Source organism: Mya arenaria, chromosome 10 (assembly GCF_026914265.1).
Source record: "Mya arenaria isolate MELC-2E11 chromosome 10, ASM2691426v1".
NCBI lineage: Eukaryota > Metazoa > Mollusca > Bivalvia > Myida > Myidae > Mya > Mya arenaria.
The window spans coordinates 16,330,962-16,452,857 of record NC_069131.1 but is presented as its reverse complement, the minus strand read 5'-3'; the positions used below and the strand labels follow the sequence as shown (position 1 = coordinate 16,452,857).

The window sequence follows — 121,896 nt, the reverse complement described above, 5'->3', positions numbered from 1 at the left end:
ATAAGGTGATTAGTTTCATCAAACATTTCGACAAACCTGTTTCCAAAATAATGTTTTAATAGCGCTCTGTCAAACGGCCGTTTTGTGAAAAGGTTTGTCAAAGTGTTTTAAGAAACTAAACTCTCAATCAAACTCTGATAAAAGATTGAGGGCAGGGCTCCGGAAGGCGGCTTGGACTGCGCTTTGTTTTATTTAAAAAAGGGTAAAAAAATAGTGAAGATATATTTGTTTAAAGTCTTCATTCAAAGCAAAATATTGCCAATTTATCACATGGTATACACACACTGTTAGTAGGTAGTTAAAGATTAACACTCTTCTGGCAGACACATGGAGTCAATACCTTAATTGCTGAATGCAATGCATCAATGGAGAGATCGTACAATATATATATATATATATATATATATATATATATATATATATATATATATATATATATATATATATATATTGTATAGTTATACATGTTGTTTTATAAGTGTTGTGTTTAGAAATGAATAGGCAACTAAGCGAACATGAAATATGATATAAGTACCTGGAAATGTTCAAACTATACAACAATATATATAACTACAAAATTAAGGCTGATGGTTCTGCATTCTGAAGTTGTGTCAAGTTTGTGTGGTTCTGGAAATCTCTGCTGATTGATAATTGTTTTAATGTTTTATAAAGTGTAAAACAAAAATAACTTGGAATTACATGAAATATTATTTTATTTGTAGCTTGAAATAATTGATGAACAATGTAAACTATATTCATTATTTACCATTTGTATTGTTGTTTTTCACACCATTCTAAACCTCAAGTATCAAATTGTTTCCTTTAAAGACCACATTAGCACCTACTTATTGACTTTGAAAACCCTTATATGGTACATATATGGTAATGTCTACAGGAATGGTACAATTAAATGATAATTGTTAGCACAGTATTTGGCTAAGCCCACTACCTTCTGAGTCCCTTCTAGTGGGTGATTTTATAGCTAACACTAAATGAGAAATGCATGAATTATCTTAACAACACTGACAACATCCATGACAAATATCTAAATATAAACAAAATTTTACAGTAAACACTTCATCAGTCATCACATCAGCTGATCAGTTCAGAGAACTCATTTTTTTTCAAAATCACTTAACTCGGTGTCTTTTAAATTGAAATAATGGAAAAAATAAACAACTTTTAATTCAATTACGTTGTTCATTTACCTTTAAAAACAGCTACATTTTCAATTCAAGGAGCGAAATCAAGCTGTCAAAATATGAAAATGCAATTTCCACGTATAATTATTTTTCACGGTGCAGATAGAACTCGCTCGTGTAAAAAGTCCGCGTACACGAAATTTATAAAAAAAACCCGCTCTTTCTTTATTCGTTTAATTTTTAGTTCTCGTGTCTGCGTTTAAAGTATATAACATCAGTAAACACATCCAATTTACCACACCTAAATAACTGTCACAGCATAATGAGCACCCATTTAGTACAATACGTAGTGGTTCGAAAGGATCTGGCGAAGATACTGAAATGGCCAACGGGAGCACTGATTGCACAGGGATGTCACGCGTGTACAGCTGTAATACACACATTCTACCAGGATCCGAACACTCAGCAATATCTGCAAGATCTGGACAGGATGCATAAAGTAGTTTTAGAGGTAGAAAAACATTTGTGTACAGTAAATGAGAAATGAGTAAAATATTGGCTACTGTACTAATAATGCACCAGTCAATTGTAACCTTGGCCAGCAGGTAAAGCAAGGGAATTGGGCCATGTTTTTACCTTCCAGGTGGCCCCGCAGTGCCAAGTGAATGGGGTGTTTTTGTTTTCGTGCCAAAAATAGATGGGAGGTCTCAGGGGTGCGGGGGCATTTGGTGATATTTTACCAGCAGTTTATCAATGCAGGGCTGGGATTTGAACTGGGAATGGCCGACTTAAAGTCAAAGTCCCAGCTATTCTCCTGACTTTGGGAGCCGTGGTTACAATTGACTAGTGCATAACTGTATACAGGATACAATAACACTATTGTGTATATACATGCATTCATTTCAGTACCTTTCTTAACTTGAGAATTTAGGTCCCACAAGTACGGTATGTGAATTTGATATGCATAATAACTTTATTTTCTTATGGTATCATTTGAAATGGTTTTGTATGCATTATATTTTATTTTAAACTAATATAATTAAACGCATAAACCATGGATTGAAAACTGTCTTAAAAAGGACTAGACACCTGATGGTCACAAAATTAGCAAATTCAATAGTGATGATAATTATACCATAACCAACTCTATTTTTAAACATACTGGGACTTGCAGGGTAGACAAACCCAAACAGTATACATCAAATCGGAAAAATATGCAAAAACTGCGTGTCTGGTGTCTAGTCCCTTTAAAAAAGGGAAACGATTGGAAGTAACAATTTACCCACAAACCGTAACAAGTTTCGGGAATTCCAGCTTGTTACATGTATTTGATCTCAAACTGAAAAAGACCTGTATTTGATTAATAATAAAAAATAGGGCAACCCAATCCCATCTGATTTTTTTCTGCACAAGATAAAAAGATATCAGATCTTCTGTTTTTGATGACCTTTCGTATTGATGACTGTTGAAAACATAAAGTATTAATTGTTTAATACAGCTAAGAGTGGTCGAAATTAACACAAGCCCTCTAGCCCTGCACTGGTAAAATGTCGTCCGGGCTTGCTCAAATTTTGAATTTTATATAGCAGGGCTTGTTAGAAATTTGATGCCAAGCAATAGTATAAGAATTGCTTGTTTATCCAAAAGTCTAGTTTCATTGATTGCCTATTGTTTCAAATAACTGGTTTTGGAAAGAAATGCTTTCCAATTCTATTTTTCTCTCGACAGCAATGGAGCTTCATGAAAGAAACAGCTTTTTTAGTTACTTTAACCATTATATATTTCACAACGATTGTGAAGTAAGCTATGATAGCTTATACTAAGTCACTCTCGTTGGCACAATGTTGCGCGAGAGTGTGGTCTCCTGGTGTGGGGGAAACCGGAGTACCCGGAGAAAACCCACTTGTCCGGCTTGGTGACCACTAACCAAACTCACATGTGACCCGGCCGGGAATCGAACCCGGGTCGCCTTGGTGAGAAGCGAGTGCGCTAACCACTGCGCTAACCAGACAACCTTTTTTTAAGTTAGTGTTGTTATGGTAAATGTCTCAAACCAAACATGACCTAATATTTCTTTTATCTTGGCCATGTCCTGGAAGAATTAATTGAGACCTTATCTTCTCTTCAGGCCCCAGATGAAGACAGTTTGAGAAAGTTGTCAGAGAGACTCACCTTGGACAGTATAGATCACAAATTGTGGATGGAACAGCCAGAAAATATCCCCACATGTGTTGCTGCTAAACCATACAAGAAGGAAGATGTTCAGCAATATTTTAAAGAGTTCAAATTATTTAGATAGTTCATAGTTGTTTATTGTGTTTATTATATTAATTTATTTAAAATGTATCTTGATTAAAAGATTCAAATGCATTTCCTACTCAGTTATTTTATTCAGTCCACGGGGATTTTTCTTGGTTCCATTTACTAACTTTTACAGGCTGTTCCCCATTGCGAAAGTGTTTATTTTTCCAAATACAGTAAACTGTTGCTGTAAATGAATGAACAAGAGCAGTCACTGTAAGTGACAATGCTCCGAAATGGTACTCAAGAGTGATTCAAAAGATATTTAGAAAGGGAAAAAAATAACAATGAAATGTTTGGAATTGAGCCAGAAGCACCTAGAGTAAGGGACATGGGTCTTGCATGTGACATGTCTGATATGTTAAACACATGTGGAAAGTTATTTTAAATCTGTCAATACTTAAGGAAGTTACACCCTGAACACGACCACCTTTACTTAATGTCTTAATATTCAGCATTCCATAGTAAACAATCTCTAAGTGTTGCCTTGACCTTAGAGGTACATGTAGGGACACGTGTCATGCGAACGACACATTGTCTTGATATGTCCAATCTTTGTGGCAAGTTATTTTAAAACCTGTCCATACAAGAGAAAGTTACAGCCCAGACATGACCACCACTTTATGCAGCATTCTATAATATGGAAACACTAGGTATGACCTTGACCTTTTAGGTAGGGGGACATGGGTCTTGCATGCATTTTCCTTGTCTTGGTATGTGAAACACATGTGCCAAGTCATTTCAAAATCTGTCCATACAAGAGAAAGTTAGTCCAGACACAAGATTTTGAGCTGGATGTACATGTAGGTGTGGTTTAATTATGCCCACCTTTGGGGGAATGAAAAGCAATGCATTTCTTGAAAAACTAGACCTTGACAAGACGAGCTCTAATACTGTACATTGTTGTAATATAGTATAGTAATAAATTGCCAAAACATATCAGGTATTTTCACCTACACACAAAAATAATCCCGATTTTGAAGACGAAGGCTGCAAAAACACCCAATAAAACACTATTACTCGGTAGTCACAGCACCCCACAATGTATTTTATCAAAGAAATAACAGGTTCCACAACATGTCATATATAAATTTTATTCAGAAAAACATGTTTCAGAGGTCAACTCAAACAACACTTGAGCATAGACAATAATGCTGGCATGTACATGTAATCAGAATTGTATCTTTATTGTTGTGTAATTCACTTTCCATCAACCAGGAAGGAAGGAGAGCAGGACATGAGCAATTGTTCAACATTTTTTTAATAAATATCATCCTTGTAGATGTAAAATAAAACAACAATGCCACTGAAATCCAGTTTATTAAACTGATTTAATTGAATAAGTAAGAATTGTTGGAGCTTACATATTTCATAAACTAGGATTTTCAAGGATTTAGATGCATTGCCTATTGGGAGAGTCCATGATCAGCTAAAGAAATATTTAATAAAATACCAAAATTTAAGAGGCATATAATAATTGTGTTGCACATTCAGAACTGTAGTGCTTATAGTCACTAACACTTTTATTTCTTTGGTAATTTTCTTTTTTTGTAAATTCATTTTTTTTGTGAATACTCCCATGGAATCAATTTTATGTTGCAACACGTCACATTGGTATTTTTTTTCCAGATATATTTTAATTACGGTACATCAAAAATGTTAGCTTATATTTCTAAAGGGGGCATAGCTCAGGCATTTCTTTAGCAATTTATCTGACATTCAAGCTTCAAAGGGGCTAGACACCAGATGGTCCAAAAATTGGCAAACACAGTATTTCCTCAAAACAAGCCTAGAATTGTCAATGTATGCTAGCAGGTCAGGTCGATAATACAGTACATCACTTTACATGCTGTCTCTTCTGTGTTTTTCCATGTAAATAGCGCATAATAATTTTCCAGCTTAAATCATATCTGTTTATGAGTACAGATTATATACTGACGCTATTTTTAAACTTACTGGGATAACATGGTAGACTACCCCAGTAAATTTGAAATTGGAAAACTTTGAAAGATGCATTTGACGTAAGCAATGTCATACATCAGTTAAGTAAGATTTTTGACAATTTTCTTTTTGTTTTGCAATTGTAGTATCTAGTGTCTAGTCCCTTTAATGTCACAGTATGCTCCCAAAGATTGTCACCAGATTTCTTACCAATAGGATAATAAATAATTATTGTGTACACAAGATTGAGCTGACTGCAGCACCACAAAAAGTAAAACCTTCAAAACAATACACCTACCAAACCTGTTTTTACACATTTGCTTGTTGTTTAATGTCTGTAACCAAACTATGATACATACATGTAACAATAGCTACTTTAAAACAGAAATTTAGATCACAAGGAATGCCATCAGGAATAAATTCAGATGTTAACAATGTAAACAATAGAAGGAAATGTACAACAACAAGAGGCCCAAAAGGGCCTATGCTCTACTGGCATGGCTTTTGTTGTCATATCAATCCAGAGCATGTATGTATGGGTAAAAGGCAACAGACATATACTTTATGTTTTGTGTTTGGGTTACCTGAAAACGTAGCACGTTCAACATCTGAGCCCAGAAAGTATTGTAAGCAGATTAGTTGCTGAACTATTTTAATATGAGCCAAGTAAAAGTCATCTGACAAAAAAAAAATGCTTTCAAAACTGTACTCTTAGTAAAAATTTCTGTAGTTTTAAAAGTTAAAAAAAGTTGGTCAAAAGGTCAAAGTCAAGGGCATCCTAGGACAACATTGACCAATTTGAACAAACATTCACAATCAATTGTGCTGAGATGGATGTACGAACACACAAAAAGATTTTCAAACCTTTTCAGATTTATGTTTACCAAACCTGTGAACCCTGGGTGTGGCCAGTAATGACACCAGGTGCATAACTTAAACATTCACAACCAATTTTGTTAAGATGAATGCGCAAACTACAGAACTTAAAGCTAAAAAATGGCCTTTGGGCTTTCAACAAGAACAAGGCAGAGTAATTCACAAAATCAACTACAGAAGCAAAAAGCAAATTGTCTCTCAAAATCCTAGACTTGCAAATTGTCTCCCTTAACTCTAGACTTGAATTTACATGTACATGTAAACTTGGCTAAAAATAGAATTCGCTCATGCAGACCTGGCTAAAAATAGAAAGCATTTCTTTAAAACTTTCATGGCCCATAATCTAGGCAACTATGGGCGGATCTGGCTGATACTGTACAAGTTTCATCGAGATACAATCAAAACTGAAGACTGAATCGTGTTCACAAGCAATTGTTTACAGACGCACGGATGCACATACTACGTACACATTACCATCGCATAAGCTCTTCTGGCCTTTGGCCAGTAGAGCTAAAAATTACCAATTTGAAATTAATTTGTTATCAAGGCAAACAAGACTGAAATCCATTCCAAACAAAATAAAAAAAACAAAGCCACATACTCACATCTGAGTCAAATTCCAAGGAATAATAAACGTAACAGAGTTCAACTGAATGCTTTCAAACCATTTTCAAACTGCTGTGGATTGCTAATGGCACAAATAATTAAAATCAACCATTATCACATAACACTCATTTCCTTACCATTGACTGATAGGGAAAACACACATAAGTATTTACAGCACAAATATATGTATCATTGAACAAGCTATACAATTTTATCGTACCGGTACTTGTGCTTAACATGGAATGATCAGGAATATAATTATTTCACAGCTCAACAGGACATTAAATATGAAAGACATACATTTTACTGTAATAATGAAAGGATAATATAGGCTAGCACTAAGTGTTTAAATAAAAAATGTGTTGGTATTATACATACATAATTATATATTGTTGTACCACTATAAACAATTTATATCTATCACAAGTATAAATAATTAAACGCCAGCACTATTATGGATGACAAAGCTCTTCTGATTTTTTTTCGTCCAATTATAACAAGGCAAAAATTGATAAGAAAAGCAACGCAATGTACTACACAAATAAGAGGTATCACTGCAAATTTATTTTCCCTTTTTTATGCGAAATAGTTATAATAAATGATTTCTCACTGCATTATGACCATTTTTTGTAACATAATATAGTTCATTTCGAAATGCTGTGACCACAAAATCTGCGACGGTGTCACCTAGCAGTCAACCTTACCAGTCACGGCTTATCTGAAAGTATATTCTTTCTCTATGCAGTTTAAAAGACGATGGCACTTTGGCAATGAGAATTATATTTTTTTTACCCAAGGCCTAAAAAATCTTATAATCTTTGTATGGCTTAGTGAAAATCTCCGTCTATTTCATGCCATTTTCTGAAAAGGAATAAAATATATACCACCAACTTGCATACTAAAATATATGCCAAGCAGTCTATAGTTAAGCGTAACCTAAATGAAACTAAAACATAGCATTGCACTGCCAATAGACTGGCTCCAAGTCATACACCCTGGGACAATATTCATAAAGCTTCTTAGTAAAAAAATTCAATTTAGTTAATTTTTTAAAGATTTATACAAAGAATATTTAAAAAACTTAAAAAAAACCCTATTTTTTTATCAAATTTATTAATATGCTTTTATTTAATTGGGCCCTTTTCTTTCTGATTTACATTTGGTGTTAAAACATTATAATTTAACTTAAATTCAACTCAGAAAATAAGCAGTCACTAAGGTGAAAATTTTCATTTAGATGCTTCATGTCAATCGGCCCCTCAATTTTTTTCTTTAAGCCCAGAATTATTTTGCAGAATGAACATATGCCACAAATACCCTGTAATGATACGTTCAGATCATAAACTACATTTTTATGTACATTCTTTAATCATGTGAAACCACATTCTCGAGGGAAAATTTTATTCAAAGTTGTTACACTCTCTTAAGCTCAAATCCTCCACATGCCTGATCATTTTTTTTTTTAGTCATTTTCAATAGCAAACAAATGACAATACGCTTAAACACATGTATGTCTTGTATACACCAGTACATTACAGCTAAACCAATAGTATGGATTATTTATTTTAACCAAGACTCCTGTATTTAATTTATAATCAAAACTTCTTTTAGCATTTTTGCCAAGTATTATAAAGGACGAGGTGCTGCATAAAAGGGACAGGGTACATTGTCTCAGACTGTTGTCTTATTATTTAATTCTATAAAGGCAGAAAGGTACACATGCTGGTCACCACGAGGGCAGAGGGCACAGGCATGCTACAAGGAAAGGACAGGGTACAGCACCTTTCAATAACTCTAGCTAAAACCCTACATATATCTGTCTTATCCATGTGGTACGGTAAACAGAATTAAGCATCTATAAATAAATACTTCAACCTGGCTATAACAGATCATGTATGAAATTATGCTGATAAAAATACAATAAAGGTAGGCCATCCATCATTAGGATGCAAAGATGTGTTAGTGCATTTTAGCAATTAACATCAAAATTGTTTCTATGCGTGTTTAATTTATATTGATTAACTATTCTATATCTTTGCATGGATAACATTTTTGAATTACATCAAAATGACGGGACTAGCATATAATATATTAAAGGGAGGTGATAAAATAATTTTACAATGAATATTAAATATTTACCAACTTTATTTATTTGTTTCTTTAATAAGATAATGTCTACATAAAAACTCTCAGTGAAAACCTTAAAAATATTCTTCACATTTTGCAACTTCGAAACTTTACCAGTAGCAATTTTTCGTACTAATTATGGATGGACTACCTTAATAATATTTACACTAGTCAACAGGTAAACCGGTATGTAAAACAAAAATACAACAAAAACAGTAAACTTAAAACGAAATAAATAATGCAAAAGTAATTTAATTACTATATACATGTACACATCTATATATGAAAAAGAAAACTTATTTTCTGTACAAAATAACTAAATGACATATATATTATTATGACTTATCAAAAATAAAGCACTTAAATGACAGTTTGCCTATTGCTCAGAACTTTTTTAAAGTTTAACAATGTTGTTAAAATTCCTCGTTGTTAACTCATAAAATATGTTTTGATCGGTTCATATGTAGTTTTTTTCAACAAGAACAGCTAAACAGTCGTCTTAAATCTAATTTAAATATCACGGATCACAATTATATTCTTAAAACTTTCAGAGAAGAAAGAATTTTCAGAGGTTAACAATGTTGTTAACTGAAACAAAGTAATGAACATTCAGCCCATTGTCCCCTTCTTATTCTCTTCCAATGTACTGGACAGAAGTACATCATAAAGCTGTTACCATAAGCCTCATTTTCACTAGTATTAAAAAAAATAAGACTTAAAGCTGCACTCTCAAAGTTTGACTAACATTTCTTTTTGTCTTGGTCAGCCATGTTTTAGGTTTAATGTGGAAAACTCATTTTTCTTAAAGAGTTAGTAACGCTTTCAGCTATAAAACATTAAATTTCAAACACAATATTTGAAAAACTGTGATCTGATCTTTTGTCAACAATCTAATATCATTGGTTACCAGACATCTATAACGTATGCAAAAATTAGCTCATTACAAGACAAAAAATATAAAAAGTTGTCAAGCCGGTCAATCTGTGAGAGTGCAGCTTTAAACTTTAAATCAAACAATGCAGCACTCTGTATAACTCACGTGTTCATTTTTCAGAGAATCATTCCTATAATTTGTATCACTCAAATATATGTCCAAGTGCAGTTCTTATAATTTAACCTTTGATTAAAATGAGCAATTTTATACTCTGTCCAAAACACTGGTAAGATTTTGCAACCATAGACTCAACTTCCTTATGGACTCACAAACTGTACACATTAAGTATTGTATAATTTACATAGAGGACTCATTTTATTCATTCCTCTGATTTCTCTCTTTCAGATTAAACCACACAGTTTATATGTAAAGAATTTGCAAACAGCCCATTCCAGGTCTAGCATCCTACACCACAGTTTGCATCACCTCAAGTATCGATAAATCATTTTTCCTGAACATACACAACGCATCACAGTCTAGTCTGGTACACCGAAAATGATTTCCTGAACTCTGTACTTTTAGTCTGGTTCACGGTTGCAGGAAGACAATGCCGTTTACACAGTGACAGGAAAATGTATTCCTGGACGCCGTCCTTCTGCTCTGGTACACGGTTGCTTGGAAATGATGCCCTTAAAATAGTGACAGGAAAATGTATTCCTGAACTCCATCCTTCTTTTCTGGTACACAGTTGCTTGAAAATAACTTCATTAGCATAGTGAAAGGAAAATACTTTCCTAAATTCTGTGCTTTTAGTTTGTTCCCCTGTTGCATGGAAATAATGTTGTTCACATCTATAGTGACAAAAAAAAGCATTCCTGAACTCAGTGCTTCTAAACACTTGGCTTCTAATCTGGCAGCTAGCCACAGGGAAATAAGGCTGATCACTTGTCAGCAAACACCAGACTACACCACATTCAATCTTTCCAGTCATATTGACTCAGTTTTCATCTCTTTTTCAAGTTTTTGACCATGTGTAGCGTCTTCTGCATCATGGGCTTCTTCTGGGCTGTAATGAAATAAACTACGATATACGCCTGCAATTAGTGTTATAACCCACCCAGCTCATATAACAAAATAGAATATATTGTGTACAGTCATCTTTAATAATCCGGCCCATATTCACTCAAGTAGCAATCTTAATTTTGATAAATTATAAAATTGTTCTGCGATATACATATCTTCAATTCATGTTATATTCTAGCTCATTCAACAGTTAAGTTATAACGAAATAAGTATGTATGTTATGTGCAGTCATCATAAAGATTTTTAATTCCAGTTGAACAATTATTATGATACTTTGTGATTCTATCCATAAAAGGTGATGCAGAACCTATCCAGTATTGTTCAATTGTTCCAAACTTTTTTATAGTACCCACCGTAACTATTTCAGATAGTGTGCCACCATATTAAAGTCTGACATCAAGTTAAAGCAATCGTGTTAACCTCAAAGTTACCTACCTCTCTCTGCCATCTGCTGTTTGGCCCGGCCGATGGAGATCATATCAACACCCGGGAAGTGGTGTTTCTTTCCCCGCGACATATTGTTAGAGGTACCAAACCTGGCCTGCTGTCGGCGCACTTCACGTGGAGGCTTCACGACATTGTCCACAAATGCCATTTTTGTGGTCTTCACTGTTAAAAGATGTAAAATATTATATCAGCACATGAAATACACATATTCACCAATCGCTTAGCAGGAGGTGCATTACTCTTTCATGTCTGCTCCATAAAAACTTGGTTCTACATTCAACTCCATAACTTTCATTAATTCATGCATTTCAATACATGGGAATATCTTTCATAATAAAAACATATTTTTAATCGGTAAAATAACTTAATGTAACGGACATTGTGTGTCAGTGTGGTATCACATCATTCGAACAGGGATGTCACACTTACTTGTGCTTTTTTAAAAACTTTTTTCTCAAAGTTCCCTTTTTCTCAAAGTTCCAAATCAAAGTAATACTGATCAGCTGCGTACCTGGGGTGGCCCTTGCCATGGATTTAGTGATGTTGGCCCGGATAGACTGAAGCTTGATTTCCCGCTCATCCATCTTGCGCTGTAACACACACAGTACAATGAACACAATTTCACTGTGTAGGAAACCAGTCAGTCCCACTTATGCCAGTGAATAAGGGAATAACTGGACAATTATTTAAACCAGGGCTACAGGCGTGGAAATATGTTTACCAAGTTTTATTTGGATGTTTTAAACAGTTTATAAGTTATGGCCAATGTTGGGAGTTTTGGCAAAATGATGATGCCGACAACACAAAGGCAATAATAACTTCAACTCTTTTTTTTTAGTCTTAAAATTCATAATGATCTGGTTATGTTAACGAGAATGCTTTAATGAATTCCGTACTAAATACATAAAGTAATGCTATTAAGTAATTAAAGGGACTAGACACCAGATGATACACTTGCAAGCAAAAAGAAAATTGTCAAAAGCTTGCATAAAAAAATTATTGTAGTGTACAATGCATTGAATTTTACTTACTGATGTATCACATCTCTAACAACATAATGCATCACGGCTTGTTTGAAGGAAAAACTGTATTTGCCGATCTTACCACCATTTGGTTTTTATTCACTTTTAGTATGATATCAGAGTTTCGATTAAGATCTTATTGAGAGTTCATACCAGATATAGCTCCCTCCAAGTCTCCATCTCATCAGGCTCTACGCTCTTGAACTCACGCTCACAGTGACGCTTCCAGAGGTAGTCCGAGTCCTCCAGGAAATGCTACAATATACACAACAACAATAAAACAGTCCTGATCAATACCCTCCCTGTTACCATTATTCAATATCCAATTCAAAATTGGACAATCTTTTGCAAGTAATTTAAAAAACAGTTATAATAACAATGACAATTCTTTTGACATAAAGATTGATTCAATAACTTTTGTAAGTGTTGGGGACCGTGCTGTGCAAGTACATATTAAGGTTCGAAAATGCGCTTGACCAAAAGCATTGCAAATGTTGCTACTGACGATATAATGAAGTACATAGCGTCATTTAAAAAATAAAATATAAACGCAGCATCAATCTCAATTTTTCTCTGTTGGTAAAGGGACACAACCCATAACATATTTTTGCAGAAACTTACTCAGGGTTCCCAATAATTAAAAAAAATAAAATTCCCTGACTTTTCCCTGTCAGACCAAATCTCAATTTTCCCTGTCCAAACTGGCAGTAGCCTTCTAGCACTGGAACTAGCCTCACCAGGCAACCTTAGCCTTGTTTCTGCAGTTTACCATTTGTTTCCCTCGTTCCAGGTTCCAAATTTCCCTACCTTTTGCCTACTTCCCAAATTTCCCTGACCAATTTAATAATTCCCTGACTTTTCCCTGACCTTGAAAATAATTATTTTCCCTGACTATTACACATCAGTATTTAAACATTGTCATGAACCAGATTCAAGAGTACAACATTACTACAATAGTTTTTCCAGAATGTCAAAAATGTGCTCACAATTTTTGTATTACAACACAGCCTCCGTTGTTGTCCCACAATGCCACAACTTTTTTACACTCTACCAGATGAACAAAGAACTGATTTAGAGAAAGCCTATGAATGAGTGCCTCTTGATCGCTTACAGGATTATAGTCTTCGAGGTCGTAGAGTTGTTTCGGTGAACACTTCTCCATCACGGGGGCTAGGATGGACAATGGGATGCCGCCAACATAGTCGATACCTGCAAGTGGAAAATAACTTTAGAAACATAAAACATTTTCATGTGTATTACGAAAAAAACTCATCTTTCCACCATAAACAATAAATTGTTTTAATAAACATTAACTGTCATTATTTTTTGACAGCATAAAGCTCTCTTACTATAGCAATTTATGACATTTGCAAGAAACAGTGTTATTTGCAAGTCAATGATCTTGATATCAAGTACCAGTGTATTTGAAATTAACAAACTAAATTTTAAAAAATCCCTACCTACCTAATATTTTGGGGCTGTTGACTTTAGACAAAACATTTTTAAGGCCTTACCAACAAAATATCTGAAATATAACAATTAGCTTCTTGCCATTAGTCATGTTTCTACAGATTTGAGCTTGTTGGGAGTTAAGACCAAGATCTTTAAAAGGACTAGACACAAAGATGGTCCCAAAATTGGCAAATACAATATTTCCTCAAAACAAGCATAGAATTACCAAAACGAGCTAGTGTGAGGTCGATAATACATCATTTTACATGTCCCAGTCGAGTTTACCTGTTTAAAAATAGCATAAAATGGTTTCCCAGTTTAAAGTGTGTATTATAATTTAGTATGTGAAAGTCACATGATAAGGCCTAAACCAAAAAAATATGTCCGCTTCGGGTAACCCGACCCTACCTATAAAAATGCACCGACCCTAACTATTTTTTTCCGTTTCTGAGCAAAAAGAGAGTTATGAAGGGCGGATAAATGCAGATTTTAATCAAGATTATTGTTTATATGATAAAACAAAGTCAGGCAATGACAGTAATGTAGGAAAGACTGCCATGTGCAAGAAAACACTCTGAAATTTTGGGAAGGTTACCCTAAACAAACAATTTTTTTTTTGGCCTAAGTACAGATACATATATCAATGCTATTGCTAGGATTTATGTGGTAGACAGACCAAGTATATTTCGTACTGGGAAAAATATGCAAAAAATGCGAAAGATACATGTGTCATTAGTGGTGATATACATCAGTCAGTAAGATTCTTGACAACTTTTCTTTTTTTTCTTGCAATCATATCATCTGGTGTCTAGTCCCTCTAATGAAACAGGCCCTAGGTATATGGAATACTTAGAAGTAAGATATAGGTTACTTACAGTCGATGTTATCTTGTAGCACCTTCATACACAGGTCAAACAGGGAATACACAGCTGAAAGAGAACAGGTATAAATAACATACTTAAAATTATACTAAAATCATAATTGTACATTGTGAATATTGTACATTCAGTATAATTTTTTTCTTTGAAGTCAGTCTTATTAAGCATGTGCTATTATCATTGGCTAATATTAAACAAATGCAAATAACAATAGCAAATACAATCGATTGTTGCCAATTCCAAGGCCAACCAATCAGTTTTCCATTGTTATTGATCATCACACTGAATCACTTATCAAAATGATACTAAAATCATTATTGTACATTTTATACATTATACAAATTGTATATATACATTCAGTTTATAATATTTCTTTGAAGTCAGTTTTATAATACATGTACTATAATTATGTGAGATAGATAATGACATGACTGTGGTAACCTTGTATTATTTTTGTTATATTTATATTTTTTGTGGCTTTACTCAAGTATATCAGCGTCTTCGTGTTCTCTGTAACCACACATCTTCATAATTGTGGTTATTTTCCTTTTCTTTAAACTGTCTAGACCGATTGCATTCTCTTAACCAGGAACTGACAGTTTTTAATTGTCCACCACTGCTATATTGAGCAAGGTATATATATACTGCCATAAGGTCTATCTTACTAGTTTATTATGTCAGACATATCGTGACAGTATCTTGTCAGATAAAAATCAAATTCATTTATTGATCAAAGTGTTTAAAGATAAAGTATAAAAAAACATTACATGTGTGTGTGTATTTATTATAATACTTATTAGTCTTGCATGAATACACAAACATCCTTGTGTACCAAGCACATAACTGTGTGTGTTGTTTATGTCACTAGGATACTATATTAAGTATTAAATATTATTATATAATATCTATCTTACCTGGAACAGTGTTATGTTTCTTGCCTGAATACACCTGAGTTCTGGTATTCCTCTGTAACAGAAATTGGGAACCGTCTCCTTCTGAGTCTGAAACATTCAAACAGTAACGATTATAGCAAAGTGGGAACCGTCTCCTGAGTCTGAAACATTCAAACAGTAACGATTATAGCAAAGTGGGAACCGTCTCCTGAGTCTGAAACATTCAAACAGTAACGATCATAGCATAGTGGGAACCGTCTCATGAGTCTGAAACATTTAAACAGTAAAGATTCTAGCAAAGTGAGAACCGTCTCCTGAGTCTGAAACATTCAAACAGTAAAGATTCTAGCAAAGTGGGAACCGTCTCCTGAGTCTAAAACATTCAAACAGTAACGATTATAGCAAATTGGGAACCGTCCCCTTTTAAGTCTGAAATGATAATAGCCAACTGGGAAAAAAATTCCCCCTCAAAGTCAGAACCATTCAAACAGTGATGATTATAACAGTGAAATTAACAATCTTATTCATTCCAAGTATGAGAGAAAATCAAACTCTCACGAAAATATAGCGGTCCACCATTACTATAAAATATATTTGATTGTTTTTCTACAAATCTATCTCTAGGAAGCAATAATGAAAAGTTATCAAAACCATTTACTTGAAGATAGAGAAGTGTGCTTCAACAGCACTTACCATTGCTGGAAGATAGAGAAGTCTACTTTAGCAGCACTTACCATGGTGTCTATCCTGGACATCTGAGTATCTGTACGGTCGGTAGTGAGCCTGGGTGGACGGCAGTAGGCTGGCTAGGTCACCACTAACCTGAGGATAGATACACTTTTAATGAACCTGGTCCTGGTTATATTTAACATAATCACAAAGGCATGTGACAAGACAGAGAAGTGCCTGGAGTTTTTACAAAGTTCATATTCCAGAGTGAGACAGTCATGACTCACACAACAGCCTATATATAGAATAAGATGGCTGATTAGATATGTCAAACCAATATGTTTCTTTCACCGATATAACTTTACTTATTGATACAAAATTCATATGTATGATTTTCAACAGTATCAAGCTGAAGACATCATCTGACTTAATTTCAGCACAATCCCATCCCTAAAATATGAATCTACCATTTCAAAATCCTGTGAACCAATTACATATGTATATAAAATTGGTTAATATTTTGGTTTGGTCAATGCTAGCCAAAATGTTTGATAGGTCAATATTCATCCAATTTTTACTACTTACCATTTATATCTTTAATATTTGCAAACAAACCTTAATATGACCAGTGGACAACTTATCCAAAGTTAATAAAAATGGCTTCAGACCCTCATTATACCCACCTTTTTCTTGGCAGCTGGCTCCTCCTCCTGTCCCTCTGCCTTCCTCTTTGTCCCCTCCACTTTTCCTCCATGTCCAAATGTCTTTGAATCACTTATCTTTTTCACCTTGAACTTTGCCCTCAACTCTTCATATTTTACAACCTTTTCTGTTTCAACCTTTTCTGTTTTAACCTTTCCTGCTTTAACCTTATCACCTTTATCTCTTTTGTTTTCACCAGACTTATCCCTTCTGTGTTTATCTTTTTCATGCTTAATTTTAATCTCTTTACTCTTTCTTGGAGCAACGTTCTCTAACACTGTTGCATCACTGTTGTCAAAACAAAGCATGTCCTCAAATTCCATGGGTTCTACCTTTTGTCTCTTGCTTGATTTACCTGGAGACTTATCTCTGTGTTTATTTTTCTTATGTGCTTTAAGCTTTTCCTTTTCTAATTCAAGTTTCTTCAAATCAGAGTCCCTTTTCGCAGAGTGCTCTTTTCTTTTATGCATAGATGAAGAACGTTTATATTTATCACAGTTTTCATCACTATCAGAACTTTCAATAAAGTCTTTCTCAGTTCTGTATTTATCCTTACTATCAACACTTTTCTCAACTTTAACATCAGCCACTTTTTGACTAGATTTTGAGCGACCACTACTTTCATATTTCTTATCTCTATGACTACTTTCAGATCCCTGAGTTGAAGACTTGTCAATTTTGCTCTCCCTATGATTATTATCTTTGTGGTCTTTGGACGTTCTTTCACTTCCTGACTTATGGCTTGTTTCATTCCCTAATCTACTGATGTCTCTACTGCTTGTTTTCTGCCTATGCTCACTGTGTTGTCCATCTGAGTGTTCTTTACTACCTTTATGATGTTTAGCTTCACTATCAGTCTTTGTTTTATCACTTCTCGAAACATGTTTGTGCTCACTATCAGCACTTTCTTTGACAGAACTATAACCATTAGAATCAAGTTTACTTTTGCTGCTAGAAGAACTTTTAATCTCCTTACTTGATCTACTTTCCTTAGTTGAGCTATGTCTGATGTCACTGCCTGATCTATGTTTATCATTACTACTTCGACTTTTACCATCACTACTTGAATTGTGTTTGCTTTCAACATGTAAACTTGCTTTATTTTCACTTTCTGAACTATGTTTACCTTCTCTACTTTTCTTATGATCATAATCTGATTTGTGTTTACTATCACTTCTACCATGTTGCTCCTTTTCACTACTACTTCTATTGCTTCTTTCATCAGTTATCTCTTTCTTAACCTTTGTTCTTTCCCTTTCCTTATGCTTGTCAAGTTCATGTTTGGTATGCTTTTGAGACCTGTGCCTGTCATCAACTTGTTCATCTTTAACATCAGATTCAGAATCACTTTCAGACAGTATATGATACTTTCTTTTCTTGGAGGATTCTTCCTTGACTTTTTCCTTACTAGAATGTTTATCTGAATGCCCTTCACTTCTATGTTTACTAATGGATTCTTCCCTAACTCTTTCCTTACTAGAATGTTTATCTGAATGCCCTTCGCTTCTGTGTTTACTAATGGATTCTTCCCTAACTCTTTCCTTACTAGAATGTTTATCTGAATGCCCTTCACTTCTATGTTTACTAATGGATTCTTCCCTAACTCTTTCCTTACTAGAATATTTATCTGAATGCGCTTCGCTTCTATGTTTACCAATATCTTTACTATGCTTTTCATATCTTTCCTTTTCCAATCTTCTTCTTTCTTTGTCTTTTTGTCTATTTTTATAATCAGCACCTTCATCTGCAAGGTTTTGACTGTCTACCAATCCTCTATGTTTATCATTCGACCTAGGTACAATACCTGCTCCACTCCGATGTTTGTTTGCATGCAATTCTTCATCACTTGATTGCTCATGTTTATTTTCATTCAATTTAGACATACTAACTGCTTTACTTCCATACCTATCCTTGTGAGTTTCTTCATCACTTAACTGCTCCACATCAGAACTTTGCTCATCTGAACTTTCTGATAAAGACTTCTTCTTAGAAGTCTTTAAGGAACCAACACTTTCTTGGCTGGAAGACCGACCTGATTCATTTAATTCCGACCGTGAACCAGTCTCACTACTGCTTGACCTTGCCCTTTTCCGATGTTCAGACTTGTACGCTTCATGTTTATGTCTCTTATGCTCTTTATCTTCCACTTTGTGTTTAGATATAGTATGAGAGTTTTGTTTCCTTCTGGCATCATCACTTGATTTAGTCAACTTTTCTAGCCAATTAAGGTTGTCCCTACTTGACTTATCTTCTTTGCTTCTATGAGAGTGTTGTTCATGTTTTTTATGACTTGGATCTGATTTACTTTCTTTACTACTTGTTTTCTCCAATGATCTGTCATGTCTTTCTTTCTCTTTTTTATGCTGATCATGTTTGATGAAAGGATCTTTTCTAAGCTCATTTTCATGCTTGTCTCTTTTACTATCATGATTTGAACTCCTGCTGTTACTTGCTGAAGAGTCTCTTTCACTATGGTGTTTACTACTATGTTTAGCAACATGCGTATGTCTTTCTTCCTTGTTGTAAGATTCATGCTTTGAATAATCAGTGTCTTCTTCTGAACTACTACTGTCACTCAGCTTGGGCACTTTCTCATGTCTTAGTATCTCCTTTGACTCCTTATGGGAACTTTTGTCAATTGAGGACCTGTGATGTTTATTGAGAGATTCTGATGCACTGTGATTTTCAACTTCATGCCTGTCTTTGGAAGACTTATACTTATCTACTTTCAATGAATGAGATCTATCATCATCTGCTTGTGATCTTTCTTTACGAGTTTCACTAGAACCCGACTTTGATTCAAAATTGTATTTGTCTCTATGCCCTGAATTTGCCTTAGAAGAATCAGAAACTGAATGTTTTCTACCTTCTTTTCTCTGTTTTTCTTCTGAAGTTCTATGATGCCTGCCTTCCTTTGAGGAGCTATATTCTCTTGATGAATGCTTACTATGTCTATCACTGGAATGTTTGCTTTCATGCGATATATGAGATTCATTATCACTATAATCTCTCTTACTTTGACTGGATTTATGTTTACCATGAGTATCATGTTTTTCAACTATGTCCTTTCTGTGAGCAATTCTTTGACCATTTTGGTCACTGTCTTCATCATCAGAACTCTGTTCTGCTGAATGACGGCTCTTACGTTGCCTATCACATGTAACATCACGACTAGATAAGTGTTTCGGATGCCTGTCTTCAGCTGATTTATCATTACTTGCATCACAGTCAGAGTTAACATTTGAAAGGCTATGCCTGTGTTTGCGGTGTGACTTATGTTTGTTCTTGTGGAAACCATTGTGAGTTTCACTATCAGAGTCACTCTGAGCATGATTGAGCTTGTGGTGTTGGGAATGCTTTCTGTGTTTCTCAAGTCTTTTTCTTTCATGACTGATTTGTCGCTCAGCTTCACTATCTTGACCTGAATTTTCACTTACATTGTGATTGTGCGCAGAATTTTCATTGGCTACTTCATGTTTATCACTTTCATATCCTGAATTCTCATTGGGTGAATGTCTAGCCTCATTTTCATTATCTGAGTGTTCATTGGCTGACACTTCAGCCTCGCTCTGGTATCCTTCATTTTCATAGCTCTCTTCTTCCTCTTGCATTCTGGCCTTCTCGGCAGACACCATTTCTTTCCATTTATCAACAATTTCTCTTGCTTTGTGAGAAACCGGGCCATCCTTTTTCTTCAATGTATTCACAATTTTGCCAATACCTGTTTTCTGTAGAAGAAAGTAACATTTTATTGTTAAAAACTTTTAAGTGCAAATAAAAGGCAACAGGAATTAATCATCATCTGCCATGCTAAATTTGTTTTCATTTGATAACAACCAAAATACAAAAAAAAGCAAAAAAGTAAGTTGTAGATTTAAATGCAAAGTTTTAAAATAATAAACATGATCATTTCCAGATAATTTTCCATTACAAATATTACATGTCTATCGTATGAACATTATATTTTAGTTGGAAATACATTGCAGCCTACCTGTAGAATTTCAATGGTGACCTTTAACTGTGAAAGCTTCTTCAGAACATACTGCAGCTGAAAAACATAAAAACAAATATAACAAGAGCTGTCACAGTAAGAGAAGAATGCACCTGAAATGCTGTCCAGTTAAATGGATTGACATACTGCAGCTGAAAAACATAAAAAAACAAATATAACAAGAGCTGTCACAGTAAGAGACTAATGCACCAGAAATGCCGTTCTGTTCAATGGATTGACATACTGCAACTGAAAAATATCAAAACAAATATAAAAAGAAAATTTAAACAGTACAAATGGTAACAGTTACTGTTCTTCATACTCAGTCAGGATTTGTGTTGCTTATACAAGGGCTGCATAATCTACACCTCATCATACAAAATGAGTCATGCAACAACAACCCCTGCTCAATGATTATATTAAGTCAGAGTGAATAATACCCGGTACTTGTTAACAATGCAAATTACGTCTAACTCCCAGAAATACTGGGAAGCTGCAATTAAAGTTCAATTTGTATGTGCATGTGTATACATACAGTATGAACATCCATTAAAAATGACGCTTGTCATAAGGCTCTATACATGATGGATATTTCAACTTTGGATATCAGTTTTTCCATGACAAAAACAATCGGTCATCAGACAATTCTGCCGTCTGTTTTTTGAAGATGCAATGGACAGTTTGAAAATATATTGCAATGTCGGACATGTTTTATGGCCGAGCATAGCCAATTCAAGGTAACACTTATAAATGACAAATTCATCATACATCTATTTTGGTTTATCAGTGCATCAAAACTCGGAGGCTTCGTTTAATTGTACACCATGCCTGAAGATGTTGTTGAAATTTTTTAGAATGGTAAATACTTTGCCTAGATCCCAACTAGTTCAAATAACACAGCACTTTTTCTGCCCATTTTAGGAAAATGACCCTAGACATTTTGGACAAATTGGCATCGAAAATATGCAGAAATTTGGAAATTTTACAGTTCAAAGAATAAGCTTTTTAGTCTCTTGCGAATGAAGAAATGATCGAATACAAGTTTCTTTTCGCTTTTAAAAGACCCAAACACCTGAAATATCAATCCTTGAGCTGTAAATATCTATTGCAATAAATTTTGAAAGAGAATATTTCACACTGATCTCTGAATATGATGAAAATCAATGATTTCTGAATTCAATAATCCCCAAAACTTTACATCACATAATTTATTAGGATGTTAAATGAACAAGTACCGGTAAAAATAATTTCATAATTTTTTATTTTTTTTATTTTGATTGGGATTTTTTTCTGAAGATTGGAACAAATATCATATATTTTGCTATGGGAATGGGTCCAATAGTCGGGACCCGTGGGTACTATAGAAAAATCCCTGGTTTGCCATGCAGCAGCTATTTTGGGATTGTCCTTATCCCTGTAAGAGTTCGGTCTAATTAAAATCAAAACAAAAATCTAAACATACACATATTTGGAATAACTGCACTACAATCCCCACCAGGTGCATATATAGTTCAAGTAAACCGGGGCTGAAAATGATGCCTTGTGTTTGGCTTGAACCCACAACTGCTGGAAAATTAGCACGGAGCTCTAACTAACCGAGCTAAACGTGCGGCTGATTCTTACCAAATCACTCACTACATAACATAAAGGATTGATTCCCAATGTTATGTTTTCTTTATTGAACAACACATATCAATATTATACTTTCTATTTTTTCAAGCATTTATAGTTCATTTTAAGTTAACATGGGAGTTCCAACAATTTTTCCCAATTCAGAAAGGCCTCAACTCATTTTGCCAAAAGGAAAAAACTAGCAGTCAAACTTTCACTTTCAAAACAGAATTCATATACAACCGGTGGTTGTGACATTGTGGATCTCATCGAGATGTCAGTCTTACTTTTTTATTTATTAATTATTGTATTTCGAGTTTAAATGTTGATCTATAAATATACTATGTCTTTTATGATAACTTGCTGTCACAAAAAGTGTGACCTAAACAGGTAACTGGGCCATATTTTTTACTGAATTTCGAATTATTTTCGCTCTCATCGGAAAAATTCTTCAATGACCAAAGGGAGTTATGGTATATGAGCTGAATGGTTAATTTAATACATAAATCACCTTTGTATCATCTAAATCTGCCAGCAAATAATCTTTGCATTTCAGAACCTTTGCTTCGACATCCGCCATGATGACGTTTGCCAAGGGCAGTAACTTTGAAAACATTTTTGCGGGTCGTGCTAAACTGCTGACCAATTAGCTGACCATATAGGAATATAAGAGATTTGCTGACGAATTGCTGACCATATAAACAAAGAAGGATTTTTATTTTTTAAGTTTTTCTGTTTGTTATGTTTGTTTTCAGTGTTTTAAATGTTTTAATGTTATATGAAATAATTAATTGAATTGACGAATATTTTATTTTGTTATTCCAAGAGCGTTTCGTTGCAGATAGATGTCTTTTTATCAGTAAAAGATATTGGTCAGTAACTTATCAATATCGAGTTTTCCTATACGATACATTGGTCAGCTAAGAAATTGGTCAGTAACTTTTCAATATCGAGTTTTCCTATACGTTACATTGGTCAGCTAAGAAATTGGTCAGTAACTTTTCAATATCGAGTTTTCCTATACGTTACATTGGTCAGCTAAGAAATTGGTCAGTAACTTTTCAATATCGAGTTTTCCTATACGTTACATTGGTCAGCTAAGAAATTGGTCAGTAACTTTTCAATATCGAGTTTCCCTATACGTTACATTGGTCAGCTAAGAAATTGGTCAGTAACTTTCCAATATCGAGTTTTCCTATACGTTACATTGGTCAGCTAAGAATTTAGTCAGTAACTTTTCAATATCGAGTTTCCCTATACGTTACATTGGTCAGCTAAGAATTTAGTCAGTAACTTTCCAATATCGGGTTTCCTTATACGTTACATTGGTCAGCTAAGAATTTAGTCAGTAACTTTCCAATATCGGGTTTCCTTATACGTTACATTGGTCAGCACTATGCAGTGAACCGTGAAGTTGACTGACCATGTAGTCATTTTGGTCAGCTAAGAAATTGGTCAGTATCTTATGAATGACGCATTACTTTGTCATCAATATGCACTGAACCATGAAATAGAGTGACAATACAATAATTGACCCCGAGGCTCTTGGGGTAAATTGTGACAACTCGATAGTCGCACAGTGTTAGCGTTCTTATCTTTACAAGATTTTAAGGGGCTTCATGGACCATAAGAGTTAATGAATAAATATAAATTAAAAGCATACACTAGTTTCACCATCAATGCTTTATTTGTTTATACTGTGTGAACATTTCATTATGCTGTATGCACAACGAATCACAATTATTTCCTAAAAAATTAAAGGACTTGTAATTACACATAATATGAGTAAGTCTACTATAATTCCTACATAACAAAATTATTATGTATTTAGTCAAAAACATAACAATGTATCAAAGTCCATTTTCCTTAAAAGTTACACTGGTCAGCTAGGAATTAAAAGGACTTGTAATTAAACATAATATGAATAAATATAATATAATGCCTACATAACAAAATTAAAGGTAAAATATTTGTCAATGACATATTGCTTACATAACTAATTTATTAAGTATTTAGTCAGGAATTTAACATTGTATCTTAGTCCAATTTCCTTATATGTTACATTGCTCAGCTAAGAATTTGGTCAGTAAATTTTCAATACCAAGTTTTCCAATACATAACATTGAATTGGTCAGCACTATGCAGTGAACCGTGAAGTTGACTGACCATATAGAAACAGTACAACTTTCCAATATCGGGTTTCCTTATACGTTACATTGGTCAGCTAAGAAATTGTCCAGTAACTTTTCAATACCAAGTTTTCCTATACGTTACATTGGTCAGCACTATGCAGTGAACCGTGAAGTTGACTGACCATATAGAAACAGTACAACTTTGCATTATCGAGTTTCCCTATACGTTACATTGGTCAGCTAAGAAATTGGTCAGTAACTTTTCAATATCGATTTATCCTATACGCATAATATGAGTAAAATAATATTATCTTCTTTCTCACTTACCGACTGCTTTGGCACCAACGGATAAAATTCCAAACTTTTATCCAGGAAATCACGAGCTTTAAATCCAGAGTATGAAAACACGGGACACTTGGTTAAATTACCTAAGTATTTCGCCTGCGAATGTCCAACAATTAAAGCCATAATGAAACTAATAGAACTAATAGAAAACACAAAGTTCAGCTAAAAACAATATTTTACTTTATTAAACTATATGAGAACGCAAAACTGCACTAGAAATAATCCTTTAAATTTACAAATGGAATCACACTAATTACAGAAAAATAATGAAAAATACGGCAATCTTTCGGAGTATATTTTGCAATGACTATGAAAGTGATGTTCTTGACCAAGAAAATAAAATATATACTTATCAAACTTTACTCATTAGCAACAGTTTGCCTATGATTGACTTATTATTCAGAAAATAACTTAGAACATACAACAGATTAAAGAGAAATAATTTCTTAATTGAAATGACCGATGCCGATTTGGCAAACACCATTCTTTTGATCGTTCTTTGATGTAGTGCAGATAGTTTTTCACAGGTAATGAAGCTAACATTTAAAGCTACATTAACAATTAAAAATATTGCTTTCAAATAATTGTACTGTACATCGTAATTAAAACCGTGATATATTTCACATATTTTCAACAAACCAGTAAAAAACAACTCAATTCATTTCATTGAAATGCAATTCCCCCCCCCCCCCCCCAAAAAAACAAAAAAAAAAAAAAACAACAACAGACAAACATCCGTCTATTCTTACACTATAAGGAGTATATAAAATAAATTTTACATAATATGTCTTGAAAAATCTTAAATATCAAAACTTTTTTTTTCATGTGTTTTCCTTCTTTGTCTATATGGTCAGCAATTGGTCAGCAACTCTCTTCTATTTCTATATGGTCAGCTAATCGGTCAGCAGTTTATATCGCTTTCCGATACGGAAATTGTCGAGCTAGGGTGTTTGTTTTTATATAACGATAGCTGTTTTATAAAGTTAGAATTTTTTTACTACTTTGTCTTTTTTCGCTTAATTGTTCCAGTAATGATGTCATAATAGATAATCCCGGTATTACATTTCTAGCTTTGATAATGAATACATCATGCAAAGCTTGATATTGGATGTTTCTTTTTAGTTCAAATTGATATTAGAAATGACGCTCATCTTTAAATTCCTCGTTGATTTCACACAGTTAATTAAAAGATATATAATTATGGGAGAGAGGTACATTCTATATTTTCTCATTTGTGAAGAGACATAAATAAATGATAATAATCATTCAAAAAACGAGACACAACTACAAAAAGCCATGGTCATAAAAAAAAGAATAAATAAAGATATCTAGAATGCTAATATAGCACATCAAATTATCTACAAATAAACCACAAATCACATGAATAAATAGGTTATAAACATCTAAACATATACTTATCACATTCATACGTGCAAAAACAGTATTATATATAATGGCATACATGAATGCATTAATACAGTTGTGGCTTTTCTTTATTATTTTTATCTTAGATTAAGTTGTTTTTTTTTTAACCATACTTACCTAACCCTAAACATGGAAGCGAACATTTAGGAAAATGTCATAGTTATTCATGCTTAATAAAGGGTGTGGGGGGCATAATGAAGGGAATCCAGTCAAAAGTTCTAACTGGTTCATCTAGTACACTTGAATACATATAAGGAACATCTTGGCACTAAGATAATGCAGTAAAGTCCACAAATGTTCTCTTTGTGTGGTGGACTTACTGACCGGGGCTGGAATTCAATATTGGTCTTAATTGGAATTAAGACCGATATAGCTAATCGGATTACTTGTTATTCCCTTATAAAAATATTCATGAGTATAACGCTTTTTACTAGAATAATGAAATGGTACATTGATCTACTTCTGTATTTTATTAATTTAAATGTTCGCATTTTAATTTGTTGCTTCGGTGAAAATGTTTATGTTCATTGTTTGTATTTTCGTTAGTATACGCAATATGTATCTAAGTACCTGCATTACTGAAACGCATTATTGAAATAAAGTGTAATAGGTTATTGATAACAGTCTAACATAGAGAATGAAGTCAATGATGTATGACCATAAGAATATTTTAAGTTGAATATTGAATACCGCCCCGGTTACAGAATCGCAATTTTTGCATGTGGTTTTAATTTTCCGTGAGCAAAACCGGATTTAAACCGGACATAAGTTAGGTTTAGAAACTGTTAAGTCGCCTATGATTTAAACTTACAGGACAAAATGTCAATAACGGACTCGTATCCGATCAGGCAGTTCAAGACTGATCTCAGGCATAGGAATTAATTGTAGTTTTTAATTTTAGCAGACACATTGTCCTTTTCAAGCAAATTCCCTATATTGCAAAAGATAACAGTACATATCTTCTGAAGGAATGTAAACAAAAAATGTACAATACGACACTCCATCGTGTTTGAAAGGGATTGGACAGGACAAAACAGGCCGGTGAGCCGTTTCATTGGTTGAAAATAAAGGTTATATTCCGAAGCTACACGTTGCTTATAATAACAATTAAGTAAGATATCATTAAATCAATACCGGACCTTTTAATACCTGAATTTCTCAAAACAGTACACAACCTTTTGTCGAATTGCGATCAAAACCCACGCATCGACCAAAATCAATTCTGTATACCGGGATTTAGCTGTATAGAATTAGCCTGAACGGCAATACCCCAAACGGTATTCGGCCATAGATGATCCTCTTTACTCTGGAATTCCTACCCCTTACACTGGTGTTAGACGCGGCCTCGAGGTCGCGTCTATAGGGATACATGTTTGAAATTGTCAATGGGGAAGTGTATACGGATAAATTTTAGCTATGAAAAAAGAGAAGATTTGTTGACTCTTATTCAACTTTACTTAAAATGTGTCTTCAATAACCGTTTTGATGCGTGTAAAACTTTCAAAACGTCATATAAAACGAATAAGCCTAATGTTTAAAACAGGAAATGAAAAAAAAAGTTATTCTCTGTGTTTTTGTATTGACTGGTCGCCGGTCATACGAGTTCGTTATTTTAGAAATTTACTTTCTGTGAAAACGATTTATATACACGTTGTGGTAATAAATAAGCACATGAAAATTTACGGGCATATTGTGAATAATAGTTTAAATTATGCATTTGATAACAAATATATTGCCTTAACACGACATTAATTGACTAATTGAAATTTAAGTGATATATCATTATGTGTTGTTGACGATGTACATTGTACAAGTCAAAATAAATTGTCTGTCTGTCTGTCTGTCTGTCTGATATAAAATGGAAGTACAAAGCTTGATTCACACGATTTTACTAACAAATAACAGTCGCAATAACGAAATTAACACAATTTAAATTTAACTGATATAAAATGAAAGTTCAAAGCGTAATTCACATGATTTAAAACAAACATTAATGAATAAAAGTAGGCCGAAAAGGATCAGGCCGAAATGATATCTCGGCCTAATCGACCCGACACCAATAATTTTATCGGTGATAATCTAAATTATTTACGCATGCCGGAGATGACCGAGTAAATACGATCTAGAAAGTTGATGAAACCGTCATAGTTCGGCTATATATATGTCCGTGTTTATTCGGAATGTTAACAATTGTATATATTGTCACATGACTTTATTGAGCCAATTGGGTATCGATATTTTTCACGTGACACAACGATTCAGCATCCTCCTCCATCTTTTTGCGGGGAAAGAAAATGCGAAAACTCACTATGGTAAGAGGTGTTTTAGGACATTTTCACCAAGGGCAAACTTTGTTTTCTCCTTACAATGGCATGCAAAGTACCGCTATGGCTCTGGTTGCATTATCGGCTTTTTTTAGTTACGAACACAACCACATGGACTCATTAACGGCTGTCGATGTAGAATGTATACTGAATGAGGGAAATGCTTTGTATTCCACCATAATCTAAAGTGTAAACGAGGCTCGATATTTATCGCATAATAATCATTAATATTCAATAAAACCCATTCAGCCGCGTGATTGATGCCTAACATCAACATTCCTCTTGTTAGTGTTTTGGTATTCAATTTTGGACCGTATGATCTGGAATCTGGAATGTGGAATGCGTGAGGTGGTGGACTGTGTTTACAGATACTTGTTGGAAAAGGTGATATTTGGCTTTGCTTTGTAAACTGATACTTTTTTTAATCGTTATTTTTTGCGTTGATCAATACAAATCTTGCTTCTATTCACTGACGTTCTAGTGCCGTCCCTTTAAGGTCTTCTAACATTTCTTTGTCATAAGATCGGCATTTTATTTTTATTTCCGTACTGATTATGTTTTTTTTGTTGATATACGTTCTTTTTCGAAATCTGCAAAAGACAGAAATTTTATTACAGTTTTATGTTCAGAATCAAAAGAATATCTGAAGCACAATTTAATGATTAGATTAATCATTCATGGTTTCCTCATTTTAAAGATTTATTCAACGATATCATGCAAGATTAAATTAATGCTTAAGATGAAGTGTTGCATGCATAACTCAGGACCAACTTTATGAAAGTCTTTTTGCCCATACGCGTCATAGACTTCACTCTCATAGTTCATTGATAGTCTTACAAGGATGAAGTATGCTTGCTCCTAACTGTACTTTTGACGTTTAGATTTCCCTCAGAATCAAATAATTTTCTACGCCGTTGAATGATTGGCATATGCGAATTTAAGAAATAAAATTGCTCCTCCTTGAGTATAATTTTATAACCACCAGTGGCTTTATATAAATAAGCACACATTAGGTGTGTGCATAAGATTTGGTAGGCATTCAGCTATAGGGAACTGATACGTTCACATATATTCAGTTGATTGTTAAATTTTACAAGAATAATCTTTCATGGTGAAATTGTTCTACTAAAAGTTAATTAATGTGTTTATTTTTCATCTGCCTACTCGTTATGTAGAACGAATAATAATCTAATGTTTATGGACGTATACGGAATATCTTTGTATTGAGTACAATTATTGTTAAATGTTGTATTTTCGATACGAAGTGATCTGTACGGTGTGATCTAGTTATGTTTATTTCCTTTGTAAAAAAATGACTGTTTAATATGTTATTAAAAGGTAATAAATGTAAGTCATTTAATATAATAATAATGTTTTGATTCGATGATTTTTATTTTCTTATCCAAAAACTGACCACAGTACAAAGGCAGTCCGGGAACTTTTTGACTGCACCTCGTATTCGTGTTATTGCAGCAGTTTAAGGAAGCCTCTCTTTTCGTGGCGATATCGTATTTCCAAATCCAATCATTGTACAGGCTTATCCTGTTTTCGGATCAACTGTTGGTTTGTCAGTAATACATCTCAACTTTTCACGTATACATGCATTATATCAATTAACCTGTTTTCTTTATTTCGTTGTTAAGGAGCTTATGGGAGTTGAGGCCCGTCTAATGGTAAGGCAATCCTCTAACTCTGGAGACAAACGGCCATTCTACCACGTCTTTAAGCTACATTTTTTTTTCAAACAAGTTGTTACCTAGACATACTTTGCACTAGCGGCTGAAGGGGGGGGGGGGCATCCATCGCCCCCTCATAAAATTGACCAAGTTTACTTTATATGTCAAAAATTTCTAAGAGGAGGATCCCAAACCCGGCTTCTAAAATTTTAAACCAAATAAAATTTTGGTTCTGAGGGAGGGACGAAAGTCAAAAGGTTTCGCCCCTAAGTTACGCCCCTCTAACACCAAATCCTGGACCCGCCCGTGCTTCGCTCATACTGCACATCCATGTTGTTATTGTTGATTTGCATCTCAAAGTGTTTATCTATGAGATTTTCTAAATAATATTATTGTTCTTGTTATTTTCTATAAGGGATCCAGTATGGAATGGTATTCAGGAAACTGAGCGTATCTTTCTTCTATTAAAACTGTTCTTGATCTTTTATCTTTATCTTTTATATCTTTATCTTTCATAATTATCTTTATATTTAGAAAACAAACTTCATTTGTAACCGGCATATCTACATCTATATATTTTTACTATGTTATGCAATATTTTACATTTGAAAACCCAAAATATAGTCTAAGGTGCTTTAATTGTCGATGTGTAAAGTACAAATCAGATTCTTATATGTTTTGATTTATGTTTACACATTTCAAAATGGACAGCTGTCATGTAAAAGTCTTTGATTTTCACTGGTGTAATCTGAAACAAGAAACACACGTGATCAGTATTATAGAACACATTTATTGCAACAGATTTACTAGTGCGTGCAAGTTATTTCAACGTCTTTGACGATACAAAGTTTAAAAGTATGATCAAAATGACCATTGTTATGTTTTGGCCTGAAACCAAATCTAATATATTTTTGCATGATAGCGAAGAAAGTAATAACTAAGCCCTTGTATGGACAACAACAAGTATGCATTGGTCTCTGTTATTAGCCCTGGTAGTGCTCGAACCCACGGCCACGTTTAAGTGTCTTTACCACATAAACTACATACCCTTTCTCGCAGATATAAAATATCGGTGACTGACAGGGAATGTCCGCCCACGCGTAACCAGCGAGAAAATCGAATGCCGCACAGTCCTCATTCATCCCCTGGTAGGAGTTGGGCTCCCCCTGTGCCCAACCCGTATAGGAGGGGGTGGTACCATCACTCGTCCACACCCATTTCGTCTCCTCAGTTGCGTCGGTTAGTCCCAACCAATAGTATCCACCTATCAATCAAAAAATCTTTTCAGGAAAATAATTTATTTCTTCACTTTACAGTTTACAATAATCTCAATTTTAGGTATTATATATATATATATAAGAATTCATGTTGAATTAATGGAAAAACGCACATCAGAATATGCCTTATTTACAGACAAAGATTTGAAAGAAATAATTGAATTATATATTCATAACAAAGAGTTTACTTACCCCCTATTCCAGGTATAAAATCAACGACTACATCACCTGTATAATAAAACATTGACAATGAAATTTCTAGCCATGATTAATGTAAGAATTGATTCAAGCTCAAGATACATGCCTGAATCAGAATCAAGACATTTACGAAAGATGCTTGCCACCTTGTATAACAATTAAATGCAGTATTAATGTCAAAGGTTTTACAGAGCATCAAAATCAAGAAGTTAAAGATACTTGCCACTTTGATTAATTTAAGGTAATAGTAATGTCAACGTTTCACACCATTAACAATTCGCACTGATTGTGCTATCTTTGGTTTTGTGCAATATCGCAATTTGAAATGTCATATTGCAAGATTTGTGCTGCTTATCAAAATCGCAGAATAGGTCTTAACCGAAGGCGATATATAATACGCACACCCAAGAACACAATCTCTCTCTCTCTCTCTCTCTCTCTCTCTCTCTCTCTCTCCGGCTTGGCTTGCCCAGGCCGGGAATCGAAACCGGGTCGCCTTGGCGAGAAGCGAGTCTCTCTCTCTCTCTCTCTCTCTCCGGCTTGGCTTGCCCAGGCCGGGAATCGAAACCGGGTCGCCTTGGTGAGAAGCGAGTGCGCTAACCAGTGCGCTAACCGGTTATTAACAGCGTTTTATATTATCCACATTGGATATTGCGCGTAGATTGCTTAACGCAACGTTGGTTTGACTCTGACCAAACCCTCATTCATTTTCAATTACATCAACTGAGTAAAAATCTTTTTTACAAAATATCTTCTACCAAGATTTATCCAATTATAGTGTGTGAAAATTTCAATAACACTCAGTTCTTATTGGTCCACAAATAAGTGCAGACACTATATTAAAGTCGTATAAAACTCACCAATGAATCTTTTCAGAAGATCCTTTATGAAGAGGTCTTCACCGGCAGTTTCCACCTTCACCAGGTCGGCCGACATTATTTGACACTCGATCTGTTACACAGTTTTAACAGTTTATTTTCAAATACATCGAGACAAAAATGTCCATGCGTGTACATAATATAATAACGAAACATGTTTCTAAACATAGTCAAGGTTATTTTATTCATATAAGCAACTGATCAAAATAACATAAAACGTTTCAAATCATGCGACCAAATGATATATCATCTAAAAAAACAGCTACTTCTTCCTATATTATTACTACTACACAGTTATAGATTCGAAAAAGCGCCTGTTCGACATGACCTCTAATGGGGGCCATCTTATTTACATGTTAACTATTTACTTTTCATTTAATATTTGTCTCAAGTTTGTAACTACGTGAACGCGCTTACATGAGCATCTATAAAATTCTTCCTGCTGGAATTGTTAGCCTCACTGAAGTAATAGCAGGAATCTTGGAACTGGAACCATCCATCAGGACAGCACTTGTTGCTGGCGCCATGCACTGAAAACAAGTTAAAGAACAGGAACCAGCCATAAAGGAAACACTTGATGGTTTCATGCAATGGAAAACACGATAAAGAACAGGAACCAGCCATAAAGGAAACACTTGATGGTCCAATGCACTGAAAAACAAGATGAAGAACAGGAACCAGCCATTAGGAAACATTTGATGTTTCAATGCAATGGAAAACAAGATGAAGAACAGGAACCAGCCATTAGGAAACACTTGATGGTTTCATGCAATGGAAAACACGATAAAGAACAGGAACCAGCCATTAGGAAACATTTGATGTTTCCATGCAGTGGAAAACATGATAAAGAACAGGAACCAGCCATTAGGAAACATTTGATGGTTCAATGCAATGGAAAACACGATAAAGAACAGGAACCAGCCATTAGGAAACATTTGATGTTTCCATGCACTGAAAAACACGATAAAGAACAGGAACCAGCCATTAGGAAACACTTGATGGTCCAATGCAATGAAAAACACGATAAAGAACAGGAACCAGTCATTAGGAAACATTTGATGGTCCAATGCAATGAAAAACACGATAAAGAACAGGAACCAGCCATTAGGAAACACTTGATGGTCCAATGCAATGAAAAACACGATAAAGAACAGGAACCAGCCATTAGGAAACACTTGATGGTCCAATGCAATGAAAAACACGATAAAGAACAGGAACCAGCCATTAGGAAACACTTGATGGTCCAATGCAATGAAAAACACGATAAAGAACAGGAACCAGCCATTAGGAAACATTTGAATGGTCCAATGCAATGGAAAACAATGTTATGAGTGTAACAAGCCAAGCAATACTGGATGGTTGCATGCACTAAAACACGGTAAAGGACAGAAACCAATAGAACAAAAGTTGCTGGTCCAATGCAGTGACAAACACGATACAGGACAGGAACCACTCATTTAGACAACACTTGATACTTCCATGTACCATGGTTTTTTTTTATAAAAAAGATATTCAACAAGATCGTGGATCGTATAATGTGTTTTGTTTTTACGGTTTGGAAGCTCAAAACCTATTCGTCCGCGAACGTTTGACATAGAAACAAATCGGTATGGCCTATGTATTGAACTAAGATAACTACGCGTCATGAGGTCAGTACACAACGTGACTATTTCATTTTTTATACACATGGAAAGTTTAAGGTTCATTAGAAAAAAAATATCAGTCCATTCGGAGCACCTCGGCCATTTTTATCGAAAACAACCTCGGATGTATATGGACGGTTTACGTACTCAGAAATCGGTATGTTAAAGTCCGCTGCAAGTAAATCGCGTAGTAATTTAATTTAGCAGTTAAATTTAAATACTTAACTTTTGGGAATCTTAATTATGTTTGCAATATTACACTTCACTGTCAATCAATTTAAACTAAGATCAATAAATACAAGATAAAACACTACATTTAATTAATGATATAATTTACGAACTACTTCTAATGATGTACATGCACACATCCGAGGTTGTTTTCGAGAGAAATGGCCGAGGACTTCCGAATGAATATCAGTCATGTCCTCGAGCACGGGGCTAAACCTCCTTACCGGCTTCAGTACGCGTCCTCGGGTCGGAGCTGATACACATGACACAGTCAATCTAGATCATGTAGCTGTGAGAAATTCATATTTACCTGTTGCAAGAAATCCGACTGCAAATATAACAAAACCCCGCATACTGGCTCTAAGTAGACCAATACAACGAATGTTACAAGTTAAAGAGGGTCTTATTAAAAGGCGATAAGGAAATGTCATAGAATATGACATGGTTGCATATTTGGTGCCATATCAGTTAATGACTCTTTGAACTTAAGAGGAAAAGTGTATCACAGCTGGTATAATTAATGTTACTAGCCTCTTTCTGTAGTTTCTCTTTTAGGTTGTGTAACGTGTCAAATGCCATTCAGCGTTGTTACACAACCACTCGTTTAGTTCTGAATTGTGCTCTTCGTTTTACATCCCTCCATTTGTAAAGGTAATTAATCCCCGTACAGGATTCCGAGTTCCTCTTGAACGTCACATGGGGACGCGGTGGCGATAGAGCATACCAGGGACGGTCTAGGTTAGTAGTATCGTAATTCTTTAAATTCTACACTGATGGTACTTAACGTTGTACACTTGTTGCTGGTTTGTGTAGCACTCACGTTGTTGTTTGTGAATGCATAATTTAACGTAACGCCAATAACTGACAGTGTTGTCACACTTATGTTATTTGTCACGATATAACGCAAACAGTACTCACTGACGGTTCGTTAGTGTCTAAGCAGTATTTCTGTTGGACGGTATTTCTGTGGGACGATATTTCTGTGGGACGGTATATCTGTGGGGTGGTATATCTGTGGGACTGTATTTCTGTGTGAGGATATTTCTGTGGGACGGTAGTTCTGTGGGACGATATTTCGGTGGGACGGTACTTCTGTGGGAATGTATTTCTGTGAGACGGTATTTCATTGGGGCGGCAGTTCTTTGGGAATGTATTTCTGTGGGACGGTATTTCATTGGGACGGTAGTTCTGTGGGACGATATTTCTGTGGGACGGTACTTCTGTGGGAATGTATTTCTGTGGGACGATATTTGAATTTCTGTGAAACGGTATTTCTGTGGGACGGTATTTCTGTTGGACAGAATTTCTGTGGAACGGTATTTCTGTGAACTGTATTTCTGTGGGACGGCATTTCTGTGGGACGATTATCTCGACGAAGGTTGTTTGAGTGTCTTATCCAGAAACCCAAGACGAATGAGCAAGTTTAAGTTTCGTCCGTTTACACTATCATTCTTTAAAGAAATAATAATAGAGATGTTTCCAAAGAGGATTTCACTGAAGAAAACGAGTGTATTGGTCAGGCCGTTACACTTGATATTGAGATGTGCATGATATTGCTATGATGTTTCATTAATAGTCTTTAATTAATTCAAAACGAAGAACATGCAATAATGGACTCTTGGAACAAATGAAGTTTACCAGTGTCCAAAAAATAAACATTGAACTACGAACATTATCAAAAAAATACGCATTTAATACTGTAATTGCGGTTGGTCTTTTTTCTCTTTGGAACCATTTCGAATGGCCCGTTTATTAGTGTGTAAATATATATACAAGACGAATGTTGATGTTAGGCATCAAAGACGCGGCTGAATGGGTTTTATTGAATATTAATATATATCTATTGATGTTCATGAAACATAGGGATTGACCCAAATGGACGTCATTATCACCGTTTACGTTACCATAGTAAACATCAAGCATATATTGCGGACAAAATAAATCATTTCTAAACCTAACGGATGTTGGCAAATCATTATGCGATAAATATCGAGCCTCGTTTATTCTTTCGACTATGGTAGAATACGAAGCATTTCCCTCATTCAGTATACAGTCTACATCGACAGCTGTTAATGAGGACATGTGGTTGTGCTCGTAACTAAAAAAAGTCAATAATGCAACCAGAGCCATAGCGGTACATTGCATACCATTGTATGGAGAAAACAAAGTTTGCCCTTGGTGAAAATGTCCTAAAACACCTCTTACCATAGTGAGTTTTCGCATTTTCTTTCCCCGCAAAAAGATGGAGGAGGATGCTGAATCGTTGTGTCACGTGAAAACTATCGATACCCAATTGGCTCAATAAAGTCATGAGACAATATATACAATTGTTAACATTCCGAATAAACACGGACATATATATAGCCGAACTATGACGGTTTAATCAACTTTCTAGATCGTAGTTACTCGGCCATCTCCGGCATGCGTAAATTAATAGACTGGTACCTTGCATTATCACCGATAACATTATTGGTGTCGGGTTGATTCGGCCGAGATATCATTTCGGCTTGATCCATTTCGGCCTACTTTTATTCAGTAATGTTTGTTTTAAGTCGTGTGAATTACGCTTTAAACTTTCATTTTATATCAGTTAAATTTAAATTGTGTTAATTTCGTTATTGCGACTGATATTTGTTAGTAAAATCGTGTGAATCAAGCTTTGCACTTCCATTTTATATCACTTAAATTCAAAATAGTCAATTAATGTCGTGTTAAGACACTTATATTTGTTATCAAATGCATAATTTAAACTGTTATTCACAATATGCCCGTAAATTCTCACGTGCTTATTTATTACCACAGCGTGTGTATAAATCGTTTTCACAGAAAGTAAATTTCTAAAATAACGAACTCGTATGACCGGCGACCAGTCAATACAAAAAACACATAGAATAATTTATTTTTTTAATTTCCTGTTTTAAACATATGGCTTATTCGTTTTATATGACGTTTTGAAAGTTAAAAATACACGCAACAAAACGGTTATTGACGACAAATTTTAAGTAAAGTTGAATAACAGTTGATATAATTAACAAATCTTCTTTTTTTTTCAACTAAAATTTATCCGTATACATTTCCCCATTGACAATTGCAAACATGTATCCTCCAGGCCGCGTCTAGTGAATGGACGGCCAGATGGCCGGCCGGACGGACGGGCGGAGGACAGATATATAGATAGATAGATGGATAGATAGTTTAATCACTATACTCTTACAGCCCATGAGTAATACATATTTCAAACAATAAAATATATATTATTATATATAGAGACATTGCACCGCAAAAGTTATAGATATAGCGAATTGGAAAACAATTCAGAAAAAACAACATTTAAACATTCAATAAGTATCAAAACTCTTTTTGTGTTTATGTGCGTATCTTCAAATAAAAAATACTGTTGTTGATATCAATTTTTACGATATAAAACCATTCAAATCGATTAATTTTAAAGGTTAGACATTAGACGAAAATATTTGATAAAACACAAAAGAAAGAAAAAGAACAAAAACAAACAAACAATAACAACAACAAATACTCACTTTAAAAGGAAGTCTATATTAACATAGAACTCTCTAATGAGTAAAATTAAAACTAAAATTGTAAGAGTCTTTACGATGTTTACTTACAAAAGCGAAATAGTAAAGAATCGAATTAACTATTAATTGCTCGAAAATAAAAACAACAGAGAAAAAAGGGGAAAACAACTCACAATAAAAGGAAGTCTATATTCGCATAGAAATTTTAAATAAGTCAGATTTTAACTGAAATTGTAGGAGTCCTCACGATGTCTGCTTACAAAAGCGAAATAGTAAACAATCGAATGAACTATTAATTGCCCGAAAAAAACCACACCAACAAAACAGAGAATACAAGAGAAACATACTCACTATAAAAAAAGTCTATATTCGCATAGAAATTCTAAATGAGTCAGATTTTAACTGAAATTGTAGGAGGCCTTACGATGTGCGAAAAAGAAAACCGTTGTATTATCTATGAATTGCCCGAAAAAAACAACACGACAAACAACAACAACAACAACAACGGTTGGTCTTAGATAAGTATTCATAATTTATAACACAGGAAAAGAATGACTACACTGGCGTATATGTGTCTTGTTTTTTTATTGGTTATACAAAATGTAATATCAAGCTAAATATAGTATCAAGCTAAATATAGTATCAAGCTAAATATAGTATCAAGCTGGACTATCAGAACTACACGTGCAAGTACACAGACAAAACACAAGAATTTAACCGAAGAAGTGAGTATAATCTTAAAATGCATTCATAATAACATCACTACCCTGGGTCTGGGGTTCTTCAACAATTTAAACAATGCCACACTCATTGTTGAACAGGTCGGTTATTTGGTTGGTGCAACCGACGGCGCCGAAAGGGTTAGCACTACACACCTCCTGGATGGAGAGACAATTCAGGCTATTGGGACATCTAATGTTGCCGAAACACAGATCCGGGCACTCGGGACCTGCAACAGACACAAATTCAATGAAAGTAATATGATATGTTATAATGACACTTGCCCTTGCTATGCAACAGTCACATGTAGATGTGAAGAGGAAAACCTTATAATAGATAAACAAATCGAATTTGTGTTTGCTGTTATTATTTTGTTTTCCGAAGTTAGTGTCGATACTAGAAACTGTTTTATTACAAGCAATAATGTAGCATGGATCATTAAAATTCGCAAGCAAAACATTTGAATACATTCTGAATAGGAGGCGTTGGAAGTCCAAACAACTGGCAGTCTCAATTTGGTTAATGCAACCCTAATCCATTGTTAACGCTTTCGTCAAAGTCGAGGTTGAACATGGAGTGTATACCACGTGATACTTTGTGTCGTATATGCTACGTCGGAATGCAATATTTTGCTTGGAATGAAGACTTTAAACAAAGATAACTTTACTATTTATTCACCATTATACATTAAACATAGCGTAGTCTACGCCGCTTACAGAGCACCGCCTTCGGGCTATTACCAGAGTTTGTTTGAGAGTTTAGTTTCTTAAACACCTCGACAAACCCTTTCACAATCAGCCGCCTGATTGAGCAATGCCAAAACATTATTTTGGAAACAGGGTTGTCGGCGTGTTTGAGGAAACTCGTCACCTAATCAAACTATGGTAATAAAACGAAGGCGAGGCTCTTAAAGCGGCATAGACTGTTTCATTTAAACTTGTGAAGAATAAACACTTTGCTTTGTTTTAAGTCTTCATTTGACGTTAAATGTTGACTTCCGATGATGGTATAAACTAAAATAGGTCTTACAGAACTGCGCGTCATCTCGCCAAGGGCAGTCAACATCTCCGTTACAGATGTCTTTCTGCGGGATACACATGTTCGTTCCCTCACATCGATACTCGCCAGCAGCACAAATTGGTGCTGACAGCATAGGATACATAATATGATTAACAATACATAAGCAGCGTAAACAAACAATTAAACATAAGGTTTAGCATTGAACAGCGATACTGTTTAAAAGGGGCTGAGGACCAATACATATATTGTTTCAAAGTTTCATTATTGATTGAGTTCAGTAAGCATAAAACGTGCATCGTTTGCAACTCATGTAGGTATTGGTATTTCTCCCTATTTCACCAATGAGCGCAAGTGATAGTGTAACTCTCTACTCCACCAGCTCATTTTGCAAAGGATGTATGTTTTAATCTTGAAAAGATTGTTCCTCAACTCCAATTTAAGACTTTTTAATATCCAAACCAAATGGAATTTACCGAAAAGTTGTATCATTTTCGCGATCCATTTCCGAAGCAATGCGGAGATTGTCGAGAAGATGTAATAATTTATAGCGGTAAGGGACAATTTACGAGAGGCAATTCATTTAAACTCATAAAAAACAATTTTCCACTATGGCGTCAATTTCTATCTGCTCGAGATGCTAATACATGCGTATCTATGAAGTAAATGGGTAATTTCGATAAAGTTGTGTTTGTAACCCTAAGCATGCCGATAGCGACCGTAGTGATGTCGTCAACCAGATTGGATCCGGATCAGACGCCGAACTCGGCGTCTAATCCGGATCCAAACCGTTTAGCAATCCAGTAACATTTTCACCAAATCCGATAATATGAAACAAGATTAACTTAAGAGATCAAATACACGAGAATTCAGCGGACTACTTGCTTAAAGCAGACACTTTCACTCGGTGTCACTGAACAAACATTAAAGTTTGCCCAATAACTGTATGAATTGCTTTTTCAAGGTCTTTCAATTTATGCGGGGAAAAAAACTTGATCTATAGGGAGGTGACGATCAGCTTAACGGCGTTACTACGTTACAAAGTGTCTCTCGCAGTTCAAGCTTTGTAAAAACAGTGTAAACTATGGAACGCCGGGGCGCAATGCTTCTTGCGAAATGCGAAATACTTCATGCTTTTTGCATAATGCTTAATGTTTTTTGCAAAACGCTTAATGCTTTATGCGAAATGCTTTTTGCGAATTCCTTAATGCGAAATTCATTTTGCGAAATGCGAAATGCGAAAAGCTTCGATTCAATATTTTTTACCGTTGTTAGCATAAATTGAGCAGAATCATTTTGTATGAAATGAAAAAAGGAACACATTAATTTGAAAAATACTTTTATCTGCATGTAATAGAGGTGAAAAATAATACGTTTGTTGTGTCTATTCATTAGAATAACATATATAAACACACCAATACAATATAATATTCAGAAACGGTAAAGTAAAGAGGTGTCCTAGAGAAAATATGCCAGAAAGTCAGTTAGATTGCGAATAGCAAGATGTGCAACTCTGTATATTGCTGTAAACGCGTTAGGTTAGAAAGAGTATCGTTTCTTCCACCGTATAATAATATTTCTGTAGCAGCATCAGTAGCCTATGTCTTACATTCCCTTCACTGCCGGGAGCAGTTCGGAACGTGCACAATATTTCGTCCGATTCAATTTGATTGTGTTATGCCATATGCGAAATGCTTTTTGGGAAATGATTTTTGTGCAAAATGCGAGATGCTAAATGCTTTTAAAATGCTTCATGCGAAATGCGAGATGCGAAGGAAATCCGTTATTCAGGAGGTGTTACTATATAGAATACAAGCCCTTGGCTCGTTTTTTGCTGTTGTACTGGGGGACGGCCAAACCAAAGTCCGTACACTGGAGACGGTTGGGTTTCTGCGCTGGCGCTGGATTAAATAAACAATGCAAACACAAGCCCAGTAGCCTAAATTTAACTAAAATTATCCTGTCTTGAGGCACAAGTTTCAATGCCAAACAGACACTGAACGAAAAAGGTTGGTTGTCCGGTTAGCGCAGTGGTTAGCGCACTCGTTTCTCACCAAGGCGACCCGGATTCGATTCCCGGGCTTGGTGCATGTGAGTTTGGTTTGTGGTCACCAGGCCGGACAAGTGAGCTTTCTCCTGATTCTCCGGTTTCCCTCACAACACAAGACCACACTCTCGCGTAACATCGTGCCAACGAGAGTGATTAATATAATGTTGTAATAACTTGTTTCACAATCGTTGTAAAATAAATCGTTATTTTATAACTAAACTAAACTAAACTAACGAACAAGGTTTACAACGTCACAAGATTTAACAAACACATGAACAAATGTCAAAATGTCGTTATATCTTATTGTTTGGGAAACCGCCATCATACTTCAAGTGAATGTATGAATTCATTTTGGAAAAAGATAGGCTATACCTTTAAAGAAAAAAATGGCATATACACTTTTTTCACTGACACACAACAAATTAAATAATCTGCACATATAGGATAAGTTGAGTTGAGTTGGGTTTTACGGCATCGCAAGACTGTATAGGTTATATGGCGCCATTCAGGCAGGAAAAAACTTGTTGGATCCACATTGGACACATACTTTTCAAGAATTAGATTGGAAACATATATTTTTGAAGTATTTTTGGCAAAAAAGGGCCGTAACTCCTAAATGACTAAAGCGATTTCCATGACTATCGAACTTGATCAAGATATTATGGTCACAAACATGTGTTTAAAGTTTGGTGAGGATTGGACAAACAGTTTTCAAGAATTAGATTGGAAACATATATTTTTGAAGTATTTTTGGCAAAAAAGGGCCGTAACTCCTAAATGACTAAAGCGATTTCCATGACTATCGAACTTGATCAAGATATTATGGTCACAAACATGTGTTTAAAGTTTGGTGAGGATTGGACAAACGGAATTAGATCGGAAACAATCTTCGGGACGTACGTACGTACAGACAGACAGACAGACAGACGGACAGACGTACGTACGGACAAGGGCAACCCTATATGCCGCCACTTTGTGGGGGCATAATAAGGAACCATTACATGAAAATAATATGAAGACTTGAGGACAGGCGAAACAGTTCTAAACAGGCGATATTTGACAATAAAAAAAGAAAAAAAACATGGTTTAAAAACGCATTATAAAGGACAAGTAAATTGTTTGGAATACGGCAGCATATTCATGGAGATGTTTTCATGGGAATGAATCCAATAGTAGTATATCGTATATTAAATATGATTACCTCCCTGTAACTATTTCAGTTCATTCTGTAAAGTTTCGGAACGGTTTAAGTTCAATATGAAATTCAAGGCATTTAAATATTGGCAAAAATATACATGTACAAAATTAGTGACATTTAACCTAATATTTTTTTTCTTCAGATTTACCAAAGGGGTCACTCCTACCAACTATCTAGCATAAAATAACTATGAATTACTGCACTTTCACAATGTCAGAAAATCTCGAAAGATTTTAGGTCAAATGACACCAAAGCAGGAGCTCAATCCCACCAAATCACTGTGAATAATAGTTTACTTTTCATCAGCTTGTGTGTATACCAAGTGATAAATTTCGTCACAAATGCTACGTCGGAAGACAGCATTTTCCTTCGAATGAGGACTTTAAACAGACTACTTTTCTATTTCTTCACCATTGTAAATGAAACACGCAGTCAGAGTATGCTGCTAACTCGGTCTTTGACCAGAGTTTGATTGAGAGTCTTGTTTTTTAAAACACTTCGACAGGCCTGTTTCCATTATAATGCTTTAAATGTTGCCTTCCGACGAAGGATTTATGACGAAATTTATCACGTGGTACAAACATACACTGTTCATTTGCATTAAGTTGAATTCCTACTTACGGAAGAAGGGATGAGAAGGCGCATACGGTATAGGAGCGGCATTTTTTTCAAACGGGTCTGTGTTCACTTGGAACGGTAAAACAGTCAGACAAACCTGTGAATAGGATTATCATTTGATCTCAATTATGTACATGTAGTCCAGAGGCGTAGACAGCGTTACGCATTTACGCATGTGCGTAACATCAATTTGAAAAAGGAAAAAAATAAATATGGCCCAAAATGGCATCAAAGTCGAGAACGCTAAGCTAAAAAATGATAGCAGAATAAAAGGAAGATCAGCTAAAGTCAGCTTTGCTTTTCGGTGCTAGATAGCTTACTGAGTCTAAACCAATCACTTGATTACTACAAAGTCTGCGGCCTCGAACCTTTAAATCCCTCCAAATACACATCAGAGCTCAACATGGTAGTTCCCTTTTCCATTTTTCCCTGGGGAGGCCCCCGCTCCCCCAACCGGCTACAGGAATATCTCCCCTTCCACACCCGCACCCTTTCGTGCGTAACATGTAGTAAAGCCTGGCTATGCCCCTGCGTACAACATAAGTGTGGGTTCATTATCAGGATCGGGTCCAGTAATTGACGTAAGAGGGGGTGTGACTTAGGCGCGTAACATTTTGACACGCACCCCTCCCTCTATTCTGAAAGTATATGGCATAAACTGTTTGCATTGGGGTTTGGGCTTACTCCCTGAAGAAAATTGTATCATTTTGAAGTCGGAAATGGTATAATTTGTGCTTGAATTATTACTTTTTTCATCCCATATTGAAATGAAAAGTAAACTCGGACGATTTTAGAGGGGGCGTGCGCCGGTCACACCTCCTCTCAAACCGCTTGTGATTATGTTCGAAATGATTTTGGGTACGTTCAGGACATCCATAACAAGGGTGGATCCAGGAATTTACGTAAGAGTGAGCATAACCAAGGAGGCATAACCTTTTTACATGTCGCCCCTCAAAACCGAAGCTTTAGCTTTTAGTATCCCCACACGGGTGCTGCTTGTTGGATACCCCCCCCCCCCCCAGAGTATTTCAACAATTTCTAGTCCGAAATGTAGCCCCCCCCCCCCTCCCCCCTGTAGTGCATCCAAAGGAAAAAAAAACTAATTTGACGCTTATTGTGTTTAATATTTAACCTATGTCAGTGTTTAACTTTCATATAAACAGCTATGTACATGTTAATTTAAATAATGTAATTGATGTCTAACTACCGTAAATTAACTTTACATCGTCAATAAGCTTTACCTTGAGGGAGGTTTGCGGGTAGCTTTTAAACAATCTGACATTTAACTATATATGTAATGGAAAATATGTAGCTTAGATTTTTCTGATATATATGTTTTGGCACAGAGCCATTTCGCCATCTATAAAACTTTGATATTAAAGGAGATCAATCGGAACACCTCGGCCATCTCCGCAATCACGAACCGGTGCATAAGTAAAAGTAGCTCGTAAAATTGATAATAATAATATTAATTAATTGTAGTATTTTAGCGTGTATTTTTGTATTATTAATTTCATTTTCAAATTGATTTTCAGTGAAATGTTTTATTTCATAAATCCTAATAGTAAAGTATTTATATCTATAGGCTTAAATACTAATATTGAAATTACTTCGCGATCTACTTGCAGCGTACTTATATGTAAATAATTTAACATTGTTAACGATCCATATACAGGTCAGAAACCACTAACCAAATTTTCTATATATTTTATGGTTAATTGACCAATTTATACGCAAGATAACACTGATGGCTAGTGCTTCACGACCCCTAACAACAGGTAAGGGGAGAAAGCTGCATTTTTGTTCTAAACATTATGCAAATTCACTATTATACAAATACAAAACATCAATACAAATTCTTGGTTTGAAGACATTTAATTTGTTAATAAATAACATATAGGAGAAATATAAATACAACTCAATTAATGTCATTACACTGCATATCTACAACAGTAAAACAATAAAAGACAAGATACAAGCAACATGTTTTGTTACAATTAATACAACATTAACTTATGATGTGATTTTTCTGATAACGTTTCTGATTGGTTTATCCCGCTTTAAATAAAATACACGTTTTAAAAGTTTAGAATTAAAGATTATATTGAGAAATAAATGAAAGAGAAAGTTGAAAGTGCGTCTGGACACTTAGCCTAGAGATTTGTTGACTAAACATATTTATAATAAAACCTGCATTTTCAGCCAATGAACTTGCAGATGGGCAATTATCAAGTACTAGGCTTAATCAATAAGAGTTTCAACTTCTGCAGGTGTTTTAAAGGTCCGATACACAAGCCCTGCGTCAGATTATGTGTTGACAGTGTGTCAGCCAATCAGATTGTATTCTTAGTCAGTAAGATGACCTGAAGTAATTTCTAAATGATTAAGAAGGGCTCGTTCGCTTCGCTCACAGCACCAATTCGTAACCATTAGAAAAAAAGATTTTACCTCATGTCATCTTACTATTGCATATATGGATATATAAAAGACAAAAAGAAAAAAAAACTATGGAAAAGAAAACACTATAAACACTATTTAATGACTAAATTAGATTATACGCAAATTAGCTCACTTTTCACTGAAAATAATCAAAAAGCACACATCAAAAACACCATAATCAATCAATTCAGAATTATCGTTAACAGTGATTTAAATGATTAGCTGCAATAACTTTCATATCACTTGCTATGGTGCTTTATTCATGAAATATTTAACTTACCAGGAAAGTAAACATGTACAGTTCCATGGTGTTGATGCGTCCACTTGCACGTATAATGCTTTTAAAATCCAAATATATATGATTTATATATTTCGCAACACACGCTCTACAGTACCATTACATGATTGAATATTTTACAAATCGATTTTAAATACAGTGAGTCAGATCAGTAAGTAACGGAAGCAAGTGTAAAATAAATCGATTAATTTAAATCAATATACATTTAGAAAAAGATGCACTTAAAACACTTTCAAACTAATATGATAATTAGAACATACTAATACTAATACCTATTATATATACTGGTGCCATGTAGTTCCCCTCTCTTCTATTTGCAGCTTGTGCAAATAAATCAAAAAACATTTTATTAATCAGAAATGACTAAAAAATTAAAAACAAATAAAAATAAATAAATGGATGGATGGATGGATGGATGGATGGATGGATGGATGGATGGATGGATGGATGGATGGAAGGAAGGAAGGAAGGAAGGAAGGAAGGAAGGAAGGAAGGAAGGAAGGAAGGAAGGAAGGAAGGAAGGAAGGAAGGAAGGAAGGAAGGAAGGAAGGAAGGAAGGAAGGAATTAAACAAATAAATAAATAAATTAATTAATAAATCAATTAATAAAGTAATAAATTAATAGATAAATAAATAAATACTTAACTAACTAACTAACTAAATTATTAAGTAAATAAATAAATAAATGACAAACTTAAAAAATATCATGTTATATGCATTACATTAATCTTACTATAAAGCATGTCAATGCCAACGTCCATATAGTGCTATGATAAGTTAGTTCCATTCTGCCCAAAGCGCCAATATCTTCTAGCGCTTTATGACGAATATTAAATTTCATCTCTTATGGGTTCAGAGTGGGTGCTGTCTGTTCTTTCCTGTGAGGAGAGGAGGGTCCAAGTAGTGTTTCTTCACCACGATTTAGATGGTTTATTTCACAATCATCAGTATCATTCAGCGGTCTTGCAGACTTTTCTTCGTTTAGAGGAGAATTCGGTACAGCCTTTTCTGCGTCATGAGATGTTCTGGGAGGGATGGATCGGTGAAGTAGTCTTAGTTGTATTCGCGAAAATACAACTTCCAATCGTTTTCTTTGTGTGTATGTCGCAATAATAAGTATTACAGCAGCTGCAACACAGACGACCAACAGCACTTCTGGTATGCAGAACGTCCTGGAGGTTTGAACGTCAGGTGTCTCGTATAACAAGGACGTAGACTTGGTGACTGACGCCGGTGTGGCTGCAATCACCGATTCATACACTGCAAAATGTAAAGGATGTCGTCACTTAAAATGGCAGTCACATTTAAAATCAATACATACACATGTATAACAAACATAAAATTTGAGTGATAAATGTTTAACTACTTTAATACTAAATAAAACATTTATGGAAATAATTAATTACTGATAACAAGATTGTAACCGTGTATTTAATTGCTGAAAATGCACAAATATTAAATGACTGGTGAGTGCTAAACTATTTACAGTGTTCAACTATCGTCTCATAAGGAAGAATTACCGTGTTTCTGCATCTTTCTTTCAAATTAAAAATAGTGTCCTTCAAGAGAATTTATTCATCCTTTTTGGTATATTAAAACAAATTTATTAATCGTGGTACATCTTATTTGGGAGTTAGCTTTAACCGCTGTTGAAATAAAAAAAAACATATTCTGCGAACATTTATAAAAAAAATATTTTTTTTAAAAGAAAGCTTTGACCTAAAACGACTGTTTGTCTAAATGGCATTTGAATTATTTTGGTGCAGTTTTCAATGTTTGGACTTGTTTAACTTCGATGTCGGATTACTGATAAATAAGTTATTTTAACCCAAACAATTTCTTCTATTTTAATTGTAATTTTTAGCAGAATATTAATTGGCGACTTACTTGGACAGTAATACGTACACGCCCTTGCGTTTCGATCCGGAAGTTCACAAATGGCCGCACATAGTCTCATATCCCCCGACGGTGCGTGAAGGAATATGTCCTTTCCGACAACCTTGCTAAAAGTGATGTCTTCCATGACTCCTCACGAAAATATATATATTTAACCTTAACGCTTCTGAAGACTTATAGTGAAGGCACCGACATTTTAAATGCTTTTTGAGAATACGCAGATAATTATTTTGAACGTTGATAATGCTTAAAACAATCAGGAAAACTGTTTGAGAAGTGAAGAGGTGATTATTCCTTTGAAAATCAACGAACGGTCAAAATCTTTGTTAAAGAGACACAGTACGCTAAAGAATTTATGCCAAATGCGCGATCAAACTTCAACTTCTTATCTTAATAAATAAGTCCGATAAACACAATGGATGCAAGATTATACCAATAAAGGAAAACAAACATATTTTGAGCTATTTATATATTGCAGTTACATCGTAATGAGTATTTATATTTATTTGGGAATCCAGTCACGGGATGTTACAGAGGAAAAATTATCGATCCTGCAACCATTAAATATCTATTCATGCGCGTTAAGCCACGACTCTGCTTTGTACTACATAACGCTGTCGACACAGAATCAAAAATAAAATCTTAAACTTAGTGTAGCATCATCATCAAGTTTTTAATAATGTTTTCAGTTGAGGCAGAACCTTAATATTTTTTGGGGGAGGGCCATTTTCTAGTGTTGTCATAACTTGTGGCCCAGTCCAATTGTATAATAATGATGGTTGTACAAATTATGTATACCACGTGTGTATATTATTTACAACAGAATACGATTAAACTAATATTGATATGAATGTGATTTTCGACCTGATATTTGCGTAAGGTAACGTTGAATGAGTCTTATAGTAATTTACCTCCAGATTTGGACATCTGGTATCTAAAGAAGTTAGTTTAACCGCTCTCTCAGCCCATTCTTTATCATTAAAATTTTAATTCCTGTCATTTAACTATTACTTAGAATAAGAATACAACAAATATATTCAGACAATTAAAATGGCTTTTATGAAGCACAAGGCTTAATCATAAAGAATTTCAGCTGTCACTCATCCTTAACACACTCTGTAATAGATTTCGCGTTGACGATGTGTAAGCTGATTTAAGATTGCTCTTTCGCTGCACTCACTATGCCCATTCTTAATCATTTATGTTTTATTTCACGTCATTTAACTATTACATACCCTACACATGATTTCGTACGTATTCAGAGTGAAAAGTTGTTTCGTTAAAGTGTAAAATAACTACTGTCCCTTTAATATCTATTTTTAGCGACAATTGGGTTTTCTTATATTGCAAAGTTAGTGGAATTCCTCCAGAAGTCATCCATGGGATTCTTATTATTATAAGATATTTGGCTCAGTCCAAAAATGTCTTTATCTTTATTTCAACTATTCAATACACAAAGCGAATATTTGAAAAACAAAACAAAAAAACAACAACATCGCGGCTTCTTTCAAGTACATGTACAAAAAAGGTTTTGTGACGGTCACCCGAAGATTATGCAACAACATATAAGATTAGCGTGTTTTATCCCTTTTACTTCTTTGCCTCAGCTTAACTTGCACCCTTAGTAACACGTGACTATCGTGTTGCCAGAGTATCAATGATGGTCTGATTAAATGTGATATCTGTATCGGATTGAGTGGTTCTGGAAATTAACTTATATGTTGTTTTGCTTTGTATATTTTGGCATTGAACTAGGTTCTGGGTCTGATAAGGTTGATATGTGTATTGTGCAACAGTCAATTGTTACCACGGTTCCCCAGATCCGGGGTTATACCGGGGATAGCGGGGGAAATGGCGGGGATTTTACCAGCACGGAAGGGAATTTAGCGGGGTTTGGCTGGACCGAAATTTAAAGTCTTAAAGTCCCCGCTGTTCCCCGGACCTGGGGCGGGCGGGGGGGGGGGGGCGAGGTAACAATCGACTGTTGCATTATCGGTGTAAAAGGGCACATTCACCAAAAACCTTTTTGCAAGGTTATGCAAACATCACATAATAACAAATGAATTAATAAAACATGAATTAATAAAATAATCGGGTATTTTGAACCATGAGAGACTGGATCCAACTTTCTGTCACTATCTAATCTACAGAGAAAATAAATAAACTAATCGAAGCTCGATTTCATGGCGGGAAACCAGATCGATTATAAAACAATTTACTAGTCAGGTATCTTTTGTCAAGTGTTTGTTTCAAATGAAATCTTAGACCCGGGGTCAAGGACTCGTTAAGCGCATAGCTACATTCGTGATGAAAGCGTAGCAGCTGTTAAATATCGCTTTGTATGCACTTGTCAATGTTATTTTCAACTACAGAAAACTATACAAATGCATTTCTATTTTAATCCATCTATGTTAATCTAATTTAAAGTCGCATTAATTACTGAATTTAGTTGATGAGAACGAGAGTATAAATAAAGATAAATATATGAAGTAGGAATTTGCCATACGTCAGGTCCGTTCTGATATTATATATTCGTAGGAAAGCCTCTTTGCTCGAGCTAGCTTCACTAACGGATTTAGAGGGTGGAGGGGAGGGGGGCGCATCCGGCCCGCGTCCCCTCTAAAATCCTTCAAGTTCACCTTTTATTATGGGAGACAAAAATAACGCTTAAAATTCACCATTGATGAATACAAATTGTTAAAATTTGCTTGAGGGAGTAACCCCCACCCCCATGCAAACACCTTATCACCTTATACATTACGCATTCGGGTTTGAGGGAGGGGCGCAGGTCAAAGGGTTGCACCCCTAAGTCACGCCCCCTCTAACGTCAATTCCTGGAGCCGCCCCTGAGCGTAGAAATTGGTTCGACCGCTCCCCGCTGCAGTATTAAACTTTTAACACGACGGAAAACAAAGCCAACTAAAGATGGCAAGACCACAAATAGTAATGTTAACAAAATGTTGCACACGCAAAACATGCAAAGAAAGCTTTATTAAAAATAAAGACACGTTACTCCACGAAACAATTTAATCATAAATTTGTAAAACGTTGCATGACACAATAGTATATAAGAACCTATTTATAGTCAGAATTGGGTTTTCCAAAGGAAATTTTTCTTCAGACGTCATTTTTGGGATGCTTATATTTCTTGGAGTGTGTTTCAATGCAAGAATAATTAAGTTTCGTGAGGGAAGCTAAAAGAAAATACGACAACAAAAAATAATAGATTTTTTTCTCCACAATGATAACACTGAACACTACTGAATATGACTGAATGGCTGTTTAGTTTAAACCATGTACTCAAGCGAGCTGAGCCAGTTACGCACTCGTCTATTGTTACCACGCCCCCCCCCCCCCCCGGTCCGGGGGTATACCTGGGATAGCGGGGGAAATGGGCCGTGTTTTTACCTTCAAGATGCCCCACAGTGCCGAGTAAATGCGGTGGTTTTGTTTTCGCCCGATAATAGCAAGGAATGGGCCTTACCTAGGTATCCCGGGGTGTTTGGCATTAGGCTGGTATCTTACCAGCAGTTTGTCTCCGCAGGGCGAGGATTTTACCCGGGATGGGCTGGACCGAAAGTGAAATTCCCCGCTATTCCACGGACCTGTGGGCCGTGGTTACAATTGACTGGTGCATTAGATTATGTACAGATCAATGAATATAGTTGGACGATAATGAGAGATGTCTGGTATTTAATTACTTGCAATTAATTCATACTATAATAAAACCAGGGGCGGATCCAGGATTTGACTTTAGAGGCGGTGTAACGTTTTGACTTGAGCCCCTCCCTAAGATTCGAAATTTATGTATAGTGTTGGCAGGTTAATTTCAACAACTTTTAGTTCGAAATGGTGCAGTTTGTGCGAATTTAATTACGCTTCATTTTGTCTGTAATATTGTTATAAAAAGTGAACTTGTACGATGTTCGGGGCTGGGGTGTGCGGGGCTGGAGAGGGAGGTGCGCCCTCTCCCGAACCCACTAGTGAAAACTGTTGCTCTATATTGTTTCGCATCCGATTTTGCTCGTATAAATCAACAATGGGACAACCTCAACTCCTCACAATTAGCTCCTCTATATCCACCGGGTCCCAAAAGCATCAAATAATTTACAGATACATTAATTGCTAATTTAAATCTCGTTGGTTCTCCACGTGCCATTGCGGAACAACAACATAAACAAATATAACAGTACTCGTAATTTGCTTGTCCGTGCAGTTTGTATGGTTTAATAATGATGAGATGATTTTGTTGATTTAGTCCATACTCTCTTCAAGATGGACGTAAGTCATCGTTCGACATTTAATTTTTTGAGAGCTGGATGGACCAGTGGTCGGGTAGCTTTGAAATCCTCCAAGACCTGACCCAAACTTAACCAGACCTCGAGCAACAAAAAATTCGAGCCAAGCGGGAATGCTTACCTTCAGTATAAAGAATTCGGTTCATTTAATCCAGTTTGGAGCAAGGAGAAATTCGAGCCAAGCGAATTCGAGCCAACGGGGTTAGTCTGTATATGTTTGCTGTCAATGCATGTTTATGAAATAAACCCAAGATATTACCAGTTTAACTTTTTCAATACGCAGTAAAATCAAAAGTACATAGAAATGCATATAACATATTGTATAAGATGAGGTAAACAGGAAAACCAGGTATGAGACACTCATTTAGCACAAACAAGATATACACGGATACGCAAGAGATGATATCTGGCTATTCAAAATATCAATTCGTAACACAGACAAAGATAACTATAGAATCTTTTTAGAACATAATTATTAAAACAATACGATATTAAATTTGCTCAATAGTTGTCAGCTTGACAAGTATGTTTATCAACGATAATAATATTGCATTTCAATATTACATTAATCGTGTCAAGCCCATAATATCTACATGTTTTGTAACTTAATGATGTTAAAAGGAAATTCCACAATAATGGGATCCCAAAATGTATGATTAAATATCCAAATTTAGCTATCGTTGTGTTTTCTTAACACACATGTATAAATAAACGCCCAAATACGTTTTAGTTTATATATAGTTTATTTTTATAGAATCGACAAATATTACAATGGGCTGATTGTTCAGAACTGTGTTAAAGTTAATAACCTGGCCCCAATTTCTCGTAACTTTTTAAGTCCCTTATAACAGGATTAAGCTAAGCTCACTATTTTTCCCCCCAATAATTTGCATAATATTTACTTCTTTAAGAGCTTTTATACTTAAGATAGGAGTTATGTTTATGATAATCACAATGAACCATTTTTCATTTATAAAAATTCAATTTCAGTATGTATTTTGACTTATTGAAATAAGCTACTTAAGCCTGTTAAGCTTAAGAAGTTTCGAGAAATTGGGGCCAGGCAAACGACATTGTTGTTAACTTTTTTTTTTAAAATATTCGATGATGGGCTCATAGATTTAAATAATACAAGCACAGCTAATGTTTGTTCGACACATATAAATTAGATATGACAAGTATTTGGAATCACAACTTAACTCCTATTTCGCATTTATTGCAGAAACGGCGACTCCAACATTTACTGATAAAGCTGTTTTAATGCATATATATGGTTTGTCTTGTTTTGTTTATACGTTGTGTTCCCCGTTCAGTGACTGTTAGACTTTGTGCCTTTGAACCACATATTATTGTTAAATCATTTGATTTTAATGATCGAAACAATCTAAAGCAAATAATTTGTGTACAGATAAAACAATCGCAAAACATATGATTCCTTACAGAAAAATACAGTTAGCCTCTACAAATTTTCCTCAATTAATAGCTATATGTGGCCACACTTTCTCAATCTTAACAAAACTGTCAAACATTATATTACATTGTATTTGATTTTTTTTCGATAAAGGACAATATGAAGTTGTAATATTTTGTTTAAAAGGAGTCACAACTCTGATACCACGAAGCCATACCAGCATGTTTGAACGGCTTCTTGCGAGAAATCCCACGCTTGACATCAGCATCGATTACGTAGCTTTCCATTGGTTGTTGTCTAATTAGCGTTCTAAAAATAAATGCGGAGTTTCCCAAGTTGATACTAATTTTATGGTTTGTGGTATACCAGTACTAGCCTTCCCACAATAACGAGTTGCAAACTAGTGCATGTTAAGCTCATCTGAGCACGAAGTAGTCAAAGTAAGCTTTTGTGATCGATCTATGTCCGTCGTGCGTTGTCAACACTTGCTTTTAACAACAGCTTCTCCTGAATTGCTCGGACAATTTTGATGAAACTTTACGGGGCTGTTTCTTTGAAGATTGGTTTAAAATTGGTTTAAGGAATGAATTTCATACAGAACTCTGAACCCAATATTTGATATGTAGCATCACAAGATGTACCTGTACCAAGATTGTTCAAATTATACCCCTGGGGAAAATTGGCCACGCCCCGGGGGTCACAATATAAGGAAATCATCTTGTCTAAAACCGCTAGGCCAAGACCCTTGATATTGTGTATTTAACTTCATAATTATGATTATATATATAATTTTAAATTATTCCTCTGGGGTCATAATTGCCCCAACCCCTGGGGACACAATATTCCTATGGTCTTGAAAACCTGAAAATCTTCCTGTCTCAAACCGCAAGGCCCAGACCTTTGATATTTGTTATGTTGCATCATAGGATGCCCCTATACCAAGTTTGTTTAATGCCCCTGGGGTCAAAGCTGACCCATCCCTTTTGACCATGTTTCTATTTTTGATGCTACACAGTTCAGTTGTGAAAGCAAATATCAGTGTTGTGCTTGGGTGCCCTTTGCTGTAACCTGTGTTCTCCTCCTTTTTTTAAACTACAGTAATTAAATTTGGACTATGTGTACAGTTTTGAAAACTAACATCAATGTTGCCCTTAGATTACCTCGATTGTAACCATTTAACCTTCTTTCTTATTGTTGAAGCTGCAGCAATGAATTTGGACAGAATGAACAGTTTTGAAAACAATTATTAATGTAATGCTTCGATGACCTTAACCACTACAGATTTGACAATACTCGATCATTGTTTGATTCCTTGTTCCATTGCCTTTAACAATAAACTCATTTATTCTCATAAAAAAGATTGAAAAGTTTGACTCAAGTGGGCGATTGCGGGCCATGTTGGCACTCTTGTTATTGTTTTCTTAAAGAATCTAACACATGGAACATGAAAAAGAAATAAATATTATTTATTTTTATAAACAATGCAATGTAACAATGTTTAAATGAAAGACCAACGGTCATGGGAATATGAACATATGCAATCGTTATTTTAAAATGCAATTCCCATGCATAATGGTATATGGGGCAGAAATAGCAGAATAATAGCATATTTATAACAGTATATCAGGCAATAATAGCAGAATAGCAACACAATTCCTTAACTACTGAGCATTTTATACACAACCAAAGAAATATGTAAAAAATACTTGGAACCACAGAACCAATTAGGTGAGCAATATTCAAAGGTAACAAAACATACCTTTTCGTTATGAGTCGCATGTGGAAGATTTATGAATACATACGATGTACTATATTTGCAAAATAATGAACTATAATGAATATTGACTTATATAAAATGAATCTAAACTTTTACTGTTTTAAAATCAATCACACAAATATAATGCTAAGCATGCTGAAATAGCGACATATGTACAAAAACAGAGACACATTATAACAGATCATTTACAAATATAAATCAAACAGATCACATGGGATGACACAACATTATTATCACAACCACTTAAGAAATAACATTTGAAAACGGGGTTTGTCCATTGAGCACATTTTCAGTTTGTTTAAACCCGTCTTCAGTATCTTGAGCAACAGTGCTGGTGTCTGAAGGAGGGTTGGTGTCTCTTCTCCTCTGTTCTTCGGTCATCGTGGAATGAGCTAGCCCGGTCTCGTTAGAATGAGTTGACACAGGATTGTTTTTGTTTGATAATGGGCAAGAGTATTCTGGGAATTGATTTGTGCTTTGATTGGTTTGCAATGTTTTTTCGCTGCTGCTCCCAAGTGTGGTGGAGCTCCGTCCTGGTTGATCAGTGTCGGTGTAGGTGACCTCGTCTTCACCATCCAAAGGCTTTGTTCCCCCAAGTTGCATTCCGACTTGCTGTAAAACAACATTATTACATATAATGAAGTTTCATTCATTCAATGATAAAGGTACATTGGTTACTAGTACATTGACATTGCTGATTTACAAAATTACTACTTTTTCAAAATTCAATAATCTGTATACTACTCTTATCCAGCGCGCTAAAGGGCGTTTATCAGCTATGTTTAATAATTGTTTTAATTTCCTAATTTATTGTATATTTAGTGCGCTATTTAACAAACCTTTTTCACCCTGGTCTGTTCATTGTCTTTATTGCGTTTCGCATTAGCAGATATACCGTCTTCTTCAGATTGATACTCCCTTGCCACGGCTTCATCATTTTGCAGCGAATCCACATCTTTTGTCACACCTGGTCGTCCCAAATTCGTTGAAGCATGATCGTCTACAAAGTAAATATAGAACAAGAAGTTTGATCATTCTTGACTCGGTGATAAAGGGAGTTACGTGAAGATATTATTATATTAAAAATGATTAAAAAAAAACACATAAAAACGGATAAATATTTAAACTATTAATTAAGATGTGTATTGCCTGTGCTGCTTGAATACGTTATGAATTTATGGAAGGAATAAAAATTGACACATTATTGTATTTACGAACAGAAGGTATATGTAAATGTGTTTCATCAAGTGTGAATGTAGTCCAAATAATTGTACGTTGACATATATTGGACGATTTGTGATATGGCAAATACATCACGAATTAAGTTATGGATTAGAAGAATCCCGTGTAACATGTGTTATATTTTAGACTATTGTAAATGTTGTTAACTTACTGTTGACAGATGCCGTGTCTGTAATGTCGGTGTCGTGACTGTCCTCAGTCCCTGGGTCATTTTCCGGGGTTAAGGGTCCAGCGACAGAGACAGATGGATCGAAGCCTGGAGCGCCGGGATTCAACGGCAAAGGATCAATGTTAATCAGACATATTTCCTCTTGGTTGGAATCAGAAGGAGGAACGCCTGGTGTCGTTGTTCTGATTTCCCCCCATAAATTTGTGATGAATTTGTAGATTTCTTTGTGCTTCCAAGCCACACATAAACTTAATGCAATAATTAGAACACTTAATGACACGATGAGTATAATAACGAGTTCAGTGGAGATGCCTTCATTTTCTACGAACGCAGCGGGAGACAGCGTTGTTAACACTTCTGTCGTACTGTGGATGAACGCTGAAAAAAGAGGATCGTCGTAAAGTGGGATCCCATGTTCTAAAATTTAACACACAGTTGAATTTTACAGTTTGTACGCTCTGTTTGCTTAAATGGTGACCTATTGTTATCGCGTTATATCTTATGAAGTTAAGAGTGTTAAAAATAAAATAATATTATTGTTTTCTCCCTCATCACTACCGACATTATAATGTTAATAATGTATATAATTAACATGCTGATAAACAATCAAAGGCAAGTATTATATCTAAGATTAAGAAAAAATCGAAGTTATAAATAACCATACATGGACACCGATTTACACAAGCTTTCTCATTTCTGTCACATAAGGGTTGACAACACTTTTTCTGTCCAGTGCTTGGGTTTACATAAAAATCCCTTCCCACGACGCCATCACATATTGAATTATCCATTTGAGTTTTTCTTTAAATAATTAATTTAATAATTTCTCTAAAGTAATCATTCAGTACCAATGATTAATGAAACTGTATGCCTTTCATTTTTTCTTTTTTAATTTTTAAAGCTAAAGAGCGACAGGTGCATACAGACACCAACGACTGAAAGAAGTTTATATCAAGTTATATAACTGCTATATAAACGTAAAGAACCAATCCTTCTTTACGACGGGTAATCATTGGAGCCATAACATTTTGTTATGTGTTGAAAATGCTCCAATGCGTCTTCCGTTATGGTGCCAATGAGTGGAATATGGATGTAAACAGTGAGTATGGTTTCTTATTTTTCATTTTTAGAGGTTTATACGAGTACATTTAAAAAATGGAGAATCTAGTTCCACACAGGAATGGCATGAGTTGTTCTACATGTAAACGTTCTGAATAAAATTTAATATCTGATCTGAAAAAAAGATTCCTCCCGTGCAGCATTAGAAAAAAAATACGAGCACGGTTTCTTTCGCCGCCAGTAATACATGCTGAATTATCTAGCCACAAAAGTGAAATCATCCAATGCAAACGAAGGAATCTTTTTTTCTGAGATGGCAAGGGATTGCTTGTTTATTTAGGTAGATGACTGTAAAATATTTTTTCTTGCAAATTTTGAAATACTGAGTGATTATTTCCTCGACATGAATAGCCCCGCCTCCTTTTTCCTTTAAAGACACCCATTTGAAAATATGTAAACACAATCTTTAGTTTTGCCTTATAATACCTGCAAATACAGAATTAGAATTACGACGACCATTTGCTATCAAGAATTAATTTATTAGACACCAAATGAACCTTAAAGTCCGCGAAGCTGTGTGGTAGTAGGTCATACTTTAAAAAGATCGATCATGATATTAATTCAGTTAATTGTTAATTTTCATGTTATGAAATTGCTACAGTTTTTTCACAATTCGCTTCCTACTAAATTACTATTCATGAGCACCACAACCTATTCATTGGCACCACAACGTTCAGAAAATCGAGCATGGTGCAGCAAGTATAACAAATAAAGTTCTAAAATTTGTAACGCGGCAACCTTTTGTCAATAAATAAGCCACACACATGTAAAGAAAATGCTTAAACCTAAGGTACGAGAACAATTATTACGAAAATCCAGATTTTTACGTTGTCAACACTAACGTCTAGCAAGTTATGCAAGTTCTAGACGATCAGATATTAAATTTTATTCAGAACGTTTACATTTAGAACAACTCATGGCCATTCCTATGTGGAACTACATTCTCCATTTTTTTTAAATTTACTCGTATAAACCTCTAAAAATGAAATTAAGAAACCTTACTCACTGTTTACATCCATATTCCACTCATTGGCACTATAACGGAAGACGCGTTGGAGCATTTTCAACACATAACAAAATGTTATGGCTCCAATGATTACCCGACGTGTTCTGGATGTGTCAAAATCCCGTGGTATCCCATTGGCCCATCCTCGGATGACATGGACCTGCATAATGCCGGTTGACAACGTAAGCTTACACATTCCCATCCTAACCACAAACTATTTTAATAGCAAAACAGTATTTTATTTTGTAATCATATGTTCTGTTTATTTGTCAAATAGTCTCTTGTTGTAATTCTGTATAGAAAGGCCATATACTTGTTTTATGTGCTGCATGTAACTTTTAGTATGTATATGGACGAGACTCAAATAAAGATATAAACTATTTCGATCTAATACAGTGTGAAATGAAATCACTTACAATGGCAGTTTATTAATCAAATATGGTTTAAACAAGAAAACAACAACAGTAAGCATTATACATGTACATGTTAAAAACTATGAAATCCAAATAATTTTGAAGATTTATTTACGCCACATCTGAAGAATACAGTTTTTAGGTGTTTTTATTTGTTCGGTTTCTTAAATACTTATGAAATATTCCTTATCCTAGTTATGTATTGTAACTTGTGCTTAAAGAAGTTAAATGATTACCTTAATATTTGATATTCTAAGGCGATATAAGTTATTGCAGTAGCTTCTTAAGTGAATTAAGTCTTATCCTAATAAAACTGATTTTTTCCATAACTTACTTATCAAACTTATAGGATATTTATGATAACATTTTGATAAATAAATGAGTCTTACTAATACTTCTATACCATACTAGCTAGTTAAAATAGCTTGCATTTAATGTGGTATTGGATATCTAATATTTGTAGAAAAATCAAGACTTAAGGCACTGAAATATTGTGATTTGGATAAGAATTTTTGCTCCCTGAAGTTGCTAAGTCAAAATGGTTGGGAATCAAATAATGCTGATTCAAATGCAGTTAAAATACAGTTCTTGTCAGTTTTTTGTAATCAATTTTTAGATTTCACACCATGTTCCAAGCAAAAGCTACTAGGCATCAAGGAGCAAAGTGTTTTGTAGCAGAGGGAGACAATGTGTAGCAAATTAGTGCGCATTAGTAACATCCAATACAATTCAACCAACAAACTGGAATGGGGAAACGATGGATGCATTTTTATTTAGGGGTGACAAACTTATAGCGATGTCAATTTGAAAAGGCCATACTGGTCAACAGATGGCATTCCTGATGTTCTGGACTTCGTTAACATTAACGGAGTAATAGCTCAGTAAGTGTCAGATGTTCAATCATTAATGTCGGTGAAACGCAACCAATGAACTACAAGAGTGTATTCGTACATATAATCAGGAATGAATAAAACATGATACTTTGTAGATTCAATATAGTATATAAACCCCTGGATGTGTTACATTTAGAACCGGGCCCTGTCAATTGACAGCATGTTCAGTTTGCTTATGGTCATCTTGAGCAACAACATTTTTGCTGGTTTGAGTCCCTTCTCCATCACTGATTTGGTTAGAAGGAGCTGTAACATTATTCGATTTGAGTGATACTGGTTGCGCTTGCCTGTGACGCATTGACTTTCCTCGGTTGCTTTGTTTACAATACTGGCCTAGGTGTTCCTATTGACACTCATACAGCACAGTAGTCTGGTTCCCTGCTTACTGATATTTCATGCCAATATTTTCTACTTATTAAGAGTGTTTAAATGCCGTTGTTCTACTAACAAAAGTAAAATAAATGAAAAACTTATAGTGTCCACTGGGCGCCGCCATTATTGTCCTTTGCCTGACCCGATCATGATAGTGTTAGGGGAAGGAACTCCAGACTAACTGCACAGATTCATGTAGACCTCGCAACCACTGATTGGGAACAAAACTGTAAGACATTACTGTATTTCATTTGCTTCCTTGTTAAAACGGATATTTAAGTTGCTTTATTTTGTATGGAAGTACATGTATTTCTAATCCCATGAAGACATATCAGCAACCACCGATTACACAATGTTTATATTTAGAACGCTAGTACGACGACCAGAAAAAATGATACATGGATACCAGTCAAAGATGGAATTTCCATGGTGTTACTAATTTTAGGGTTAAGTTCCTATATTTCTTTGAAAGTACATGTATTTCTTACCCCTCGAAGTCATATCTGCACCGATTACACAGCGTTTATTTTAAGAACTGTAAGACGACGACCAACAAAAGGGTACATGGAAACCAGTGTAAACCTGCGGGAATATCCATGGTGTTACTAATTTTAGGGTTTGTTGGTAAACCACCACAACAAATGTCTAATGTCATACCCTCGATACACATAATGCGCAGAACAAGGTCATAATTCTTATTTTTTATTAACAAAGAGTTGATGAATAGCAATATTAAAATGTAACAATGGTATAAAGAAAGCACTGTATCGTATGTAAATGCAATATGAACAATATGAACACATCCACACAACTGACCAGAATATTGAGTAAAATATACAAAAACAAAAACAAACAAGAATATTATTATTATTAACATTTAACTATTGAGCTTAATTCTTAAATACCAAATAAATAAGATACCTAATATGTAGATGGAATCACAGAATCGCTATAATTGAGCAATTATCAGGTGGTAATACAATTTAAGATATAGTAGAACTTTGTGATTGTACTAATGGACGCTTACGGTTCTTAGTTTTGAAAAAAGATATTATAATGACAAGAAAAAGTGATCGTTGATAAGTTGGTCCTATGGTGGAAAAGAAATGAATTGGTGATATTCTTAAGAAAATTAATCACTAACCTAGCTTATAATGCCTACAAGAAACAGTTAATGAACTATAAGAATAGATGTATTGAAACATAAACAGGAATGAAAAGATGAACACACGCGAGGAAATGGTGTTGAAATCACACAAACGTCTCAGTGCGTTACGCTTTGATTCAAGGTCTGTCCATTTAGAGCGTTTTCAGTTTGCTTCCCGTCGTCATGGTGATCTAGAGAAACATTATTTCTGCTGGGGACAAAAGACCGATTTGAGTGCATTCTTCGTTGCCCCTCGTTGAGCACGGATTGCACTAACTCTGTGGCCGGGCTAGAAGGAGCTGTCGCATTATTAGATGAGTTCTGTGATCGTGGACTTGTGCTTTGATTTGTGCTCTTTTGGCTCTCCTCTGGAATTTTTGTCTCAGGAACCGCTGTTGCTTCGCTCATGTCTTTAAATGAGGTTGAGTTCTTTACCGGTTGTTGATCGTCGGCGGCTGTGTTGGCTGTGCCTGGGTCGTCACTGTGATCACTAGGCAAAGGCTCTGTCTCACCAAACATCCTCCGTGCATTCTGTTAATAAATATCGTAATAATTTACCTTGAAGATGATAAATTGACACTGGTCATTTACAAAATTGCTACTTTTTCAAATCCAATAGTCTGTATACGATGTAGTTCAGCCATTTTACATTCGTGTATTAATTTCTAAATTTATCAAACTAGCTAGTGTTCTATCACAAACCTTTTTTCCCCTTATCGCGTTGTCGTCTTTTATACGTTCCTTATCAGCACACAGACGGTCTTGACGACACTGAGCCTCCCTTGCCAATGCTTCATCAGTCTGTGATTCATTTATGTCGTCCACCTCACCTGAAAGTTATAAATAAGTTGAAACTTGATCATCTACATAGATAACACAGCGAACAGCGAGTAACTGGATTCAATACGACTCCAGGTGATATACATGCGCATGTATTGGAAAACGACGATACGAACAAAAGTATCTAAATAGTGCAATACAAATGATACATGTACATTTATGAGGTTTTAATGAATGTGCCAGTCAAATTGAATAAGTTCTGAAAGTAATGGAAAAGGAGATATATTGACCAAAATGTCGGAATAAGTTAAACTTAAGTAATATCGATCTAATTCTTGCGGCAATAATGAAACTCTGAACTTACTGTCAACATCAGATACCGCTTCCGGAATGAAACTTCCTCGCTCTTCTTCATGGTCACGCACAGGTATTAAGGGCGTACCGGAGTTAGGGTCACCGGAAGTAGTCGCCGCTTGCGCTGGACCGGGCTGGCCAGGCATAAGCTGGGCAGTCTCGTCGATCACAGTAAGCTCGAAAGCTTCTTCAGTAGGATTCTGGCCGGTTTCCTCGATACCTACTTTCGGAATCTTTCTTTTCTGCCTTGATTTGTTGATCAAGTAATATGCCACGAATCCAAGCAATACTATTAAAATTACGACTACAGCCACAACAATGATGAGGGCACTTTGGTCGGGGTTATTTACAGGTGATATACTTCCATTTGTTGTAGATGTAGTGGATAAGGTTGTGGTGAGTAAAGCCTTTGTTTTGGGAACGTAATCTGAAATATAATAATAAAGTGTGTGTCATACACTGCAGGGATCCCATCGGTTTTAAATATAGTAACTGGGTGGATAATAATATTAACTATTTTTAGTAGTATATATATTTATCTTAGCGTGACCTAAAAACAACGAGCTAAATTTACGGAACACATGTGATAAAATTAAAGTTCTGTCTCTCTTGTGAATATCGACAGTATGATTAACTAAAATTTAAATCAGAATTGAAAACAGTCAAATGATGTAAAACACAGGCTTCTGAATCATTGTTTGTCACTAAAATGTTGATTAAAACCATTTTGGGTACATAAAATGAGGCCTTGTTTCTTTTTTGTAAATCAAAGGCACTATAAATATCTTCAGATGTGTTAACCAACATTTTAGTGACAAACAATGATAAAGAGGCCTGTGATGTAAAACAGCTAGAATATTTCGCGATAATCAAAGTAAAAACTTTAAAAAAACATACTTGGACAGTAATAATGACACGCTTTCGGATTCCAATTCGGCGGTTCACATTTTGTCGAACAATTATGGAATTGTTCATCCGCGGAGTTTCTGTAAATGTCCTTCCCGATTTCGCCTTTTACCATCGAAGCATCCATTTCAATATGATTTTTTTCCACGGCAATTTTGACCTAATTTTTGTTGTTAATCATCTTAATATTTTCCAATGTTTATAGAATCATCAGTTATTCAACTCAGTATAAATGATTGATGAAACGTTGAGCCTATTAAAATATCTTCTCTTTTAAGCGATCCTAATCGTTCAACTGCCAAATACGAACTGAATTCACCCTCACACCTAATGAAGTTATATAGGTAAATAAATATTTTACAGCATGCAGTTTAGTTATTACATGTATATTAATAGTTATCGTGGGATCCCCATCTACCTTTTCCAGCAGACGATTACCCGTATGTGCGTAAGCAATTTTGGAGTAGAGGCGATTTTATCGAACGTTTATTTATATAAAATATATACATGGATAGAGTATAAAACAAACTAGCAAGCTCTCTTAGGTAAACAATTCCTTCCACAATTTCTTGTGTACCGAGCGTGGAAATTCATGAACATACCTTGCAACATTATTGTAATAGAATTTCAATCTAATCTGATTTAGGGCCAATGTAACAGAATTTTCTTAACTGTTGAACTCATCTCACTATTTTACATGCATATAAGTCTTAAAGCTGCACTCTCACAGATTGAACATTTTGCCAACTTCTTTTATTGTTTGTCTTCGAAAGAGCCAATTTATGCGAAAGTGCAAGTAAACCAGTCTTATAAGACTGCTGACAAAAAATTAATCGCAGATTTGCATATATCTAAGTTCAAAAATTGGTTTATGCATTTTTCTTAAACCGTCAGTAACGCTTTTAGCCATAAAACAATAATTTTCGAATGGATAAATGAAAATCTGTGATCTTATCTTTTGTCAGCAGTCTTATATCACTGTATTGCAGATATTTACGCAGAAATTGGCTCGTTCGAAGACAAAAAATAGAAACACAATATGACTTAACATTCGTATCATCTCTTTATTAAAAGGTGTTGTGTTTAAATTTTATATTCTTTTTTTGTAAGTCCTGATCCTGAGTTTCAGTTTTTTGTAAATCATGGAAAAACTTCTTACGATTGTTTGTTGGTTTAATGCCGCATTTAAGTTTATGATATAAACACAGGAAGGGAAAAGTTATGGACAAGTAAATGACAACAGTTGACGGTTTATTGGCAATATCAGCAAATACATGGCCAGTAACAACAAACAGCATTTTCAAGACTTGTTTTTATCTACAGTTGTTTATTATCATGGAATGTTTATTAAAATATTATACATATATTAATATGCAATTTATGGAGAAAAAACATGGATCTATTTTTTTGTGGATCTAGTTTTTTTTGTGTACGGATGATCAAGCTTAAATAATAAAATGATACATAGAAAATGACTGCTTGTTTTAGTATACACATGTTAATTAACATTTGGCCATTTCTTCAACTTTGTAAACATTAACACCATAAACAATATCATTTTTAACTGTTAAAAGTGAAAGAGTTCATATTATGATCATAAATATGCATAAAAAAACAAGTGAAGTTGTCCCAAATCTGGTTAGAAATACTGCAGATTACCTGTGCATCCATTTAACTGCCATAGCAAAAAAGTTAACAAAGATGACATATCAAGTTTGATGATCATAGGTTCAGGCATTGTTGAGATATCACTGGGAAAAGATTTGTTAGATTTTTGTAACGTTAAAGGTTACTGTGACCTTGACACTCTGACCCCCAAAGTCAATAAGGGTCATCTACTGGTCAGACCCAACCTTAATGTCAAGTTTGATGACCATAGGTCCAGGTATTGTCGAGTTTACTTTCAAGGTCACAGTGACCTTGACCTTTGAGCCCTAAAATCAATAGGGGTCATCTACTGGTCAGGCCCAACATCCAAGTCAAGTTTAAGGGCCATGGGTGCAGGCATTGCTGAGTTATCACTCGGATAACCTTTTATCATTCAAGGTCACTGTGACCTTGACCTTTTGCCCAATGACCCCTTTAATTTATAAAGGTCATCTAATGGTCAGGCCCAGCCTCCAAGTCAAGTTTGAGGGCCATGGGTGCAGGCATTATCGAGTTATCACTCAGACAACCTTTTACCATTCAAGGTCACTGTGACCTTGACCTTTGGCTCAATGACCCCTTAAATTAATAGAGGTCATCTACTGGTCAGGCCCAACCTCCAAGTCAAGTTTGATGACTATAGGTCTAGGCATTGTTGAGTAATATCACTCGGACAAGCTTTAAAATTCTTTTACCATTAAAGGTCACTGTGACTGTGACCTTTGACCCGATGAGCTCTAAAATCAATAGGGTTCATCTACTGGTCAGGCCCAACCTTCATCTTAAGTTTGATGACCATACGTCCAGGAATTGTTGAGTTATCGCTCGGACAAGATTTGGTCTACCGACGGACGGAAGGACGGACCGACCTACCTACCGACCGACCGACTGACATGTGCAAAGCAATATACCCCTCTTCTTCGAAGGGGGGCATAACAACAAGCATAGCTGAATCAGGTATATCAATATTTGTGATTGGAAATCGCAGGTCACATGTGTGTCCATGAACCCTTCAGACTATTAAAGATTTGAAAGTTGACAATGATACATTCAGGGCTATTCCAGTAACACATTAAACCCACGGGGTGGGGGGGGGAAGGCAAATATTTTAAGAGTATATAGGTGAGTGTCTTTTTTTTCTCTTTTGGACCCCACAAGGGTAAATTTGCTTCTGTAGGGGGGTGGCATCATTTAAAAGTGCCTTTTCCCCGGGGTTTTTATGGTTAAATGGAATAGCCCTAAATGTTTTAATTTTAACAATGTTCTTAGTCTAATACAATTGGCCTAAGTATATCAAGTACGGCCAAAGGTAGCTTTGCCACAAACATGAAGCTATATGTGTATAATAATACTTGAAGATTCCTTCCTCATATTGCTGCAAAATATGGCTGGAATAATTTAAGTGTACTTGAAGTGAAAATGCTATCATCAAGTCTGAGAACTGCTCTGACTAAATTTGTTACCCATTCAAGCTTTATATACTTATTAACCCATATACACAACTGTTTAAAGCCATAAGCATGTTTATTAGAAGATATAAACTATAAAATAAACAAGAATAAAACATATATCATTGACAAGTAACAATAGAATCATGTAACAATAGAATCATATATAACTCTTCAAAATAAGCCGATTAAGACTTTTTGGGCCAGTTTCATTTATAAGACTTAGTTGTAACCTCAAAAATCTTATATCGCTACTTTAACCACACAAATAGCGACAAATTGATTTATTATTTATTTTCTTAACTTAAAGCTGCACTCTCAAAGATTTACTGTTTTTCCAGCTTTTTCATTATTTGTCTTGGAATGAGCAAATATTTTCTTAAATATCTGCAAACCAGTGATAAAAGACTGTTGACAAAAGATCAGTTCGCAGATTTTCATATTTCCATTCCAAATTTCATGTTTTATGGCTTAAACTGTTAATAACAGTTTTAAGAAAATTACATAAAACATCAATTTTGGAGAGGAAATATGAAAATCTGCGATCTGATCTTTTGTCAGCAGTCTTTTATCACTGGTTTCCAGTTATTTACGCAAAAAACTGCTCGTTCCAAGTCAAAAAAACTTCAATCTGTGTGTGTGCAGCTTTAATGTATTATTTTAAAACTGGCCAAATTCAATTCGATAAAATATATTACAAAATAATGAATAAAATTTAATCTTGTACAATTGTAGATGGAAAGTATTTTTGTGAAGATACAGCTGTTGCTCTTAACATAGACATCCTTCGGGCAGTTCAGCTGTATCTTCACAAAAATACTTTCCATCTACAATTGTACATGTACAACTAGGACCGACTACAACTGACCCTTTATTGAGATAGGCCCAAACAAATGTGATAAAAGAAACAATTCAAACTGAATGTTTATAATAAAAACAGAAGTAAGGCTTCCAAGTTAAAAACAGTTCATAAACACGGTATTTTGCAATATTTTTAACAAACTATCATTTCATCACTTGTTTTTGGCAGTACAGGTAATGACACATAGAAACAGGGACCTATAGGTCCGTGATAGGAATAAATAAATACACATATACACACAATGATGATACAAAGTTGACTCCAAATGACAAAAAGTACATATAAGGATAATTGTTTGTTTCATTGAAAGATGGCAAAATAATTCATGGGTTGAGCACCATAAGCTATGTTTTACAATTGGTCAAATATTTACTGTAATGGAAGTCTTTTGGAAAAGCTCGCCAAATTGTATGCAAATGAAATAAGATCATTAAAATTGTGTCATAGCCCTCTGTCCAAGTTTTTGTGACTTCTTTATTTTAACAGGCTTAAGTAGCTTTTTTCATTATTCTCCAATTCGTCCAAAATAAATAATTCTGTAAAAAAATTTTTTTTTAACAATGGCCTGTATATTGTAGTAAAACCTGATAGTTTCAACACATACAGCTATTTATACTATCAATGCATGAGTCCTAACAGTTCTACAATAAAATTAAGAAAAACACTTTTGAGTCTAATGTCTGAAACTCATGTTCAGGATAAGTCTGAAACTCAGGTTCACTATGAGTCTGAAACTCAGGTTCAGGACGAGTCTGAAACTCAGTCTCAGGACTTTAGTGAATACAGGTCCAGTAACAGAAGCCAAAAAATCTTTGGGTGAATTGTAACAATTCTTGACTTTCATGAAAACAGGAAAATAGCCTAACATACATGTACGCTTTACTATATATGCCTAGAAATAAGGCTTGTGATAATTTTGACCACTGTATAGCCTTTGCTATTTGATCTATTTCAGCCTTTGCTATTTGAACATCTCTCGGTAATAAATTAAGCTAAATCACACACACAAACACGAACACACGCACGCACACACACTTCATTACTTTTTAAATTCATATATTCTAAGTAATTAAGGTCTGAAATATAAATACTATGTAACATACAATGTTTTCAAATAAAAAAATAAATCTGTTGATATTGCTCCCTTAAGATCTATAGATACACACTTTGCCAAACATATCTAGAGATTGTCAAACAAAATGTGAACAAATGAGATGTTCTATCACAACTATCTTACAGTTTATATATTTCTACACATTTTATCGTCATATACAGCATGTTGCTCCACTGCTTGATTGCGTGTTTCTCGATTTTGTGGCAAAGAAATTGTCTGTCTTTATTTTGATGTTTTCCGGCTTGTCTAATGCTTCTTCGGAGTCAGATATATCCTTGTTAATGGCTGATATGAGCTCATCTGAAAATAAACAAGCATGTGTACCTTTAGAATACATAGTCAGATTCATTTAACATAAATTTCTTATCATGAACATTGATAGAATTTTCTCTTGTTTAAGTCAATCCATTTATGTATTTTCAAATGGTAATCCTGCAAACCAGTGATAAAAGACTGCTGACGAAAGATCAGATTGCAGATTTTCATAATTCTGTTCCAAAATTAATGTTGTATGGCTAAAACCGTTACTAACGGTTTAAGAAAACTGCATAATACATTCCAATTTTAAACTGAAATATAAAAATCTGCGACTTATTTTTTGTCAGCAGTCTTACATGACTGGTTTTCATGCATATTCACATAAATTGGCTGATTCAAAGACAAAAAATAAAAAAGCTCAATCAATGTGAGAGTGCAGCTTGAAGCTCATGGTAAATTTCAATTACTCTAATAGAGGATACAGTTACTTGTACTTATCTCTTATTTTTGCAGGTAATAGGGTTTTAAAATAGGACAGGGTGCTGTAGAAGAGGGACAGGGTGAAAATGGAGAAAACGGCACATTGATTTAGGCTGTAAAGGACTAGAACATTTTGAATTTGACCATAAGTGTTAGGAATTGTGTTAAATTGAAGTAATAGTTGATTGTCAACTCCCAAATATGCAAGGTTTGTATTTTGATAAAAACAACAGAAATATTCAACAGTCTTCAGTATTGAATTCTAAAAAAGCAGAGGGATGAACATGCTGAAATCTATGAAGGGAGAAGGGTGTTACCAAAAATGACCCTTCTTACTCTTTAAGCTTAAAGGCCAAGTTTAATCCTTCATAAGTGACTCGGCCACCCTAAAACCGTGTATTGATCTTAATCTTATTGCCTAATTGTCTTATCAGATCTCCGATCTGAATCTGAATATCCTGCTGTGCAGTTTTTTAGATTTAATTATAGAAATGGATCCTAAATGGCTCTGAGCCAATAAACAAATAAACAGGAAATTGGCCCCTTACTTAAACATCAGTGCAATTAGCAGGAGATGCACAGCAGGGGATTGTCATGCCAAACATTCCTTAGAGTAGATATGTTCTGTTATAAAATGTGCGTGTGTTAATTGTTTTGGAGGTTCAATGTAACTATGCACTTGCAATGTCATGTAAAGTTTGGGAAAACAACAACATTGTGAAAAATATGTTTAACAATTAAAATAACAAACAGAAACAAGAGCTGTCACAAAGACAGCGACAGCCCGCTCGACTATTCCGCCGCTTTTCAGTGTAAGGATTGAAAAGTTCTGGGAAACATGCATGGATCACTGTTAGATTAGATTTCAATACAATACATGATGTGTGGAGATATTAACATATATGTGGTTACAAATTAAATTTTAACCAGAAATTTTAAATGTAATAATAAAGGGCCATTATTTGCGAAACACAGTTATCTAACTTGATTATTCAATTAGGTTGGGTGGTTGAATACCATTGTATAAAGTCTCAATGCAATACATCAAGTAGTTGCTGAGATATTATCCTATGTGTGCTAACATGCAAGACCTTAACCAGAATTTCTAAGTCGCATAATAAAGGGGCAAAAATTATATAGTATGAAAGATAGAGTTATCTTACTTGATGAAATAAGAAGGTTAAATGGTTGGGAGCCTGTGTGTAAAGTTTCAATGCAATACATGTTGTATTTGCTGAAGCATTGACTTAACAGTGGTTACATGCAAAACCTTAACCAGAATTTCTATGTTGAATAAAAAAGGGGCCATAATTTCAATTTAATGCAAACTAGAGTTATCTTACTTGGTCATTTAATAAAATCTCAATGCAATTCATCCAGAAGTTGCTGAGATATTAACCTTTGTGTGCTTACATGCAAAACCTTAACCAGAATTACTGAGTTGAATAATAAAGGGCAATTATTTGCATTAAATGCAAACTAGAGTTATCTAACTTGGTAAATTAAGTAGGTTGGATGGTTGAGTACCATTGTATCAAATCTCAATGCAATACCTCAAGTAGTTGCTGAGATATTAACCTATGTGTGCTTGCACGCAAAACCTTAACCAAGGGGTGACGCCGACGCTTGGGTGAGTAGTAAAGCTCTCCTTATTCTTCGAATAGTTGAGCTAAAAATAAATTGAAATCACAAAAGTTATCTTAATCACTGCTTTATTAATTCCAATAAAATTGCCCTCCTTACCAAGACCAGAAAAGTTTCTCATCGGTCTGATGAACCCCAGCATGCAGACTTTCAAGTTGCTGCCATAGAAGTCCTCCTTGAACTTGTGAATGATGTGAGTCTCCTATAACAGAGAGAAGGTGGTCATGAACTATTTTATTAAAAGGCAGGTAGTTTTCTTGTTTATGGATGCAATTAACTGCTTTCTGAAGGCTGTTTCCCCCTCACTAGTCTTTACATTTTCCCAATTTGGAAGACAAATTTTCTGCGAAGGAATAAAAAAGCAACATATTTCTTGAAAAATAAACTATAGTAGCTGTAGTACAGTATAGTGTATGTATGAAAAAGGATGTCAGCATCAAGCAGGTACGATATATATCATTTAATAAATACACCCTGTAACAAGAAGACATCTACGACCGATTTTATCCCTTAACCAATAGGCCTAAAGGTTTTCAAAATAAAAACCAAATCGATGGGCACAAACCATGCTGATGCCCTAAAACTTTCTTGAAAACCATGTTTATTATAAATATCGTTCTTTTAAATGAATATGATTATATAATAACAGTTGAAACCCGATAGCTCGATAACCTAGGGCCCGGCCGAAATACTTCAAGCCTAGCAAATATCGAGCCAAGCAGGGGATTCTTACATAGAATAAACTAAGATCAGTCCTTTACATCAAGTTCCAGCCAACAAAAATCAAGTCAAGCAATATCGAGCCAATGGTTTTCGACAGAATATTGAAACAAATATCCCTGTCCTTTTCAGATACTGCCACGCCAACATGTTCCATAAATTAATACTACCGGTAGGCACACATTTTCCAGCCATCATTTTTTTCAGTTCCCACTTGCATTCTGAATTTTAAGCTTAAAAAAATTATAATAAAAGTTGAACTAGGTAAAGCATTTTAATATACATGCCTGTCCTGATACAAGAAACCTGTACAATGGAAATAATTACCATGGATTTAACTGTGTTTTTGTAGTAGGGATTCCATCCTATACTCATGACCATCTTGAAGACTGGCCCCTCATCAACTTGTGCCCATCCATAGTAAACCCCAGCAGTTATTTCTTCTGGTAGTTGCTGAACTATTTCAATTGGAAAATTTGCTGAAAAAAAAATATAACACATATAAATAATAAGATAACGATTTTGATATAATTGCCATAAACTCAGATGTATTCATTTAGGCCTAAGGTGATGAGTAACCTAGAACCAGATAATGCCAAATGCCTAACAAAATCTCCAGTTAACATGACCTTTATATTTTCTAAAGGGTGTTTTCAAACAAACAAAAATGATTTGAGTACACCTCTTCTTCCGGTATGTTTAATACTAAACCAGTCTCTGATGTATAATTGTACCTTAGGTGACTGAACATGTGGGGAACAAGAATGCTGTGAGCCTTAAAAGAAATCTTTATACAGTGCATTTAAAAACAGTCCATATCAGGGGTTAATTATGTATGTATGATGGTCTGTATCATAGTCTTGAACTGGTCAACAGATACTGCATCCTTAGCATAAAGTAGGATGGTAGTGAATTCCATAACCTTCTTCTGTCAGGGAAAACAGAATATTTTTTTGGGATTTTACCATATTTTCTCCGTAAAAAGCGCTTGACACTATCGGGATCCCAGGATCCAGAGGATCCCAACTTTCAAGAACTCTTATTTTGGCAAGACAGGTAATTCTGCGGGATCCCATGCTCTTGATTTTTGGTAATCAAAATGCATGGAAAAAAAGACATTAATATTTCAAAAGAAAGACAAATTAACTGTAAATATACGGTCCACCATTTGTACTACCATTATTCTGTTTCCCACATCCAGTTACAGGTACCCGTAAATCAGGAGACATACTTAAATCCATCTTGTAATTTATTTTTAGAGGGTATCTTGAATTTCCCTGTTTTTTTTCGGGACTTGATTGCCTGCGATGTGGAATAATATAAGAGGCATGTCCTAACTTTCATGTAACTTTTCCAATCAATGGGAGTGGATTGGTCCCAGCTATCAGGAATTTCCTTATGTCTAAGATGTCAAAAAAGGAAGATTTGGCAAGGCGACTGTTTTGTCCGAATGATTTTTTTCATCACATTCCAATTTGTATAAGGGATAATTTTTTATTCACATTATTATTCAGAGCAATGATTTAAATGCGAGTTGGTTCCAAATGTCAGCAATTAATATAATCTTTAACCAAAGCTAATTGATAAATATTAGTGTTGAATGTGACTTCCATACAAAAATGTACCCTATCCTGATCATACCAAAAAATGGTTATATAATGCTTAGTGTGAGACATTAACATTAGAAGGAGCACCTGTGGCGCCGAAAAAATGACCTGGGCTATGAAAATTCCTTTAAAATAGCCAGACTGGCAATGAAATCATCGGGCTTGTTGGTTAAAATATCAAATTTCAAATTTCAGACTGTCAATATTTTTTTATAGCGAGATATTGAAGTTTGGATGTTGTTGTTTTTTCAAATAAATTTGGATTATTCACAGGCTGCCGTTGGGTTGACAAGACCCACCATATTGCCACACACCCCACCCAATTGAACCTCCACCAGCCTCCCTACCCCCTGGCAACACAGGACCACACTTGCATCCATACAAAGTAAAGTAAGAAAAATAGGACAGTTGTTATATCATTCCTTGCTTTTAACCATAAACCTTGAAGTCTGTAGCCCCATTGGCTACCAGGTAAACAAGGTTAATTTCGCACACTGCATGCATTTATCAATCCTGAAGGAAACACTTTATCTCCTGCCAAACAGTCAAAGACTGCTGACTGTGAAAAGGTTGCCAACTTTAGTCATGAACATAATATGGATTCATTATGAGAGGTGGGTCTTCTTTAAAATAGTTTACCATATGTTGTTAGATCTTATGATTTAAATAATTTTGTATTGTCTGGCTCCTGATTGATCTTTACATTACAATGTAATTTTAATTATGGGAGGGATCCCTGGTTTAAGGGAGGAATCCCAAAGATGATAAGGATCCGGTGATCCCTGCCAGGAGTCTCTGCAAAAAGTCAACCACTGGTACATTAAGTTTGGAAAACCGGAAACATTATTTTTCTGATTAGCTAGAAAAAACAATCTAGCCTAAAGAAGATTTGGCAAACTTTCACCTTTATAAATGAAATAATATTGTGGAACATTAATATCACAGTCATCAATTGAGTGTCAAAAAATAGCACATCTGTCACGGTCAATGTTATCATGCACGTACACACAGGTAAAACAAATAACACACCTGTTGGGATCCCTAATTCTTTACTTCCTCGGCCAAAACCTTTAACGACATTTCCCTCGGTAAAATACGGTAATTTGTTGGTCATTTTGATAAGTTTATCACTAATTATGAAATAGTACTCAATTTCATCGCAGTAATGTCAAGGTCAACACATTTAGTTAAAACGGCAATAGAAATATCGGATAATTATTTTACTTGGACTAGCTGTTACGCTACGTTAATTTTTGGTAAAAAGGGGATTAGGGTTCTTGTCTTATATTACTATTTCACCGTACTGTACACTGTTTCTTATGTCGTGCAAATCATCATCACTCGGCAAAAACACCTCAATAGATCGTGAGCATCGATCAGTAAGTTATAAAACAGTACTTTAATTATTATAATTCAATTCAGTATTACCAAATATTTTCTACCCATACAACAATATCTTTATATCGACGTGTTGTATAGTGTTGTATGTTTCGTTGTGTTTGGCTCTTACTTATAGAAGAAGAAGAAGAAGAAGAAGAAGAAGAAGAAGAAGAAGAAGAAGAAGAAGAAGAAGAAGAAGAAGAAGAAGAAGAAGAAGAAGATATGACAACAATTCAAATATGAAGTGAACATAGTGTTCTCTTATTCTTATTTTGCAATGTGCAAGAATGAATCCACTAGCTGTTAGTAGTTTTGCCTCGGTTAATTCTTAATTGCTGATCGATGTAGTGTTACAAGCATACATGTAGATCCCGAAGCTCCAACTCTCAGTGTGTGTATACCAAGTGATAAATGACGTCGTCCAAGGCAAAATATTGCTTAAAATGAAGACTTAAATCAAAGAGAACTTTTCATTTACAACACCATTTTAAATGAAACAAAGGGCAGTCTTTGCCGCTTAAAGAGCCCCGCATTTGTTTTATTTCCGAAATTTGATGAGGTCAATAGTTTCATCAAACACTTCGAAAATAATAATCCAAAATAATGTTTTGACAGTGCTCCGTCGGACGGCCGTATTGTGAAACGGTTTGTAGAAGTGTTTTAAGACTGCGCTTTGTTTCATTTAAAATGGTGAAGAAATAGTGAAGTTATCTTTGTTTAAAGTCTTTTTTCGAATCAAATTATTGCCTTCCGACGTAGCATTTATGACGCAATTTATCACCTGGTATACACACACTGACTCTGTATGCAAATGTTATTCTCTTGTTGAATAAATGTAGTAAAATGATAGTGTCTTTATCCAGGGGGTCCAACGTGTTTTGTGTTTTCCGAATTTTAAGTGAGGTAAATGTGTGATGCGGAATAAAATGTCGGTATTCGAAGAGATTTTGGTGTTTTGAAGATATTTTCACCTGGTAATTAAGTTTATCACTTTTATCGCAATATAAATACGCCTACCCGGAGGTCATGTAAGCTTCTCTCAGTTTTTAACCTATGTTTCTAGAGGCCTTAACAAAAAAAAAAATGAATGTATAAGCTAAACGATTGCTTATTTACAAAGTGAAAATAGAAAATTGCGTGACTTGAAACTGTGTTTTTAGTCAAAGTGCACTAATTCTTGTACCTATTATATCTATTTTTCATTGAATGTTTGCATTTTCTTTTTCTTTTCGACGGCTAGTGCACTTACATGGGCACTTTTATGTTTTATTAATACACCCTTATTCTGATTCAGCACCACACAAAAACTGCATAAAACTTCCTCGCCCAACATAAAATGTGTGCCGTATAGGTCCTGTGTAAGTGCACTAGCCGTCGAAAAGGAAAACAAAATATGCAAAAATTCAATGAAAAATATCTAAAATAGGTACACGAATGGTGCACTTTGACTATTAAAAACACAGTTTCAAGTCACGCAATTTAATGTTCTATTTTCACTTTGTAAACGAGCACTCGTTCAGCTTATACCTTCTTTGTTAAGGGATCTAGAAACATAGGTTAAACAACTGAGAGAAGCTTACACGTGAGGCTCTGGGTTATCGTATTTCGAGAAAAGTGATAAAACTTAATTACTAGGTGAAAATATCCCCCAAGAACACCAAAATCTCTTCGAACACCGCCATTTTATTCCGCATCACACATTCCCCCACTTAAAATTCGGAAAACATCAAACACGTGGGACCCCCTGTGTATTACACACATACATCTAAACACAACACTCATGTTTTTTACAATTTCAATGAATTCACAAAAGCCCCAGTTCATGCGTTAACAGAAAATGCTAAAATTAAATAAATAAATCAGTTAAAGTGTAACATTGCTCGATGTTTGAAATAGCTGCACGTGGTGTAAACCGTTTTTGAGCATGTTTGAAAGAAAAATGCAAACATCACCAAAAAACCTTCGTTCTTCAGCATATACACAACTAAAAGTAATAAACAAAGATTATACAATGTTTAACATTTTTATTACATAAGTCGTGAATATAAAAGTAACAATACCAATAAAACTAGGATGATACAGTGATATGAAATATGAGAAGAAACAAACAGTAACAAAGGTTAAATTCTGAATTGATACAAATAATAATTGTTGGTATGAGGTATTTAAGTGTTACTCTAGTAACAAAGAATTCATAAACGTGCATATTGTATGGTTCTTAATTAATTCTCCTCTTTGTAAAACCATTTATGGGCTTTCAGAAACAATTTTCCTTTTGTTTTGTTTAAAAATGTCAGATCTGTAGTTCCATAATTGTCCTGCCTTGCAATAGTTATTCATCGTAATTTCCACAAAACAGAAACAAGTTCTTAAAGTTCCATTTCCTCTGCAAACGGTTCACCAGTCTACACAGAATCCTTCCGGATGGCACTGATAATGCAACATGCAAACACGACGCAGATCAACTGAAAGCAAAGAGGTTAGTGTCATAAGATAAACATAGTATATTATACTTTACAGAAGATACTCAAAACAATAATGGGCCGATTGTTCAGGACTTTGTTCAAGTTAACAACGTTGTTTATTTAATTTCATTGTTGTTGAAATTCAAATCTGCAATGTATCTAAGAAGTTTTGAGACAACTGTTATTAGTCAGCACCCTTCTGTCGGGGCGCCGACTTTATTTTTGATATTACTTTAGAAATATTCCAACCTAGGGACTAGTTCAGAAATTGCAGAACAATGCTTTGAATAGTTTCGACGTTGCATGATAAAATATGAAGTTTAGTATGTTTTATAAAACTTTACACTTTAATTGATAATGAAACCTTAAATTATAAAAGCCGTACTTATCATTTTGAAAATTTTGATTTCAAATACCAACTCAATCATAACAACTCGGCTATCTCCGAGATAGATACAGGCCGAGGTGTTCCGATTGATATAAAAAAATAGATGAAGGTTACACGGTACTATTACGGCCTATTACAATCTCCTTTATGTTTGTAAACCTCATACGCCGTAATCTCCCTTGGTGGCAACAAAAATGCCGAGTTTTGAAAAATTAACCTTGTAACACCTGTGCGTGCTTTTAAAACAAGCATCATATCACAAAATAGTTTCAATTTTAAAGTCAACAACAATGCTGTTAGAAACTTTGTCAACTGTAATGAAGTCGTGAACAATCGGCACAATGTTTGTTATCAAATCAGCGTGGATCCGCTCGGAACACATCCCTTTAACACTGTACATCATAGTTGAAATATATCGCAAAAGAGTTTTGTCGGTTATTTGTACATGTAAAGATTCATACTATTTTTAATACCTTTGTTTGCAGATTTTAAATACTTTAGTGAGACACGAATTCATATCACCCTATCTCATATACATATTTACTATTCTTAAATTGTCCAAAAACATATTGTAACTGTAACGAACATCCCACCTCTAAAACCAGGATTCCTGCAGCAATACCAATAACAACTGAGATCCGGTCCTTCAAATACTTCTCTATGGAATCCCAGCACGCCTGCAAATAACAAAGCCAGTTTAGTTTAAACAATGGTGTCCTTCTTATGCTAAAATAAATTGCAGTACAAAGATCATTCGGAAACATAGACACATTTTACATATGAAGACAGCAGTTTTAGTCTCATTTTGTGATCGAAAACAATGGTTCATAGGTATAAGACTTTCGAAAAACATTAAGTCATTCGAATAACATCCTTTGTCACAAAGTTGTAATGCAATTGAATCTTTGGAACAAGCTCTACGGTAAAACATCCATAAACATAGGTCGAGTTTTACAGTACCTAAACTATATTAGGCTCACAACAAGAACCCCGCGGAGCGAACGCAAACGTTCGTCTATTTTTTCCTCAGTCGCGAAAGGGGTAAAACGGGACTGCTAATAAATCCAATGATATGGGCGTAGCTGAACACGCGAGTATTGTATCAGTAAATCAAGTTTCATTGGAATATCTCGAACGGTTTTTGAGGTATGGCTATGTTTAAAGTTTTTTCACAACGAGGACAGACATCTTAAAGGTCATCCTAATACAATGCCGGTAATCTTCCAAAAACGGACGAGCTAAAACAGCCAACGTGAGAAGTACACATGAATGCATTCATTTGAATTCGGACATATATCATTGGCAACTGGTGGAAACATCGTTTTTGGTTTTCAAACTCCACATGTCGAATCTAGGTCAGACATTAGTGGATACCTTCCATACAACAACGAATTGTTTTACTATAAGCTAAATGGTTGTTTGCTAGGTTCTAAGACATTATTCCAAAGCAAAATTACTCCAGAATACGATAGGTCGTATGTTCATAATGACATAATACGTCGTAAACTGGTCGTAACTAACTTCATTGCACTCATGGAAATGATGAAATTACATAGCAACATATTTTTTAACATCTTGAAATACAAAACAAATGTTACAGAAACTCTAGAAGGATGCAAGCCTCAAAGCCAAGCATATTCTATGACCTTAACATTTTTACGAATACAGAACCTAAATTAATTGACAAACGGACAAACAATTAAGAAGATCTCTTAATGAACCTTTAGGATAACCCTTGTAGTTACCTTATTTTGGTTTGAGTTGGTAGTGGTTGGCACCCATGGACAGTCCGTGTCTTCGAGTTCAGCCACTTGATCCTTCAGGAATTTGTCGGAGTTCATTTTACAGCATGTAGGTGGGATAACCATAGGACCTTTGGAGGGGTCGGTCGCGGTCCGGTTCCATTTGGTCGCGTTGTTGAAGTCCTGCGATCCGTCTATACCGCAGCATTGAAACTATCATGTGTGTAAAATTGTGAATTGAAACAAGTTTCGGAGGCATTCTTGCAATCTTTAAGGCCCTAGTCAAAATGACTTCTATCCATCCCAAACAAAGAATTTTATCAAGGCATATAATAAAAATGGAGCTTTTTTTCTTGTGAACAAAACAAGTTTTATACGTCTGATCATATGAATTGATAAGTCAGTGCCCAATTTTTTCCAAACCACCTGTACGCAAATGATGCATCGAATAAGAAAAAAGTCTTTTCTTTTTTGTGCAATAAAAGTGTCATACAAGCTCTACTCACATAAACCTGGGCGTAGTCGAGGCCGATGGAGAATTCCTCGTTTGTATCCACCTTGCCTTGGTATGTTGTCTTTATGTTGTCCTTCAGGAAGCCCTTGACTTCGGTGGTCACCTGGTGGTCAACATGGATGTCAACATGGTGGAGCATCGATCAATAGGTACTTATTTGTCAATCTACTTTAAACTAAGTTTACAATTTTATCGTTTCCATGACAACTTTTTTCCAGTTCTAAACGTATTATAACAAAACATGCTTGTCCCATTGATACAACAAGAGAAGCCATTTTTATATCAATAATTTTAAACTAAGCACATTATTACTACTGTTTAAATAAAAATATGTTTAAAGAGAGGTTACAATAAAAACATGGTATTACAAATATTACGTAATAGTCCATACCCCCGTAAAATTATTAATTTAAAAGGTAACATGTTTTGTGTGTGTTTTGTACGGTGGCATAAAAGTGACATTTGCATTTTTATTTTTTGTTTGTTTTTCATACTTATTTTTTTTGTTTTTCATACGTATTTTTTTTGTTTCTCGTACATTTTTTTTTTTAGTTTTGCATACATATTTTATTTTAGTTTGGCATACATATTTTATTTTAGTTTTGCATACATATTTTATTTTAGTTTTTCGTACATATTTTATTTTAGTTTTGCATACATATTTTATTTTAGTTTTGCATACATATTTTATTTTGATTGTGTTTTAGCCAATCAGTTTTAGCCGTTACATCTTATAGTAATAGGTATCTCCCATAGTATAAATCACGCCATTTCCTTGTTCAAAATGGATGATGAAAGAGATTTACTGATATCTCAATATTTTCGCGAAGGGCTAAGGTATAGAGATATTATGCATGTATTGTACGAACTTCACGGAATCTCCGTAAGCTTGCATCATTTGCATAGAATACTTAGATCGTTAGCATTGAGCAGAAGAGACTACAGCGATTCTGGAAGGGTTGTTGACTTTGTCATGAGCGCGGTCCAGTAGAATAGCCATGGTTATCGAATAATGCGACAACGCTGTCTGGAAAGTGGATTGAGAACACGCATGCAAGATGTGGCTGCTATTTTGCGGATTTGTGACCCTGATGGTAAGCCTTGGTATATTAAGATAATGATAATGCTGAACATATACAATCAGTTTATTTCATGAATATGTACCACTTAAACCCACCCCCTGAGAATAGCGGTGGGGGGGGGGGCATTGACTTTAAACCAAGCCGACCTCTGGTAAAATCTTCGCCCTGCGGGGGATACGCAGTTAATAACATTCCTGCCTTATGCCCCGGAACAGCGCAATGTCAAAACACGATTCTTTTTTAACCCGCACTCCCCCGGGGGCGAGGGTGGTGGTTACAAATAACTGGTGTATTACAATAATGCACAATAAAAGATCTAATTAGGTCCTTATAATCCCACTGGTTTAGAAAAAATGCTTAAAGCTTTGAAGGATTTTTATGAAACTTGGATCAGTTGTTCACCACATCCAGATAATGTGCAGAACTTGTATGCGAGGTTTGCCGGCTAAAGGGTAGGGTCACACCTCGAGGTCAAAGGTTTGAGACTTGAATTTCATGTCTGCTCCTTATCTCCTAAGTCCCGTGAAGGATTTTCATACACCTTGTGTCAAATGTAAAACACATCAAGACGATATGCAGAACCTATGTTACAGCTGTTAAAACAATCGCCACATCAGAATCGCAATGCTTTGATCTAGTTCTCTTCTTGTGTGTGAATCTTTTACAAGCTGAATATAGTGTATTGATTTTTTTGCAGGTGTTGAGCATCGCACTGCCAGACGGTTCAACAGAAGGTCCTACTATGTGCCGAGGCCAAATTTTATTTGGCATATCGATGGATATGACAAATCGAAACCGTACGGACTCTGCATTCATGGTTGTATGTGGAATCTCCAGAAAAGTTATGTGGTTGAATATTTACAACACAAATAACAATCCACGTATTATAGCGGGGTACTTTGTCGAGACTTTGGAAAAATATGGGGGTACCGCTCGTGTTATCAGAGGTGATTTTGGGACAGAAAACGTAAATTTATACTATGGGAGATAACTATTACTATAAGATGTAACGGCTGTTTTGATTGGCTAAAAAATATGTACGAAAAACTAAAATAAATTATGCAAGCAAAACTAAAATAAAATATGTATGCAAAACTAAAATAAATTATGTATGCAAAACTAAAATAAAATATGTATGCAGCCAAATGTTTACTTAATTTCTTTTACGGTAAACTAGAATATTCAAGAATATCTGAAACAAGAGCCGTCGTAAGACAGCGCGCTCGACTACGCCGCTTTGACTAAGAATACAATTATGATGTAATAATACCAAGTTTGGTCTCTTTATGTCAAACCTAACTAAAATATTCGATACATAAGGTGACTTTGATGCTGCCCTCCCACCAGCCCGCCCAAACAATGACGCAAGTCATTCAAATAACTTGATTTCCCATTATGAAAATGTGGTTAAGAATATACAAATATGCCTTTCAAATGAAATTAAAAAAAATAAATAAAAACATTCAAGGGCCATAATTTGTATTTAGGCTTAAAACGGAGTTATGTTTCTTGATGAAAGATGGTCGTAAATAATTTTGAATTTTATTAAGTGCATTTAATGAACGGTATAGAAGTTTTTTTATTAAAATCCCAACTTGCCCTTAACTTTTACTTGCTTAAAACTTTAACCTAAGTCAATCAGGGGCCATAACTTGTATTAAGGATATGGAGTTATGTAACCTCATTGGGTGATGGTCCTGAACAATTGTGTGAAGTATTAAGTCAATTAAATGAAGGGTATAGAAGTTATTAAACAATATCCCAACCTCCCTTAAAACTTTAACCTAAGTTCCATAGTCAATCAGTGGCCATAATTTGTATAAAAGAGAATATGGAGTTATCTAACCTCAAGATGTGATGGCTCTGAACAACTGTGTGAAGTATTAAGTCAATTGAATGAATGGTATTTGAGTTTAAAGTGAAAATCCCAACTTGCCCTAAAACTTTAGAACAAAGGATATAGAAGTTATTGATAAATATTCCAACTTGCCCTAAAACTTTAACCTAAATTCCATAGTCAATCAGGGGCCATAATCTGTGTAAAGAATAATATGGAGTTATCTAACCTCATCATTTGATGGCCCTGAACAACTGCCTGAAGTATAAAGTCAATTGAATGTAGGGTATTGGACTTATTAGTGAAAATCCCAACTTGCCCTAAAACTTTAACCAGACGCCGACGCCGACGCTGGGGCGAGTAGTATAGCCCACCTATTCTTCGAATAGTCGAGCTAAAATGGTAGTCTTCTCAACTTTAATAATACCTTTCCTCTAAACACAGCAGCAATAACGATGGCAGCAAGCTCAATGATGACGATCAGCAGAAGGCAGATAGCGTACTGAAAGTATACAGTATTAGGGCTTTGAACAAGGTTTTAAGAAGGCCATCGTGCTACCGAAGAGGGACAGGGTGCGACAGAAGAGGGGCAAGGTGCTGCAAAAGAGGGACAGGATGCTGCCGAAGAGGGTACAGGGTGCTGCAGGAGACGGACAGGGTGCTACAGAAGAGAGACTGGGTGCTGAGGAAGAGGGACAGGGTGCTGCAGTAGATGAGCAGGGTGTTGTAGAAGAGGGACAAAATGCTACACGCAACAGGAATTTGTAGGGATTGCGTTTAATTGAAATGACATTAGGTTTTAGCCACCTAACATATTTATGAAGTGTGCATGTTTCTTTATTTATCAAATTTTAAGCTACCAAAACAAAGGACACATATGGAAGTCGTAAGAATTATATGCCATTTAGGCAGAAGTTTGCTAATGCTCAGACTTCATGAGGGCAGAAGGGTGGCCTTGCTGGTTCTCAATGAGGGCAGAGAGGTGTTAACAAAAAACACAAAGTGCAGTACCCTTCCATAACAAGCTAAAACCCTACTTAATGGAAACAGTGAATGTTCAATGTGGATACTGATTATGGCTTACAGCCAAAATACAGAATGAAGCGTGAAGGGTATACATGGATTCGAAATACTTAAACTAGGTCATGCGTGATCAAATCATACTCTTTATTAATCGAGCTGTCATTTGTACAACTGATAACTTTTATTATATACACTGTAAACGAAAAGCGAAAATATTTGCTTGGTATTGTAAGAAAAAATCGACCGATTTAAGTGTAATACAGAAGTCTTCGTTTTTAGTTTGATATTTTTAAAAAACAATTAAACACGTGCATTAACATGCACATGTTTGAAGTTAAAAGCAACGAGTGGAACTGTTGAAAATAAAGGAGGATGGTTCTTTTTTGACTCACCAGACAGAGCAAGCACTGACTCTGTTTAAAGGCGCCACAACATCCAAGGAACCCGATCACCAGAATACATGCACCACCCACCAGCAGTACAATGGCGGCGGATTCCAGTAAACCTATTCAAAGCAAAAAGAAATAAAGGGTAACTAAACAAAGAAAAAGTTACGACCCTTTCCATTGCCGATTATTGTATACATCCTTTGCTAAAATTGCACATGATATTTTTTTTAAAGTCGACTGCCACGAACTTGGTGAGAGCACTCATCTGAAATTGCCATTACACTACCTGTGACATCAACATGAGGGTCGACTGGCCCGACTTTGGTGAGAACATTATTCTGCAGTCACCCTACCTGTGACATCAAAGTTGGAGTCGGCTGTCCTGACTTTGGTGAGAACATTATTCTGCAGTCACTCTACCTGTGACATCAAAGTTGGAGTCGGCTGTCCTGACTATGGTGAGAACATTATTCTGCAGTCACCCTACCTGTGACATCAAAGTTGAAGTCGGCTGTCCTGACTTTGGTGAGAACATTATTCTGCAGTCACCCTACCTGTGACATCAAAGTTGAAGTCGGCTGTCCTGACTTTGGTGAGAACATTATTCTGCAGTCACCCTACCTGTGACATCAAAGTTGGAGTCGGCTGCCTTAACTTTGGTGAGAACATTGTTCTGCAGTCAACCTACCTGTGACATCAAAGTTGAAGTCGGCTGTCCTGACTTTGGTGAGAACATTATTCTGCAGTCACCCTACCTGTGACATCAAAGTTGGAGTCGGCTGTCCTGACTTTAGTGAGAACATTGTTCTGCAGTCAACCTACCTGTGGCATCAAAGTTGGAGTCGGCTGCCCTAACTTTGGTGAGAACATTGTTCTTCGGTTACCCTACCAGTGACATCAAAGTTGGAGTCAACTGGCACGACCTTGGTGAGGACACTCACCTGCATTTGCCCTACCTGTGAATTGGAGATATTGGGGAGAACATTTATTTCTAGTTGCCTTACCTGTGACATCAAAGTTTGAGTCGGCTGCTCCGACCTTGGTGAGGACATTCATCTTGTTCTTGTCCACCAGAGCCCATATCCCCAAACCGAACGCCGCAGCACCCAGTACCTGTATTGTGATGGACGAAATGATTAGTTGGTTGTTATATATTGGTAAACATCTTTGTTTGGACCGTTATTACAGGCCGGATGATACAGCACCGACCAAGTGCAATTCTGTTAATGAAATAATTACATTACCTAAATGGGTATTTTTATCATCATCATCATCATCATCATCATCATCATCATCATCATCATCATCATCATCATCATCATCATCATCATCGACATCATCATCATCATCATCATCATCATCATCATCATCATCATCATCATCATCATCGACATCATCATCATCATCATCATCATCATCATCATCATCATCATCATCATCATCATCATCATCACTTTTATAATCGACAACAATACTTACAAAGAATATGAAGTTGATCACAAACAGAATGTACTTCATACATGATTTCCCGCAGCTAAGTTCCACCATGGTGACCTTCTATTTCAATCTAAAAAAAATAGAAAGATACATAGATTTTATATAATTTTAGTGAATTTTTCATATTACCAAGGTTGTCTTTGGCGAGCTTTTCAACACTGCAGTAATGTTGAAAAGCACGTTCTGATTTGAGGATATATGACGTATCATTCACTGCAGTAATGTTAAAAGTATCGCCCTGGTTAAAGCATATATCATGTGATTCACTGCAGAAATGTTTAAAGTATCGCCCTGGTTAAAGCATATATCATGTGATTCACTGCAGTAATGTTAAAAGTATCGCCCTGGTTAAAGCATATATCGTGTGATTCACTGCAAAAATTTTAAAGTATCGCCCTGGTTAAAGCATATATCATGTGATTCACTGCAGTTATGTTAAAAGTATCGCCCTGGTTAAAGCATATATCGTGTGATTCACTGCAGAAATGTTTAAAGTCTCGCCCTGGTTAGAGCATTTATCGTATGATTCACTGCAGTTATGTTAAAAGGCTCGCCCTGGTTAGAGCATATATCGTATTATTCACTGCAGTTATGTTAAAGGTCTCGCCCTTGTCAGAGCATATTTAGTAGGATTCACTGCAGTAATGTTTAAAGGTTCGCCCTGGTTAGAGCATATATAGTAGGATTCACTGCAGTAATGTTAAAAGTCTCGCCCTGGTTAGAGCATATCTACATGTAGTAGACATTCACTGCAGTAATGTTAAAAGTCTCGCTCTGGTTAGAGCATATATAGTAGGATTCACTGCAGTAATGTTAAAAGTCTCGCCATGAGAGCATATATAGTAGGATTCACTGCAGTAATGTTAAAAGTCTCGCCCTGGTTAGAGCATATATAGTAGGATTCACTGCAGTAATGTTAAAAGTCTCGCCCTGGTTAGAGCATATATCGTGGGATTGCTGATAAAACGTTCCCGAGGGCCCCGTCGTCTTAGAGATGATGGTAATTTGTCATACGCTCTACGCTTTAATTATTAATTTAATTTCAAACAGCAAACTGAAACATTATCGAACACGTGAATGCTTTGTTGGTTATTTTGTTTGCATGTGTATAATTGTTATTTGAAACTGCTTAGCAACAGTCCCCGTAAACCGAACCGTATTCCTTTGTATTTCATTTGTTTACTATAGGAAGTTTATTGTAAATGCAAAACGGATATGCTTTAGCTACAAAACAAATCAACATAAAATGTTTCGAAAATGACTTGTTCAAAGTGGAATGTGCAGAATGCATAACAACTAGTAAATAACTAATATAACCAACTCACCTGTACTTAATATATCATATATTTGTAAGTATATACCACTTTAAAAATGTCGACAATAACCACATTTAATTTCACTTTATATAATTTTAATCAAAACGTATATATAACTTGATATATGTCTGTAATGACCACACTTAATTTCACTTATAAATTATAAATTTTAACGTATATATGACTTTATATATGTGTGTAATAACCTCGATTCATTTCTATTTCACTCAAGGCTGTAAAGCGTAATGAATCAACGGCAGTGTTAGTACTTATCGATGCAGTTCTCATTTCGCAATCGTCAACATGATAAGATAAGTCCCGCCTACCTCAAGTATGGTATTTAGTCATAAACTTTGACACAAAGTCATTCGGCACACAGTCGTCATAGAAATCGTGTATTACCTATTTATAAGTAAATGAATTAATTGTCATAATTATGAAGTTCAGTTCTTAGTCCGTGATTTACTGATAACATGATATAGCTGCTCGTTTTGTAATAATTATATTATACATATTTGTAACAAAACACTTGCTTTAATGAAATCGGAGAAAACAAATATACAAGTTAGTTTCAGGCGCGGTTTTCGAATTGCTTGTTAGAGAGGGCGCACATTAAAACTTACGCTTGCTTCCCAAAGAATACGAACACTCCATGTTTCTAATGGGTTTATTGGGGTTTGAATTCATCCACCACGAAAGACTGAGATCTTTTAGTTTGAAATATTGTACTCAAGTGCATTATTTTCATATTGTTTCTCGGATATTGATATAAAAGATGTAAACCTCAACAATTTTAGAGGCGGTGCGCGCTGGTTGAGCCCCCTCTATATCCGCAAGTGAGTTAGGCTTCTGAACGGTGGCTGCGCATTTATTTGAACTTGATCGGTTTGAGGATGGGCCCCGTTAAATAAAGATCGTAGGGATTTATATTGTACCAGGCGTAACCACGTTTTAGTGTCAACTGTGTTTCAATAAAAAATAAGTAGGCACACTTATCGTATATATATAAAACTTTTGTGAGACCAAGAGATCCAGTTCATTATCATATCCATGTTGTCAATTAATTGAAATTTAATATACATTCCAAAATCTGACTTATAAATCTCTTACTTTCGAAAACGTTGGTAAATATCTTTTCAGAAATATGTGTTCGAAAAAAGTAGGTCTTACGAAACGTGCAATGATAAAATCATAAGCCATTCTGCCGGTGTCCCCGAGCGCTCGTAGCGAAAGAGACAATGCTGTCTTATTGATGGCACACGGCCATCATCTGTACATTGAAGCAAGTATTCAACATCACGCATTAAATTTCTAAATGTATTCATTAAGATCCTATCCAGTACACAAATAACTATGCACATTTATGCGTATCGACTGATCGGACGAGACGAAACGTTGTTTTCATACATAATTTATCATTCAACATAATAACTATTTTAGCTTTGATGGAGTTGTAAGAGTCATATTACTATAACCTGTTTTTTGCGTATTATGATTAAATTCTTTTTTATTGGATTGTTTTTGATTTTTATTTGTTAAAATTAGGAGATGTCGCTTAAAAATATGTTTTGCATTTTCTGAAAAACGTATGCGATAAATTTGTCGAACGAAACATGAGTTTGGCTTTGCGTAAATGCTGATTTCTACCCAAAGAATATATAAAGCAGACACATCATATTTAAATTACAAAATTAGAATGTGTCATTTCCTTCTGAGCAAACATGAAATTATCGATGTATTGGATGATAAAAATGAGGATAAAGTTTCAATGACTTCCTGAATTAAGAAGGAAAACATGCGATAGCACACCAGGATTGCTTTCACCAGGAAATTTTTAAAACATACGGTGCCGATAAAATATGATTAATAGTTTATTTCGTTGAATCAATTCGAGAGGAGTGATTCTACTGATAAGAATCTTGGTCTGAAACGGTAAGTTCACTGCAGTAATGATAGGTGCAAGAGACACCGCTTGCAGTGTCCCACCCGATACACTACTACGCTATGCTTCGTTATGTAATAATGAAAAACAACTGAATTTTGTGCCGTGGTTGCCGACCAAGGCAGTGTCCTTACTCCACAAACTGGGAACCAGAACAATCTGATATCTATTTAAGACATGCTTGCTTCCATGTACGTAAAAAACAGCATGATCATGTTTTTTCTCATGTAACTTGTAAGATTTACGAGGTTGCCCCCCCCTTCCCCCCGCCCCACACACGCGCACCTATTACATCGAGATCGACCGACCTTGGGTAAACATAATACATCCGGGTTTCATAGAAACTACTGATTATTTCATACAAAGAAAAGTAATGTGAGATGGAGAAGTTTTCTTTTATAATCACCATCTCGCTCGAGTTGTTTAACTAAGACAGATTATTTCACCGTTTAAATCGATAGAGTATAAAACTTTTTATGCTGAATGAGGAATGCAACTAAAGATAAGCTTAGAATGGCAAGTATAGACAGCATGTTGCCTTTCTCATTGAACTATGATATGTATTAGTGTTAAATTGTATGAATGTAAATATTTACTGATATGAGGGGAGATTATATAATATTTTCCATCTACAAACTCCTTATACAGTTTATTGATTCGAGCTCATGCGTTTTGGGCCCCAGACAACGTTTAAAGCTGCACTCTCACAGATATACCATTTTTACAACTTTTTTTATTTTTTTGTCTTAGAAAGAGCAAATGTTTGCGTAAATATCTGCAATCCAGTGATAAAAGATTGCTGGCAAAAGATCAGATCGGTGATTTTCATATTTCCGTTCGAAAATTAATGTTTTAGGGCTTAAATCGTTACTAACGGTTTAAGAAAAATGCATAAAACATTAATTTTTGAACTTAAATATAAAAATCTGCGATCAATTTTTTGTCAGCACTCTTATATTACCGTTTTCCATGGATTTTCGCAAAAATTGGCTCGATCCAAGACAAAAAATAAAAAAAGTTGTCAAAACGTTCAATCTGTGAGAGTGCAGCTTTAAGACCATACATGTTTAGTTTTAACGATTATTAAATCGACCCATTTTTTCCAATTTAGAAAACAGAAATACCATTTATATCAAATATTGACGTATTTGTTACTTTGCTTGGTTTGTATATATTTTGTATTTACTGTTTGAATAAACGAAACATTCCATAAATAAGTATAATATCAATCGAACATGTCATTTAGAAAGTCAAGTGTGGATAGGAAATTCCGACATTCAAAAATATCTTAGAAACGTTTCACTGATAATAAGCGTTACATACAAAAAAAATCAACATAAAATGTTCCGAAAATGTTTTGTTCAACCCGGGATGTACAATACACGTTATATAGTATATAATACGAACTCACCTTTACTTAATATCTTATATATATATATATAAACTAGTATATCACTTTATATATTTCGGTTATAACCACACTGAATGTCCCTTTCTAAATAATAAGTTATAACATATATATGTTTTTATATATGTGTGTAATTACCACTATTAAATTCTATTTCACTCAAGGCTGTACCGCGTAATGAACCAACGGTAGTATTAATACTATCGATGCAGTTCTCGTTTCGCAATCGTCAACATGATAAGATAAGTCCAGCCCACCTCAAGTATGATATTTAGTCATAAACGTTGACACAAAGTCATACGGGACACAGTCGTCATAGATATCGTGTATTTCCTACTTATAAGTACATGAATTTATTGTAAACAGTGCCGTTTTAAAAATTATTCAATTTAGTTCTTTGTGCGCGATACATTAATAACATAATATAGCTGCTTGTTTTGTAATCATGATAATATACATAATTGTAAAAACCAACTTGCTTGAAAGAAATCGGAGAGGACAGATATACAAGTTGGTAACGCTTCTGAATGGAGGCATCACATTTTTTATACTTGATCGCTCCGAGGATGGCCCCCGTTAAAAAAGGATATATAGGATGTAGTAAGATTAGAGATTATACCAGGTGCTACTCCGTTTTTGATATGAACTGCCTTTCAATAAAAATGCACATTTATCGTATACATGTATAAAATCGTGAGACCAAGATTTTCCGTTCAACTTATGTATCAATTTAATTGAAGTTCAATAAACATTCCAAAAATGACTAATAACGTTCTAATTTTCGAAAAAGTTGGTTATCTTATTAGAAATATTTAGTATCAATTAATGTTTGCGTTTTTAGCTTTTAAAAACATAGTCACAACCTTGTTATCAGTAATTTATATTTACCATAAATGCATTATTTAGTAAGAAGTAAAAGGTTTATCAGTCAAAATAGATGGTTGTTATACATGTGAATGTATTGATTTCGAATAACACTGTCACTTTAAGATCTCATCCAATACTAGTATTCAAGTAACAGAGCACATTTATGCGTACCAACTGATCGACCGAGACGAAACGTTGTTTTCATTCATAATTTATTATTTATCATGATAATTATTTTAACCTTCAGGGAGTTGTCTGAGTGTTTTAAGTATAACCTGATTTTGCGTTGTTCGATTTAACATTTCATTGGATTTTTTTCGATTATTATTTGTGAAAAAATGGGAGCGGTCGCTTAAAAATATGCCTGGCATTTTTTCTAAAAAATATATGCGGTAATTCCGTCGAGCGAAACATGGCTTTGCGTAAATGCTGTTTTTCCGCCTAAATAATATGAATATATAGCAGAAATATCATATTTAATTTTCATTGTTAGAATATTTCACTCCCTTCTGTACCTAAGGTGAATTAACATGAACGTGACGATGCATTGGATGTTTAAAATGAGGATAAAGTTTCAATGACTTCCTGAGTTAAGAAGGATAATATGCGACGACACCCCAGCAATGCTAAGATTTTAAAACATAAGGTACCAATAAAATATGATTAATAATTTATTATGTTGAATCGATTCGAGGGGAGTTATTCTACAGATAAGAGCCCTGCTCTGAAAGAGATTGTTCACTGCAGTAATGATAGGTGCAGGATACCCCCAATTGATTAATGATAGGTGCAGGATACCCCCAATTGATTAATGATAGGTGCAGGATACCCCCGATTGATTAATGATAGGTGCAGGATACCCCCGATTGATTAATGATAGGTGCAGGATACCCCCGATTGATTAATGATTGGTGCAGGATACCCCCAATTGATTAATGATAGGTGCAGGATACCCTCGATTGATTAATGATAGGTGCAGGATACCCCCAATTGATTAATGATAGGTGCAGGATACCCAAAATTGATTAATGATAGGTGCAGGATACCCCCGATTGATTAATGATAGGTGCAGGATACCCCCGATTGATAAATGATATGTGCAGGATACCCCAAATTGATTAATGATAGGTGCAGGATAGCCCAAATTGATTAATGATAGGTGCAGGATAACCCCAATTGATTAATGATAGGTGCAGGATACCCACACCCAATCGATACACTACTACGCTATGCGTCGTATTTATGGGGTATTTCGCTCTGTCTTAGTGACAAATGTCTGACTCGTCCTCGTTTTTCCGAGAAGTGCATACCCAATCTAATTCCCGGCATCCGAAATACCGCTTAAAATGTACCTAAATTGAACAGCTCTTTCAATGACATCTTTTTAAAACACTAAAGAATCAATTGAACAAAGTCTGAAGGCATTCATTTTGCATTTATTTTACCAGTTCTTTACATTACTATTTTCTATATGATCTGCACCCATTTTATGGTATGCATTATCAGTGATGAAAACAATACATCCTCATATCTTTGCCAAACTGACATACGAATATCTCATAGGATAATATGATCTGATGTCATATTGGGGTGTAGCCGCTATATTTCAGATCGAAATCACTTGATCCCTGTAATGGCGATGGGAAAGTTGACATAAAAACTCGCTATTCAACCATCAACATTGTTAACATATCTGCGTAGCGTAGGTCTCCTCACACGACCGCATTATTCCCATTAATGTAAATGGTTGGTTGACCAAAATATCGCGGCTATTACCCAGATAACCACAGGTTAAACTATAAACTATATTTGTTTGGTTTACAAGGGCTCAACGTAAGGCTACTCCTATTTCTGTTACTACCACGAGTTGCCTACATTTAGGTTCAACTTTTTTCAATAGGGTCATTGGCCTGTACTCTAACATTGATTACAAAAATAACCTAGCATGATTACAAAAATAAACGTATCTTAAATACTAAATAGAAAGAATGTTTCATATTACATTTCTGTAGAAATAAACACGTTAAGTAAGTTATCTGGTTATTTATTGATTGATCAGCAGCATACCTTTATAAACAACTTAAATATAACTAACAGGCCGTTTTGATGACGAGATTTACACCCGGTGGAAAATATGTGCATATAAACGCAAATACCCGCAGGGATTAAATTTACCCTCGGGGGCAAACTTGCACCAAGTCTCTAGGTGGGGTAAATATCACCCGCTTGTATTAGATGTATCTACAATGGGTTAAAATGTTTGAAATGCCATGTTGATGTCTCATTAAGTTGTTTTGTTTTCGAGTTTGGCTGTTTTATAGTGTTTCGTTTGAGACAGATATATATGTATGTATGTATGCTATCGAAATAGAGTGCTTATCTTTCTAACAACATTATATCAAAGGCTACTGAAGTATAATTTCCTTAAATCACACCTATGCACTTGTTTGCACATTTTCATTTTTTTGCACACTGGTTATATTTGAAAACAGTTGGGTTTCAGTAAGTTTTCGACAAAACTATGCTATCGAAATAGAGTGCTTATCTTTCTAACAACATTATATCAAAGGCTACTGAAGTATAATTTCCTTAAATCACACCTATGCACTTGTTTGCACATTTTCATTTTTTTTTTGCACACTGGTTATATTTGAAAACAGTTGGGTTTCAGTAAGTTTCTCAGAATGAAAAAATAAGCTCCAAATTCAAAATAACACAACATTTGATGAATTTCCGTTAAATATATCAAAATATTGTGGAATTGTTATTCCCAATTTGCATTTTTTTTTAAAAAGAAAAATCAAACATTTCAATAAATAATCAGTAAAATTAATGATAATTAGTTAAACTGGCATTTTCCTGGACCTGATAGATATTCATTAAATCAAGTGGTTTAAAACTAAAGCTTTTAAACATTCAATAAACTTCAACAGCATGCTTTTCATGACAGGCATACAATTGTTTAATTGATTTTTAAAGTGCATTATCCGGCTAATCGCTTTAAATCTAAATGCGCTATTGATCAACTTTAAACACTGATTACGAAGATTACGATATTTGTCAATACTTTATACATGATCAACAATTTATGTTAAACTCAGTCGCATTTAAATAATTTGACATAGTTATAAATATCATTATAATTATAAATACGCGTGTAAAACTAAAAAGGTACCTTGCAATTGTATCCAAAAACAGGTTACCACACCTTCAGTCTTTTTACACAAACCAACGTTAAACACAGTGTGCGTGGGATGTTTTTCCCCCGTGAAACTTGAGCTTCGTGATGGCTACTTTATGATATTAGTATGAACCGATAAAAGGGGGCACTCGCCTGTATAAACCAGGGCATACGTGTATAATTATTGTTATAATATGTTCACTGTACGCTACGCTCTATTTGTTTATTATCATAGTATTTAAGTGTTCTGTTTACTAGGTGGAATGTGTCATTTGTTATGATTATTTATGACTTCTGTGTACATTAAATACAACTAACCTGACATGTATTCATAATGCGCAGAATGACAAACTGGCAATGAGTATAACAATCAAAATGAAATAAATCAGCTTTTATTGATACAACTAATTAATCCATCAGAAACATAGTTTTAAGCTTAAGTAAGCATTAATATTACATAGGATAAATAATACCATGGAAACCCCACCGATGAGTCCAGTGGTCATTAATTCAGCTGGAGTGTGTTTAAGAATAACCAGATCAAGTTCCTAATGTCACCTACCTAACAATACAATAGTCATTAAATACGATGGATAGAAATTTATAAGGATAAGTTGGCGTTAAAATGTCAATGGAAACTACAGCGCCGCGCCCAGCAGTCAATCCTTTAGCTAACACAGGGATCAAACTCAACTCACCACAAAAGGCCACAAGATCGAAGTGACGTCACAGATGTTTAAAGCTTGTCTCTAGGCACAGGGGATCACCAAACCACGCCGGAAAATAGACGTGACGTCACAGATGTTTAAAGCTTGTCTCAACGCACAGGGGATCACCAAACCAAGCCGGAAAATAATAGTGACGTCACAGATGATTAAAGCTTGTCTCAACGCACAGGGGATCACCAAACCAAGCCGGAAAAATAATAGTGACGTTACAGATGTTTTAAGCTTGTTTAAAGGCACAGGGATCAAACTCAACTTACCACGTCGCAAGATTAATAATATATATGTCTTGTCTTTCCGGTCCGGATAGATAAATCCGACCCGAGGGAACCTGCGTTGCCAGGTCACTAGGCTTGTCAAGGGTCGGAATTTTCTATCCGGACTCGCAACCTATGATTGATATTTTTGCTAGCATACAATAAATTACTTTTATCAAAATGTGCTTGCGATGATGTTTACTGACGTCATGACGCGCCGTATTTTTATTCACTTCATACGTCAAGAAGTATTTTCAATACAATGTATTTTAAGGGTATTTTTGATTGGGTTTAAAGCTATTTTCTTGTAAAGTTAACGTTTATGGATATCATCTTCTGAAATATCATAATTATGCACATAGCGTGTATAATAAAAGAAATAGAAAAGTATTGTCACAACGCGTAACTCATCTAGCAAGGAGGGCTGTGTGTGTCTGATAGAGTTTTTCAGCACGGCTGAATTAAACGGAAATGCCTATCCGGTGTGGTAGAAAATATTGACGTCACAAGTGTTTAAAGCTTGTTTCAACGCCACGTCGCTGGCAGATAATAGTGACGTCACTGTTGTTTAAAGCTTTGATCAAAGTATAGGGATTAAACTCAACTGAACACACCACGCTGTCAGATGATAGTGACGTCACGGTTGTTTAAAGCTTTGATCAAAGTATAGGGATTAAACTCAACTGAACACACCACGCTGTCAGATGATAGTGACGTAACAGTTGTTTAAAGCTTTGATCAAAGTATAGGGATTAAACTCAACTGAACACACCACGCTGTCAGATGATAGTGACGTCACGGTTGTTTAAAGCTTTGATCAAATTATAGGGGTAAAATTCAACTTAACACACTACGCTGTCAGATAATAGTGACGTCACAGTTGTTTAAAGCTTTGATCAAAGTATAGTGATTAAACTCAACTTAACACACCACGCTGTCAGATAATGGTGACGTCACAGTTGTTTAAAGCTTTTTATAAAGCATAGGTATAAACTCAACACACCACGCCACCAGATAAAAAGGACGTTATATAATTAAAGCGTGTTTAGTTAAATCATATCTTATTGCATAAAATATAAACATGTCATTTTCATAATTTCGACAAACACTATTATTGTACAATTGGTTTGGGCCATAAGTTATAGCAGCATTAGAAAATGACACTCCCCGAAATGTGTCAGACTATCGGTTAGAGTGCAGAGTTATGACAAGATTAAAATGCATGTGGATGAATATATAATATTTCTTGATAATAATACTTTTTAGGTTTTGATTAAGTACAAATTCACTTAAAGGGTAAGTTAACGAAAGGAGAGGGAAAAATATTGAATGAGAAAGATGTATGTAAACGGATATGTTGTCTCTAAATCCCCGTGGGTTAATACTTGTATCATGTTAGGCAGGCATCGCTTCTAAAATTCATTTGTCTTAAATCGTCTAGAAGCAACAATATATGTGTGCACTCTTTGGAAAATGTATTTGTTCTGTTTGTCATTCAGATTACTGTAGGCGTGTTGTAATTTATTGGGTATTCAGTTGGTGATATTGCAAAATTAAAGGAATAACTGACACAGTTAAAGGGAAATTGCGATATGATTACTGTAAAAATCGGCATTTAAGATGTACGTGAAGTTAGCGGCCTAGCGGCCTAGCGGCGTGAAGTTAGCGGCCTAGCGGCGTGAAGTTAGCGGCCTAGCGGCCTAGCGGCGTGAAGTTAGCGGCCTGGCGGCCTAGCGGCGTGAAGTTGGCAGCCTAGCGACCTAGCGGCCTGGCGGCCTAATTATTTTTTCTATTTTCAAGCAATTGTTAATGCGTTTTTGTTTTTTAAAAAAAACACTGATAAATCAAAGTTTTTTTATTCATATAGTTACATAGCGGCCTTAAATTGTTATCTATTCAGAATATTTTTCTTTACCTTTTATTCTAAAACAAATTTAAATTAACTGTTTTATCACTCTGAAGCGTTTTTCAACTATTTTTCAGCGACCTAGCGGCTAGCGGCGTGAAATTTGCGGCCTAGCGGCCTAGCGGCCTAGCGGCCTGAATTGAATCCTATTTCAAAGCATGTATACATGCATTTTCTTCTAAAACAGTGACACTTTAACTGTTTTTATTCACACATTAACACATTGAAGCGATTATCAACATTTTTTTTTCAAAAACGTCGATAAAGCAGTCATCTAATTCAAAGCATTAAACATGCCTGTTCTTCTAAAACAATGATGTATTTACTGTTTTTATGCACAAATTATCACCCTGAAGCGTTTTTCAATTCTTTTCTAAAAAAAGTCGATCGAGCACTTCAGCGACCTAGCGGCGTGAAGTTAGCAGTCTGGCGGCCTAGCGGCCTAGCGGCCTAAAATGGTTTCCTATTTCAAAGCATGTATACATGCCTTTTCTTCTAAAACAATGACATATTATCTGTTTGAATGCACAAATTAACACTTTGAAGCTATTAGCGATAATCAACTTATTTTTTTCAAAAGCGTCGATTAAGCAGTCAGCTATTTCAAAGCATTAAACATGCCTTTTGAACTGTTTTTCTATCCGTATTGACACCCCGCCAATTTGTTATTTGATACGGATCGTGTGAGGTAATAATTCAGGAAGCTTCATTTTGAATTTTATCAAGCCCTTTTTAATATTGGACACACTTATCCCAAATTAGTGACTCGTATTCTAGATGCGGACGCAGATATGACAAATAAATATGTTTTACTGTGTAGTTAAATTTCATCATTTTCACAGAACCAAGAATTCTTGACGCTGTTGCGATGATATTAGTTATATGTTGGTGCCAATATCCATCATTACTGAGTGACACCCAAGATGATTGTGACGATCAACAAGTTAAACAAAGGTGTTAAAAAATGTATTATTTTTTGACAACAGGTCAGAAGCATTGCCTTTGCTTAATCGGGATAAAAGTTAACTAGTCATTGTCATTGCTTAGATCATAAAAGGATATATTATAAATCATGGTTTATTGTGTCTTCTGTCATATTTACCTCAAGGGAAGAAACAGCTATAGAACTGTAGACTGCGAAGAGACGAGTTATGCTTCGTAGATAATCTGCTTTGTCATTAACATAGATATAAAGAAGACAAGGCAGTCCAAAGGACGGCTATATCCCCGCCGTTGGTTTTTTAGTATATTTTGTTTTTCTCGCAACCTGACTGATACGTCGAATCTGACCAAAATTGTACACAACCACTGGTCAAGAGTGGGAATATAGGAATTACAGGTTGTTTGATCGGTAACCTAAATATTCTTGGATATTTGAAAATATTATAAAAGGATATTTGTTCAAGTTATTCATATTGTGTGTAGTGTAGGTAAGATCAATGTCAACGTTAGTTTGACTAAAAAAGAAGGAAAAAGAGTCCTTGATTTATAACATCGATGAAAAGCAAGCCTTAAGTATTTTCGATAAAGTAATACATATATATTGTGGTGACGTCAGAACATTGTTTTACTGCTTTTAAAGAGAAAACACATGTTATAAATATATTATCACATTTGTGTCCATTGTTTTCTTTTTTAAATATTAAACTTGTTGCACCTAATGATAAAGCTTGGTAGAGTGCGCTAAGTATCAATCTGTGCAAGCCAACTTGTTTAACATTTTCATTCAACATTTATATTTTATCCTCTATTTAGCATTGTCATAGTATGGACCCGAAACTTCATAATGGATTACTGGCACAAATTGCAATTGGTTCGAGTTCTTGGATCAAATTCAGTTATTGTTGCATGTACATGAAATAAATAAGGTCAAAAAAATCCAGTAAGAATTGACATGTCTACACTGCTAAATGTAAAAAGCCCGGACACAAGCATGTGTACTCTGACCTTCAAATGTTTGATGTCACCTTGACCTTTAAGGTATGGACCTGGGTCAAGGTCACTGCACATCGTCTAAATGAGGACAACATTTGTACCAAGTAATATGGTAATCCACCAATGCATAAGCAAGTTATAGCAAGGAGACGAGTATGTGTACTCTGACCTTAAAAAATCTCGTTTGACCTTGACCTTTGAGGTATGGACCTGGGTCAAGGTCAGTGCACATTGTCTCAACGAGGACAACATTTGTACTAAGTAATTTTGTAATCCATCAATGCATAAGTAAGTTATAGCAAGGACACGAGCATGTCTACTCTGACCTTTAAATGTCTCGTGTGATCTTGGCCTTTGAGGTATGGACCCGGGCCAAGGTCGCTGCACATCGTCTCAACGAGGACAACATTTGTACCAAGGAATATGGTAATCCATAAGTGCATAAGAAAGTTATAGCAAGGACACGAGCATGTGTACTCTGACCTTTAAATGTCTCGTGTGACCTTGACTTTTGAGGTATGGACCCGGGTCAAGGTCACTGCACATCGTCTCAACGAGGACAACATTTGTACCAAGTAATATGGTTATCCATCAATGCATAAGTAAGCTATAGCCAGAAGACGAGCATGTGTACTCTGACCTTTAAATAGCTCGTTTGACCTTGACTTTTGAGGTATGGACCCGGGTCATGGTCACTGCATACGTCTCAATTAGAACAACATTTATACCATGTAATATGGTAATCCATCAATGCATAAGTAAGTTATAGTGCGGACACGAGCATGTGTATTCTGACCTTTAAATGTCTCGTGTGACCTTGACCTTTGAGGTTTGAACCCGAGTCAAGGTGACTGCACATCGTCTGAATGAGGACAATATTTGTACCAAGTAATATGGTAATCCATCAATGCATAAGTAAGTTATAGTGCGGACACGAGCATGTGTACTCTGACCTTTAAATGTCTCGTGTGACATTGACCTTTGAGGTATGGACCCGGGTCAAAGATACTGCACATCGTCTGAATGAGGACAACATTTGTACCAAGTAATATGGTAATCCATCAATGTATATTTAAATGATAGCGCGGACACGAGCATGTCTACTCTGACCTATAAATGTCTCGTGTGACATTGACCTTTGAAGTATAGACCCGGGTCAAAGTCAGTGCACATCGTCTGAATAAGGACAACATTTGTACCAAGTAATATGGTAATCCATCAATGTATATTTAAGTTATAGCGCGGACACGAGCATGTGTACTCTGACCTTTAAATGTCTCGTGTGACCATGACCTTTGAAGTATAGACCCGGGTCAAAGTCAGTGCACATCGTCATAATAAGGACAACATTTGTACCAAGTAATATGGTAATCCATCAATGCATAAGTAAGTTATAGCGCGGACACGAAATGTTACAGCCAGACGGACGGACGGACAGACGGACGGACGGACGGACAGACAGACTGACAGACGGACGAAGTGCATTCCTATAATCCCCTCCCCACTCCGTGGCGGGAATTAAAAAAAAGAGGTCCAAACCCGGATCCTTGAGGTATTTTGGGTTCTTTAATGAAGTATAACAACAGAGATGTTTCTATACTGAGTTTATGATAGCGAACGAATATATGTGGCTATTGGTGTAGTATATAAATGTCTGAGCATGCAGATCATATTAAATTCACAGCTATAGACATATACCAGAGCATGAGCTCCAAATACCTTTAATTCTGAAAAAGATGATTTTATACACAAAAGGCAAACGGATCAAACACCACGTCGAAAGATAATGGTGACATTAGATATCAAGATTTTTTCAAAGCACAGGGAACAAACTGAACTCACCACACCACGTCACCAGATAGTAGTGACGTCACATATGTTTAACTCAACACAAGATATTACGTCGCTAGATATTAGTGACGTTAGATGATAAAGGGTTGTTTCAATGCACAGCCGCTGAGGACACACTCAACACATAACAACACGCCGTTTGACCATTGTCTCCTGACGTAGCCTTCCCTAAACTTGAACCACATTTACTGCTATAAGTTTGTACGAATTAAATGAATTTCCACTTGTTATCTTTTAATATCCTTACAACATAATTGACCTTTGGTAGTGAACAAGTTCACAGATAAAAGAACAGTAAAAAAGAACCTCAAACACTATTCTTTTCATTTTTTTTAAAAAATAAGTGGCTCCTATCAATTTGATTAAGTCAATATTTTCTTCACACACATATTAAAAGTCCATCTGTCTTATCGATACAAAATGTTTTCTTCTGTCCTATCCTAAGAACTTCGCATCAGCGGGGTTACGAACGGCGAGCAAACATGACGGACAGCAGCCCAAGGGGTCGGGGCTGTGAACGTTCCCCGCGCGACAGTCCGGACATAGAACCATTGAGCACGGATGAGGGATATGTGGGCCTGCCACCCTGCCTAAATGATAAATGAAATGTAATGCTTCAGAAAAGTTTTATGATTAACAATCAGTATTAGTGCATGGAAAACCTTACAGTTTTAAAGTGACTCACTCATGTTTTAGTTTTCCCGGTAGTTAATGCGTTTAAAAAAACTTATTTTATCATTATTTTACTCTTTTTAATCCAAATTGCAAAATAAAATACAGTTATAGCATAAAAAAGTATTTTGATTTTAGTGGGGTCCAACCCACGCCGGTAAAATCAAGAAAAAAGTAGAAAACAGCCGGCTTGTCCACACGGCCAAGGGACTTTAATAGCAAGTGGTGGATATGTTGACCAGTTAAGGATATATTGATAACATCACGTGATAATGTCAATCAACCAATCACGCAACACTACAGCCGTAATCACGCGATTCAAAATTGTGGTCTTCAAAGACGATTTTGAGCAAATATCAACATTTGCTGAAGAGTTTCAGATTTTGGTATTTTTGTTTTAACACATCTTATGATTTGCCACACTTTATTTCGTAATTAAAACAGTGCATTTTACAAACCATGAGCGAGTTACTTTAAATACCCAAAGAAATAGCAACACATAATGATGATTTCGAGTTTAGGGCAATACCTCTAATAAGATCGCTAGACAGATCCATTAATTAGATAAAAAAAAACCCGCCAAACTTCCATTTAGTAAAACTTCCATTTAGTAACGAAAACACCCGCCAAATCCCGCCAAATTCCCCGTTTAGTTATAAAATTGTTTGTTTTTTTATAAATAAGTTATTTAAAACCTCGTGCATGCGCACTGGCTAGCATATTAAGGGCATTCCTTGTTGAACACTAAAAAGTTAGAATTTATTTTTTAGTATTTTAAACGGTAAGTCGGCTCCTTGATTTTATTTCTTAATGTTCTATTGCTACGCCTCCATTAGTAGACGAACACAATAATCAAATAATGGAAGTGACGTCAACGTCGCACATTTATTATTGACGGCACGTGATTACCGGCAAAACAAATAACGTTGATAGAATCCAAACTATGATACATATAATATATAATATTATATACATTGGATACAAAAGCCATTTAAAAATTATATTTTATAAAATGACAACTATGCGAATTTTATTATTATGACAGTTGTTTTCAATGTATGCCATATTGTTTATACATGTACATGAATGTTTAATTACCTCTGAGGCTTCCTGCATTGACCTCGTCATATAAAAGCATTAGCAAAATGCTTGTTAAAGAAAATATCCATTTACAATTCATACTTTAAATTGGGTATTAATATTATTCCCAAGTGAAGTATCTGTCATAATGACTCTTTCAGGCCTTATATAACTGCATGACGATGATATATGGCCAAGCAAAGGTCTTTGTGGTTTATGACTCTTACTTTTAATTGGTTAATGACATACTATTACTCGGTTTTCTTTGTACAATGCGGTTATTCAATATTTAACAAGGATGTTATGAACATGCTGCGAAATAAATACCATTTAATTGGTTAAAGTACTTGGTACGTGTTTATACTAGACTTTAACCATTCGGAACTCTTCGTACGTTTTTCATCGAAAACAACCTCGGATGTATATGGACGGTTTACAATGTCAGAAATCTTTACATTTTTACTACGCTGCAAGTAGCTCTCGTATTAATTTCAAATGAGCATTTAATTTAATGACTTTACTCTTGGAATTCTAATTTAGAATACCCTTCTCTGGCAATCACTATCAAAATGCGCGTTGAAACACTACGATTAATTAATACAATTATTCTAAATTTTACGAACTTTTCCATGTAAAATGGCCGAGGAGGTCCGAATGGACTTTACCATCGCCCAATGATAATTATATACTATAACGTGACGTCAGCATAGTGGAACTACCGTATTTTGCGATGTGTATTTCGTGTTAATTTATGATAGGTATATAATAAAACAAATATTCACAGTTTTAATTTAATCGGTTATGATTTTTTTCAGCATCTTGTTTACGAAAAGGTCGCCGGGAATGCCAGATCGACGGGGTCACGAACGGGGATAGTGCATGAAGGACAGCAGTCGGGGACATGAGTAGGACCATTCCCCGGTATGCAGTCCGGACATCGAACCCATCTGCACGAGCTACCCGGAAATCTTCCTGAAATTGTGAATAAAAGAAATATAATTTGGTGCTTGTTGTTTACTATTTTTGGTATGTGGACTTGATTGACATATATACTAGGTCTTCTTTACAAAAGCCTTTTACATTATAAGTGAATTTGATCTTATTGCTGTACGCGATTGGATTGATAAATATATCCATGTTTTATTACAAGTACTGTTCTTCGTTTCTTGGTATACATGTAGTTAAATTCTGGCAGACGTAGCTCAATTTCATTCAATTCAAAGTTTGTCTTTTTGTTTGTCTTTTTACTTGGTTTCTCTCCAAACACGCTTTCACACGTAATATTAATTTTTGTTCTATCGACCGAAATTGGGACGTTTTGCCTGGCCAGTAACGTGACCGGGGACCTACTTTCCTTGCTCAATAATAAACATCAATATGAAATGTCATATTATAACTTTCTAACCAATATCAAAGGACTGAAGGACCATGTTTAGTGTCCAATGTATGTGGCGGGTCTTTGTAATTCAAACACCTACCCTTCCTGGCCGCTAATCAACATCAACAAAAACTGTCTTATTAATCAACTATTACGTATTGGACGCGATACGGGGACAATTGCGGTACCTATACCAGACGACTGGCGACAATATATGCCAATACTCGGCCAATATCGGCCAATATCGGCCAAAATCGACCCAAATTGACCAAACTCGGCCAATATGAGTTTCCGCCGTTTTGATTGGCTACAACACTCGCCAAAAATAGGATTTGAGAAATGGACCATTTTTATTGGCTGTTGATACTCGCCTAATATGTGCATATGCTGGAAATTATTTTGAAAGGTAGCCATTTTTTTCCGTTTTTCCCACTGTTTTGACATGTTTGTGCTCCGTTTAAACCTATTTGAAATTACTAGCCAATTAAATACTTCATTTGTATGGTATGGTATTACAGTTGTATTTAACCTGTTGGTTGATTTTACGATAATTACCTTTTTAAACCGCCAAGATGGCCGAGGAAAGGTGAATATTTTGAACATTTGCCAAACGATTTACGAAATAAAGACGAAAAGACATGCTTACTTGGACTGTGCAGTGCTTTATTCATAAGAATATTCACTGAAAGGATGCATGCTTTAATTAGCAAAGGCAAGTCTAGAAAAGCAGACAGCATGAATGAAAAAGGGATGAAATATAAACTTAAGGTAAGTTATTAGAATATTTAACCAACATGCCGTACCATACGTAATAGTTAATTTATAAAAAAACGTAATAATTAGTTGATGTCATATTGGCTCATTTATTTGTCCGAGAAAAGCTGTTTTTGCCTGAGCCCGAAGGGAAGAAAGCATATCCCACTTACCCTGGCCACTAGTCAACATAATACATGTTTATGTAAATAAAAATTTAACCTATCCCACTAGTCAACAATTTACATGTATATGTAACCAAAACATCAGCATATCCCACTTACCCTGGCCACTAGTCAACATAATACATATTTATGTAAATAAAACATTAACCTATCCCACTAGTCAATATTTTACATGTATATGCAACCAAAACATCAGCATATCCCACTTACCCTGGCCACTAGTCAACATAATACATATTTATGTAAATAAAACATTAACCTATCCCACTAGTCAATATTTTACATGTATATGTAATTCAAACATCCACATGATCTCGATCAACCATGTACAGGAACATCATGGTTTTACAATATAAAACAGTAAGGTTTGAGATGAAGGGCCTCCCTATAGAGTCACTGGATTACATATGATATATATATACAAGTACATGTAATAAAACAAACCTCTCAGACTTCCCGCATTGACAACATCATTTGAAAGCATAAGCAAAGAGATTGTAAAACAAAATATCCAAATATATTTCATGATGAACGTTTGAGTGTTATTCCCAAGTAGTTTGCAACAATGGCTCTTACCGGCCTCATATATCCACGTGTCGATGTAATTTCGCAATTAAAAATTGTGGTTTAAACGAGCGTACGTATATTAACCTTTATTTAGTGATATGTAATTAATCATATTTTCGCTGAACAATGCGGATATAAAACCAGTGAGAACGTTCTATGTCTTTCTGAATCCTAGCGAGTCGCGTACCGTTATCGCGTGACATACACAACAAATCCGTGCTGTGTGGTCCCATGCGCTTTATATTTAGAGAAACATGTGTTTCATCGTAACTGCACATTTCGGCATCAAGATAATTCGGCCTAGTTAATTTGGCACCAACATATTCGGCACTTAGTCGACTCGGCATCATAAAGCTTAGTCAATTTGCCACATAATTAAAATGAATTATATGCGGTCTAAAATATAAGAATAAAGTGACCATTTAGATAAAGTTGAATTAAAACCATTCTCACTTTCATTCGTTAAATGGTTCGTTTATATCAACACCACTATCTTTCACAAATAACTCGATCATCCAATAACGGTATCATGTTGTTTCCGTATTAACAAATGGCTCTCGTCCTTTTTGTTTATTCAAACTGTTTTGCTTTTGTTCTATACTTGATCTTTGCGTCTAAATTTATATCCAGCAGTTTTCATTTTAACAACATTTTGATATAAACGTATACTGTAGCATTTGTTCATTTGAGCATTTTTTTCTTCTTTATTTTTAAACTAAAATTCAAGTCAGTAGCGTACGCTATGGGCATCAGTGTGTGTATACCACGTAATAAATTACCTCATATATGCTACTTCGGAAGTAAATATTTTGTTTAAAATGAAGACTTAAAACAACGATAACTTTTCTTTTACAAAACCATTTTAAATGAAACAAATAGCAGTATAAGCCGGTTAAAGAGTCCCGCCCATGATTTATTACCTGTGATTCTTTTCATCAAACACTTCGACAAACCTGTTTCCAAAGTAATGCTTTGACAGTGCTCCGTCAGACGGCCGTTTTGTGTAAAGGTTTATCGAAGTGTTTTAAGAAACTAAACTTTTAATCAAATTAAGGTAAAAGACCGAAACGAGGCTCCGTATGCGGCGTAGACTGCGCTATGTTTCATTTAAAATGGTGAAGAAATAGTAAAGCTATCTTTGTTTAAAGCCTTCATTCGAAACAAAAAGTTGCCTTCCGACATAGCATTTATGGCGCAATTTATTACGTGGTAAACACACACTGGGTATACAAATAATACAAGACACGTTCATTGTAAAAAAAAGAATTCGGACTTAAAAAAACAATTCATCAATATCATAAAAAGTAACTTCCAAATGCATTTTTGATTTACAGTTGAATAGACGTGAAAGTTTGTAAATATTGACTCTTGATTCGATCTTCCCTCGCGGCGTAAGTTTTTTCGTGTAGCTAAAACGTAACACCAAATGGATTTGAAATAAATGGGTATAAAAAACATTAAACAATGATTACAGTTCTTTCTCTATTTCGATATCTTACATTGAATCGGATTTTTTAATTAGAACAAAAGTAAGCGAACATTTGGCAGTTAAAAACATAAGAGGTATACTGAAAATATATGTTTCTGGTATTCAAAATGAATGCATGTTTTCTTATATTAAAACAAACTACTTAATTTATAGTTTTTTTTAAAAAAAGAAGAAGATAATAATTACACGTTGTTTTATTACTTCAATTTCAAATGTTTCATTTTTTGTGACAACTTAAATGTAAATTAGTTTGTATTAGTACAGAGTAATACTCGCTGCGCATTTTTAGTTGGGTCGATACATTGCCCTAATTGACTTGAAAAAGGTTGAAGCGCTAATTTCCCCGTCGTTAAAAGAAGTCCACAAGCTTTGCAGCTTCACGTCTAAATCACTGTACAATGTGTTCAGGCATCCGACTGTCTCGGCCTCATGCTGCAGCAATGACACGAGAACGTAGAACTGCAAATTGCTGCGACCCGCTTTACCGTTGATCCGTCAATACCATCCTTAAATTGTATTTAATACATTTGTCCCTATATATAGTAACACATTTGTGCAGGGATTCCGCAATTATTTGCATGACTCAGCGATGATCAGTTTTGCGGCCAGTGCCGATTATCAATTATCATTTTACCGCCCGTAGAACGTTCGCACGTGAATTTTTGTCTTTAAATCAAATTTTCTGACTGTAAAATAATGCATTGACAAAATAATCGCAATTTATTGATCTGCTTGAACAGATTATTTTTTTAAAATTCTAAAGGGAGGCAAACGCGAACGCAGTTTAGAAAAATATGCTTGTACTAGTGTTTCATAACCAGTGTGGACTATTAGGGCGGCGCATTTTATTCAGCGTCGACATTTTACATTCGGAACTCCTCAGCCATTTTTATCGAAAACAATCTCGGATGTATTTGGACAGTTTACATACTCAGAAATCGGTATGTTGAAGTCCGTTCAAGTCGATCGCGTAGTAATTTAATTTAGCAGTAAAACTTAATGACTAAACTCTTGGGAATCTTAATTATGTTTGCAATAATACACTTCACTGGTAATCAATTTAAACTCAGATCAATAATTACAAGCTAAAACACTATATTGGATAATCTATTATGTCGGAAAATAGCTATCAGCTAGTGTTGTTCATGTTTATCATAACCGACTTTAAATAAAGATTATCTTATCTTATCTTATCTTATCTTAACAACAGAATGTTGTTTTCCTTTTTGGCTTACTCTCAAAAACTAAAGTTAATTTAAGAGTGAGTTTACTTATCGTAGTCAGGCCAGAAGGAAATAAGAATGCACAAGTGACAACTGGGTTGCAGGTAAAAAGAAGACTGTAAACTTACTAAATAAGAAAAACAACAACATATGTATAAAAGAGGTTAATACACGGGTGCCGGGCCGTTGTGTGATAATTGGCTCTCGTGCTCATAATGTCCCTCCACTTCGTCTCGGGCCATTATGAGTCACTCGGGCCAATTTTCTCTCAACGGCCCGGCCCGGTGTATTAACCTTTAAATATTGGTATTAAATATTTATCAAGATTTATGGCATGCGAGCGGTAGTTTGTTTTATCTTTAACTTTAATTTTATGCTACTACATCAAATATTATTATCATTGCACATAATCTTAAGGTTGGTGAAGGTGGACGTTTATGCTACTAGAATAGAATGCTTTATGCAACAACTTGGGGTTTAGTTTTTCGAACGTCGATATGCTTCAAACCTATAATACTGTGTAAATCTTCCTAAAAACGTAAAAGTAAATCAGTCAAACCTTGATTTGAAACATAAGAAATTGACTTGGTAGCACTTATGGCTGGGGTATCATAATGGCTGGGGTATCATAATGGCTGGGTATCATAATGACTGGGGTATCATAATGGCTGGGGTATCATAATGGCTGGGGTATCATAATGGCTGGGGTATCATAATGGCTGGGGTATCATAATGGCTGGGTATCATAATGACTGGGGTATCATAATGGCTGGGGTATCATAATGGCTGGGGTATCATAATGACTGGGGTATCATAATGGCTGGGTATCATAATGGCTGGGGTATCATAATGGCTGGGTTTCATAATGACTGGGGTATCATAATGGCTGGGGTATCATAATGGCTGGGGTATCATAATGGCTGGGTATCATAATGGCTGGGGTATCATAATGGCTGGGTTTCATAATGACTGGGGTATCATAATGGCTGGGGTATCATAATGACTGGGGTATCATAATGGCTGGGTATCATAATAGCTGGGGTATCATAATGGCTGGGGTATCATAAGGGCCATCAAAATTCTTAAAGTGATGACACAGTTGAATTCTATTTAAAACTGTATCTGTAGTTGTATGACGATGACACTGTTATTTGGTCAGAATCAGACTACAGTGTGCTCTAAATGCCATGTATGTTTATTGTAACTAGTGGAAGTTAGATGTCAATTCCGATAAAACAAAAAAAGTTATATTTTCAAAAGGAAAATGTAGGAATTATTCAGATATTTACTATAACAATACAAAATAGACGTAGATGACAACTTCAGCTTCATTGGTGTTTTTTTTTTTTTTATAGCATTTTGTAGTTTAGTAAAACAAAAAGCTTGTGTGTTACCAAGCGCACAAAGCTACGAACTATTTTCTTAAAAAAATAAAAACATTGTTTTTTGTATTGATCATTTGTTTGTATTTATTTGATTGTAAGATCACATCTATATTTTTGCATAGCTCTGAAATATGAGGTTTTGAGGATACTAGTATGGTGTTAAATTTCAACTCCAGTATTTGAAATGCTAAAAAAGTAACACCACATATCATAGCATTTGCTGAATTAGGTGTTCTACCTATTGATCAGCTGATAAAAAGCACAGCTTTAAACTTTTGTTGTAAGCTATTTAACAGTAAGAAATACTAAATATCTTATGTTATTCTTATATTTATATATATCAAATGTGAGTGTTCTTAATTCTGAAACATTTATAACGTACATGTTTTGTTTTCATTTGCCAAACATCCATGTGTTTAGTCGTTGTATATATTTGTTATAAAACTGATGCCCAGGCCTAGTTCTAGAATAAAACTGAAACTGAAACTGAAACCTCCGCAGTAATCTCCCTTGACGTGCAGCGACAGATGTTATACTTAATTGCTCATTCCGCAAAGTCATTCAAAAGAATTAATTCCAGGTAGTTGTCTCATAATGTACACTCATTTCCCCCTATTTATTTACTGATTACAGTAAAGTGTGCACATAAAAACAAATACAGTTGTTACCGTTTTATCAACAATAATGTCTTTGAAATACGTGTTCATTTGTTTACTAAATGTTAGCACTGAAGCACAAAAATATAATGCATTGGTCATCAAGATGCATGTTGTTGTTTTTCGTCTATTTTTTATCGCAGAAACTTGATGCTATATAGAATGTAACTCATACAAATGTCAGCTCTATAATATATGTTGACTAATATATATGTCTTTAAACTAAGCTACTATGAATTGTAGTAAAAAAAATCAAATTTACCAATACCTTTATAGTACCATTTTTATTATAAATAATCTGTTGATAGCCATGCATTTTATGTACTTTTTATATGTCTGCAATGATCATGGGTCATTTCGACTTGATATAAACGTCTGTTCTGTTCTACAGGTTTGTGCGCAACTTGTATTTACTTCAGTTCAATTCTAAATCAGTTAAGTTAAACTCTAAGCAATGGTTAAAGGGGCTATACTCCGTATGATAAAATAGCGAAGAAAAGAGAAAATTGTCGAAAACTGACATAAACTTGGCATCGATGCATTGAAACTTACTAACTGAAGTACCACACAGTTTACAATTTATTCAAGTTTAGCCGTCATTTTGTATTTTTCCATTCAAAAAAGATTACTGAGTATGTCTACCAGGTAGAATTCATTCCTCATGCGTGATTGGCTAGTCGATGTTATCACGTGATATTACCGAGGTAGGTGTATAGCTTAATTATGTCACCAAATTAGAGTAAGCCGTTGTAGCGCAGTGGATACGACGCTGAACTACAATTTTGGCGACACGGGTTTGAACCCGGTCTCCGACACAATTTATTTTTACATTTTGGTACTTTTTTTTACAATTATGATATCAAAGCGTAACACATTCTATTAGATAATTGTCCTGAGATTCGTTACAGAAAAAAAATTGGTGCCAATCTGGTATACAGTCCCTTAAATGGCTAATAGTATGCTTTTACCAAATTAAAAGCCCGAAATGGATCAATTTATGCATGTCGTATGACTTTATTTTCTTACATTGAAATAAAAGGTAAACTTGGACGATTGATTGCGTCACCCTTGGAGGACGAAAGACAGTTGATTTCAAGAATTGAATTTAAGGAGGTGTAAATGTTCTCAATTAAACCTAGAGTGTACCATATTCATTAATGTAACGAGTACACGGCCGAGACTGCTGTTATTTGGTACAGGCAACGGATCAGTCTTCTACAATACATTTATTATGGACCTGTGCATTTTTCAATAAATTAAATGGTGATAAAATCTTCCAACAATTTAAAATACATAATATGTCAACCATCAAGAGTTCGATAGTTGATTGATGTCTCGTCTATGAGGATTGTTTCATGCCAGTTTTAGGTATATGCTACTAATGTGCTGGTGAATGGGTGAGACAGGTTTTCGATGGGCGCGTACCAAGGCTGTTTGAATGGGTACCTGAGAAGTATTATGCACCAATCAATTGTCACCACGCCCCAGAGGTCCGTGGGTACACCGGGGACAGCGGTGAAAATGGGCCGTGTTTTTACTTTCCAGTTGGCCGCGCAGTGCCGACTGAATGCGGTGATTTTGTTTTCGCGCCTAAATAGCGGGGAATGGGCCTTACCTAGGAGTCCCTGGGGTGCGGGGGCATTTTGCGGGGAATTTGATAGTAGTTTATCCCCGCAGGGCGGGGGGTTCTACCTGGGATTGGCTGGAGCGAAAGTCAAATTCCCCGCTATTCTCCGGACCTTGGGGGCCGTGGTTACAAATGACTGGTGCATTACATCTATGAAGTATTCCACGATTAGGATAATTCGTCCCATGCGTGTTCCATTGTATAGATGCCACGTGTGGGCTATTACATGGCAAGATCACAGGCTGTATCACAGGTAATTAGTAGGGATAAAAATTGTCGAAAGTCGAGTATTTGTGTCCGAGGTCGGCGATAATCGATTTCATTATTCCATAATCGATTATCGCTTATGTACGGCAAAGGGAAGTAACCGTGTTGTGTATGTACTGATTTTCTTTAAAACGGGAAACGGTACGGACTTATACGGGGTTATACTGAAATTAGAAATCAGGGGAGCTAACTCTCGCAACGTCCGTTTTAAAATGTCAGCTCCCATGGACGAACGTGTCTTTTTAAAGTAAAAAATCATCTTCATTGTAATATCATATATATAAAAAAAATCAAGTAAAAATGATTATTTATTCAGCATTTCCCCATGTTATATCTTGCTAGAAAAATATTAAATTCATTTCAACATGATGTCATGATAATTGATAAGTACTTCATGTAAAAGATTGGAACATTTTTTAAAATGCTACATGTTAATACATTTTGTGCTACATTTTTGTTCCAAATTATGAAAATGCTGATAATTATGTAAATAATTTATCAGTTTATGGTTGATCTTTTTAATAAATATAAATCTACTGTCTGGTATATACCTGTACGAGGGCATAGCCAGAAGTTCGTGGAAAAGCTTGATAAATTTTCAACAATATACAGCGTATCTTTAAAACTTTCATACAATACTTATCAGGTAATTTGAAATTAGGAATGCGAGTTTCAGTAAAGCATGTTATAACTACAACGTAGTGATCACTATGGAAACAGGTGGTCGCGCATTCCTCCGCAGTTGCTAAAAATAACCCATGACAATATCTTGTTTTGTTGACCACTCACATTGAAGCCAATAAATAGGCGCGAAAGTTTGCACATTGACGTGACGTCAATAACGTCTGATAACGTGAAGTTTTAAGTCAGTGCGTTTGTTTGTTTATTTCAAAGGAAGCATTTTAGACTGAACGGTATAGTTAAATTTTGATTAGAATGACCCCAGAAGACAGATTAAAAAACCAGGCAGTGATACAGTTCTGTGTGAACCTAGGAAAAAATCCATCGCAAACAATTAAATTGATGAATGAAGCATCGAGTGAAACTCCAGTGAAGCGAATGCTCGTGTACAAGTGGCACAAGCGGTTCAGTGAGGGGCGGGACAGCATTTGTGACGATGTGAGGTATGGGCGACCGGTTTCACAAACTACGGAGAGTGACGTCGAGGCCGTGAAAAACATCGTTGACGCTGATCGTCGAGTCACTCTTCATGAAATATGCAAGATGTTGGACATGAGTTATGGGTCGGTTCGGAGGATAATGAAAGACAGTTTGAAAATAAGTCGAGTGAGTGCGCGTTGGGTTCCACGGCTGCTGACAGAAGATGAGATAAGTAAAAGAGTACGGGAATCACGCCGATTCTTAGCTCGGTACGAAAAGGAAGGAAACCGTTTTCTTGAGAAGATAGTCACTTGCGATGAAACCTGGCTGTTTTTTTACGACCCTGAGACAAAACAGCAAAGCAGTCAATGGAAGACTACCGGTTTCCCGCCTCCGAAGAAGGCACGATCATCCCGCTCGATAGGAAAGTATATGTTCATTGTCTTCTTTGATGTGCACGGTGTTATTCTACTCCATGCAGTTCCGCAGGGCCAATCTGTGACGGGTGCTTACTATTCTAAGGTAAAGTGATACATAACAAATTCATTTTTATCAGTATTTAGTTGTTGATTAAATCTGCAATAAACAAGGTTTAAAAAAGTTTATGATTAAAAATAACGGTTTGAATAAGTACGATCAACATATCTTGAACAATTTGCAAATATTAAACGTCTAAAAGAGGTCGACACTGAAAAAAATGGAATTGTGTCATTTGGTCAATAACAGTTGGGCAATTGACACATATTTAGTTGGTTTTCCGTGTGATTTTCAGAGCTAAAATGTATCAGGGCTCTTTGTTATGAAATATTAGATTTTCAAAATATTCACCACTCCCTCATCCCGGCCGTCACAAATAGCAAACGAGTTGATCCGAAACCGTCTCACAATACTGGCCTTTATCCACATACACAGTGTTTTTGGCAATGAGATTGAAGCAGATCAATTTGCCAACAAAATGAAGTTAAATAAAAACCATTGATGTGAATTAGTTTAGGATGTCGATTACTTAATTGTATATGGCAAATGATTCAAACTGGGGTTTTGTAAATCTTGATTTTCTAACGGTATATGCCAGCTGAACTCTCTACGAGCTATGGTCCAACAACGCCCTGGAAGTATAGCGAATATGTCCAAAGCGTTGTTTGCTGGCAATGTATTAAATACCTAGATCTATATCATGTAAATAGATTGATCATATCTTTATTAAATTCTTCCGATTAGGAAGTGCTAAATAACAACTTGCTAGCCTTAAAAACCTAGTCGGAACCTATTCTGATCACCATAAAAGAACATATTAAACAATATTAAAGCGCTTATAAATAGTTTTTGTTAGAAAAAACATTTGCTTTTCATTGTGGAATCATCCAATCTTCTCTTTCTCGATACAACGTGACTGTATTCCTTTACTTATAATAAACTATCAACAATCTTTAAAAACATTGAACACACAAAGGTAGTAAATGGACTGCCAAGCATATGCGTTCAGGTTATTGAAAAAGTGAATACGTTTTCAGTTTGCCAATAAGTTGACTATTGGGATTTTAAAGGTAGTTCCTTAAATGAGTTTAATCACCATAACCTAGGTATTTCGTATTTAAACATTACGGACTATATTATATTCCAGCACTTTTTAATTTTCAGTTTATCGTGCAGACAATAAATATCTTCATCTAGTTTAAATCCATAAAAATCGTCAAGTCTGTTAAAAAGGTCCTCAATAACAAAAAGTGTTATATGCCATAATTAAACAAATTCCTCTCGACCAATGGCAAATGTTGAAATATTCCATTCATTTAATGAAACACGGTAATAATTGTTTGTTTTATTTTTTTAAATCTAGGCATACAGTGGTAAACCTTCCAATGCAGATGAAGATGAGCATAAAATGGACAAGAAAATACAAAGGGGAAAGATAAAAATAATAAAAGGAACGTGAAAATGGCAGGAAAGAAATAAAACAAATGTTCTCTTAACTTTCACTAAATCTAAGAAAGACGAACTTTCTAATCTTCAAATGAGTCTCTGTAGACCTTTGTATAGAAGTGTTCTCCCCTTAATCAATACATTTATTCTTAGTAGTTCTTTAATCATCAGTTATTTCTTGTTATTTCTTGTCTTTTGATTTGTTTTTCTTGTTTGTTTGAGATAAATATACCGACGCTATTTTAACCTACCGGGATTTACATGGTTGACAACCCAGTAAATTTCGAATTTAAAAATGCACAAAAACTGCGAAAGATGCATGTGAAGTAAGCATTAAAGACTTATGCAATCATTTATCTTTATATCCCTTATAGTTTATATTTACATCAGGCCTATAATTTGCAGTGTTTGCACAGATTCCCGCAGCGTTTCACAGATAAGTCCGCCTATAAACAAAACAAACACCATTTAAAGGGGCTATACACCGTATGATGAAATAGCGAAAACAAAGTAAATTGTCGAAAACTGATATAAACTTGGTATCGATGTGTACAATGCATTGAAACTTACTAACCGAAGTACCACATAGTTTACAATTAACTTATTTTTCGCAGTTTTTTTTCGTATTTTTCCATAATAAAAAGATTACTAGGTATGTTTACCTAGTAGAATTCATTCTTCTGCGTGATTGGCTTGTCGATGTTATCACGTGATATTACCAAGTTAGGTATATAGCTTAAATATTCCATCGGTGAAGGGTAGCCCTGCGTAGCTCAGTGGACACAACACTGGACTGCTATTTTGGCGACACCGGTTCGAACCCGGTCTCAGACTCGATTTTTTTACACGTTTGTATTTTTTTTACAATTATGATATCACAAAGTAAAACATTTTATTAAATAATTCGTTACAGAAAAACACTTTTTGTTTGCCAATCTGGTGTATAGTCCCTTTAAAGCCTTAATCAACATAATATATTTTAAAAGCCTTTCAAAATTTCTTAACATCAACAGAGCACTCGACAGTTCGATTATGCAAAAAAACTTTCCCCAATATTAAATCTGCCAAAGATAAAAGCTCTAAGTAAACAGTCTGTCTGTCTGTCGTTCTAAAGTATAATTAAACTGGAGATAAAAAAAGGTTATTGAGTGCGCGTTCAATTTGTTTGAAATTAGGATAGCACATTATTGCCACTACTAGTAGAAGTATTGATTGCTTAATTCCTAGTACTTCCATTTCAATATAGAAACATGCATCCCGACTTCAAATTCTGTGGGGGTCAGTATTCATTGTGTGTGTGCGTGCGTTTATTCTGTGGATGTGGGCCTCGTCTCTATATTGCGGTATTATTTCCTGCTTTTTATTCACAATTTTAGTGAAATTATGGTTCATGGCTCTCTATTAGATTTGCAAAAAAGTGTCTCTCACCGCTTCCGTCACATTTACCGAAGGAAAATGATCCGAAACGTCTCACAATACTTGCCTTTATCCACATATAAATAATTTAAAATTGAGATTTGCGCTAATAAATAGTTCTTGTTCGCAAATACATTTTTTTCATTGTAATATCATCCATTCGGTTTGCTTTTTCTCGATACCACGTGACTGTATTCCTCTGCTTACAATCACACTTCCAAAAATCGTAAGTTTAAGATATTGAAAACACAAAGGTATCATATGGTTTTGCCAAATAAGTTCGTTCCTGAAGGTTTTCGATAAAATAAACTCATTTGCCATTGTTCCTTTTGTTTATCCTCTGTTCTTGATTAGAGGGATTTTGTAAGTTTCTTTGTTAAGGAACATATTGCTTTCTTTTAGTTACACCAATATTTCATTCAAGAATTGTTAAAAAATACTTTCTGTAAGAAAACATTAGAAAACGTTACAATAAATTTTCCCTCACCCATTCTGACTATAGAATGACCTGACCATAACAATTTATCAAATAACGGCACTCCATCCTTTTAAAGGTAAAATTGAAACACTTACGACAACAATACACTTAACATACCATATAGTAAAACTTTCTTGCTGCCTTTAGGTTTTCGGGGCAGGCTGACACATTTTCAAACAATAACAAGATAACCATTTTTCAATGTACATTCATATTGTTATGCGATGATTCGCGATCAGACTAATCCAAAGATGTTGCACTTGTTGGAAAATGTTTACAATTGCCGCATGACACTACATTTAAGGAATAGAAGTTTAGGTGTAAATATATAGAGGATGTTTGTTTATTTCAGTGTAAGATCAAATTTTATTTCACGAGTGTCATAAAAAAACATATTTTAACATATTAAATAATAAAAAAAGTTTTTCTATGATCACGAGTGATACGATCTTACACTGAAATAAACAAGATTTCTGTTTCTTTTATGCTTATTTTAAGTTTTGAAAAAGGGTGTTAGTTACACCGCTACCCGTGGGACGCCCTTCACGCAAAAAATATAGCTGTCTATTTTCGATTTCCGGTTTGTTGAGAAATGTTCTCTGATACGCTTTTCTATAGTTTTTGTCAAAAATAACGAAAGCACTTTAATATAAAACAAGGCATGAATACACAACCATTTTAATACGCCGCCATTTTAATGAAAATTTGAAAGGTCGAACGAGTTAGCAAAACAACTGCGGAAAATCATTGGTAATAAATTAAAAAAAATCTTAGTTTATTAGTTTGTTTCATGATACATGTGTATTCAGTCATCTCACTGTGTCAGAGAACAGTCTGTTTCGCTTGAAGTCAGGTCGATTTCCAGGTAAAGAGTAAAGAGTGGAGATCACGCTGGGTTGTTGACAATTTTTTAGGCATGGGTGGGGTACATAAAACGCATCAAAACTGTTAATTTGTGTGTGAATTTTCCGGGAAGTTCATATTACATATAAAAACGACACACAGTACAAAATATATTTGAACTATGATTTAACCTTTTATTTAAGTTCTAGCAGTTGTTTTTTGTCCGTAATCTGTTTGGTATGAAAGCAACTGTTCAAACGTTCAGCTTCAAAATTCAAGAAAACGTTAGAAAAACGGGATAACAATTGTTCTAATAAATAGTAAGTTGTTTATTTCCAAATAAATTTTATCTTATGTTAAAAGTGAAGTGTTTTGTTTTGATCAAGGGGTAATTACAGTGAATTTTAAAAACAGTTCTAAAAGTTCATATTTACACCCCTTATTTCGCAGAAAAATATCAAATTGATATTTCCACTGTTGTAAGTTCACTGATGAAACTCCATTTTTCAAAAGCATGAACGAAATTTCGTTTAGTCACCATCAGTATTTGCAGTACAAAAGAAGTAAAAGTGTCTTTTGTATATATGTTTATGTTTTCTATGTCTTGTCTCAATTTGAACAAGGTGTCTCAAAAAAATAAGAACAATCTGCAAATATAAAAAAAGATAGGCATTAAATTCTGAGAAAGCTTAAAATCAAACTAAATCAGCTAAAATGGTTTTCAATACGGAGTAGGTTTTTTGTAAATTATATTCCAGAACTTAAATGGCTACCAAGGCCAGTCGTGTAGTCAAAGCAAGAGGGATAGCTGTAGTTTATATTTGACTGCAAATGCCTATATTCATTTTGTGAGTTATTTTTCAAGTCACCTTGTCTAGTCATTTGCATTTGGCATGAGATATGACAATGTATTTTTATAGAGAATTATTTTTAACCAAGTTTTCCTAAGGAGAAGTGGAAAACCTAGATTTGGAAATGCCATTGGGCAGGTGGCTGTGACCATTGGCGTTTGTTTCCAGGCTTTAAATTAGCCATGCATAGGGTATTTTGGAAAAAACTTTTCAAAAAGGTTTAAAAAACCGGAAAACTGTGGTTTTGAGTTCTCTCATTTATGAAAAAGTTTAAAGAAATACATTTGCTTGATCTCAAAAAGCATTTGTTTGATTTGTTTGATCTCAAAATTAATATTTGTATATAATTATTTATTAGTGTTATCATTCTTTCACTGGATGTTATCCTTGTACTGTTTACAATATCATTGTTTAGTTAATAAGTGAATAAAATGTGAGCAAAAGTGAGTTAAATCACTGTATATATTTGTTCGCTCTTCGCTCGCTCCTCTTTTTGCTAAATGCAAAACAAATATTCTTATTATCATTTCGCTCGCTCGCCCCTTTATTTTTTGGAAAAAATCCAATGAACAAGCTATCAATTTGGTGAGGCCTTTTAAGTTTTTAATCATATAGTTCAGAAGATCTTTAATACGTATTATACCTCGTCATACAAAAACCACTTGGGTCATAAATTATAACGTGGTATTAAAAAAACACACTTTAATATTCGTATGCGTGATTTACCATATCTGTAAGTTAGTGCTACACGAGGCCTAAAAAAAATAAGTCTGTTTCCTGTAACACGCTGAAAAAAAGATGGGTCGGTAGGTAGGGATTTTTTAATATTTTTTTAATATTTGTTTGAAAATGTCAGAATGATCCAATAATCATGTTTATTTCAGGGGAATTATTTAAAAATTCAAACTTTCTGCCTTAAATAGGCTAAAACTACTAGCTTGACAGCCATTGTATATGTATTTCAGTTGTAGAATGCATCCTTTTTAAGAGCAAGACCTGGGTTGGACCTAACACTGACAACGATTTACGAAGTTCTCCTTTCACTTTCATTTAAATTGGCAGGAAGTTAGCGTGCACCTGTTTCCCGCGCTTTTTAGACCATGTGCTGCGAAAAATGTTTATTTTTCTGTTAATAAAAACTTAAAATATATTTTTTAATTAACCGGAGATATAATAAAACAACTTAAAATAAATGAACAAAATATATCTTAGCATTGTTGTTTTTCAAAACCATCGAACTTAGCGAAAAAGTGGAAGGTATCCGTTAATTTGCATAATGGGCGGAGTTAATATTACGTTATTGAGTTTGAGTGCTGCTAATTGACACGGTTACCGATCAGATTCTAGATCGATAATCACTTGTCACTTCGGGTGTTAATTGCTCTTGCGGGTTAAACAAGCATTCAGATCATGCATTGAGGCTCCTTTCAGATGATACCGACTCTCACACCGAAATTCTCCCGGGTCAAAACTGACGCATACTACAAATGTATGATGCGTCAATTTCGGGTCATTTACGATATCTGTGCTTCAAAACAATAGAAAGCTCTGCAGTTTAATGTCACAGACAATAAGCTTTTTGCCATTGTTTCAACTTTTGTAACTATGCGACGAGTTCGGACACATCTAAATTATTTAAATTATCGTTATCATCACAGGCCAGAGATCGCTAAAATTTGGAATTTTGGGGCATAAAAAATTGCGGTCGGAGGTAAAAAATTACGGTCGGTCGGGTTACAGGAAACAGACATATTTTTTTAGGCCTGACATGAAGTGTATTCTAAAGCGGGTTATCTTTTGTTTACCTTGATTCTATGGTAAGAAGGACTTCCGTCTTCGATCGCATGACGAGCCTAGCCTAGAGCGGCCATTCGAATAAGATGTGAATCGACTTTAAACGAACTTTTGAATGATTAAATTACATGGACTTTGGTGCCTTAATTATTGAAGGGAAAGAGTAAACATGATGTTAAACGTTTCATTAAATCATGACAATTTCTTCTAGCAATGCCTTTTGTGTAGAGCTTCATCTGAAAGGTTTATAATATAAACTACTTTATCTTTTGAAAGATATCAATATATATATAAGTATTTTATATTTGCTGTTTTTGTTACAA

The 121,896-nt window shown here is 35.1% G+C and overlaps 9 protein-coding genes and 3 long non-coding RNA genes across 17 annotated transcripts; 2 read left to right on the top strand and 10 right to left on the bottom strand.

Annotated features, from left to right (window-relative positions):
- Positions 1-1,291: 1,291 nt before the first annotated feature.
- LOC128206851 (putative peptidyl-tRNA hydrolase PTRHD1) lies at positions 1,292-3,512 on the top strand. The gene is made up of 2 exons (XM_052909549.1): positions 1,292-1,653; positions 3,271-3,512. The coding sequence occupies exons 1-2, from the start codon at positions 1,465-1,467 to the stop codon at positions 3,439-3,441; spliced, it is 360 nt and encodes a 119-aa protein (XP_052765509.1). The 5' UTR covers positions 1,292-1,464; the 3' UTR covers positions 3,442-3,512.
- A 1,011-nt stretch (positions 3,513-4,523) lies between these two features.
- Positions 4,524-23,201, bottom strand: LOC128206850 (filaggrin-like). Of its 2 annotated transcripts, XM_052909547.1 has the most exons (11): positions 23,127-23,201; positions 21,005-21,061; positions 16,995-20,741; positions 16,377-16,464; positions 15,664-15,750; positions 14,747-14,800; positions 13,531-13,628; positions 12,573-12,674; positions 11,909-11,987; positions 11,386-11,559; positions 4,524-10,933 (listed from the first exon to the last, which is right to left on the bottom strand). In XM_052909547.1, exons 1-11 carry the CDS (start codon positions 23,193-23,195, stop codon positions 10,872-10,874), a joined length of 4,617 nt encoding a protein of 1,538 aa, XP_052765507.1. In that variant the 5' UTR covers positions 23,196-23,201; the 3' UTR covers positions 4,524-10,871. The 2 variants fall into 2 exon arrangements, with proteins under 2 accessions (XP_052765507.1, XP_052765508.1); XM_052909548.1 differs by lacking the exons at positions 4,524-10,933; positions 11,386-11,559; positions 11,909-11,987; positions 12,573-12,674 and adding an exon at positions 13,884-13,944 and having other exon boundaries at positions 23,127-23,195.
- A 7,935-nt stretch (positions 23,202-31,136) lies between these two features.
- Positions 31,137-35,134, bottom strand: LOC128204071 (perlucin-like protein). Its single transcript, XM_052905407.1, has 6 exons — positions 35,052-35,134; positions 33,288-33,400; positions 32,853-32,943; positions 31,987-32,022; positions 31,565-31,781; positions 31,137-31,265 (listed from the first exon to the last, which is right to left on the bottom strand). Exons 1-6 carry the CDS (start codon positions 35,092-35,094, stop codon positions 31,253-31,255), a joined length of 513 nt encoding a protein of 170 aa, XP_052761367.1. The 5' UTR covers positions 35,095-35,134; the 3' UTR covers positions 31,137-31,252.
- A 3,813-nt stretch (positions 35,135-38,947) lies between these two features.
- Positions 38,948-40,221, bottom strand: LOC128204123 (low-density lipoprotein receptor-like). The gene is made up of 2 exons (XM_052905481.1): positions 40,027-40,221; positions 38,948-39,226 (listed from the first exon to the last, which is right to left on the bottom strand). The coding sequence occupies exons 1-2, from the start codon at positions 40,157-40,159 to the stop codon at positions 39,069-39,071; spliced, it is 291 nt and encodes a 96-aa protein (XP_052761441.1). The 5' UTR covers positions 40,160-40,221; the 3' UTR covers positions 38,948-39,068.
- Positions 40,222-45,022: 4,801 nt separating this feature from the next.
- On the bottom strand, positions 45,023-48,954 carry LOC128206204 (uncharacterized). The gene is made up of 2 exons (XM_052908512.1): positions 48,505-48,954; positions 45,023-47,877 (listed from the first exon to the last, which is right to left on the bottom strand). The coding sequence occupies exons 1-2, from the start codon at positions 48,638-48,640 to the stop codon at positions 47,462-47,464; spliced, it is 552 nt and encodes a 183-aa protein (XP_052764472.1). The 5' UTR covers positions 48,641-48,954; the 3' UTR covers positions 45,023-47,461.
- A 6,718-nt stretch (positions 48,955-55,672) lies between these two features.
- Positions 55,673-61,246, bottom strand: LOC128205121 (uncharacterized). The gene is made up of 4 exons (XM_052906558.1): positions 58,075-61,246; positions 57,393-57,788; positions 56,839-56,999; positions 55,673-56,611 (listed from the first exon to the last, which is right to left on the bottom strand). Exons 1-4 carry the CDS (start codon positions 58,199-58,201, stop codon positions 56,243-56,245), a joined length of 1,053 nt encoding a protein of 350 aa, XP_052762518.1. The 5' UTR covers positions 58,202-61,246; the 3' UTR covers positions 55,673-56,242.
- On the top strand, positions 57,006-57,951 carry LOC128205122 (uncharacterized). The gene is made up of 2 exons (XR_008256178.1): positions 57,006-57,222; positions 57,402-57,951. It is a non-coding gene; the product is annotated as an uncharacterized LOC128205122 (long non-coding RNA).
- Positions 61,247-61,902: 656 nt separating the features above from the next.
- On the bottom strand, positions 61,903-64,751 carry LOC128206144 (uncharacterized). The gene is made up of 4 exons (XM_052908422.1): positions 64,392-64,751; positions 63,505-63,921; positions 63,063-63,190; positions 61,903-62,891 (listed from the first exon to the last, which is right to left on the bottom strand). The coding sequence occupies exons 1-4, from the start codon at positions 64,525-64,527 to the stop codon at positions 62,478-62,480; spliced, it is 1,095 nt and encodes a 364-aa protein (XP_052764382.1). The 5' UTR covers positions 64,528-64,751; the 3' UTR covers positions 61,903-62,477.
- An 887-nt stretch (positions 64,752-65,638) lies between these two features.
- Positions 65,639-75,353, bottom strand: LOC128206423 (riboflavin kinase-like). The gene is made up of 4 exons (XM_052908844.1): positions 75,210-75,353; positions 72,901-73,052; positions 71,953-72,055; positions 65,639-69,771 (listed from the first exon to the last, which is right to left on the bottom strand). The coding sequence occupies exons 1-4, from the start codon at positions 75,292-75,294 to the stop codon at positions 69,623-69,625; spliced, it is 489 nt and encodes a 162-aa protein (XP_052764804.1). The 5' UTR covers positions 75,295-75,353; the 3' UTR covers positions 65,639-69,622.
- Positions 75,354-77,570: 2,217 nt separating this feature from the next.
- Positions 77,571-95,361, bottom strand: LOC128204173 (tetraspanin-18-like). 5 transcript variants are annotated; one of them, XM_052905545.1, is made up of 9 exons: positions 95,206-95,361; positions 86,480-86,567; positions 86,005-86,113; positions 85,004-85,116; positions 84,016-84,090; positions 80,662-80,772; positions 80,159-80,368; positions 79,007-79,090; positions 77,571-78,025 (listed from the first exon to the last, which is right to left on the bottom strand). In XM_052905545.1, the coding sequence occupies exons 2-9, from the start codon at positions 86,546-86,548 to the stop codon at positions 77,966-77,968; spliced, it is 831 nt and encodes a 276-aa protein (XP_052761505.1). In that variant the 5' UTR covers positions 86,549-86,567; positions 95,206-95,361; the 3' UTR covers positions 77,571-77,965. The 5 variants fall into 5 exon arrangements, with proteins under 5 accessions (XP_052761505.1, XP_052761506.1, XP_052761507.1 ...); XM_052905546.1 differs by lacking the exon at positions 95,206-95,361 and adding an exon at positions 91,302-91,369; XM_052905547.1 differs by lacking the exon at positions 95,206-95,361 and adding an exon at positions 91,167-91,306.
- Positions 95,362-101,625: 6,264 nt separating this feature from the next.
- Positions 101,626-103,790, bottom strand: LOC128207032 (uncharacterized). Its single transcript, XR_008256637.1, has 2 exons — positions 103,656-103,790; positions 101,626-102,475 (listed from the first exon to the last, which is right to left on the bottom strand). It is a non-coding gene; the product is annotated as an uncharacterized LOC128207032 (long non-coding RNA).
- Positions 103,791-104,414: 624 nt separating this feature from the next.
- LOC128205145 (uncharacterized) lies at positions 104,415-106,660 on the bottom strand. Its single transcript, XR_008256181.1, has 2 exons — positions 106,398-106,660; positions 104,415-104,609 (listed from the first exon to the last, which is right to left on the bottom strand). It is a non-coding gene; the product is annotated as an uncharacterized LOC128205145 (long non-coding RNA).
- Positions 106,661-121,896: the final 15,236 nt, after the last annotated feature.

Coding starts and splice junctions, on each gene's coding strand:
- LOC128206851 (XM_052909549.1), top strand. CDS start 1,465: ATGAGCACCCATTTAGTACAATACGTAGTGGTTCGAAAGGATCTGGCG. Junction 1,654..3,270: donor TGCATAAAGTAGTTTTAGAG/GTAGAAAAACAT, acceptor TCTTCTCTTCAG/GCCCCAGATGAAGACAGTTT.
- LOC128206850 (XM_052909547.1), bottom strand. CDS start 23,195: ATGGCGGATGTCGAAGCAAAGGTTCTGAAATGCAAAGATTATTTGCTG. Junction 21,062..23,126: donor CAGATTTAGATGATACAAAG/GTGATTTATGTA, acceptor TATGTTTTTCAG/CTGCAGTATGTTCTGAAGAA. Junction 20,742..21,004: donor TCACCATTGAAATTCTACAG/GTAGGCTGCAAT, acceptor TTTCTTCTACAG/AAAACAGGTATTGGCAAAAT.
- LOC128204071 (XM_052905407.1), bottom strand. CDS start 35,094: ATGCGGGGTTTTGTTATATTTGCAGTCGGATTTCTTGCAACAG. Junction 32,944..33,287: donor AGAATTTTATAGATGCTCAT/GTAAGCGCGTTC, acceptor ACTGTGTAACAG/ATCGAGTGTCAAATAATGTC. Junction 32,023..32,852: donor TCTTCTGAAAAGATTCATTG/GTGAGTTTTATA, acceptor TTTATTATACAG/GTGATGTAGTCGTTGATTTT.
- LOC128204123 (XM_052905481.1), bottom strand. CDS start 40,159: ATGTATCCTATGCTGTCAGCACCAATTTGTGCTGCTGGCGAGTATCGA. Junction 39,227..40,026: donor GCGAGATGACGCGCAGTTCT/GTAAGACCTATT, acceptor TGTCTGTTGCAG/GTCCCGAGTGCCCGGATCTG.
- LOC128206204 (XM_052908512.1), bottom strand. CDS start 48,640: ATGGAAGACATCACTTTTAGCAAGGTTGTCGGAAAGGACATATTCCTT. Junction 47,878..48,504: donor GTGTACGTATTACTGTCCAA/GTAAGTCGCCAA, acceptor TACATTTTGCAG/TGTATGAATCGGTGATTGCA.
- LOC128205121 (XM_052906558.1), bottom strand. CDS start 58,201: ATGGATAATTCAATATGTGATGGCGTCGTGGGAAGGGATTTTTATGTA. Junction 57,789..58,074: donor TTGTGTAAATCGGTGTCCAT/GTATGGTTATTT, acceptor CTCTTTTTTCAG/CGTTCATCCACAGTACGACA. Junction 57,000..57,392: donor AGACACGGCATCTGTCAACA/GTAAGTTAACAA, acceptor TTTACTTTGTAG/ACGATCATGCTTCAACGAAT.
- LOC128206144 (XM_052908422.1), bottom strand. CDS start 64,527: ATGGATGCTTCGATGGTAAAAGGCGAAATCGGGAAGGACATTTACAGA. Junction 63,191..63,504: donor AGCGGTATCTGATGTTGACA/GTAAGTTCAGAG, acceptor TATAACTTTCAG/GTGAGGTGGACGACATAAAT. Junction 62,892..63,062: donor ACGCGATAAGGGGAAAAAAG/GTTTGTGATAGA, acceptor ATTTATTAACAG/AATGCACGGAGGATGTTTGG.
- LOC128206423 (XM_052908844.1), bottom strand. CDS start 75,294: ATGACCAACAAATTACCGTATTTTACCGAGGGAAATGTCGTTAAAGGT. Junction 73,053..75,209: donor AGAATTAGGGATCCCAACAG/GTGTGTTATTTG, acceptor TTTTTTTTTCAG/CAAATTTTCCAATTGAAATA. Junction 69,772..71,952: donor GAGAAACTTTTCTGGTCTTG/GTAAGGAGGGCA, acceptor GTTTATTTTCAG/ATGAGCTCATATCAGCCATT.
- LOC128204173 (XM_052905545.1), bottom strand. CDS start 86,548: ATGGTGGAACTTAGCTGCGGGAAATCATGTATGAAGTACATTCTGTTT. Junction 86,114..86,479: donor TGATCAACTTCATATTCTTT/GTAAGTATTGTT, acceptor ATCACAATACAG/GTACTGGGTGCTGCGGCGTT. Junction 80,773..84,015: donor CTGCTGTGTTTAGAGGAAAG/GTATTATTAAAG, acceptor GTTGACCACCAG/GTGACCACCGAAGTCAAGGG.